The sequence below is a fragment of the Lepidochelys olivacea genome, assembly GCF_965140295.1.
Source record: "Lepidochelys olivacea isolate rLepOli2 genome assembly, chromosome: 16".
NCBI lineage: Eukaryota > Metazoa > Chordata > Testudines > Cheloniidae > Lepidochelys > Lepidochelys olivacea.
The window spans coordinates 22,043,160-22,187,338 of NC_140426.1; the positions used below are offsets into that span (position 1 = coordinate 22,043,160).

Genomic DNA, 144,179 nt, shown 5'->3' on the forward strand with positions numbered 1-144,179 from the left:
TCAAAATATAGATCTAGCCAAATGCAAGGAAGTATTTGACATCCCGAGAACTTTTGCTCATTTCTGTTCGGTGATGGTAAAACTTCAGTGTTGAACAATGTTTAACCTCCAGTCAGAGCATAATGCCAGTCTCTACTGTCCACCTTCATGCTTTTTTGTACGCTGCCCCTCATGCTTGGGAGAAACTCCCGGTAAACAACTGGAAAACTAACTCATTATCTTCCTTTAAATCTTTCCTTGCCAACAAACAGTCTACAAAAAATTTGATAGAGGTAAGGCAGCTGGTGTACTGGGACCGCTGCCTATTACACTGACCAATACTGTCTTATTATTTCCTTGTACTCCTGTTCGGTCCATCTGTATCCATCTGTTGTCTCCTGTCTTATACTTCGATGGTAAACTCTTTGGGGCAGGGACTGCCTTTGTTCGGTTTGTCCACCACCTAGTACAATGGGGTCCTGGCCCAGGATTAGAGCACCGAGGCATTATGATAACAAATAATAATCATCATCAGGTAAAGAACACTTTCAAATATTCACAATGAATTTGTGACTGGGCTGAGACTCTCCAATCGTACTAGCCCTAACACAGTGGGGATTAGATTCCCAAATACATTTCGGGGGGGGGGGGGTTGGGTGTTTTTGTTGCTGTCTGGGTGGGGTTTTTTAAAACCCATCACCATCACACCATTATGGACACACCGGATCTGGTTGTATGAGGAGTTTCAGAAGTAGTGGAAGGCCAAAGGCATGAAGCTCATTTCTGTTAGTTATTCTCCTCCTTCCTGGCATTTCTGTAGTTTGTGGCTGCTTCTAAGGGGTGAAATTCACTCCTATGCGGAGGCCAGGGTAAGGTCTATACCCTCAAAATAGGATGTATAGGCCATTATATTGGTCCTCTGTGAATTTTACCCAAAGATGTTGATTTTTTTATTCTTTGGGCTTGACTATATGGGGAAATTGACCAGCAGCACTATAGCAGTATAATTATACCTCTATGGCAATGCTGATGACCGTCTGCCCCTGTTCTCCTCCTCCCAGTTTGAACACTGTTCTGGAGCAAGTCACTTTATTCCAGTATAGTGTGTCCACAAGAGGAGTTATACTGGCATAGCTACAGCATTATAATTATGCCACTATAGTTCTGCCAGCCAGTTTTCTCATGTAGACAAGCCCACGGGGTTCTGCAGCAAGTGGCCTATCTGCTGAAAACGTTGTTTTACTGCAGAGTCAGCGTCCATAGTTTTCTTGCATTTACACAGCTTGGAGAGCCATACGTTTTCAGCCACATTATTCCCTTTTCTTTTGCCTGGTCCATTTCACGTTGCTTCACTTTTTTGCTGCAATGAAAATACATTCCCTTACCAAATATCCAGTCAAAGGACATTGCATGCACCAAATCAAAAGCATACAAAAACAAACAGACAACCCAATTCTACACATTTATTCACTTGTGTAAGTGCTACTCAGCATCTTTTTGTGAATACAGACTAACACGGCTGTTACTCTGAAACCTGTCATTATGCAAGGCACTGCATTTAGCCGTATGGAGTGGAAATCTATCAACTGCATGAAAAAACTTGTACAGATACAGACAGACATCATCTTCCTTTCCAAATGCAAACAGATGGACATCGTACCAAAAGGACTGAAGGTAAAAAATCCATTACAATCTACATACCACACAGACTATGCTGACAGCTTGTGCCACACGCTCTCAAAGAAACTGCGGAATCACCTGATCAACATCCTCTACAGCAAACAGGGAAAGATTAAGAATGAGCTCTCAAAAATGGATACTCTCATAAAAAACCAACCTTCCACACAAGCTTCCTCGTGGCTGGATTTTACTAAAACTAGACAAGCCATTTACAACGCACACTTTGCTTCTCTACAAAAGAAAAAGGACACTAAACTTTCTAAACTACTACATGCTACAAGGGGCCACAGCAATGGTTCCCTCAACCCACCCAGCAATATTGTTAACCTATCCAACTATACTCTCAGCCCAGCAGAAGCAGCTGTTCTATCTTGGGGCCTCTCCTTCTGCCCCTCCACCCCCACGAACATGATACAGTTCTGTGGTGACCTAGAATCCTATTTTCGACGTCTCCGACTCAAGGAATATTTCCAAAATACCTCTGAACAGCATACTAATCCACAGAGGTCTCCCTACCAACACTACAGAAAGAGGGATTCTAGGTGGACTCCTCCTGAAGGTCGAAACAGCAGACTGGACTTCTACATAGAGTGCTTCCGCCGACGTGCACGGGCTGAAATTGTGGAAAAGCAGCATCACTTGCCCCATAACCTCAGCCATGCGGAACGCAATGCCATCCACAGCCTCAGAAACAACTCTGACATCATAATCAAAAAGGCTGACAAAGGAGGTGCTGTTGTCATCATGAATAGGTCGGAATATGAACAAGAGGCTGCTCGGCAGCTCTCCAACACAACTTTCTACAAGCCATTACCCTCTGATCTCACTGAGAGTTACCAAAAGCAACTACAGCATTTGCTCAAGAAACTTCCTGAAAAAGCACAAGATCAAATCCGCACAGACACACCCCTGGAACCCCAACCTGAAATATTCTATCTACTACCCAAGATCCATAAACCTGGAAATCCTGGGCGCCCCATCATCTCAGGCATTGGCACCCTGACAGCAGGATTGTCTGGCTATGTAGACTCCCTCCTCAGGCCCTACGCTACCAGCACTCCCAGCTACCTTCGAGACACCACTGACTTCCTGAGGAAACTTCAATCCATCGGTGATCTTCCTGATAACACCATCCTTGCCACTATGGATGTAGAAGCCCTCTACACCAACATTCCACACAAAGATGGACTACAAGCCGTCAAGAACACTATCCCCGATAATGTCACGGCTAACCTGGTGGCTGAACTTTGTGACTTTGTCCTTACCCATAACTACTTCACATTTGGGGACAATGTATACCTTCAGATCAGCGGCACTGGTATGGGTACCCGCATGGCCCCACAGTATGCCAACATTTTTATGGCTGATTTAGAACAACGCTTCCTCAGCTCTCGTCCCCTAAAGCCCCTACTCTACTTGCGCTATATTGATGACATCTTCATCATCTGGACCCATGGAAAAGAAGCCCTTGAGGAATTCCACCATGATTTCAACAATTTCCATCCCACCACCAACCTCAGCCTGGTCCAGTCCACACAAGAGATCCACTTCCTGGACACTACAGTGCTAATAAACAATGGTCACATAAACACCACCCTATACCGGAAACCTACTGACCGCTATTCCTACCTGCATGCCTCCAGCTTTCACCCTGACCACACCACACGATCCATCGTCTACAGCCAAGCTCTGCGATACAACCGCATTTGCTCCAACCCCTCAGACAGAGACAAACACCTACAAGATCTCTGTCAAGCTTTCTTACAACTACAATACCCACCTGCAGAAGTAAAGAAACAGATTGATAGAGCCAGAAGAGTTCCCAGAAGTTACCTACTACAGGACAGGCCTAACAAAGAAAATAACAGAACGCCACTAGCCGTCACCTTCAGCCCCCAACTAAAACCCCTCCAACGCATTATTAAGGATCTACAACCTATCCTAAAGGATGACCCAACACTCTCACAAATCTTGGGAGACAGGCCAGTCCTTGCCTACAGACAGCCCCGCAACCTGAAGCAAATACTCACCAACAACCACATACCACACAACAGAACCACTAACCCAGGAACCTATCCTTGCAACAAAGCCCGTTGCCAACTGTGCCCACATATCTATTCAGGGGACACCATCACAGGGCCTAATAACATCAGCCACACTATCAGAGGCTCGTTCACCTGCACATCCACCAATGTGATATATGCCATCTTGTGCCAGCAATGCCCCTCTGCCATGTACATTGGTCAAACTGGACAGTCTCTACGTAAAAGAATAAATGGACACAAATCAGATGTCAAGAATTATAACATTCATAAACCAGTCGGAGAACACTTCAATCTCTCTGGTCACGCAATCACAGACATGAAGGTCGCTATCTTAAAACAAAAAAACTTCAAATCCAGACTCCAGCGAGAAACTGCTGAATTGGAATTCATTTGCAAATTGGATACTATTAATTTAGGCTTAAATAGAGACTTGGAGTGGCTAAGTCATTATGCAAGGTAGCCTGTTTCCTCTTGTTTTTTCCTACCCCCCCCCCCAAGATGTTCTGGTTTAACTTGGATTTAAACTTGAAGAGTGGTCAGTTTGGATGAGCTATTACCAGCAGGAGAGTGAGTTTGTGTGTGTATGGGGGTGGGGGGAATGTGAGAAAACCTGGATTTGTGCAGGAAATAGCCCAACTTGATTGTCATGCACATTGTGTAAAGAGTTGTCACTTTGGATGGGCTATCACCAGCAGGAGAGTGAATTTGTGTGGGGGGGTGGAGGGTGAGAAAACCTGGATTTGTGCTGGAAATGGCCCACCTGATGATCACTTTAGATAAGCTATTACCAGCAGGACAGTGGGGTGGGAGGAGGTATTGGTTCATATTCTCTGTGTATATATAAAGTCTGTTGCAGTTTCCACAATATGCATCTGATGAAGTGAGCTGTAGCTCACGAAAGCTTATGCTCTAATAAATTGGTTAGTCTCTAAGGTGCCACAAGTACTCCTTTTCTTTTTGCGAATACAGACTAACACGGCTGTTACTCTGAAATCTAGAATCTGGTCTCTGATTCTCAGATCAGCATTATTCTTTTATTTTATGTTAGGTATTTGTAAGGTTCTAATCCGCACTATAGACATCATGTGGACATTGACATCAGTGTAAATGCAGAGTAAATTATCATGGAAGTAGATTCCACTATCTGAATTTACTCTGGTGTAATTGAGATAAGAATCTGGCCCTGTATGTTTACTATTTTACCCTGAAGTGTTAAGAGATGAGTTTGTCTGTACCCTAAAAAGACAAAGTAAGAATTAGCTGGGTTTTGGGTGACTTCATTCTTTATTGGAATTTATGTGAGTTCTTAGAGTCCTTTGAATTCTCCCTCTCGGGAACATTCTCTCTTTCTTTCTCTTTGGTAATGTAATGAAAATCCTTAATCCTACATCTACAAATGAAAGAAGGCTTTGGTATGTTTGCTACTGCTACAGGAGGTGTTAGAAATGAATTACTAGCTTATAACCAACCTGACTTAAAAAGGACAGTATTTCAAAAGTCCTCTTTAGAACGTGGGGAGTTCTGGTCAGTCTTTTTATCATGTCCTGTGTGTTGAAAGAACTTTAAAGTACTGTAGTTCCATTAGTGTCTCTCTCCTGCTGAGTTCTACAATTTAAAATATGGTTCTTACTAGGATTGATCCCAGCTCCTCACAGCCATAGTTTTAAACTGTTCTTCTCCATGAGCCAGGAAGAAATGTCATGAAGTTAAAAACTTTTATTTTCATAATAAATGTATAATTTTTAAAATAAACTGTAGAAATGTTTCTGGTGTTGTTCATTCTCCTGCACTTCCATGATAACATCTCTTGTTACTTAATTGTATAGTCAACAATTTCCTTGAAAAACAAGGCCAGGCTTTAGAATATGCAAAAAAAACTTAGCTATTATTACCAATGGATACGCTAGTCCAGCCACTGTGGGGTTCTTAACTGTGACCCCCTTTACTCTCCTCTAATTGTATATGTGGGGGCATAGGGAGCAGAACAGGCCCTCAAAAATTGTGCCTGTACAGGGGTAGGCTGGTGCAGGCAGCCCTAGGACACTCCACACACAAAGCCCCCAGGGTAAGGACATGCTGAAGGAGTAACAGAATATGAATGGGAGAATATCAGGGGTAGAAGGGGAAGTGTTGGGAATGCTGGTTGTCAAGCTTTTCTGGGCCTCTTGTTTTTTCCTACCCCCCCCCCCCCAGATGTTCTGGTTTAACTTGGATTTAAACTTGAAGAGTGGTCAGTTTGGATGAGCTATTACCAGCAGGAGAGTGAGTTTGTGTGTGTATGGGGGTGGGGGGAATGTGAGAAAACCTGGATTTGTGCAGGAAATAGCCCAACTTGATTGTCATGCACATTGTGTAAAGAGTTGTCACTTTGGATGGGCTATCACCAGCAGGAGAGTGAATTTGTGGGGGGGGGGGGGTGGAGGGTGAGAAAACCTGGATTTGTGCTGGAAATGGCCCACCTGATGATCACTTTAGATAAGCTATTACCAGCAGGACAGTGGGGTGGGAGGAGGTATTGGTTCATATTCTCTGTGTATATATAAAGTCTGCTGCAGTTTCCACGATATGCATCTGATGAAGTGAGCTGTAGCTCACGAAAGCTTATGCTCTAATAAATTGGTTAGTCTCTAAGGTGCCACAAGTACTCCTTTTCTTTTTGCGAATACAGACTAACACGGCTGTTACTCTGAACCAGTGGGAAGCGTGGCCATAACCACCATAAATTAGGGCAGATCCTAATTTGGGAGCAGGGAATTCTGCCCCATTTTGAAGTGTGTGTATGGGGGAATTTTTTTCAGATGGGGAAGTATAAGAAGATTGATTTTGAGATACTTTTAAAGCAGCAGCCCCTTTATGATGCAAGTTTTGGCTGTGAGTGTGTGTTTTCATGCAACATTTCAGTGCTTCCGAATCTCACCAGTGTAAGGGAGAAACGCAGCTTCTTTGGGGGGGTGTAGACTCCACTTCATTTATATGGCGCTTTCCTTCATTTAGGGCGGACAGGACAGCTTCATTTGAGGGGACAAGATGCAATTTTTTTGGTGGGGGACAATTCTCAGGGCAGCACCGCTCTATTTTCAGGGGGATACCTGTTCTCATTTTGCAGGGCCTCCCCTCATTTGAGTGATTGCTTGGGGTGCCACTCTGCATTTTGGGGATGACTCCCTCATTGGAGTGAGTTTCTCTGAGTGACTCTCCCTCACTTGGAGGCAGCGTTCCCCAATTCTTACAATCTTATCTCAAGTCTCATGATATTTGGCATTTTTCTTAAAGTCCCAGCTCCTGGAATCCTGTGATTAGGTGCAACTCTTGGCTGTCAAGTAAATAAAAAAGCCAGTAAGTTTCTAGGCCCCCTGGCTGCAGAGAAAGGCTCAAAGACAGGATCCCCTAAAGGCTTGAAAACCAGGAGGCAAATAAACAGAACCCCAAGTTTATTATTATTTATATCTCTTGATTTTTGAAGGCTGGGGGCTGGTAATGCTGATGTTGGGGTTACATAATGATTGGGGGATGTTGATTCTGGCTGACCCCCCCCAACCTGTGGGGCAATGTGGAAGCCTCTGTGTGGATGGGGGGGGGGTCTGATTCGGGGTGACTCCCCCTCATCTGTGGGGCAGTGTCCGTGCAGAAGTCCTAGTGTTGGGGGGAGGGTTGATTCGGGGTGACTTCCCCCTTACCTGTCGTGCGTGCCACTGCGGAAGCCCCTGCCTACGTCCAGGAAAAGAGGGGGCTAATTCGGAGCGACTCCCCGCACCCGAGGGGCGTGTCAGTGCGGAAGCCCTGGGGGGCGTGTCTCGCTGGCCCCGCCCCTCCTGCGTGCCAACCCCGGCCGGGCGCCGGGTGCTGGCCTAGGCCCGTCTCCAGGGCCGGCCTGTTGCTAGGGCGAGCGAGGGCCGGCCTCCCCCTCCCCTCGGCTCCCAACATGGCGGCGGGTGGTGCAGGCGGCGGCTGCCCCCCGGGCCCGCCGCCGCTGCTGCTGCTGCTGGGGCTGGTGGCGGCGGCCGGGCTGGGCGGCGAGGCGGCGCGGCTGTACCGGCCCGGGGAGGACCCGCTGACCGTGCTGGAGGCGGGCACCGTGCGCCGGGCGCTGCTCAACTCCTCGGCCGCCTGGGTGCTGCAGTTCTACAGCTCGTCGTGCGGCCACTGCATCGGCTTCGCCCCGACCTGGCGGGCCCTGGCCGGGGACGTGAGAGGTGAGTCCGGGAGCCCGGGCCCCCGATCCCTTCCCCGGGGAGCCCAGCCCAGCCTCCCCCGCACCGCCTGGGCCAGGGACGTGACCCTCTGCCCGCCCTCCCCCTGTGCAGGCTCTGGCTGGGGATGTGCATGTCGATTCCCCCCCCCCCATTCCTACCCCCTCGCCCCCACTGCCTGGCTGCACATGTGAGAGAAGATTTCAGTCTCCCCTACTCCTCCAACCTTGTACCCCCTCAGCCCCTCCACCCACCTCAGCTTTGCCCTGCCCCTGAGATCTGTGCTTTGGGATGTGTACAGTAATGGGGTCCCCCCCTTAACATCACTGATCCTACTGCCCCCCACAATCCCCATTCACACAGCTAGCCACCGTAATAAGCAACTGTCAAAATATGACTCTGCATGTAGAGAGCTGGTTTTAGTTGGTAGATCTCAAAGCAATTTACAGCAGGGCAGCCCCCACCATCCCATCACCAATCCAGTCCCCATAGCAAACTACCCTTAACCTGTCCATCTGCCATCTACCTCGCTTGTATGGGCTGCACACCCACCAGCAGAACCCTGGACAAGGACATCAGGACCTACCTCAACATTATCCCCCAAATCCCAGTTTGCCCCCGCTTTATTTTATTTACTTGTTGATTTGCAAAACACTTGTCACTACATCAGAGTGCTGCCCAGAAAGGAGCAATATGTGATAAATGGCAACAATAGCAGAAATAGTGAAACATATTTTCAAATTAAGTTTGGGGAAAAAAAGAAGAAAAAGAAAAAAGGAATCCCTGCTTTCACTATTATGAAGAAGAGAATTCCACTACTAGGGTGTTGTGTATGTGCAAATATCCAGTATCCGGGTGCTTCAAGGTGTACAAGTGGAAGCTCTAACAGCATATGCGGTATATTTAGATTGTAAATGCTTCCAGGCACTACATCTTCTGTATGTTTTGTAAAGTGCCTACCCTATTTTAAGAACTAAACAAATAACAAAATAATAGTTTGAGCTGCAGTGCATTCACTTAACTTAAGCTTTGTTAATATAAAAAGGAAGACTGAACACTTGCATAGAGTGTATAGAGAAATGAAGACAGAAAAGAATGAAGTACTGTAAAAATCCAAACTAACTGTAAGCCAAATTCTGGGCAGCATGGGGATTTAGTGCTCAGATACCCTGATGATGAGCACCACCTAAGAACCTGAATAGAACAGAACTCTTGACAAATGAAATGTCAACTGTACTAAATTCCCTGTTAACAATCTGAGCATGTATGTCTTGAGAAGCCACCTTTATTTCCTTATCATTTTGAAATGCAATAGTCCTATATTGACTATAGGTTTTCACTTAAGCGCTGCCTCCCAGGAATGAACTTTCTGATCCCATTAATGAATTTGTAATATTTGATTAATGAAAAGTGCCTGGCTTTCTTTTGGGTTTTGTGTAAACAATCTCCTTTTACTATTTTTATACATCAGCATGACGCCTTGTTCATTTTATGTACAAATAGCTTTCATTGCTTATAGTTAAAATGTATATTTTCTTACTAATAACTTTTTCAGTGACATTTTAAACTTCTCCAGTCCAGAACACTAATTTTTCATCAGCATTCTGGCTTCTTGGATCACCAACCACAAGATTTATATCATCCTTGACATGAGTTTGCCTTTCCCTTCACCTGAATTGAAAGACACATTTGAGAACCGTCTGGATGAACCCTAGCCCAGTTTGAGACAGCACTAGTGGCTAATCTGCAGGGTGGGTCCATATACAGCACATTCAATGTGTTTCTTGCATATTACTTGACACTATAATGAATTTTCACTTGTGGCCTTCTGGAAGACTGACTCTTACACAGTGTGGCTGCTAATAGTGCTATCTCTCGCTTCTGTGCTCTTACAGTTAATACAGACACTCACGTCCTAGCACAAAGCAAAAATAAGTGCTTTATTCCAAAAGGGAGTATTGGGTAAGACTAACAATGGGGGAAATAGGCAGACATTCTGTGTGTGGTGTGAGACTGCACAATGTGCCAGCAGTCATGTAATAGTCATGACAGATTCATTTTGAAATAATGGGTATTTGATTGGTGTGCCAAAAAAGTTTGGTCACCCCTATCCCTAGGTGTGATGTGTATTTAGTCACTTACGATATTATTATTTTACTATTTTTACTTATTGAGCTAGCAGTGACAGTCATCTCAGAGCCGTATAGAATATACACCGGAAAGCTCGCTGCCACAAGTTGCTTTCAGTCCAATATGACATTACTGGTGACCAATCAAATACAAATACCTTTTAAAAAAAAAAAAAAAACTACCTGGGCGGTACATTAAGCTTGATGGACTGAATGGTAGAAATATGGTTTGAAGAGGAATTTGAAAGAGAGGAGGTGGACGCTTGCCTCTGGAATAGAGGGTCTCCCAACTCTTAATAGCAAAATTGGGTGATTTCCAGAGAAATCTGTGCATGTTGGGACTTGTAAGGAAAGATACCCCTTTGTTCTCTTGTGAAATGCTGATTTTAATGGAACATCTTATTTGGAGCCATTGTCTGTGCTCAACTCAGCACCATATGGGTTCCAATTATTAGTTTTGAAAAAGGCCTTTTGCTTTAAATGCATCAGAGCTGGCAGCTCTTTGCAAATATAACCATAGAGTTCAACTCAGCACTTCATAGGATTAGACCTTTATTGAAAATTTATTTATATATTGTGACCATCTGCGGGGTCGGGGGGAGCACCTTGTGGGAGGAGGGATTTATGCTTCTAGCCACAGTCTGAAAATTTCACCCCTAAAAGATTTACTATTTTGTGATTGGCAGACTTTAGTGCATTAGCAATTTGTCAGACCAAAATGGATACTACTAACAATGCAGTTGGTTAGGGCAGTGTCTGAAATAACTTTTCTGTCTTCCCTCAACCCACCTAGCAATATTGTTAACCTATCCAACTATACTCTCAGCCCAGCAGAAGCAGCTGTTCTATCTCGGGGCCTCTCCTTCTGCCCCTCCACCCCCACGAACATGATACAGTTCTGTGGTGACCTAGAATCCTATTTTCGACGTCTCCGACTCAAGGAATATTTCCAAAATACCTCTGAACAGCATACTAATCCACAGAGGTCTCCCTACCAACACTACAGAAAGAGGGATTCTAGGTGGACTCCTCCTGAAGGTCGAAACAGCAGACTGGACTTCTACATAGAGTGCTTCCGCCGACGTGCACGGGCTGAAATTGTGGAAAAGCAGCATCACTTGCCCCATAACCTCAGCCATGCGGAACGCAATGCCATCCACAGCCTCAGAAACAACTCTGACATCATAATCAAAAAGGCTGACAAAGGAGGTGCTGTTGTCGTCATGAATAGGTCGGAATATGAACAAGAGGCTGCTCGGCAGCTCTCCAACACGAGTTTCTACAAGCCATTACCCTCTGATCCCACTGAGAGTTACCAAAAGCAACTACAGCATTTGCTCAAGAAACTTCCTGAAAAAGCACAAGATCAAATCCGCACAGACACACCCCTGGAACCCCGACCTGGGATATTCTATCTACTACCCAAGATCCATAAACCTGGAAATCCTGGGCGCCCCATCATCTCAGGCATTGGCACCCTGACAGCAGGATTGTCTGGCTATGTAGACTCCCTCCTCAGGCCCTATGCTACCAGCACTCCCAGCTACCTTCGAGACACCACTGACTTCCTGAGGAAACTACAATCCATCGGTGATCTTCCTGATAACACCATCCTGGCCACTATGGATGTAGAAGCCCTCTACACCAACATTCCACACAAAGATGGACTACAAGCCGTCAAGAACACTATCCCCGATAATGTCACGGCTAACCTGGTGGCTGAACTTTGTGACTTTGTCCTTACCCATAACTACTTCACATTTGGGGACAATGTATACCTTCAGATCAGCGGCACTGCTATGGGTACCCGCATGGCCCCACAGTATGCCAACATTTTTATGGCTGATTTAGAACAACGCTTCCTCAGCTCTCGTCCCCTAAAGCCCCTACTCTACTTGCGCTATATTGATGACATCTTCATCATCTGGACCCATGGAAAAGAAGCCCTTGAGGAATTCCACCATGATTTCAACAATTTCCATCCCACCACCAACCTCAGCCTGGTCCAGTCCACACAAGAGATCCACTTCCTGGACACTACAGTGCTAATAAACAATGGTCACATAAACACCACCCTATACCGGAAACCTACTGACCGCTATTCCTACCTGCATGCCTCCAGCTTTCACCCTGACCACACCACACGATCCATCGTCTACAGCCAAGCTCTGCGATACAACCGCATTTGCTCCAACCCCTCAGACAGAGACAAACACCTACAAGATCTCTGTCAAGCTTTCTTACAACTACAATACCCACCTGCAGAAGTAAAGAAACAGATTGATAGAGCCAGAAGAGTTCCCAGAAGTTACCTACTACAGGACAGGCCTAACAAAGAAAATAACAGAACGCCACTAGCCGTCACCTTCAGCCCCCAACTAAAACCCCTCCAACGCATTATTAAGGATCTACAACCTATCCTAAAGGATGACCCAACACTCTCACAAATCTTGGGAGACAGGCCAGTCCTTGCCTACAGACAGCCCCGCAACCTGAAGCAAATACTCACCAACAACCACATACCACACAACAGAACCACTAACCCAGGAACTTATCCTTGCAACAAAGCCCGTTGCCAACTGTGCCCACATATCTATTCAGGGGACACCATCACAGGGCCTAATAACATCAGCCACGCTATCAGAGGCTCATTCACCTGCACATCCACCAATGTGATATATGCCATCATGTGCCAGCAATGCCCCTCTGCCATGTACATTGGTCAAACTGGACAGTCTCTACGTAAAAGAATAAATGGACACAAATCAGATGTCAAGAATTGTAACATTCATAAACCAGTCGGAGAACACTTCAATCTCTCTGGTCACGCGATCACAGACATGAAGGTCGCTATCTTAAAACAAAAAAACTTCAAATCCAGACTCCAGCGAGAAACTGCTGAATTGGAATTCATTTGCAAATTGGATACTATTAATTTAGGCTTAAATAGAGACTTGGAGTGGCTAAGTCATTATGCAAGGTAGCCCGTTTCCTCTTGTTTTTTCCTACCCCCCCCCCCCGATGTTCTGGTTTAACTTGGATTTTAACTTGAAGAGTGGTCAGTTTGGATGAGCTATTACCAGCAGGAGAGTGAGTTTGTGTGTGTATGGGGGTGGGGGGGATGTGAGAACCTGGATTTATGCAGGAAATAGCCCAGCTTGATTGTCATGCACATTGTGTAAAGAGTTGTCACTTTGGATGGGCTATCACCAGCAGGAGAGTGAATTTGTGTGGGGGGGTGGAGGGTGAGAAAACCTGGATTTGTGCTGGAAATCACTTTAGATAAGCTATTACCAGCAGGACAGTGGGGTGGGAATAGGTATTGTTTCATATTCTCTGTGTATATATAAAGCCTGCTGCAGTTTCCACGATATGCATCTGAGGAAGTGAGCTGTAGCTCACGAAAGCTTATGCTCTAATAAATTGGTTAGTCTCTAAGGTGCCACAAGTCCTCCTTTTCTTTTTGCGAATACAGACTAACACGGCTGCTACTCTGAAACTTTTCTGTCTTAGTGTCTGGAAAGGTGGTGTTAGTAGGAGACCCGTGGGAACTGCCACAATGAGGAAGGAAATGGAAAATATTTCACACGGGGAGACTACTCTGATTTATCTTTCGTGGGTGTTTTACTCAAACACTAAAATGTGTTTCATATCTCCTGGCACTTGGCCACATAAGTAAATTGTACTGATTTAACTAAATTGAGTTAGGAATTTGTTTTGTGAATTTGGTGCATCCCCTTTGTGTGGCTGCTCTTAGGGCTTGTCTACATGACAGCTGGAGCCAAAATAACAAATTTGTTATAATTCACACTTAGTTATTTTGAGGAAAGTTTGAGTGTGGAAACGTTTATTTTGGATGAGGAGTGTCATATTTTGACTTGTTATATCAAACAGGGCACCTAAGCCAAAATAAATGCCCCCACACAGATTTACACTGAAATAAATAAAGATGTGATTTTTCAACCTATTTTAGGAATTTCAGTTGTAGTTACTACATTGACAAGACCCTATATGGATCTCTAAATCAATATAAGGCACTCTTATACAGAAACAGTGTCCACACAAGGGGGTTTCAGTGATTGAACTAAAGTAGTTTTACTGATCTGGTTAAATTGGTACAGCTTTTCTATATAGAGAAGGCCTGTGCTAATGCAGTTCACTTTAATTCCTTTTCTGAGGGTCTCATTCTGCAGTAACAACTGCAAACTTCAAAAACTGAAAGCAAGAACCATGGCTGTTTTGTGCAATGCTACGTACGCTGATGGAGCATCAAAACTTATATTTTCATTGAGGTGTCTACTCTTCTATCAGAATAAACATTAAAATTAATTTTGGAGTTGGTCCTGATGGTGCTCAGTTGCTAAAATACTCAGTATTAAAACAGTTCCCGGGACTGCTACTCTGTTTAAGTTTACTATTGCTGTTTTTTAAAGGCAATTAAAACTTGCCTGTAAAATTTGCTTTGGGGCTGGAATTTTACGTAATAGTTCTCAGTGCAAAGATAACTGAAAAACCCTGTAACCACCGCTTCCAAAGTTGACACTTATGTCTTCCTTCTTGTTTCTTAAATGAACACCTTTTCAGCTGTATAGTTCAGGAATAGACTTTCATGCTAGTTATACACCTGATCAGCAGGGAATACTAATAGAGGGAAGCCCTGCAATGTCTCTTATCTGTTACTAAAAATTCATAATGGAGAATACTGCAATGCCTGTAGTACCTAAGAGAAAAAGATTTGTGAAAAGGTGTTCCCTCTTTAGTAATGTTTTGATGTTAATATCTTGGATACTTTAGAATATTAAGTGGTGATAGGTTTCATAATCCAGTCAATTTGACCAGCCTTTGAATTTTTTATCGTTTTGTACTTTTATATTTGCAGGGATCTATAGGGGATGAAAATCAGCTTGCTGGCTGGAAAATTCTTCAGAATAAGTAGTCTTTGTTTAAATAATTTTACTGGATTTCCTTTTTCACACAGGATACACATTTGGGATACACATTGGGTCCTTACAGATTGGAGGATCTCTATCAGAAATTGTTTTCCATTGTTATCCCTAAGTTTCATTTTTGGAACAATTTCCAGTATATTTAAATGTATAGCAAAGTATGGCTGTTACTTTGGAAGCACTGGACTAAATTTGGCATGTGAGATGTGGCATGTTAAATTTTTAACTCTTTAGTAATGCAGTGTTGGAAAATCTTGGTACTATTTTTCATTCTGCATTCATTGAAATCTATTTAGGCCTTCCCAGTAATACTAATATCACTTTAAAATCTAATATGCTAGAGTGTTGTATACAATCTAGGCTGCGTGTTACAGAGGTGAACAGAAGCATGGGTTTCACTTCCCTTAGGAAACTAAAGGCTCTTTTATCAGAAGTGAATGCTAAACTGCATGCATCCCAGCTGGTGCTCTTTAACCCAAGTATTTAGCTAGTGATGGGCTTGCATTGTTGTAAAGTAGGCTATTTGCATTAAGTTTATAGTGCTTCTGTTCACTGTGTGTAGGGGGATCAAGACAGGTGGAAAAGGGAGGAGGAATGGTAAAAGTTGAATGAAACAGATACCATGAAGCCAAACTTATTTTTTTAATTTTGTAGTTTAATTTGATAAAATAGACTCTTGTATCTTTTGTGTTCCTGTGAATACATGTCCATCTGCTCTAGGATGCTTATAGTTACTACTGGCGTCTGTTCAGCTGTCGGCATGTTCACTGCAATTGAAATTCTCAATCAGCTACCCCATCCTTCCTGATAAAAATGCAGGAGTTCTTTCAAAGAAAAACAAAGGTAACGCTAAATTTCAAAAGCAGCCTGGCATAGAAATGTCAATCAAGTTTTGAACTTAATGAAATTTTCATGTCCTTTGACACAGAGGCAAGTTTAACTTTAGTACGTTTTTAAATTAAAGGAGTTTGTTGATTCACAGGAATTCATAAAAGAAAAAACTCCCAAAGACACCAGCATTAATAGAAATAGATGTATCTTCAACTTATGCCAAAGCTGTTTGGATTCTTCTTTCAGTATTTTAAAGTAACTACTTGAGGAGTCTCCTTCGACATACTGGTGTAGTAGGGAGTGGCTTAAAAAGAAAATTCCTGAGTTCTTATGCATCCAGAAACAATTGTACAGATTAAGTCTTGTGTACATTCGGAGAACGTTGCTAGATACAGACAGCAGTGTTCAGAAATGGTGATCAGACACCAGATGTGGCTCTGCTAGCACCCCGCTTGACAGCCATTTTCTAGCATGACTATGAAAGCACCAGTTCTCTGCATGGTAGAGGCAGACTTTTTTGGAAATGAGAGAGAATGGTGCTACCAGAACCTGAGCTGTAAATTGCTTTCCACCCTTACCAAGTCCTGAAGCACGGTTTCTGAAACTGACTTATGTGTGGTGTGACCACCAAACTTGGTAAAACTGTGTCTGGCTGTGAATTGCTTTAAAAATATTATAAGCCCTGTTAAGTACATGGCCTTATTATTTACTTTTGGGAAGAGGGAGGGAGAGCCTTAGCTTCATCTCCACACCTACACGGAAAAATAACTTGTGGGATAAAATTCAGTATTTTCTACAGATGGATGCTTGCATTCCACAACTTTTTTTGTGAAGTATAGCAGTATAGGACAGGAAGAAGGGAGGCATATTACTGTAGCTTATGTCATTGAGCTGTTTCACTGTGAAACTGGAATAATAAACATTAATACAGCTTTTCATGTTGAATATTTCCTAAAATGTTTTTTCCTCAGATAAGTGTATGGTTGCCATCTGTTACACCAACTGGATGATAGTATTAACTATATTAGTTTAGTTATATGCAATTTGAGAATGCAGAACGATGTGATCTGTTGTTCGAGTGCAATTTGTATGATATTGTTTTTATTAGGGTTTGAAATTACCTACTGAAGCTAGTCGGATTAAGGTGATTGCACAACATAGCATAAAACATCACTCTGATTTTGCTTATTGATCATGATGCAGACATTTTAAAGTTTTCTCTCCTTTTGTCCTTCATACTGTGTTATGGTTTATCACTAATGAAAAATCCCTGATTATTCATAGATGGATACCCTATCTTTGTAATAATAAAACGAATACTTTATCCTTATAGAAAGAATAGCTTGGTGAGCACATTATTATGCTGAAAATATTGATCTGTAGATGTGGAATGTGTCAGCCATTCTAAGTCAGCAATATTATACAAGTTATTCTTTTTCGGAGAAGTGAACAATAGCTTTCTGCTTCTATAAAGAGGGAGTTTATAGTGGGTTTATATTTTGGGAGTAGGGAAGAAAGTATCCAGAGATTTGACTGTATTTCAGATCGGTCTTCAATCCGACAGTCAGTACCTGAAGACAAAAGAAACTATTTCCTGTAAATATTATTGCTTTTTCTCAGCGCTAGATGATGATTTTACCAGGATAGAAAGATTTAGAATTCTTGCAAGAAGTGTGTGAATAATTCTATGACATACCATTGGCTCCAAGTTTTGTGAGCTATGCTGTACCTTCAGTGCAGAGTACTAAAAACTTGTACCACTTGTGCATGCATTTAATTGGGTAAGGGATTGCAACACACTCATTTCTTCTGCCTAGAAATAAACTTTGGGAGAGGCAGTTATTAAGACCATACTTTCCCAATCCACTCAGTATGTCAAAATGGTGAGAGAGTCCTTTTTAAGTCTCTGCCATTGCTGTCCTGAGGACAGCAAGCATTGATGCTTTTTGTCAGACACTTTTTGGTGTGCTGTGAGAATTCTGCATGAACAATCCAGTTTGAGCCTACAAAGCAATATTTGAGGCTGTTCAAACTGTTACTGTAGTCTGCCAGATGAAAATAGAATGGAATTAATTATAAACAAATCCTTCTGGAAAATGCCTTGAGTTATGATACTGCTGTAAGAATTCGTCTGTCAATGGTCTTTTGCCTGTCTATCCAAAGAGAGACTACATCCTATTAAGTTATGGATATAGCCAAAAAAAATTGTTTGTACACTTGTTTTGTTCAGTCTAGCAATGTCATGTCATTTTGACATGACATTAAGGTTGCACTAATTACAGTAAAAGTTATCTAGCTCTTCTTTATGGTTGCTAAGTTTAGAACTCTGGGGCAAAAATATACAGACAATTCTAAAGTTCTTGATGTAAAGCTGACAACAGGAAAGGAGTACTTGTGGCACCTTAGAGGCTAACCAATTTATTTGAGCATAAGCTTTCGTGAACTACAGCTCACTTCATCGGATGCATCCGATGAAGTGAGCTGTAGTTCACGAAAGCTTATGCTCAAATAAATTGGTTAGTCTCTAAGGTGCCACAAGTACTCCTTTTCTTTTTGCGAATACAGACTAACATGGCTGTTAGTCTGTATTCGCAAAAAGAAAAAACAGCCGTGTTAGTCTGTATTCGCAAAAAGAAAAGGAGTACTTGTGGCACCTTAGAGACTAACCAATTTATTTGAGCATCCTTTTCTTTTTGCAAATACAGACTAACACGGCTGTTACTCTGAAAGCTGACAACATGAATTTATCCATTTGCTTTAGTACCACACGTAGGCATAGGACTTAAATGTCAACAGTGTGTTTGAATACCGAAGGATCCGAAAGCTTGGATGCCTGTGTGAACTATCCAAGCTACTTGGAGCTTCAAAATTGAATTGGAAATCTCACAAGAACAGCTTGATTTGCAGCATTTTGGAATTTACACTTCACAGTCCCTGGAGGGCGTATGTGGGCAAAAACAACAGAGGAAATATGTCAAGCTAACATCTTTAAAAATATCTGAATAAAGTTTTGGATGAAAATTTTGAGGGACAATGGTGTTAATTTATCTGAGCCAGTTCACTCATCCCTAATAAGCGTATTCTATCAAACAACAAAATGAGTAATGAAAATGAGTGATAATGATCCTTTTCCAAATGTCAAGCCTTTTATTTTTGGCCTCCAACAAGAAACGCAAATTTCTTTAAAGGCCACTAAAGAATGATTAAAATGATGGTACAGCAAGGAAAGTGACATACGCTATTTCTTGTTTCCTATTGCGGGGGAGGACATGCTGGAGATGGGACCTTTTCAATGCTGAGGGATGGCTTTTGAAGCTCCCCCCTTGAGGATGTCCAGAGTTGTCATGGCTGTTTTCCAATTTCTCTGGGTTAGTTATGGACATTTAATGTTCCCTTGTTTCCTGCTATTATTCTACACAGGTAGGGGAGGAAGGCTGTTGGGGAGTGGGAGTTGCAACAGAATTTTATTTTTAAAAGATTGACTATTTTTCTGTACAGTGCACAAGTATCTCTTAGCAATGAAGCTTAATACATTTAAATGTTTACTGGCAGCATGTACTTCACCATATTACTTTAAAATACTGATAAAAGGGGAAAGAAAACTATTAAAGGCCTCCAAAGGTTCTCTCATCAAAATGGTTTGTGTAAGAATGTTTCAAGCTATTTATCATTCTGAATATTTATTCTCAATAAAACTCTTTACAAAACTTGAAACTACACCCCAATTAATCTTCATGGTGCTGTATTTGCTCAGATATCTTCCAGTTGCATCCAATATGCTCTTGGATAGCACTTGCACCTGAGAGCACAGTCATTAATCAAAATGTGAGCTTTGTGGTTTAATTAGGCATTGCACCATTTTGTAAGCCTCTGAATAAGTTACAAGTTCAGCAAAAAGCAGGTCTATGTTACCATCAGCTCTGATAGATTATACATCATCTGTGTAACCATGTAACTGAAAGCTATGCAGATGGGTAGCCATTATGTTCATCTTTGAAAACTGACATGAAGAATACAATTAACTGAGTACTGAGCTTAGCTGATTGGATAAACCAGAGAATACAGTACCTACCATTTGTTAGTGTTGGGTTGGGCCCTGTTTCATCCACTTGAACTGAGTAATGCCAGCAGCCTTAGAGATAAGTCTAATTGTTTGCTTTGGATTTCTTTTTCTTTAGATTTGTTGAAAATACTTCTCTCCATTGTGGTAGATGTCATCTTTAGTTAGTTTTCAAAACTAATCAGCCAAATTATTGTTGAGGGTGCAAATGCAGGACAGATGTGGGTAGACCTACAACTTGATCTTACCCCATTGAAGTCGGTGAGAGTTTTGCCATTGACTTCCATGGGAGCCAGAGCATGACCTAAGATAGGATGCCTGGTCACCGCTGCACCAAAAAGTAAATGTGTTTTTTATTTATTTTCAGACTGGGAACCTGCCATCAGGATTGGTGTGCTGGATTGCGGGGAGGAAGAGAACTATGAGACCTGTAAAGAATATGGTATTCTCTACTATCCAACTTTTAGGGTAAGTAGCACGATATACAGCATCAGGCAAATGGTGGTCATTCCATTTTTTAAAAAAATACTTGCTTTAAATCTCAAACGGTTTCTATTATTCCATGTTCCAAACTACAACTGTTGAACCTGCTGCCTGTAGTTAAAAACAGAGTAAACTTACTTACCCAGAATATTGTGTACTTGTTCTTGGATCTGGGTGCTTTCTTTTTCTTCTGCAAAGATTCTTGTGATTATAATAAAAGATGCTTTCAGGCTCTGTTAATCAATAGAATGGAATAGATGATGCAATTATCTGAATCAGCTGGGTTTATGATTGTCCTAAACACTGAATTAGAATTTTTTGAACATAAGAGACATGGCACCAGAAAGCAATATATTCTTTTAAAGTATTTTTGTCTCCCATCACTAAGGTATCTGGATGCAATCTATGTGTTAGCTGTTAAACATGTAAAGATCCATATATCGTAAACAACATTAATAGAGTTGTACATTTTGTCTCAGTTAGTGACATGAGGGTAAATCCAGTAGTTTAAAACTGATACATCAGGGACAAACATGGAATCAAGTAGCTGATTTCATGAGGGACTGTGTGTTAGTGTTGTAATCTTTGAATCAATCCTTCACTAGCCTCATATCATTCTTAATTTTTTACTTCACAGTTTACTTAAATTGAATTTAAAAATACTTTCTACTGTTTGCCAAGAGAATCAGGAACTGTGTTTAATATGGAAATTTTGCATCTAAAGATGAAAATGAACTTCTGTATTTGCCATACTACCAATCTTCCCTGTTGTGTGTAATCATCATTATCATTATTTACCCCATGTGAAAATAAAATGGGGGACAAGGAGAATCTCAATAAAAAGTTTGTAGTGTGAGAAGAGAGGTGTTATAATATAAAAACTGTTTGTTCTTCTGATGTTGGGGAAAAACAATAGTGATTTTTTTTCTTCTATCATGTTGTGAGGCCAAAACGTGACTCGTTTCTTCCCAAAGCACAGTATGTTTTGTTTTTTAAAATAGGTAGAAATTACGTTGCATTATGTATTTTGTTTTAACCACAAGAGGGAGGTAAGACTGTTTAGGGTGTGAGCAGTATCCTTTAGCACAGAATCATAGAATTGCAGGGCTGGAAGGGACCTCGAGAGGTCATCTGGTTCAGCCCCGCATGCTGAGTCAGGACCAAGTAAACCTAGACCATCCCTGACAGGTGTTTGTCCAACAAAACCTCCGGTGAAGGGGATTCCACAACCTCCCTTGGTAACCTATTCCAGTACTTTACTTATCTTTATAGTTAGAAAGTTTATCCTAATACCCAGTGTAAACCCCGTGCTGCAGATTGATTGCTTCTTGTCCCACCTTCAGGGGACATGAAGAACAATTGCTCACTATCCTATTTCATAGAATCATAGAATATCAGGGTTGGAAGGGACCCCTGAAGGTCATCTAGTCCAACCCCCTGCTCGAAGCAGGACCAATTCCCAGTTAAATCATCCCAGCCAGGGCTTTGTCAAGCCTGACCTTAAAAACCTCTAAGGAAGGAGATTCTACCACCTCCCTAGGTAACGCATTCCAGTGTTTCACCACCCTCTTAGTGAAAAAGTTTTTCCTAATATCCAATCTAAACCTCCCCCACTGCAACTTGAGACCATTACTCCTCGTTCTATCCTCTTCTACCACTGAGAACAGTCTAGAGCCATCCTCTTTGGAACCCCCTTTCAGGTAGTTGAAAGCAGCTATCAAATCCCCCTTCATTCTTCTCTTCTGCAGGCTAAACAATCCCAGCTCCCTCAGCTTCTCCTCATAAGTCATGTGTTCTAGACCCCTAATCATTTTTGTTGCCCTTTGCTGGACTCTCTCCAAATTATCCACATCCTTCTTGTAGTGTGGGGCCCAAAACTGGACACAGTACTCCAGATGAGGCCTCACCAATGTCGAATAGAGGGGAACGATCACGTCCCTCGATCTGCTCGCTATGCCCCTACTCATACATCCCAAAATGCCATTGGCCTTCTTGGCAACAAGGGCACACTGCTGACTCATATCCAGCTTCTTGTCCACTGTCACCCCTAGGTCCTTTTCCGCAGAACTGCTGCCTAGCCATTTGGTCCCTAGTCTGTAGCGGTGCATTGGATTCTTCCGTCCTAAGTGCAGGACCCTGCACTTATCCTTATTGAACCTCATCAGATTTCTTTTGGCCCAATCCTCCAATTTGTCTAGGTCCTTCTGTATCCTATCCCTCCCCTCCAGCGTATCTACCACTCCTCCCAGTTTAGTATCATCCGCAAATTTGCTGAGAGTGCAATCCACACCATCCTCCAGATCATTTATGAAGATATTGAACAAAACCGGCCCCAGGACCGACCCTTGGGGCACTCCACTTGATACCGGCTGCCAACTAGACATGGAGCCATTGATCACTACCCGTTGAGCCCGACAATCTAGCCAGCTTTCTACCCACCTTATAGTGCATTCATCCAGCCCATACTTCCTTAACTTGCTGACAAGAATACTGTGGGAGACCGTGTCAAAAGCTTTGCTAAAGTCAAGAAACAATACATCCACTGCTTTCCCTTCATCCACAGAACCAGTATTTATTTATTTATAATAGCCCTTAGCATATTTGAAGATTTACCATGTCCTCCGTTCGTCTTCTTTTCAGAACATGCCTGTTTTTTTAACACTTCCTCATAGGTCAGGTTTTCTAAACTTCTTTATCATATTTTGTTGCTCTGGACTGTTTCCTTAAAATGTGGGGCCCAAATCCGGACACAGCTCAGGCAACACAAGTGCCGAGTAGATCAGGACAATCACATCCTGTGTCTTACATGTGACACCCCTAATAATACACCCCAGGTATTAGCAACTGCACTATAGCGTTGGCTCCTATTCAGTTTGTGATCCACTGTAACCCACAGCTCCTTCTCAGAAGTACTACTGCCTAGCCAGTTATTCCCCATTTTATATTTTTGCATTTAATTTTTCCTGTGTAACTTTGCAGTTGTCTTTATTGGCTTGCATTGTGTTGATTTCAGACCAGTTGTCCAATTTATCGAGTATATCCATCAGTTAAGTTTTGCTTAGTAAATCATCAGTATGAGTCAACCTCTCAATCCTAACCTTGTCTATGAAGTTGGAGACTTCAGTTGAATTTTTTCAGAATGCCTCTGAAAATTGTTTTTTCTGAGAAAATCTATACAGAATTTTATAAGTCAAAAATTTCTATAAATTTAACAAACTAGTGAGATAAGAGTTTGATTGTTTAAGGATCAGTGGGCAAGATCCACAGCTGGTGTAAATCAGCAATCATTATACCCACACCAGCTGAGGATCAGCCCTTGGAATTTACCAGGCAAGAGTAAAATTTCAGTTGTATATTCTGCTTGTCTGTAAGCTAAGTAACAACATGTGATGAATTAAAACTGTAAAAAGCAAGAACTCATGAAAATTGTGTTCTGCCTCTGCACTGAGCTTTCCTGAAGTACTTTTTCCCCTTGAGCCATGAGTTGTCTTCAAAGGAATGTTTTTTTTTCACCCCACAGTACTTCAAAGCATTTACAAAGCAGTTCACAACTGGGGAAAATTACAAAGGTAAGAAAACCCCACTCTAACCTATCTCAAAAGCATTTATCCTACTATCCCAGAGTACATTCTATAATAAACAAGATTTCTTTACCCATCAATAAAATTCAGACATCCCTAGGCTCTTTAACAGCACAGTAAGCAACTATTTAGAATAGAAGGTTAAAAATACCCTTTGAAAATGAAACTGCAGGGAAAATTTTAGATGGCAGAATGTAACTGCTAGAGTTTACATTTGTCCAGGACGGTAGAGTTAACACCCCTGTGCTTTTAAAATACGTTGTAGTATTTAATTGTTGCAAGTGGGCAGATCCTTCATTTTAAATCTCATGTAAAAAAAAAAACACACGCTTCTCAGCAGCATGGTGTCCCTATTGAAGCACTTGCTTGGCTCTGACTTCAATGGAAGATTGCCACCTTCTGATTTACCAGCACTACTTTCTCCAACACCTGAATTTATTAGAAGTCCTTCATTTAAATATTAAACGACATTGGACTTGATCATTTATGGCTCTGATATGGTCACACCTTGAAGTGGTCTGGCTACAGACTAAAGTAACACATCTTTTCGATTGGACTAACATATAAAAGGCTAGAGGTCAGAAAACAGACCACCTGCACCATTAACCCTTCTGGTAGAATATTATTGCAATTGTACCCGCTTTTTTTAGCGTTTGGGAGGGGGTTGCTTTTGTTGACAAAAAAGTTTAAGTAAAAAGATCTGGTTTTTAGGCTCCCCCCCCCCCCCCGATTTCAAAGCTTAAGTTAAATTAAAAAACCCTTTATTATTATTAATTTCCCTTTGTGGCTGGTTGTTACCTTACCTGGGCCATTTGTTAAGAGCATTACACCAGTGGCTCAAATTTTCAATGCTTGCTGTTAGCCAGCATGCAAACAAAAAGCGTTCATTTGGTCACTGAACATCTCCATTGCAAAAAAGCTGCTTGAACTCCTGCCACTATAAGCGTTGTTTATGTGTGAGTGTAGACCTATATGAAGCAATATGATAGGGTGTTGAAAACCCTGATGAGAGGCAGATCAGCTGTTTTGAGTTTTTTGGTCTTTTTTTAAAGCTCTTGGGGAAAACAACTTTTACAAAAAGTCTGCAAACTTAATCTTGCAAATAAAAGTACTTTTACCCCCTCCTAAAACAAACATAGTCACCTAGCTTTTTAAGTAAAAAACCCCTCAAAACTGAGAATGAGACAACCTGAACTTAGTGATACTTTTCTGTCTTCTGAATAGTTCTTTATTTATCTGTTTTTAGCAGGGTCAGATCGCGAGCTCCAAACTGTTCGTCAGATGATGATTGATTTTCTACAGAACCATTCTCAAGAATCAAGACCACCTGCTTGCCCTCCCTTAGATCCAATTCCGTAAGAACCTTGTTTGAAAGAACACAAAATATTGTACACGTAGTATGCTACTCAAATAAAATGTCAAGACGATTTCCAAGGATAAAGAATGTTTTTGTATTTCTGTTTAACAAATACTTAGAGTAAGTTCATGTTGTGGGCAATGAGAACATTGAATTCTTCATGTACTAAATAGCTTTTCTTTTCTTAAAAGGTCCAGTGAGATTGCTTCTCTTTTTGACAAGACTAGCCATCATTATACTGCCATTGTGGTTGAAAGTAGTAACTCCTATGTTGGGCGAGAGGTAATGTGTGACTTGTGAATTTAATCCAATATTTAAATCATGAATATTACAATTGGGGTTGGAACTATGCATGTGAATAAAGGTGCGACTGCTTGCAGGATTGGCACATAAGTAGTGAAAGCCAGATCATATGCATTTAGAATATGACTAAGCCACGTGATGCCATAAGGCATTGGCTTTTAGTTTAGTCACAGAGAGGAGTGCGTTTTTTAAAGAAATGCAGTGTTACTTTTCTGACTATTTGGATTCCTTTCATTCCTTAGCAGAAGTTTAGTTTATCCTCCTCAATATTAGCAAAATACTTCTGACTGTCAAACGTCACATCATCACAGGAAAAATATTTCAGATCATGGATGACATTGCTTTATCAGTATTAGAGAACCATTCATAAAGTTTGTTCCTGTTGGTCTGCTTTTGCAACATAGTTATTTTACTTTAATCTGTATGATATACTAGGTGTGTCTGTGTGGTCCATACATCACACTAATTAAAGTAGAAAAGCCACCAAAACCAAGACAATACAGAATATTGTAGTAAAACTCTTCGATGATGATCTTAGCTCAGTTTGTGCTGAGGTGTAGTAGACTCTGCAGGAATTGTATGATACTACATTTAGGGTATTGCATATCCTGTATGTTGTTATAATGTGGAAATAGGCTATGTTTTTATTGAATGTCTCAAATTGGCCCACGCTGCTAATGTTTCTTGGAGTCAGGGCTTAATTGCCCATTTAAATCTTATAACAGATTGTTGTGTGTGATGGATATCCATCAGTGAAGCAATTAAATATGTCATTGTAGCAAGTAAGTGAGGTAAGAACCCCTCTGGGGTACTTGGCACATCCGAAGGAAGGCTAAATAAAGACACAGCAGGGTCTTTTGCAGCAGAAAAGGGCCAATAAAATGCCAGACTGAAACAAGCTGCTTGGTGGGAGGGATGTAGATAATGCCAGTGCTAGCAGTGTGCTATACAACTTAAAAAGAAAAGGAGTACTTGTGGCACCTTAGAGACTAACCAATTTATTTGAGCATGAGCTTTCTTAAGCTACAGCTCACTTCATCGGATGCATACTGTGGAAACTGCAGAAGACATTATATACACAGAGACCATGAAACAATACCTCCTCCCACCCCACTCTCCTGCTGGTAATAGCTTATCTAAAGTGATCATCAAGTTGGGCCATTTCCAGCACAAATCCAGGTTTTCTCACCCCCCCCCCCCCAAAACTCACTCTCCTGCTGGTAATAGCCCATCCAAAGTGACCACTCTCTTTAAAATGTGTATGAAAATCAAGGTGGGCCATTTCCAGCACAAATACAGGTTTTCTCACCACCCCCCACCCCTTTTTTTTTTTTTTTTTTTTTTTTTAAAAAAAACACACACACACAAACTCACTCTCCTGCTGGTAATAGCTCATCCAAAGGGACCACTCTCCCTACAATGTGCATGATAATCAAGGTGGGCCATTTCCAGCACAAATCCAGGTTTTCTCACCCCCCCACCCCCATACACACACAAACTCTCTCTCCTGCTGGCAATAGCTCATCCAGACTGACCACTCTCCTTACAGTGTGCATGATAATCAAGGTGGGCCATTTCCAGCATAAATCCAAGTTTAACCAGAACGTCGGGGGGGGGGGTGGAGGGAGGGGGTAGAAAAAAACAAGGGGAAATAGGCTACCTTGCATAATGACTTAGCCACTCCCAGTCTCTATTTAAGCCTAAATTAATAGTATCCAATTTGCAAATGAATTCCAATTCAGCAGTTTCTCGCTGGAGTCTGGATTTGAAGTTTTTTTGTTGTAAGATAGCGACCTTCATGTCTGTGATTGCGTGGCCAGAGAGATTGAAGTGTTCTCCGACTGGTTTATGAATGTTATAATTCTTGACATCTGATTTGTGTCCATTTATTCTTTTATGTAGAGACTGTCCAGTTTGACCAATGTACATGGCAGAGGGGCATTGCTGGCACATGATGGCATATATCACATTGGTGGATGTGCAGGTGAACGAGCCTCTGATAGTGTGGCTGATGTTACTAGGCCCTGTGATGGTGTCCCCTGAATAGATATGTGGGCACAGTTGGCAACGGGCTTTGTTGCAAGGATAGGTTCCTGGGTTAGTGGTTCTGTTGTGTGGTATGTGGTTGTTGGTGAGTATTTGCTCCAGGTTGTGGGGCTGTCTGTAGGCAAGGACTGGCCTGTCTCCCAAGATTTGTGAGAGTGTTGGGTCATCCTTCAGGATAGGTTGTAGATCTTTAATAATGCGTTGGAGGGGTTTTAGTTGGGGGCTGAAGGTGACGGCTAGTAGTGTTCTGTTGTTTTCTTTGTTAGGCCTGTCCTGTAGTAGGTGACTTCTGGGAACTCTTCTGGCTCTATCAATCTGTTTCTTTACTTCCGCAGGTGGGTATTGTAGTTGTAAGAATGCTTGATGGAGATCTTGTAGGTGTTTGTCTCTGTCTGAGGGGTTGGAGCAAATGCGGTTGTATCGCAGAGCTTGGCTGTAGACGATGGATCGTGTGGTATGGTCAGGGAGAAAGCTGGAGGCATGTAGGTAGGCATAGCGGTCAGTAGGTTTCCGGTATAGGGTGGTGTTTATGTGACCATTGTTTATTAGCACTGTAGTGTCCAGGAAGTGGATCTCTTGTGTGGACTGGACCAGGCTGAGGTTGATGGTGGGATGGAAATTGTTGAAATCATGGTGGAATTCCTCAAGGGCTTCTTTTCCATGGGTCCAGATGATGAAGATGTCATCAATATAGCGCAAGTAGAGTAGGGGCGTTAGGGGACGAGAGCTGAGGAAGCGGTGTTCTAAGTCAGCCATAAAAATGTTGGCATACTGTGGGGCCATGCGGGTACCCATAGCAGTGCCGCTGATCTGAAGGTGTACATTGTCCCCAAATGTGAAATAGTTATGGGTAAGGACAAAGTCACAAAGTTCAGCCACCAGGTTAGCCGTGACATTATCGGGGATAGTGTTCTTGACGGCTTTTAGTCCATCTTTGTGTGGAATGTTGGTGTAGAGGGCTTCTACATCCATAGTGGCCAAGATGGTGGTGTTATCAGGAAGATCACCGATGGATTGTAGTTTCCTCAGGAAGTCAGTGGTGTCTCGAAGGTAGCTGGGAGTGCTGGTAGCGTAGGGCCTGAGGAGGGAGTCTACATAGCCAGACAATCCTGCTGTCAGGGTGCCAATGCCTGAGATGATGGGGCGCCCAGGATTTCCAGGTTTATGGATCTTGGGTAGTAGATAGAATATTTCAGGTTGGGGTTCCAGGGGTGTGTCTGTGCGGATTTGATCTTGTGCTTTTTCAGGAAGTTTCTTGAGCAAACGCTGTAGTTGCTTTTGGTAACTCTGTGGGATCATAGGGTAATGGCTTGTAGAAAGTGGTGTTGGAGAGCTGCCGAGCAGCCTCTTGTTCATATTCCGACCTATTCATGATGACAACAGCACCTCCTTTGTCAGCCTTTTTGATTATGATGTCAGAGTTGTTTCTGAGGCTGTGGATGGCATTGTGTTCTGCACGGCTGAGGTTATGGGGCAAGTGATGCTGCTTTTCCACAATTTCAGCCCGTGCACGTCGACGGAAGCAGTCTATGTAGAAGTCCAGTCTGCTGTTTCGACCTTCAGGAGGAGTCCACTAGAATCCTTCTTTTTGTAATGTTGGTAGGGAGGCCTCTGTGGATTAGTATGTTGTTCAGATGTATTCTGGAAATATTCCTTGAGTCGGAGACGTCGAAAATAGGATTCTAGGTCACCACAGAACTGTATCATGTTCGTGGGGGTGGAGGGGCAGAAGGAGAGGCCCCGAGATAAGACAGCTGCTTCTGCTGGGCTGAGAGTATAGTTGGATAGGTTAACAATATTGCTGGGTGGGTTGAGGGAACCATTGCTGTGGCCCCTTGTAGCATGTAGTAGTTTAGAAAGTTTAGTGTCCTTTTTCTTTTGTAGAGAAGCAAAGTGTGCATTGTAAATGGCTTGTCTATACAACTTAGTTCTTGCCTCAAGGAGATGACTGTCTACTCCTGCATATAAATCTTTCTCTACGTGAATGGGTAGCTTTATGTGCCACATTGCCTAATTAAATGTGAAACTTAAGGACACTGACAAAATGTTGTGCCATCATTCTAGTGTAGACTGGATAGTAAGTATTTTCAGCCTCTTGAACTGAGGTATGAGGAAGCGGAAAATTATTTTCATATGAAATTTGGTTTGGCCCCATTTCACAATCTAAAGAGCTACGGTTAGCCTACACAACTTTTGTTAGTTTTCTACTACTGCCAAAATCTAGGATAAGTAACGAAAACAAATTGCATGATTACTAGGCATAATCTGTTTAGAAACATGCAGTGTGTGTTTGACCATTCTGATTACATTAGACAAGGAGCTGGCTAGTGGCAAAACCGGAGTTATTTGAGCTCAGAAAAATGGAAGCCAGTGCCTGAAATATTGGCTTTAAAATCCTTGTATGTATGTAACATGTCATCACAGACCAGTGGGTGTGTAACAGATATCATTTTATCTGTGTTTGGAGGCTTCTCCAGGACATTTCATCTGTCTGTCTCTGTCTCTCTCTCATATGTGGTCTTTAGACATGTGAGACTTGAGGGGGGGGAAGTCAGGATGGGCTAAGGAAAAATCCTACAGCTCAGAAGACAAGAAAAAATAGTTTCCCCCAGTGAAGTAAAATTTCTGTTGAACAGAAATTGTTAGTGTCCATGTTGGAATACTAATAAATACTAGGGCTGTTGAGAGATTAAAAAAATTAATTACATGATGAAACAATAATAGAATACCATTTATTTAAATATTTTGGGTGTCTTCTACATTTTCAAATATATTGATTTCAGTTACAACAGAGAATACAAAGTGTACAGTGTTCACTTAATATTTATTTTTATTACAAATATTTGCACTGTAAAAAACAAAAGAAATAGTATTTTTCAGTTCTCCCATTACAAGTACTGTAGTTGAACTTACAAATGTAGAATTATGTACAAAAAAACTGCATTCAAAACCAAAACAATGTAAAACTTTAGAGCCTACAAGTCCACTCAGTCCTACTTCACATTCAGCCAATTGCTCAGACAAACAAGTTTGTTTACATTTACGGGAGATACTGCTGCCTGCTTCTTGTTTACAATGTCATCTGAAAGTGAGTACAGATGTTTGTATGGCACTGTTGTAGCTGGCGTCGCAAAATATTTATGTGCCAGATGCACTAAAGATTCATATGTCTCTTCATGCTTTAACCACCGTTTCAGAGGATATGCATCCATGCTGATGACGGGTTCTGCTCGATAACGATCCAAAGCAGTATGGACCGACGCATGTTCATTTTCATCATTTGAGTCAGTTGCCACCAGCAGAAAGTTGATTTTCTTTTTTGGTGGTTCGGGTTCTGTAGTTTCCGCATCAGAGTGTTGCTTTTTTAACTCTTCTGAAAGCATTCTTCACACCTCGTCCCTCTCAGATTTTGGAAGACACTTCAGATTCTTAAATCTTGGGTCGAGTACTGTAGCTATCTCTAGAAATCTCACATTGGTACCGTCTTTGCATTTTGTCATATCTGCAGTGAAAGTGTTCTTAAAACAAACAACGTGTGCTGGGTCATATAACGCGAAATATATGGCAAAATGTTGGTAAAACAGAGCAGGAGACCTACAATTCTCCCCCAAGGAGTTCAGTCACAAATTTAATTAACGCATTATTTTTCTGACCAGTGTCATCAGCATGGAAGCATGTCCTCTGAAATGGTGGCTGAAACATGAAGGGGCATATGAATGTTTAGCATATCTAGCACATAAATGCCTTGCAGTGCTGTCTACAAAAGTGCCATGTGAACGCCTGTTCTCACTTCAAGTGACATTGTAAGTAAGAAGCGGGCAACATAATGTCACGTAAATGTAAACAAACTTGTTTGTCTTGGAGATTGGCTGAACAAGAAGTAGGACTGAGTGAATTTACAGGCTCTAAAGTTTTACGTTGTTTTGTTTTCAAGTGCAGTTTATGTAACAAATTTCTAAATTTATAAATTGCACTTTCACAGTAAAGAGATCACACTACAGTACTTTTATGAGGTGAGTTTGAAAAATACTATTTCTTTCATTTATCGTTTTTAGAGTGCAAATATTTGTAATCAAAAATAATAAAATATAGGGAGCCAGTACACTTTGTATTCTGTGCTGTAATTTAAATAAATATATTTGAAAATGTAGAAAAACATCCAAAATATTTAATAAATATAAATTGATATGCTATTGTTTAACTGAGATTAATCACAATTAATTTTTTTAATCACGATTAATTTTTTGAGTTAATCGCATGAGCTAATTGCAATTAATCGACAGCCCTAATAAATATACGTTCTTGGTGAATAGTAAGGTGGTTTTATCATCAGCTTCATTTACTTAAAAGTATGGTGCACTCCCTATAATATACTTGTCCTTTCTTACAAGAATTGGATATTATTTGAACAGTGTGTAACTCTTGTGTTGTCTTCTCATCACCCAGGTGATTTTAGACTTGATTCAGTATGAAAACATTATGGTAAAGAGAGTGCTGAATTCTGATAAGGCTTTTCTAGAGAAACTTGGTATTACCTCAATCCCTTCATGTTATCTGATCTATCCAAATGGGTCCCATGGATTAATTAACATGTAAGTACTATAGATCTGTAAGGGATACTTGCAGGACTTTGAGGAGTTCAGTTAAGCTTTAAAACCGTTGCCTTAGTTTCCTTGCATACAACTTAATGTATTTGATAACCAGGTTTTATTTGTGTGTTTAAATAAAGGCAATGTATCCCAATATGTGATCAGTACATTTTATTGATTGACGTTTAATGTTCAGACTCTTCATATTTGAAGAGACTGACTATCTCAGACCTTGTTGAGACAGCTATTCCATTGCGTATGAAAAATATCCTGTTCATATTTAATAATCTTATACTTATACAGCTGACTCTCTGCAGGAGTTTACAATGCACTGAAATGGACTAAGAGAACAAAAAATAGATTTCTCCCTCATCTTGGAGAAAAAACAAAATGCTGTAGTGCTTAGTTATAACTTCACTGCAGTGGTGAGTTTAGACTGCTCACAAACTTGCTTGTAAAATGAGTGCTAAAGAAGAATACTCCATCTATGAAATAGAAATTCCAGGCTGATGGTGTCAGTGCGAAGCGTTCAGAAAATATAAGCTGTTGAGCAGTAGCTAGTGACATGCTGATAGTCTAGTGATGTTGATAAACAGGAGATCATTGAGGTTTTGGGAAGAGACTCTGTATTAGTCATGTCTTCCACGGCCACCAGTCAGTATCACTGACTCATTACTGTAATGCCTTTGAGGGGAATATGTATGGTTTGGGACAAATCTGAAATAAAAATATTAAGTACCAAATCGCACACATCCTACTCGGTCAAATCACCGGTTGGATTCAGCGAAAGTGAACAAATAAGGTGTACAAATATGACCGGAAGTCTTTATGAAAATGGGATGTTGCTGTTAGTTTGAATGGTATTGCAAGCCACTGGTCCTAATTATTTTTGCTGCTGGTTCTAAAATTTGCAAACTTGCTGCCTTTTACCAAACTTGTAAAACAAAGAGTAAAGAAAACCAAATCTCTTATTTTACAGATATATTAAACTGTTCCTGTCAATCATTTAGCTTGAGCTGATTTTTAACCCTTACACTGTCCTTTCATATGCAGTTTGAAGCCTCTTCGGTCTTTCTTTTCTTCCTATTTAAAATCACTGCCTGGTGTGAGAAGAAAACTTGTTTCACAACTTCCTCTACCAAAAAAGCAAAGTAAACAGGAGGGCACAGAAATCAAGGCATGGAAGGAATTTGATAAGTAAGTGATGCTGTTGAGCTTCAGTTTAATGGTTAGTAGTTAAAATCCACAGTTGTTATTGCCAAGTGGGAAGCTATAAAATAATTTATTTTAACATCTTACTGTAGCTGAAAGCTTTATTTGATTCCATAACTTCTCAAAGGATACGCCCGGAATTGAATAGCTGAGCAGAACAAAGGGATTGTGTGTGAATATTAAAGGGATCCAAGCACTGAAATGTCTTACGGATCACGTTGTACAGCATTGCTTTTGTTTGTTTCTTCAGCAGGATCCTTTTCGCAATATACTAGATACAATGGTAAATTAATTCAGCCCTAGCAGCAAAGATGTAATACTCTAGTTAGTGAATGTACCTTTCTTGCAATTATGACTGATGTTTTAGGGATTTTAAAGAAGCTTCAAGCAATATTTTCAGTATGCGTTTGGAGCAAATGTCTGCATTTCTCTGGAAGAAAGTTCTGTTAGAGACCATTTTTATTTTAAACGCATGTTTTACTTAAAAAAAAATAAAAAAAAAATCCAGAGCTGTTCTGCTTCCATTGGTGTCAGTGTGAGCAGGATTGAGGATCAAACTAGTATCTGAAATGTAGGGTTCACTAGTTTATTTTTTATTGGAAAACTTTAGCTTGTAAATCAATATCCCAGAGAAAAATAAAATCAGTATTAAAAATTTTAACAATCAGTTTTTGGCAAACCTACAGAAAACAGCGAACCCAGTATTTGTTTGTATAATGGTGAGTCAAGACACCACTAGAAAGTGTTAGGTAAATGCATATACATTAGAGAACCCTAAAGTCACCAGAAAAGATGTTTATCAGACCAAATCCACTTAGGTTTATGTTCACCCTCTGAGTGTTTGAGAGAAGGATACAAGAGCTTTGCAGTGAGATAATCCTTCAGCATCTTTAGCTGGAAAAGATGTAGGACTGAGTGCTTCCATTTTGTACTTATTTTCATTTTTTGTTATGGTTACTATTAAAGTGTCAGCCCTGTTTGTTTTGTTTTTTGACAGATGGCTGTTACTTTCTTTTAACAGTTTTTATATAGAATATTGTGTTTTGATAACTGATTTTTGTAGCTAATGAGTATTTTATTAATGTGAATGATTCTATCAATCTTGGTGCTTGTACAATACAATTTTTTATAAAAGATCACTATATAAGTATCTCCCAGCTAGATTGTTTGTGTGCTTGATGATTTAATACTGACAAGTCAGCAGACCTACTAATAAACTTTTTATAACTGTTATTAAGTGAATACATTGTTTACTAAAGAGGTGACACTTGGCCACTCGGAATATGTCTGTAGTCTGTATCATTCAGAATGCAGCTGTCACAGTTCCCGAGATACCTGTATCTCTAACCTCTTCATGGCCTCCATGAGGGGATGCGACTTGGGTCTCTAGTCATCCCCTTTCTTGCAGGAGCCAACATTCCTCCCCTTCCAGACAGGGGATTTAGGCTAAAATCCCTCCTGCAATTCACTTCGATCACCTTAGCAGGTCTGAGTTTAGTTCAGCACCTGACATCTTGCTCTCTCTCAGGGGCTATGACAGGGTTAATCAATGTCCAGCCAGCCTTCATAAATCAAAGTATTTATTTGGAACCAAAAGCCTCATAGAGAAAACATATCTTGAAAACAATAAACAGCTTATATGCCTGCCTCCCTTACCACGTATCACCCGTCTTCAACATGGAGATGCTGGTAGATTTCAAACTTTTTCTGCGGGCTGTGTCCTTCCTGTCATAGCCTTTTGTCAGTTCTTGAGTCCAGTGAGAGTGACCTCCCTCCTGTAGCAGGCTTGGCAGTTCTTTGTTTGATAACCTCTTTCAACCAGTTCAAAGCAGGGTAGTTCATTTTCCTCATGTGTGGTGCCTTTCCAGACTTGTTTACCTGCCTAGGTATTTACATTAATTATTCCCCAGTAATTTTAGTTCCTGATCATTCATTCATGCTTAGGTGACTTCCACACAGTCACTCCTTTGTCTCAAAAAAGAAATTAACCCCTACACACATGGCAGAACAATACAAAGGGAGAGGGGAAACTGAGTTTCCCACTTCTTTTCATAAAAATAAATCAGAAGTTTCCCAGTTCTCCACTGCAGCTTTTCATGTGTTTTTATGTGTTCTGTTATCGTTATGCAACCATTGTTGTCAGAATAAGCTGGTTTTCTGATTTGATCAGCTCTCTTAAATCTACTGTTTAATCATGTGGGTTATAAGACATAAGGATCCTCAGGAATTTTTTGAAACATTAGGCTGTCGGGTCTATATCCAATTCTGTTTGTTCTGCTGTGTTGCTGTATTTTGTACTAACTTGGGCTTGTAATCGAAAAGCACTGAAGGATACAAACTCTTAAGTTGTTTATATTTTGTTCAATTGCTTGTCTGTGGGTGGTGGTGGTGTAAATATAGAAATATTTTCCATGATTGTTGCTACTCTGAGGAAGGAAGGTGCTGAGGTCTCATTCACCTCAAATGTCTGCTTTATCCATAGCCATCAGTGGGTGACTGACTGTCACAAGACCTTCTGTAATTGACTGACTCTTAAATACGCTATGGTGCACAAGGTCTCTCTAGTGGGACTGCTGCATTTGGAGAGTATTTCTAAATTCCATCTTTCTTAATATGGGGTTATTTTCATTTTTGTTGTGGTCAGTTTCCTTGGCATTGTTCCTCATCAAAGATACTTCTGTTAAACAAAAGGCTTGTCCCCTCACAGCCTGTTGTTCTCTACTTTATATTGAACTGTGTAGAGAAGTCACAAGCTGTGACACCAGCAATTTGCTTGCTGATAGAATCTCAGGGTTATGATTTCTCTAGAGGGAGAAATTGGGAGGTAGAAAGTTCTTACTCAAACACAAGATAACTTTTTATGCAGTTGTGCTTCATTTGTCTATTCTCTGAACTAGTGGCATAAAATTGCTGTTCTAAAATTAGAGTACTGTGGAAGCCATTAAACTTGACATTCATGGTACTAGGTACTGCACTGTATATTCCTGCCCTTGGAATAGAAGATACTGCAATCACTGTGGAATTGCAGATTATGAGGTTTGAATAGTGCCCACTACATATCAGTTTTACCATAATGACTGGTGAGAAAATGAGTGAAAGAAAGCTGCCTCAATTTTTAACATTATATATATGTGTGTGTGTGTTTTAGAGCTAAGCTGTACATGGCTGACCTTGAATCAGGATTGCATTACCTACTCAGGGTAGAGCTTGCCACTCACAAGACGCTTGAGGGAGCTGAGCTAAAGACCTTCAAGGATTTTGTTACAGTCCTTTCCAAGGTATACACTTCTAGTCTTTGATTACATTCACTTGAGTCTTACAAATATAATGTAAAATTTATTATTTGACAGAATATTTTATGTTTCTGAAAATGTCTTTCAGAGTGCCCTTAAAAATGTACATGTTTTGGTTGCTACAGTATCTTAGATATAGAAATTCTGTTATGCTTCTGTAGATAAACCTGAAGGATTAAAATGCACTTTGTCGCATTGCATGGCTCAGAATGAAATAAGGATTCTGGTTGTCCCAGACCTGTGAAAATTGGGATGGTTGCTCAGATTTTTCTGGATAGGTAGTAATCGTAACTGAGCATAGATTATTCTCTCCCCCCCCCCCCCCAACACACACACACACTCTGGATTCTTGGACTTTGTTAAAGTAACTTTAAAATTGTTGTGCCTATGTGACCACATACAGTGTTTAGAAAATTAGGTTGGACTTCTAATGATACAGCTGACTTTAATCAAGAGTTTTGAACATAGCTGATGAGCACCCTATTTCAAAGACTCTAAACAGTGTCACCTCATGGGTGTTGTGAGGATAAACCCTTTAATGTTTGAGGTGCTCAGATACTGTGACAATGATGGGAGTTTAGTTGGTGCTTTTGCTTTGGACTTACTTGTCCTAAAGTTTAGACATTTTTAAAGTGAGTCTGACACGAAGAAAATGTGACTTAGAAAAATTCTAATGTTTTAACGGTTAAAAGTGACCGCCAGTTAAACATGAGCTGCAGTGTCTCTCCATATTTCAATATCAAGTAATTAACAGATTGTATTTGTTTGTTTGTAAACAAAGCAAATCAGTGGCTGTTTAGAGGGACAATAAGATTTACATAACATTTCCAAGTATCTGGCATTATGTGAAAATCAGTCAGACAGATTCTTACCCCCTATGACAGTCAGAGGTCAGAAATCTCTAGCTGGCCTCATTTCCTTTAAGAAAGTGTAGTGCTAATCTGTCCATCATATTATCCCTAAAACAGCCTCTTTTCTTCCTGATGGATCCTGGCCAGCTAATGTAATTTATTTTCCTGGCTATTAGTGAATAAATGGGGAATGCTCCCTTCTAGGCAGCAGAAAGGTTTTTTATTTTTGTATTTTTTTAACACTTTCTTAAAAACGTTTCTCTTCTGATATTTCACATTTTAGTCACAATTCTGATTTCTTTCCTGTGTGGTTCTTTACACCAAAGGACTTCATAAAATGTAGCATACTGCATTGATGCCATAATTTAGTTTATTTGAGGTTTTGTTTTTAAGAACTTAACTCCTTTTTAAACTAAATATTTTGTGATCAATTAATAAAAACATCGGTGTGAACCTCGATTTCAGGACTTTGTACACCAGCCTCATTTCTGAAGAAGAGCATTTACAGTGCTGCTACATCACTAAAGTCTGTGCTCCCATCTCCTGCTCAGGGATTTTCATTGTTGTAGGATTCGTTTCTTGGCTATTTGTGCAACTTGCAGTAGCCCTTTCTTTCATTTGCACTGGTCAGCATTACTTTGGGAAGGTATTATATCTATGCACTTAAAGTTATGTCTATCAAATACAGTATCAGTATTTCAGTTGTGTACAGTTTACTCCTATTACGGTAGTTGATAGGAACCCCAAATCAAAGATTAGGGCTCTTTGTGCTAGGTGTTATGCAGATAGCAAAGAAAGCAGTTGCTGCTCAAGAGTTTTTCATTAAACCAATTAAGAGAGCTCTGGGCTGGAGGAAGAGTCAGAAGAGGAGAGCACACATTGGACCATGACTCAAGTAGTTGGAAGGAACCAGTTATCTGCCAGGACGTATCTTATAAACAGTTGAACAGTTACTGCAGAATGAACTTGCATTTCTATAGCATCTCGCATCCTAACGGTCTCTGCATATCTGATAAAGCAGATAGAGGGACAACTTCCCCTACTGTTGAAATGCTGCTACCTTTGGAACTGTTTAACATAGAGTGTTTCCGCTTCCTGTCCTAAGCTGTTGTGTACAGACTCCTATGTGCAGTTAAAAAAGCATGAGGAATTTAAGTATGCAAATTGTACGTACCCAAATATAAATTGATCTGGACCAGTTGGATTGGGACCTGTATTCCACATAAATAATACTGAAAAGCGCCATTGGCAAGCAACTCTCTTTACAACTCATCAAAGACAGCAGCATGGTAGAGTTTGTCTTGTCTTGCATCCGTGTCACTGACAGGAAATTTGTATCCAAAGTGTTGTGTCTGTACTTGTGATTGAGGTCTCTGATGCTATATGCAGTATAGTCAGAGCAGTTTACAAGTTTATGCATCATTTTTTTTTTTAAAGGTCAGTTCCTAACAGAGAACTGAAAAGCTTTTGGAAATTAAAACTCCCCGAACTGTAATAACATGAAAGTAGACTTACAAATTACAATGCACTTCCAATTGTAGAAGTGACATTACATCTCAAATAAAGTAGGGTCAGATTGAGTCAAAAGTTTGATGGGAAATCTCCATGGAAGGCCTAACTTTTGTAGGAAGCATTGTGACACTCTTCCACTGGAGTCAGTATTGAACCAATACTCTGGCATTATTATTATTTATTTGTATTAGGGGCTGGTATCATTCAGGAGAGGTGTGAAAATGAGGTCCTGAACATTAAAAGTCCACTGGAAGTGCCTGCCAGAATTCCATCTTGAGGTGTATTCTGCAGTTTGGATACAGTTTTTTTTCATGTTCTGTCCTAAACTGCTGTATTGTATTTTTCTGTGTGCTGTAAAATACCAGCTTCATTTCAGTGGTGAGCAAAGTATGTGTACAGATGTTAAATTAATGCAAAGTGGTTATTCACTGAAAAATATAAGTGATTAATTCCAATTGTGTGTAACAAAAAATCTAGTATGGCAAGTTTAATTAAAGCTTATAAGAAGTAAAAACATTTTAAAATATGAATTGGTCTCGCTGTAATGAGTGCTTTAAAATCTATGGGTACTTTCTTATTTCTGTTAGTTATTTCCTGGCCGTCAGCCCGTGGTGAAGTTGTTAGAGACCTTGCAAGAGTGGCTGGTGAGCCTTCCATTAGACAAAATCCCTTATGATGCTATCCTAGATCTGGTCAACAACAAAATGCGGGTAAGCTGTTACGAGTTTCCAGCATAAAATACAGCATTAGTAAAGGATAAGGTTCTGTATAAATCCAAGACACCACTTACTGATGCCTCCCTTGGGCATAATGCAGTTATAAGAAGGTTAAAATGGAAATAAAGTGAATTCATTAACCAGAAAAAAAATCCCTATGAAGGAACGTAAATGAGAGAAATGAAGTACAGTGCAGCATAGCACAGCCCTCTGTGTATGAATGTGCAGTTACTGATGTTACAGATCTTTCCTTTGCCATGCTCAGATAATTCAATGTCTCTGATGAAAATGTTTGCTCAATATCCTTTAAAAGAGAGACACGCACACATAAAATATGAACATCGCCTTTCTGGCAGAGAAGGGCAGGATCAGACTGTTTAGCACAAATCAGTTCTACACATTTATTGTATGTTGAGACACACCTCCCTCTTTATTTCCTTCTCCTCTGATGAATGGGATTTTTAGGACTTTGAATTGGACCAGTTATTTCCAGCACTGTGGGCCAGAGTTTAAAAGCTGGCAAAGTTAGCCATTGTGATTTTACATTAACCCTGAAGACTTTTCAGAAACTTATTAATGTACTGACCTAGAACAGGTGTTGAGGAGAATAAAAAAAAATTCTTTGTCTAGTGTTTTTATAAAGAATCTTACAAATTAGGATGTCTTACATTTTCCATCACACTAATTTATAGTGTTTAAGAGAGAAGTATTATGTCCTGCTTTAATGCTTACACAAAAAAATATTTAATAATTCATGAGAATAGCCCAGACTACTTAAACTCTACGTTCCTTTAAACGTGAATTTAATAGCTTCAACTTAATACACTTTCACAAATGGATCATCTTTATTTTAAATTAGGATCTACTGTCATTAACAGTAGTGTTAACTAATAAATTTGGAGGCTGATCCTGGAGTGTGCTGAGTGTCTGTGGAGGACTGGGTACCCTCAGTTCCCTTTCATTTCAGTGGGAATCGAGAACTTCATCTTGCAGGTTTGGGCCATTCTGATCTGAACTGAGCATTTCATTAAACTGCCTTTTTTTGGAAAGGTGCTAGTTGAGAAAATGCATTAACTAAGGCTATGTCAGTGTAGACAGGTGTGCAGAGTACAAGTACTGTGTGTGTACCTATGCACCATAGTGAAAGGCAAGCTGTGTCCACACTTGTCCTTGCAGTGTATAGCTGCACTTGGCTGTGGAAGACTCCTGCATGGGGAGACGGTGAGGAAAGGCTCTAGCCACAGGGAGCAGCCAAAGCCTTTCCCTGCTCCCTCCCCCTGGCCAGAGCCTTTCACTATGGTGGGGAAATGCTCCAGCAGCAGAAACGACTAAAAATAGCAGAGTAGACATGGGAGGCATGGCTTGGGAATGGAGAGAGCGATGTAAGGCATGGAACCTAGGGGTTCAGGCATTTAGTCTACTCACCTAAGCTGTGTTTCATCATCAACGCTGCTGTTGATTCCTGTAGCTGGTCATGCAGTGTCTGTACTCCACACACCACTGTAAAGGTAGACCTACCTTATATTTAACCAGAAGATAATACTCCACTCAAAGAATGTCCAAACATCAACCTGTAATATCAGCATTGTACATGTTTGGATATATGGGCTTGCTTGTCTTAGGCCCTTTTCTGCCTAAGGCGCATAAAGGTCTGTTTCTTTTAACTGACTTATTGAAATTACCAGGTAAACACAACAAAAAGAGGTGCACACATACCCAACCTATCTCATACGTTCAGGAGCAATTAACAGACGTGATAAATTCAGTAGGAAAGTGTCATTTTCAAGTAATGTGGTCCCAGACTGGACACATTTTAAAGAATATTTTCTTTTCAGATTTCTGGAATATTTCTCACTAATCACATTCAGTGGGTCGGCTGTCAGGGGAGCAAACCAGAGCTGAGAGGTTATACGTGTTCGCTCTGGAAGCTGTTCCACACCTTAACTGTTCAAGCTGCAGTTCGACCAAAAGCCTTAATCAACACAGGTAAGCAGCAGTTATGCAGGAGAACTAAAGGAGGGGAGATCTTGATGAGGCAATCTAGCTAAATTAAATTAGCATAACAAATTAGCATAACAAATACTGGATTTGAATAAATCTCTGCTCAGAGATCACACACACACACACTTTAATAAAAGATGCACTCCAGTTCCATGGAGGACATTGACATCCAAGGCTCAGTGTTTCAATTCTGGACCAGTAGGGGTCAGGGCATATCTGCTTTGTTGCAACCCTTCTGGTTGACTCAAGAACTGTTTTGATGGGCTCTGAAAGGAGCAACAGCCATCCCTTCTCCCCTGCAAGAGTGGTTAAGTTAGGTACATTGCCTTGAAGATGGCGGGGGGGCGGGAAATGAAACCTGGATGAGTGAGAATGTCTTTGAAACACTGAACTGATGTTTCTCCCAATGGAGTGGGAGGGGGTATGTAAATCTATTTGTTAGGATAGATCATAGCCGATATTTTTTTAAAAAAATGTAAATTAGTAGTTCAGCTAAACTAGTTTATAAAGCAAAATAATTGGTCATGAACCAATTGATGTAATTTTTATAGATACTAAATCACAGGACTGAATAATTATTTCAATTGCATTTTCATATTGTTGGTCCACCAGGAAAGTTTGTGTCCATAAGCAACATTTCTTGTTTAATAGCAGACACACCGTATAATTACTTGTCTTTTACACAGGGGGGTCAGGAAAATTTGGTATTGATTCATATTTAAGAAGCTTGTTAGTCAGATGCACATTTTATTTCCATCATGGTCAGAAGACTGAATTATTGATGCTAAAATGAAATTTTCTAAATCATTTTTTATTTGATAGGACAGTATTTGTTTTTATTCTTGCTCTGTTGTATTTTTAAAATACTTGCACTGATTATAATGTCAAAGCAATGTAATGGAAGAGTTCTGGAAATGTTATAGCAAATGGATAAATTATGGAATACCTTTTAAATCATCCCTTCAGGAATAGGGCAAGAGTAATCTGAGGTTGGAAACTACCCAATTACAATTAAAATTGAGGCAATTCATTTCCCTTAATTATGGCCCCAAATGCTCTGTATGTTAAGAATCCACTTTGGCTTCCATCAGTCAAAAGGGACTATTTAGTGATCGAGAATATGGAGGTTTGTACCTTTTTGCTGATATACCTGTTTGAGAGAGACTTTGTAAAACAAAATGGACAATTAATCTAGGCAGAGCCAGGCTATAGGAAGCCTGTGTGGAATAACCCTGTGTCCAGATATGTGGATTGGAGTCACAAAAACAATTTTCAGGCAAGAAATGTCCTTGAAAGATAAAATTCTAGGAAGAATGCCCCACGTGGCCAGCGTCAGAAACTGGTTCAATTTTTTCCAGTTGCCATTTGTAACAGGCCAGTTTAAAAAAAAATGGTTCTGTGGTTGAACTCCCAAATTATAGGCACAAATGTTTGTGCAGCATTATTTGCAGACACAGTTAAGGTTGCTTAATTGTCTTAGCTGGACTCCATCTACAAATTAGGTAGTTCAGCATCTAACTGGCAGTACTTGTACATTTATAGTTGTGGAAAGACAGGTTAAATCCCTTTTAGAAGTTAACACCAGTAGTGCCTAGTGAAGAGCACACCCTAGAGAGGCACATTGGATGGCACGGCACTGACAGCCAGCATAAGTTACACCTCCCGGTGCTCTTCATTCACTCATTCCACTTGTCATAAAAATGCTGTAATTTAGCAGTATGTTTGGTTTTTTTGTTCTCCATAATTTAACTACACAAAATGGAATCTTAAATTGCTCCCATATTGCAAGTGTGTTTTCAAGGAAGGCAGAAATTTAAAGTATACTCTAGAACCTGAAAAATCTTCAGTACAGTACACTTAGCTATCAATTTAAATCGAGGCAGATATTTGATCACTTCTTATGGTGAAAGAATTGGGTCAGTCTGAGACTGTCGGATTATGTCTTGGGAGGTTTTCCTCTCCTTATTGCTTGTTTAAATCCCATCTACTAAAAAGCATGATGCACTCCCTAATCCTTCCCACCACAGGTAGGGTTTTATGATTCTTGTCCACGTTAAAGATTAGGGGTACCCTGAATTGCAGTAGTTTGGGAGGAAAGAGAAAAGGAGGATTACACGATGATACATGGCAGATGTTAATAGAAGATCCATCTTTGGGCTGATAAAAGAAAAACAAACAATGAGCCATTTTGCGTTTGGATTTTTTATTTTTTAAAAGCAACAGTATTTTCTTGGTAGTTCTAGTTACTTATAGAGTATGATAGCTAAGGTGAATTTGCTCTAGTTTTCTTAACATATTGTTTCCTCCAATATATATTTGCAGATACATTGTTAAAATGTTGATCTGTGTGGTCTGATCCTGCAACAAGATTGGTGTAAAGGAATCTAGTGGAATCTTAGCGCTTAAAATCATTGCAAGAATTCAATCCTGCAATCCTTAGTTATATGAGCTGTCCTGTTGAGAACATGGGGCTATTCGCATGAGTAAATATTACATGTGTAAGGTTTTGCAGGATGCAGTCCTATATTTGTTTTATTGATAACATCCAAATTTTCTCAAGAATCTGTAAATCCATAAAATGACTAGGAACTGTCAAAAGATGAACATTGTGATGCTTGAGATTTCAAGGATGTAGAATTTTAAGAGTTAATGTATATGGTTATGTATATGCGTGTGATTCTTTGCTCCTATATAAGGGGGCTGAGTTTGCCAATAATCTGAAGAATAGTATAAACTGCGTTTGTTTAAAAAAAATTAAAAGATCAATCTTTAAAATACTGTTGCTTAGTAATAGTTTTGTTTTGCCTGAAATTCATGTTGGCTTTCTAAAATTATTTTTCAGCAGTTCTTTTAATACTCACATTTAATCTGCTTTAATCTCAGGTTTTTTTTTATTTATACATGTCTGTTCAATCACAGATATTGAATGTCTGAGTAGAGATTGTTCACCATTTATTACTTCTCTTTGGTTTCAAATCATTTCTTTTTATGTTTTGAGCTTTCATGTTTACAGCATAATGCTGCTGTTTTCGTTGCCTACATGTGTTTTATGAATAGACCCTTGTACATATGTTTCTGGAGTACATAAACAGTTAATATTTTTAATAGCTTGTACTAACAATTTTTCCAGTGAACAGGGCAGGAGGTTATAGATGCACTACAGAACTGTTTTGAAATTAAAAAGTACTTCAAATATAATTATATTTAACAATAGTAAATGTAAATAAAATTTTGCATATGCCATTAGAAAGATATATTCAGTTAAATGCTGTAATCAGTTATGGTAGAACCTTACTGTAGCTCATCCCATTGCAGATTGTTGAGCTTTTGTTCAGCTACAGTAGTTGCTAATTCAGTCAGTCAATTCAATCCAGGGTGTTACATCACAAAATATACTACATTTGACAAAGGTTTTTACATCAATTATTTATGATCATTCATAGTATACTAGTAAATATACTACAGTGTGTTTTACAGGAGAAGTTAAGTATACTAGTCAGACGTCTGTACACAGCTCTGCAATTACATCTTTGAGAAGTACAGTAAGACCACTCTGTTGCTGACTACGGGCCCATGGACTTGAATAAGGACTGCTTGTAGAAGTAAACCGTGCATGCAGTCATAACGGCAGGATAAGGCTCTTCGTTTGAAGAGGTCTTAGCACTTTTTCTGCACTCCATAATAATGCACTCATGTATCTTCAGCATGGACATGTAAACACTATGAACCAATCGTCATGATTTTATCAGAAAATCATTCCAAAATTCTTATTTTTATAAGTGTTAAGTAAAGTCACTGTATTAAATATACATATATGTATGCCTTCGTGTTTATGTAAATGTAGTAAGAAGGGGATATTTGTGTTCCTCAAACTTACGGAGAATATTAATGAAAGGTGAGAGGCAGATTGGGGCTACTGAGACATTGTTACCTCTTAGAGGGGTTTTGCTGTTTGGGTTTTTTTAAATGAGGTCACCCATCATTATAGTATCTGAGCACAAATTTAATATTGAATTGACATGATGTGTGTTCATTCAGTCATTGAAAGAGGTCTTGGAGTATACTCTATTTTTGTAAATATCACTTGCTGTATGAAGAAACTACAGTTGGCTTCACAGTGCCAAATCTTATTCTGTGACTTGAGCTTCTGAGAAAAGTGTTTTACCATCCATGTTGCACGTAGATCTTGTAACTGCCTTTCTTCTCTGTACTGGCAAAATATCCTTTGACAGGGGAAATGAGTGAACACCACTGATTAGCTTTTGATACTATATATAATGTTATCCATCCTGTATTCAGTGCACCTCTGTACAGTCAAGTATCTTTAACACCTCTGTGTCTGTCTAGTATTTGTTTACAACAAGGTTTTATATGTAGAAATAGCAGTTTTTCTTAGGCAGCAGAACTGTTTTATGCAAAACTGTTCACTGTCCACCTCAGTTGTGATTCACTGAGGTGCAGTTGCTGTGTGAGCTCACATATCCACATAAAGAACATCTGTATGGATATCCACATAAAGAACATCTGTAAAATAAAACCAACGTTCTACATTTTAAATGCTAGCCTCATGGTGTGGAACCAACAGGGGGCAGCATTTCCTTTCCTCCCCCCCCCCCCCCAGATGCATTTTTATTTTGGTTTGTGATGTGTTTGCTTGTGCGGGTGGAATAATATTGGAAGCTGTGTTTGTTCAGGTGCTGCTAACGGGGACCCATTGCTCTTTACAGGTTTTGAAGATAATCCCCAAGTGGTCCTACAGATCATGCGGCGGTATATTCAGCACTTTTTTGGGTGCAAGGCTTGTGCACAGCATTTTGAAGAGATGGCGAAAGAATCCATGGAGTCCGTGAAAACCCTAGACAAAGCTGTTCTCTGGCTGTGGGAGAAGCACAATGTAGTGAATGACAGGCTTGCAGGTAGGAACATGTACCAAAGCTAGCTTTGGTCTGGTGGCTATGACGATAGTACTGTTCTACAATATAATTTGAACAAATAGTGGTCTTAATTCTGTGGGTGTTCAAAAGTTATTAGAACTGATCACAGGGCACATTTCCAATTCCAACAGAAATAACTTTTGAGTGAGTAAAACTTCCATTTAAGGCACACCAGTCTTCGGGTCACAATGGTTCAGGACACAATAATGTGTGTGGGGAAGAGGCTCCATTGTTCTCAAGAGCATCAGTATTTCTGAAGTTCCACGTGCTGCATGATGGGATGACCTTTCCAGAGTGCAATTCAAAGCCTGTTTGCAGCTCAGCTACTAACCTGTGGACAAGAATAATTACAGTTCTTTCCAGAATGTTTTAGATCACCATTGAAACCTGTTTTCATTTTTTTCTAGCTGGGAATACAAAAATCACTAGAGAAATGTAGTTCAGAAGATCATAATTGAACAGGATTCTGTTCCTCTGTGTAGAGCGGCGTAAACTATTCATAAATCAGTAATGGAATAAACTAAAATTATTCGTCAAACAAGATTTATTTTCCTGTGGAGGTTTTTTATAACAATTGGACTAAAACACCACCAAACTATTAGGTTGTATTTAATCCATTGTGTTGCACAGGTGTCCTATAACTTAAAGCACTAAAGAAAATTGGTTTCTATTTACACTTAGTACCTGTCTGCTGTTACGGATTAGTGTATGTAACATTACTTACCATTCAAATGTACAACATTGTGTTTATTTTCTGGTAAAGCTGCATTCCCAAGATATGGGAAGTTTTAAATATTGTTTTGAATACAAACATTTTATCTTGTGCCTCCAAGCAGGAGAAGCACGCAACATATCAGATAATATTTCCCCATAATGCATGTTACCAGTGTCTGAGGGGGTAAAGGGAAAAATTGGAGTCTTTTTCTTCAGAATAGGTTGCTAAGAATTGTCAAGATAGAATATAATATTTTAGAAAAAAAATATTTCCTCCTTGGAGAGTTCACTAAGATGCTGGTTTGAGTGATGCAACAATTGGTCTAAGTCCCTTCTAGTAAAAATTTTGAACATGCATTGCAAATAATAATGCCAAATTATATGTGCTAAATTTGTTAAAATCTGTTTTCTCTTTCAGACTGTGATTTAGGATTAATCTGAAGTATAGGAACTTTACAATGAGTAGGACTCTCTCTAAAAGCCACCTAGTGAATTCTACAAATAGTTATTTCCTGTTGTGTATTAGCATAGTTCTGTGAAATCTTTGAACAATAAATGTATTAATCAAAATCAGAGGTGCCGTATAGACACTGTAGCCATGTTAGTTTTTTCAACCAGATGAGGACTTCTGTTTTAAAATACCTCAATTGAAGTTTAAGGAGTTTATTCTAGAGCAGACAAAGTCCAGTACTAGCTATGGAGGACAGCTACCACCAATTAAGACAGAATGATGGCGGCTGCTGCTATGAGAAATTGAAACACTAAAATTGAACCCAGTCCAAGAGAAACGCTTATATACTGTATTTAAAAGTTTAAAAACCATTATCATACATTTAAAATGTTTCAGTTGGCTTGTTAAGTACTGAAAATGGTTTGCTATAGTAGTAAAACACACTTCTGAAATAAGCAGGGTAAGGATGGAATTGTTGCCAGTATCTATAAAAACTTGTAAATGTATTTACAAGACTTTGAATGGCCTTGAAGCATCTTTCCGAAAACTAGGCTTCAGGACTACATAGTACTGTGCACAGAAGAGCAGTTCATTTTGATCCATAACTTCAATTAACTCCTGGAAATGCATTTGATTGAGTGGTTTTTATCATTGATAAAACTGTAGCATTTGTGAACTGGTCTCCTGTTACAGGGAGACTGATGAAATACTCCAAGAAAAAAGCAGTAACTCAGAATATGAAAATTAACATTTTCAGCAAGGAAGGCTTTGTACTGATTTCAAAATTCATTCTTAGATTAGTATAAACTTGTTGACTCTTGCTTTTTAAGTGTGGCTTTTATTGTTGCCTTAAACTAAGCTTACTACTTGCATTAAATGGAAAATAGTCTCCTCAGTTTCAGATGAGCAGATGGATAGATTAAATTCTTTTGTCCATTTATATTTTCTCTTTTTCCTTACTTAGGTGATCCAAGTGAAGACCCAAAATTTCCTAAAGTTCAGTGGCCAACTCCAGATCTCTGTCCTGAGTGCCATGATGAAATTAAAGGGTTACACAGTTGGAATGAGGTCCAAGTGCTACAGTTTTTGAAGCATCACTATCACCATGAAAATATTCTATATAAATACGCAGAAGGCCAGGTTAACGCTAATGAAATAGAACTTGGGGATGTGAGAGAGAGAAAAGACAAAAATTTACCCAAGAAAATGAGTGGAGACAAAGAGGACAAGATCCTGGATCAACAAAATATGTTGGATTCAAAATCTAAGGTCTTAGATAAATTAATAACAAATAACGGACCTGTCAAAGATAGAGGTAAAAATGCAATCGAATCAGTTATCCATAAAGAGACCAAGCCGTCTGTGTCTTTCTTAGGGATTGGATTTTCTAACATAGACATGAGTCTATGTGTTGTACTTTATGTAGCATCGTCCTTATTTTTAATGATAATGTACTTTTTTTTCCGAATGAGGTCGAAACGGTGGAAGGTGAGGTATTATCGTCCAGCTGTGTAGAACTTATCAGAAATGATATTTTCATTGTAAGTGGCTGATCAGTACCAGATGCAGCTTTAATATTTATGATCAGGGATTTTATACACAGTATTGTTTCAAAAGCCCTCCTCCCCAGCTCCCAACTCATTTCACCAGTGTTCTCACTTAGTGCTGTAGAGCTTGCTCTAGGAATCCCAATATATGTCTAGTATCCAGGTCCATAGCACTAACTTAAAGTGTTTACTAAAGGAGAAACTTTGAACTTTTCCATTAACATATCATTACTTACTGTTTCCGTCCTTTATTGGTCTCTAATGTGAAGAATTGCACTGTGTAATTAGTTACTCCAAGTTTTGGAAAGAAACTGAGTACTACTGTGTGTGTTCTGAAACAGCCTTTTAATTTTATCCTGAGTTGACTAAATAATCTACCTGTCCACCCACTGCACGTTGTGTGAGATCTTGTTGTTGCCTTTGGAGAAGAAAGAATTTTGATTTTTTTCAGAGAAAGAAAAAGTATTTTAATTGAATAAACTTTACAAATGTATTATGTTTTTAAAAAAATGAATATTTTTTCTCCATTACATTTTTGTAGTTGGAAGCCATAAGTGTCCAAATACAGTTTCTCCCTCACCCCTTAGTTCCAACTAAGGGAATATGCACTTCCAGGATGCTCAGCAATTCAGGGTATTTGGATGATCTGAATAGTATACAAGAGGCCTGATTCTGATCTTGTGTATGGCAATGTCCGTTCAAAAGGAACCCTGTTGACTTCAGTGGAGTTACACCATTGTAAGTGAGAGCAGAACCAGGCCCAATCTTTCTGCCTGCCCCTCTGTTCCAAGTTTAAGCATAGCATTAAATAACCCACTCTTTATTTGCTAATTTATTAAGTAGGGAAGTAACTAAGGAATAGTTAGAGGAAATACCGTACTGCTGAATGATGCTATTGGAAGCCACTTCTCATGAGCTCTAAGAAAGTGAAACTCCATGCCAGGTCAAATAGACTGAAAGTCCTGAGTGGTTTCGGTGGGCCAATACAAATTGCAGTTCTGATTACAGTGAATTTTTTACAACATTGTGACACATACAAAAAAACTTCAGTATAAAGGGTTCCACAATGTAAGCATTTCATTTCGAAATCTCCCATCCTGAGCCTGCGAGGTGGTGAGGAATCTCTGCTCCCAATTTTAAAGTCTTCTTGTGCTACCAAAATATGAGTGATTCAAGACAATCTCCTTATGCATGTTCCTTCTGCTAGTGCATTCCACTGTTTGGATTAAAAAACAACCTAAAAATGGCCATACAGGGTCAGTCCAGTGGTCCTTCTACTCCAGAATCTGACAGTGGCTGGTACCAGATGCTTCAGAAGGAATGAACAGAACAGGGCAATTATCAAGTGATCATCCTCTGTCATCCAGTCCCAGCTTTTGGCAGTCAAAGGTTTAGGGACACCCAGAGCATGAGTTGCATCCCTTACTGTCTTGGCTAATAACCATTGATGGACCTATCCTCCAGGAACTTCTCTACTTTTTTTTAATCCAGTTATACTTTTGGCCTTCACAACATCCCCTGGCAATGAGTTGCACAGGTTGACTGCATTAGGTGAAGAAATACTTCCTTATGTTTGTTTTTACACCTGCTGCTTATTAATTTCATTGGCGTGACCCCTGGTTCTAAACAGACATTTAGCTGCAATTGTGCTCATCATTTCTACTCCAGTATGGGTTGTGGCAGCTTTTTGGTACATAAAAATTGCCATTCCAGATCAGACTACTGGTCTAGCTGTCTAGTATCCTGTCTCTGACAGTGGCTTATGCCAGATGCTTCAGGGGAAGGCATAAGAAGCCATGAAGTGAACAGATAACAAAATTACCAGCCCAAAGTAGAAGTTTCCTGATTTCAGCTCTCAGTGGATGGTTTATGCTGTGGAGCATGAGGTTTACAATTCTATCTAGTGTAACTCTTGGTGTTCTTCTTATCACTATAAATGTCTAATCTTTTTTTAAACCTGCCAAGCTCTAATCTCAATGTTTTCCTTTGGCATTGAGTTCTGCAGATCAATTATGTTGTGTAAAAAGGTATTTCCTTATATCAGTGTTAAAGTTAATTGTCAATTTCACTGAATGTCCCCTTGCTCTTGTATTATGAGAGGGGGAATAAACAGCTCCAGGCTAATTCAATCATTTATTCCTTCATTTAATTTATTAATCTGTGTACTTCCGTAATGTCCCCTTATTTCCACTGGAAGCCCTATTATAAAGTTAAAACTTTGCAGTGAAAATGAACTAAAACTTAGCACATGCGTCTCAACAAGGACGTGATTTTTTTTATTAACATATATGTAACAACTGGAAATTATAAGGAGTTGTGTGTCAAACTACAGCTTCATGTAACTTTTTAAAAGAAGGCAAATGATTATTCAGAGAGAGCCAGTGTAAAGGGACCTGAAGTGACTATTGCATATTTACAATAACCACTTCAAGAAATGTACTATGCATACATTTGTATGTGTCTAAAAATGCCTAAATCTGCATTCACACGACAAGAGCTGTGAAGAAACAATTAACTCATGTTTTTCTTAAGCTGCCTTAGGGCAAAATTTTGCCCATGTGCAAAGCCTGAATGAATGGGCTTTGCATGCATGACAAACCCCACCTCTATACCTGGAACTAGAGGGTGAGCACCCATGCAGGTGTTCTGTATTCTGTCGCTACTGCCTGGGCCCCTTGGCAGTGTGGTGAGGGAGCGGAGTCTGCTGTAGGGTGACTGTTTTCTGCTTGGGGTGTCTGTGAAGGTGTAGGAATTTCTCCGGAAATGGATGTGAAGAAGCAGCCATGACAATTTCACATCAGTCTGCATTTTTCTAGGTAAATTGATGTTTTTAAAGGTGTGGCACGATGGGCCAAAATGGCTTGCTTCCTCTTTTGTGGGATTGTTAAGAATCCCTGTAAGGTCTCATGGGGCACATTTTTAAATAATCTGAGAGCTGGTGAAACAAGAGTGGAAGTTAACAATTAAACTTCTCAGTCTGATCAGTGCCATCGTGCTTTGTTATTATAGGGTTTCAAATAGTGGGGCCCCCAAAGTGGGAGGCTAGTTAGAACAGAGGCCAACATTTTGGAACTTGGAGGCTTTAAGTCAGGCACCTAACCAAGTGGCCTGATTTTTTCAGGTGGACTTGACAAAGTGGAGGGAGCTCAGCATCTCTAAAAATTGGGCACCTGATTTGGAAAATGTTGATTAGTCTCAGAGGGATCTTTAATACTAAACGTGTGATACTAAAAGAGCAAGGAATCTTATTTTTAACTCTGCTGGATGTGTAGAATTGGGATTGTTAGTTTTGTGTCTCATTTTGTTTTCATCTGTATATTAATCGAACCAATCGAGCCACTAAAGGATCATGGGGATGATTTTGCCCTTAGAACAGCTAGTGGGTGGTGCATTGAAGAAAATGTGGTGTTCAGTGCATAAATACTGTAAGCTTTCACTCTGCCTTTATGCTGTTTGAAATATGGGAAGTGGAACACATACCCAAACTTACAGGATGGCTTTTTTTCTCAAAGAATACAGATAAATGTAAACAGAATTTGGATTATCCAATCTTGGTGTTATGGCTAAGTGCTGCCATGTAATTGGTACATGGCTTTCATTTTCATTGGTAACAACGCCCACCTTACTTGGAAAAGCTACCCTGAACTTTGGGTTTAGTTATGTAAATCTCAGTTTATGTGCTGTTATTGTGTAGGTTTCAAACTGATCTGAGTTATTTCCTTTTGTGCATGATGACTGTCTTGATGGATTTCCACATTCAGTGCTATAATACGATTTTACTCATGGTTGACCGCGTCTCCAGAAAGTGTTAAGTGTCTGTCATGCGATAACACAATGCTGTTTTGACATGCTGTATTACAAATACCCTGTGATCTGGTTATTTTCTTTTATTAAAATGCCTTTAAAAGCACCTATTCAATCCTAGAATTTTGATTTGTATAATGTGCTAAGTTCCAAAATTTGCAAGGTGAGATAAATCAATATGTATGGATCATATCAAACTTCCATTTTCAGGAAGGAATTTTGTCCATCGTAACGCACTGAAAGGGTTCTGTGCTGTTCAGAGGTTTTCAGTGTGAAAATATTAAACTGCAGAAAAAAGTGAAAATAACAAATATAGGACCTACTAGGTCTAAGAGGGGAGGGGAAGTTACAGTGCCAAGAATGCCAAAATGAAACTATTCCCTTGAGTTCTAATTTTAACTGCAAATTGTGTGCATTTCATGTGACTCCTATTTAGAACTGGATATTAGTAGCGTTTTTACAAAAGGTTCAAATGTATTTTATGTGTCTGAAAAATGTTGACTACAAGCTGTTGAGACTGAATATAACCGTTCAGTAATTTAAGTGTTTTATTTATTTTTAATTGAATGACTTGAATAAAAGAGAAAGTAGTGAACATGAAAATGTCAGCGTGATACCTCTCTAGCAGGGAAAGTGCCCATTTTGTATTAAACTGTAAATTAATGTGCTCATTTAAATAAATAAATTGCAAACATTTTAGAAAAATGCATTTTTATTCTTTTTGTGGTCAAATCCTTTTTGATCTGGAGCCTGGACTTTTAGTACAACTTGGGGAATGTTGCGAGAATAACTTGGTAAAAGTCCATTTCAACCAGCAGGAGATATCATGTGGTGTTACACTTTCAAAAATAGTTGGCCAGAACCCAACACTTAAGTTTAACCCTTTGAATTTCCAAATTCCCTTCCCCTCAGCCCCCACCCATGACTTCTTCATAAAGCATTAATGTAAAAGGTATATTGGGGAAGCTGTGTCTAGTGAGGATGAAAAGCTTCACTTTGTTTCACTTTGTTTCACAGCTCTTTGAGAGCTAAGACAAAGGAACATGCCTAACAGCCAAAGTATTTGCTTCCTCGCTGCTGCTAATCTTTTGGCCTGTGATTACACTAGACATTTGTTAATTTCTCACCAGTGCCTGTCCTCTGATGGTAGCAACAATGGGCACGCCAAAATTGACCCTGCCACCATTGTTTAACCCTGCTCAAATCAGTGCTGGGCAGCGCTGTTGAATGTGCTGAAGAGGGCAGGGCCAGGAAGACGGCTACTGTAGGTAGGAAATTGTAAGGGAAAAATAGGTTGTAGACAAGCACTTCGAAGTTCCAAACTTCCTTACAGAAAGGTGTGTTCCCTCACAGTAGCGTGTGCCCCTGGCTAGAACGCGTGGGGTTTGCTCACTAGCTGTTTGGAGGTTGGATCCCCCCGGGAAACCTGATGTTTGGGTTCATTAGCTAGCCCCCTAAAGTGCCGGGAAGCGATCCTGTCCTGTTCGTTGAAGAATAATTCCCCCAACCCACAGAGTAACAAATGGTGCCTCCTTTTAAAATAGGTGCTGGGAGAAATCTGTGGAAGTCTTATTTCAGTACCAGTTAAACTGATTGAAACTCTAATATTTGAGGCCCAATTTTCATTTACAGAAGCTGAGCTGGTTTGTCCCTATGGTAACAAATACGTAACACTGTAGGTTTTAGAACTGTTTTAAATTTAAAGTTCTTGGAGCATGTCCACAAAACGGCAAAGGAGACTATCTTGACAAAATTGATTTGGACTTATAAAAGCCTTTGACAAAATCCATAAGAGAATTAAGGAAACTAAATTCTCCTGGATCAGAAAACAGGAATAGGTGGTCAATTTTCATCAGGGTAGAAAATTAACAGTGGGTTGTCCCAAGGGACTTGTTTCATATGGACAGTGAGGTGGCTAAAATCGCAAATACGATGTAAGTTAATCAAAACGAGAAGACTACGAGGACCTCCCAAAAGTGCTGTTACAGCTGAGGTGGGGTTGAGAGTGAGCTCCCACCACCTATTAAATGCCGCCAGAAAGCAGTAGGTGAGCGTATATTTGTATTGGACCAGCTTCTGTTGGCCAGAGCTCGGTGTAGCTCAAAAGCTTGTCTCTCTCTCACCCACCTCGTCTCTCTTGAATGTCCTGGGACGGACACGGCTACAGAAACCTGGCCTATAGTACGTGGGGGTCTAGAATAGCCTCTGACAGCCAAATTCCCCTTCACATGGCAGAGGTGGGGTATGAAAGGTGGGTTTCTGGCACCTTTCAAATCGCCAGATCGCTCAGAGTAGCTGGGGCCCTTTAGTCCAGCGAGGATGGCCTAACTGGGAGAAGGAAAACTCTGATCGTAGACCCACCCCCATCCATGGGTTCAGTGAAAGCTGATGTTACCACCTGTTGGCAGTCCACTGGGTGCACATTTAATCTAACCGGGGAAAGGCCCTCTTCTTGCAGTGTGTCAGGGATGCCAACAAATACACTATAGTCCTTAGCATAAAGTGACGGTTGGAGCTAGCGCTTTCCTTCTTTTTCTAGCAAGTTACCAAAGGGCAGTAGTAGATACTGGTTATAAGGAGGGGTGAGGCTGGCCTGTATGCTTCTCTGCCAGCGACTACTGCTAACAGTGGGAGGGCATTTCAGCCCTAGCCCAGAAATTCACCCGCCTCAAGCAGGGCATCCCTGAGCCAGTAGGATTTCTGGCAGCCAGTGTCTGAACTGTCCTCTAGAGCAGCGGGTCTCAACCAGGGGTACGCAGAGGTCTTCCAAGGGGTACATCAGCTCATCTAGAGATTTGCCTAATTTTACAACAGGCCACATAAAAAGCATTAGCGAAGTCACTATGAATCAATGTCATACAGACAATGAGAGAGTCAGCAATTTGTCAGTAAGGGTGTGCTGTGACACTTTTGTATTTTTATATCTGATTTTGTAAGCAAGTAGTTTTTAAGTGCGGTGAAACTTGGGGGTACACGAGACAAATCAGACTCCTGAAAGGGGTACAGTCTTGAAAGCTTGAGACCCACTGCTCTAGTAGGGCAGGGGGACTAGCAGGCAGAGCAAAGCTAGATGAAAAGCAGTGCCCTTCACAGCCAAAAAAGCATCGTATCATGAAAGTAGCAACAGTGAATGTATCCAGTTTGTTGAATAAAAGTACCGAAATCACTGCTTCCCCATCCATCGGGTTTCCTGTATGCCCACAACGGTGATCTGGAAAGGGCTGTTTTGGGGATCAGAGCTGGGAGTCGGGATCTGGCTTCTATTCTCCACCTTGGAGCAAACTCACTGGATGACTTCAGGCAAGTTACTTCCCCGGTCTGGGCTTCAACTCCCCCCAGCACTAAGGTGTGAAATGATCCCTGGCTCCTGGGCTGGAAAGCGCAATGCAAGCAGCAGGGGTGTCTGAAGGCCTGTCTTCCCCACAGGTGTGAGGCGAGGACAGAGTTCCAGCCTCCATCATGACCGTCTTGGTTGCTTTACTCTGCTCCATGCCAATTGCTGCTGAAGCTCCTTACTCAGAGAGCTCTGGCCCAGGGCAGAGTCATCGGTGTCATTCTTGGCCTGATTTGCTTGAGTAAGACCTGAAGTGCTCAGCATCTCTGAAAAACTCCCAGATTGCAAGGAAACCAGCGAGCTACTCTCCAGTCCCATCACAGCAAACGCTGCTGGCCTTTGGGCTAATCGCTAGGCTGCCATGCAATCCTGTTCGCTCCTCCAGCCCTACATTAAAAACCCTTGGAGAGGAGGGCAGGAAGAGATGGTGGCAGGGGTTTAATGGACAAATGTAGGCCACTAGTGATGATGCTCTCAGTGCATCATGCCCTGGTTTGGTTGCCTTCTCTAAGGGAAGTAAGAGCCTAAAGAGCTTCACTGGCAAACTGTTGCAAAGAAGTTGGCACCCAGTTCCCCAAGCCTGGCATACAGCATGAGCACAGGGGGAGGGAGGGCACCGAACCAAGCAGTTCTTCCCACATGTGACTGTTCTCAAAGCTGCACGTGTGCTCGGGGCATTTCCCCATGGCCACTTGCAGGGGCTCTAGCCTGCGGGACAGCTGGGCACACCACACTGCTCTTGCAAAGCCCCCTGGTGCCACTCCAGGCGGGACCCCCGCCACCAGTCCCTGAAGAGAAGCGGGTGCTTGTTACCTTTGGCATCTGCCCTTCTACCTCCAGTCTCCTCCTCACCCCCGAGAAGAAGAGGAGAGCAGCGATCCACAGGATCCCTGAGAGAGACAAAGCCAGCCAGCGGCTCGGCGGTCTCATCGCTCAAAAGTCCCACCTGGCAGCAAGGCACGGGGCAGAGGGCTGGCACCCCCGTGGCGGGGGGAGCACTACCAGGGGGCTGCTTCCCTGCACGGGGCATGGCTGGAGCGGGGGCTGCTCCGAGCCTGGGCAGAGACAGAGAGCAGCAAGTCCCTGGCTGGGCGCTGCGCGGGCGGAGGAGGAGGAGGAACTGGGGGTGGCGAGGGCTGGGGAGCAGGGAGGGAGAGGCTGGTTCAAAGCAGGAGCTTCAGCACCAGATGGTGTCGCTGTGTGTCTGGCTGTGTCACCCTAGGTGTTTTCCCTGCCGCTGCCAGCCACGGCGTCCCCCTGCCGGGAGCAACAGTGTAAACAAAAATGGGGGGGCACTGCTTTTTGGCTCCCCCAAATCTTGGTGCCCTAGGTGGTTGCCTGGTGGTTACACCAGCCCTGGATGTTGGTGAGGAAATCCCAAAGTGCAGGATGGTAGCATTGCAACACAAACCCTTTGGGGCAAGGAGGGAACTAAGCTGAAATGAAACCAGATTAAAGTAGGGGAAGTGCAGCAAAGAAGTTTGTGCAGTCAACACAGGATAAGTGCCTGGAAACAGATTTGGCGCCGATTGAAGCAGAGCGGCACCACCTCAAAAGAATAGGGACTGTGGTGGCAGAAGAGATTTGTGGATGATGCAGGTAGGAAAAAACAAGTGAAAGAGAGAAGTGGAGGAGGACTGGCAAAGTGCAAGAGTGATCCGAACCAAGAAAATGGCATGCGGAGAAAAAGAATCCAAGTGTAAATGAAAATGAATACAAAGAATCCAAGTGAGCTGCCAAAGAGAGCACTATATGCTGAGCTTGTAAATGACCCACAGCTGGCTGGCAGGAAGATCTATAGCCCTGCAAAAACAAGAGGCATTAGACATGAGGATGGAAATGTAACACCATTTGCAAATGATGGTTGGGGAGACCAAGACTTGAAAAGATAGAAAAGAAAACCACCAGTTTCCAAACCTGAAGCCAAAATTACTGATAAAAAATAACCTCTGGGACTCACTGCCTCAGGCTATTGCTGAGGGCAAGAAAGGATCAGACACTGATATGGGCAAGGAGAGCAGCCACAATTTCACTAAACAGCCATGCCTGTGGCTCCTCAGCTGCGACTCCCCCTTCCCTCTGCCCCATTGCCATTTCTGCTCACACCTTGCGCCTTTTCTTACCCTGCACCTTGGAGAGTTAAAGAGCAGGTATGCTGGGCCCTTCACTCACAGACTCAGCTAAGAGCCCTGGATGGATGCAGGGTTGGTAGAAATCCACTTTTACTTGAGCAGTAAGTAAGTGCACGAGGCCCAGCCTCCTTGTATGTCTTGCAGGGTAAACTGCTAAAGATGGGCAGGATCCAGGCCTTATCACCCAAAGGTATGTCAAGGGCCCTCCTTCGAGCCCTCTGATTTCTGCCCTGGGCACAAGAGCAGCATAGAGCATGTATCCTTTCAATCTTGTGAAGCTATTTACCAGGCAGTAATTTAATCAGCAAACATTTCCACCCCCAAGAGTGATGGCTGGCCTTGAAGCATCTTTTCTGCTCAGCTCCTCACCTGCCTCATTACTCATCATTAATTTACTTACTAGGCTTCTGACTTACTAAACAGCTAATGTACTTTCACTGCCCAGGTTTTGTTCCTTAAATGGTGACATGCTGTACCACCGCTGAGGGCTGGGTTCCTTCCACCTGACCGCAGCAGAGCCGTTACCCACTCAGTTGCCCTCTATATCTTCTAGCCACCCTGCAAAGGCGGGGAGCCTTGCACCTGCCCGGCTGAGCATGTTCTGTAGCGACCCACAGCCCAGTACTCAAAGCCACAATAAACATTTAAGCCTGGGTTAGTGGAGGAGACAACTTGAGTCAAAGTCAATGCAACCCTGACTTACTTTTGCAAGAGGGTGGGGAGAGGAGGGAAATGAATCTTCCTTAAGGTTGGGGGCTTCCCAGATTTGATATTTATCTGTGATCGTCCCAGGCACAAAAGCAGTTTGTTAATTTAAAAAAAAAATCTGATGTTTTCTTGGGGAAAAAAATCAACAAACCAATACAATGGAGATGTCCAAATTAAATCCAACCGTCATGATTCCTGGCCTCAAGACAAAGGTATGCAAACTTACAAGTCAGTTCGCTTTATGTTTCTGTTAGCTGTAATTTACCAAGGAATCATCACACTCCAGGTGCCTTTACATAGGTGCTGGAACTCGGGGCGTCGCTGCAGCCTCTGGCTTGCAGTGGTTTTCAGCATATGCAGGGTTTACAGTTTTGTTCGGTGGCTCTCAGCCACCCCTGTGCCTTTACCTGACAAATTGTGAGCCAGCCTCCCCATTATCTGGAGAAACACCTTCTCTTTGCTCGTCCTAGGTATCACCCTCAGAGCTTGTCTCGCTTCTATTCCCCCCCCCCCACACACCCACACCCACACCCAGGTCACCCACCGCATCTGTGCATGACTCATTCATGTGACTAGAGCACCACTTGAGCGCAGCTGTTAGCTAGTGAATATTAACTCGGGGGCTGCTCGAAAAAAATTCTGAGCTTGACTTTTTTTTTTCTCCCCTATTAGCCTCTTTCCACTGGAAATCTAAACTGACCTGCCTCGTCTCTAATCTGTTTCCCGTGGGAATTATATTCACTATTTATTAGTTTATGTAGCGGGGTGGAAAACTGGAAGAAATTTGAGTCCTGCTCAGGGGAAGGCTGGACAGGCTGTTTAAAATGGAAAGTTGCCTACAGAAAAGCAGGCTGCAAACAAAGCAAGTGTCTGGTTTCGTAATGAATAATGAATGATAAAGGCCAGGAAAGTCTTTTATCCACTGAAATATGCACAGGGAGGGTGGCACGTCCCCGAAGGAGCTTTACCTGGTGAATTGCACCCAAGATGGAAGAGCCTCCGTGCAAAACCAGCCCTCTGCTGTGCGAACCTGCAAACGGACACGTGCCTCAGCCACAGGGCTCGCCGGGCAGCGTTTTCCGGCGGCGAATGCAGATTGGTCAAACCCCAAAGCTCGCGGGAAAGGGTCCGGTTTGATTCAGTTCCCATTTTAAAAAATGTGACTATCTCGAAGCGGTCAGAACACCCCTTGAGGAGCGACACTCCCTCAGCAAACACAGACAGACAGACAGGGTCATTTCTTCAGCTCAGGGCGACATTGTGGCGATTTTTAACAAATTCTGAAACCCACCTTTGAAAAGCTGGAATAGAAACGAAACGGGCTGCCATTAGCGGCCGTTCGAAGGCTCCCTTTTCGATTCGGATTCGATTTCGTTTCCCGCACATGACAAAGTTCAGGATTTCGGTTTTTTCTTCACGCTTTGGGAAACAATAAAAGGCCAAAAAGTCTCCCAGGACGGGAAACGTGTTTTTAATTAACGGCCTGGCAGGTTCCTGGAGCTCGTGGGATACCTGTCCTGAGGCACCATGAAAAATGCGGAGACGTCCCTAACTAGCCCCTTTCTCTTAAAAAAAAACAAACTTGCTTTCCTGTTGGTTGGTTTGGGGAGGAAAAGCAACATCCGCAGGGAAATAGCCCCTGCCCATCAGCCTTTTGGGGAACAAACTATTAATTTTAACTAGATTTGAGCACAACAGGGAATATCCTCTGCCACCTGGAACTTAAAACCCAGGGGCCAGCGCTGGGCCAGCAGCGTGTTCACATTCTTTGGGGCAGGTCTGGGGTTTGTCTACACAGCGCACAGAGCAGACCTGGCCGTGGGGGGGCTTTTCCCAGGGCAGTGCCCCTCTCTCTCGCTCAGGGACTGCCCCCCCGGCGGTTGATCCCTGATTCCCTGAGAACAAATGTATCCACCTTTTGGCCTTCCTAACTGTGGGCAACTTCGGTGCCGTGAAACCCGGGCAGCCCAGCAGAGCCGCTCCCTTAGTCAAGGTGAATTCACTTCGATCCCTTTCTATTTCATTCGCTCTCCCCAGCTAATTCAAGCGGAACCCCGGGGGTGTTGATTTGCTGGGCTCGGCGGATGGGTTACAGCAACAGGGAACCTGGCCGCTTTGTCCCAGAAGATGAACTCGGTGGCTTTTTAGGCTGGATTTTCGCGACCCTTTGGATAGTCGGAACCTTTCCGCGACTATAGAGCGAGATACCGAGAGCTCCTCCGCGTTGCCGATCATGGTTATTGCGCAGCTGGGGAGCGGGCTGTGGCCTCCCGCAAAGCTTCTTTCTTCCTTACAGCTGCCCAGCAGACCGCAAGCCCTCACCCAGCTCCCGACCTGGGGTTTTCATTTCCCCTCTGCCTGGGGGCACGGAGGAGAAACGAGATTCCTCGCGCGGGGGGCATCGCAGCGTGGTTCATCCTCGCCGACATACTTCGTGGGGGGACATCTGTGGGGTTGGCCCCGCTCTTGTCCCCGGGTGTGACTTTGGAAAAGCAACGCGAACATATGCGCTTGCAGGCTGCCTGCCTCAAGCCGCTGTTATTAATTTGTAATCCTCTCAAAGCAGGAGGTAAAGGGATTCATTCAGATTAACTGGCTCACAGTAACAACCATAATTATCAGCCCCTGACGCTAGGGAGGAAACACACACACGCCAGGTGCTTGGGCTGCTTGTATTTTGGTTAAACACGACAGTCCAAGCGGAGAGGTGTGAAACACACCAGCCACGTGCCTGGGAAACCAGGGGAGATTCCCGAACAGAAGAGCACAGGCCAGGGGGGTCCCCATCGGTCCTGACCAGGCTCAGAGGAGCAGGAGAAATGCCTGTGACCTATATCCGCGGGGAGAGCAGAGTGACCCAGCTCCAGGCTGATGCTGGAAAACAAAACAAAAAACCCTCGAGTGAGCAGCGAGAGTCTCCTCGACCAAACCAAGCAAAGGGCGAGTCCACGGGGCTGTAGAATCGCCAGAAGAGCCATTTGCCCTGGGACCGATTTGCCTTGGACCCTTTGCAGCGTTTCCTTCCCGGATCTGTCCCCAGGGCCTAGGCCTGTGCCGGCCTTGCGGCATTCTGCCGGCCATCAGTGCTCACTTTCCTTCCCTGGGCCTCCGCTGGAAATTAAGCTAATTAAAGGGCCCCCAGCTCGAAAGCCCGAAGCGGGACTCAGGAGGGCCAGGCGCGAGTCTTCACACCAACACTTGGCTAAATCAGCGTTTCAAAGCGCATTAGCTTCCCAAATTCATTAACTAATTAGAAAAACAAACCATCCACATTTAACCAGCAAAGCTGCGGCGGAGGGGGGGGGGGTTCCAGCTTCCGAGGGGGAAGGTTCGTCCAGGGAAATGGGAAAAGCAACTTTCCCTGGAGGCGGGGCAGATATTTTTGAATCAACCTTCGGAAAAGTAAGATTTTTGGGGGGAGGGGGGGTAAATAGCAGCTGGCCTGCGCTACTTAACGCGACGCTGGATTTCCTCTCGGTTTATAGATTCCTCCTGGCAAAGCCAGAGAAGGTCAGAAAGCGGGAAAGAGTGGGAGAAAAGAGTCTCTTTGATTTCTGTAGCCCAGTCAACCAAAAAACCGAGCATTTGCCCGCTCCTTACCCGCGCTACTTTTTGGCCTGGATGGTTACTGATGGCTCTTCCTTGAATGAATGTGGCTATTAACTTTGTCAAGGGATTATTTAGCCTCTTAATGTACAAGAAACATTTGCTTTTAAGCTGTTTGCCTTTAAAAATACATCTTTGATGGATAGCGCGGAGGCCTGGCCCTGTAGCTATCTCCAAGTGTCGTTAGGGAACAGAAGGAAATTGCACCCGAGCAGGTTTGAAGTTCCAAGGTGTGTTTTTAAAATGCAGCAAAGTGGGGTTTCGAAACCAACCAAATAACGCTTTGTATTTATGTGGCGTCGCGTTTCTGCTCGGGAAATGATTTATTTCAGGGCGCACGTGTGCGAAAATACAATAGATTCCCTCGGGTCGCACAGCGGGTTTCTTGGGTAGGAATCAGTTCGGAAAACCAGCCTCCCCACCCCTTTAAAACACGCTCGGATGTTGACATCTGACAACCAGCCCCCACCACAACCCCAGAGGAAGGAATCGCTCCTCCAGCGTGCCCCTGTGATCCGAGCAGGGGCGGAAACACCCGCAACCCAACAAATTCATGGCATGATGGACCGAGGGGGAGACTTTTGTGGCGGGACAAAGGCGATGCGTCTTAACGAAAAGGGAGATCTGCATAAAGACAATGAGCCGACGCTGGGGTCCGCCCAGCCCCTATTGTGTGGGCTGAAAACTGGACACGTGTATGGGTATGTCGGGGGGGGGCGGGGGGGGGAGACCACACGCCTGGCTGGCTGGGCGTCCTGTGTCAGCACCATGGACAGCTCCCCCTCCCTTGACAGTCGCTCGCTGGGCTTTGTTATGCTAAGCAGCACACCGGTGGCAACCGAGGGTCAACTGACGCCAGCCACTGCGAGGTGGGAAGCCAGCGCTGAGCCGGGCCCCCTTTCCCCAAGCCATTAGATTGAAGCTGCAGCATCTCCCAAGTGCGGGGAGGTGGCCGCCGGGCGCAGCGCTCCCGGGCAGGGCTCCCGCAGGAGAGGGAAGGCAGCTCAGTGCCGGGGGGTGAGAGAGAGTTGGCCTGTTTCTGCCCAGGCGACCCTAGCCCACCAAGTTCTGAAGTTAGCCCAGGTCGCTCCTTCCTCGCCCAGCCCCGAGATGCTGCTGGAAAGAGTCCGAGCTAGTTCAGAGAAGGCAGCTGAGATCTGCCCCTTCAGCAGGAGCCCAGGTAAGAGTCTCTCTCTTTCTCTCTCTCTTTGTTTTCTCTTCCCAATACTGGACAGCAACAACACCCCAGCTGTTCGTGGCGCGGGCGCGGGGGTCAGGAATTCCCACCCCACTCCGCATGGAATGGGTCCCCTGGCCCAGCAAATGTCACCCTGGTCTCAGGAGGATCTAGTTAAGATACATTGCAGAGGGGAGGTCTCAGCTTGAACTAGCAGAGTGCTGGGGGATAAGGGGGGGAAGACCCCCCCTTTACATGTAACCGGGAAAGCAGGTGTTGGTAACATGTGGCTCGCCGATCTCTGGGGTGGCTACACCCCACTGTCAGTGACTTTCGGGGCTTGGGTCCCCGGCGCCTGGCTGCTGCAGGGTGGTAATATTTGGTGTGGCGTTTACATCATCTAGTTAGCAGATTTTCCCGTGCCTGGAGCTGTGTTCCCACGTGTTACTGTCCGAGCTGGGGAGGGGCTGGATCCATTGCAGGAGGCCTCTCCTGCTGGCTTTCTGCAAACAACGTTTAAAAAGGAAACAAAACGAAAAGAAAAGAAAACGTGTGCTGGGGGGGCCGGGGGGAAGCCTCGCTCGCTGTGTGGGGCTTTGCCTGCCACAGGCGTTGGGGACGGCTAATGAGCGGTATTGTTAGTGGCTGATCTGGACAGCTGTAGAGCGCGTGTCTGACCTGGGCTCTCCCAGCTCCTCCATCACTCGCGGCTGCCATCCCGCTCCCCTCCCGCAGCCCCCCACGCCTCGCCTAAGCCTCAGGCCCTTCTCCGGCCGGGCTCTGCCAGAGGGGTGCACAGGCGAGCTCCCTGTGCCCGCTCCTCGGGGATGTCAGCGCGCTCAGAGCAGCATCGTGTGTGTTGTCCCCCAGTCCGTGCCCCAAGCTGCGGGCAATCCACCAGCATGCGGGGGCTATTTCCGGGTACACTCCCCACCCGGGATAGGCTGGATCCCACCTCATTGCAGTCCGCAGGAGAGGTCTGATATTGACTCACCCGGGAGCCGGATCGGGCCTTTCCGCTCCAAGGGCAGCGCTGGCGAGAAAGAGCCGCGTGTTAAGAGAAACTCGATTTATTAACACACCTTGCTTTGATAATAGGGCTTCTCATCCGCTTGTTGTGACCCAGCTGATGCTGTTAATCAGGTGGCAGCTCTGCCCTGGGATGACTCGAATATCTATTAACTGGGGGAGGGGGGTGGGAAACCCTATTCTTCTGGAGTGAGAGAAATCAGACCACATTTGCCTTTAAATTAACTAGCCTGCCCGCTCTGAATAAGCAGCACAGGATTCGAGATACCGGATGCAGTGAATTATTATTCATTATTATTGACTTTTTAGCTGGGGAGAATTTAATATAATAAGTAAGCAGCTAAAATTATGAAACAAGCAGCTGAACGCTGTCTAGTTAGATCTCTCCTCTCCCCTCTTTACACATACCCCGCACACCAGCAGCCAATATGGCCTTCAGTCTATTTCACATGCTTCAGTTCTTTATCTATTCGGTTAAAAACTGTCTCACCCTTTAATAAATACCCAGCCCAGCTCCGATGAGTCCCGCTGCAGCCATCTCCCTTTGAATGGATTATCATCACCAGGGCACCGAGACAGAAGTCTAGCAGAGCCCCAACCGCTTAGCTCATTCAAATGCACATTGGCTCTGAGTTTTAACGAAAGGGTTTGGATATTTATTCTGGTCCGTTTCTGTTGGAAGAAGCGTTCCCCAATGGGAGAAGTGGAGTCCGAAGGGAAATCTTGTCAGACCTAAGGATTGGGTTTTTTAACTGTAGACACTTCAATACATCCCCGTCCCTGGACATGTGTGGACATAGCAAGAAGAAATCCCGCTTGATTGAGGAGTAAATAATCCAGGGAAATCCAGCTGATTTTTGCCATTCCTCATCTGTTCGTTTGCTTGATTAACTCTTAGACTCGGGGGGATCTCTCTAGTTTTGTAACCTTTAAAACTCTTTCTTCCACTATGTCTAACGGATATTTGACTCCAAATAGTCTGATAGCTGCAATGTCCTTCCCGAAGAAGTGAATGTACGTTAGCTAGCCTGGATGGTTAGGGACTAAAAGGGAAGCTCGGGTGAAATCCAGCAGGAATGTACTTGTTTAAAGGAACAGACTAAGATCTCGATATTACTTTCCTTTCTGCTTTCAGGGAATATACTTGGCTCTCTCCCGCCACCCTGGACTCTTTAGTCTGTTTCAGCAAGGAAAGAAAAATAATCTGGAATTTTAATCCTAAAAAAATGTACTTTAGTATTTAGGGGTAGGAAAAATCACAGCTGCACAGGAGAGTGGAGATGTTAAGAAATCAATTGCTCAAACGTTCCTTGATGGTGCTTTATTAATAGAGAAGCCCTTTTAGACAAGAAATAAAATAGGGGTTTCCTGTATAAACAGAGACAAATAATGTACCGGTTCAGGAGAGCATCTAGAGTAAACCGCTAGCGGATTAAAATAGCATTTGCAGCCCTTCCGAACAGCTGTCACCCTGCAAAACCACTCGACTGGGTTTGGTTATTCGGTGTAAATCAAGCTGATGCCGCTGATCGAAAGCGCGAAGCCGCATTCATGGATGCCGGGGGATTGTCTGGGCTGGCGCCCGGCTGCCCTCTGAGCGGGCAGGTTGTTACACCCGCGGAAGAGCAATGGAATTCCCGGGCTGGGGCTCTGTCAGAAGCTAGAAAATCAGAGACCCCGGGCAAAAAAGGATCGGAGCCTTCCCTTCCAGAGTAACCCATAAACCAGGAGCACAGGGTGCCCTCCCTGCGACAATTCCAGACCCCTGCATTGGTAGGAGATGTTAGTGCAACGCACGATCCTAACAATGAAAAGTACAGCCCTCATCCCTCCCAGGTAACCCCCACGCCTGGGAGACAGAAAGCCCAACGAATACAGCTCCAGAGCCTGCAGTTAGCCGAAGGGGAAATGCTGCTCATGCAACACCAGATGCTCCAGCCCTAAAAGTCTGTCCCTTGCCGCACATGCCTTGGCTCCACGATGGTGAAGATAATTCCACACCAGTGTCCCTAGTTTAGGCATGAAAAGGATCACAACGCACTGCTTTGTGTGGATGTGAATTGTGCTTAGAAGCTGGGTGGGTGCAAAAGCAGATCACACCCCCCCACACACCTTATACCCCTGCTCTTTGATAAAGCGCCATGGCTATCTACAGCTACAGAGAGTGTCACATGTCCTTTCTATCACGCCTCCGGCATAAGTGTTTCTCATCTGATACCATTACTGTCGCCTGGCTCCTTCAGAGAAGGCGATCAATAGGACATAAAATTATTATTAAAGCTTAAAAGTTGGAAGTAACATTGAAGCATCGCACACCTTTCACCAAAATGCGTTTCATAGCCTCGGAAAATGCAGGCAAATGGGGCATTGATTTTGAATTCATCTGCAGGGTACAGCAGGATCACTACGCCTGATTTCCCCAGACACCGTTTGCCTCTAAAGATCAGTGTCAATAAAATTTATCAGGGTGTTGTCGCACTTAACATTTGATTGAGCTGCCGATCTCGCCCAAAGTAAACAGTTGTCTTAAAAAACCCATAAAACTGGGGGGACGGGACTGGACACCCTTATTAGAAAGGCTTCTTCTGTTCCCCACGCCCGGGAAATGGTAGACTGGCTTGGCCAAGTCCTGCGATCCTGTGACACGGCGGGAAGTGGGAGGAGAAAGAGACAGGTTTCTCCAGCAGGTCTGCCTTCAGCTGCTCCCAAAATTCCGAGCGTGGCAGGCAACTTTGCAAGCTCAGAGTCAAGGGAGCTGTTCCGTGCAATTCCTGAAGAGCTTGGTTTGCCACGGAAGCCAATGGGAGCCTTTCCATAGGACTTTGGAAAGGGCTCGGATTTAAAGGGGGGGGGGGGAATAGATGCATAGAAATAATGATAAAAATCAGATTCCCATTGACTCAACTTCCCCCCCCCCATCCCCACTTGTCCCTCTGAGACCAACGTGGTCCAAAAGAAGAGGAGATGTAATCCTCCCAAAAGATCTTTTATCATTTTGCAGGTAGTTCCTATGAATTAATGATCTGGCCCATTTACTTTCAACTTTGGGACTTGATTCCCCCTCCCCCCCCGCCGCCTTCCTGGGCAAAACCCTCTTCCTTAAAAAGAGAGGTTGTTTCACAGAGAGGGGGGGCGGTGGGATGCTCATGGATAAGAAGCTTTCCCAATATTTCGGCATTACTGAGGACAGTCCATCCAAACACGACCCTGCCCTTGGTTCTAGGGCTGATTGAAGAGTTCAACCCAGTTTGCAGCGCGCGTTGATCTGATTTTCCTGACCCCTGCGTGGGAGCGCAGACTGCAGGAGTCCATGCTCCAGCCTGGGCTCGGCCGCGGAGTCTGCGCGCTGTGCTAGGGCATGATCCTTCCCGGGGGAAATGTGAGCTTTTCGATCGGACGAGTAGACATTTAGCTCTCCCCCATCACACGAGGCCGGTTTCCTCAGCTGAGGACGGTAGAAATATCTTCCACCTGTGGCCACAGTGGGACAGGAGAGGAACTTCAGGGGGGTGTCACTAGTGTATTTGCCAAATGAGGGGGGGGGTAAATACATGAAATGCAAAGCAATTTCCTGGGGGGTCTTAATTTTATACTTCCAGATTCGATGGGACCCCGTCCCCCAGCCAAATCCCAGCTTCACCTGGAAAGTAGGCCCCGGGCTTTGCTTTCACTGGTGATTTTGCAAGGAAAGTGATGCCCCTTGTGCTAACAAACTGCAGGAGGCTGTAAATTACTTTCTGAGAAATAGAATCAAACAATCTCAGCGCCGCTCCCCCTTCTCCAGCTGCTCTCCGCTTCCCTCTTCCTCCTGGCCTCCCTCTGCCCGCAAACCCACTGGGACAACCACAGGGCCCAGCAAAGCCAGCCTCAGATAAAAACAATCACTGGGAAGCCCCATTAAAGTATTTTCAGCGACGATCAGGCCGTATTCATTCCCCCCCACACACACATAAAAAATGACGAATGGTTCCCCTTGCCTCCGCCGGCCCCCCGAGCCCAGTCGAGACCTGCAGCCTCCCACTCGCCGGCGGTGATGCTATTCCACCCTCCTTTGCACGGGGTGAACTTTAAGGTAGCAGGGTTACTCCTCAGCCCTGTTTGCTCCTGTGTGCAACTCCCTCTTCTGCACTGCAAGCGCACGACACCTCCAGCGGGGTGTGGGTGTGTGTTGTGTGGACCCTGGATGGACTGGGGGGGGGGGTGTTTCTGTGCCGAGCAGGCGTGTGGTCCGCTTGCTCGGGAGGCCAGGGAGCGCCGGAGGGGAGAGGGCGGGCAGACCAGGGCCACGTTTGGCTCTGAGACCCCGGAGCGGGCTGCAGCGCCCCATTTGTGCGGAGTTTGTGGCGGAAGGCGACGCAAGATGGATGCTCTTAAGGAACTGAGCGCGGGCAAGGACTGCTCCAATACAGAGATGCTCTTCGCTTTGCTGGCGCAGAATGAGGACGTGCGCAAAGGTACTGGGCTTTTTTGGGGTGGGGGTGGGGGGAAGCCGGCTTCTCAATGGGTCTGCAGACAGGGGATGGTTCTGGGGGGGTCTTAGAACAGGTGCCGCTGGCACGAGCTCAGAGCATGGCGCAGGGTAGGAAGAGGAGTCAGGGCAAATGCGCACCCCTGGATTTGTACGATTAATTATTACTAATTATTACCTCGTTTATTTGAATGCACTTTTTTTTTTTTGAGCCTCTGAACTTCTGACAACTGTAGGAGCCGGAGAAATGGAGAGCAGCCCCTCCGCCATTTATTTATTACAGATCGAGTTAATTGTACGTCTGTCGTCATAAATCAGGGGAGATCTTTTGCTGAAAAACGCAAAACAGCCTAAGGCGAATTAATGGTAGAAAGAGCTGCATGAAAATGTCATTTATCTGTAGTCCCGGGCGACCGTGAATAATATTTCGGCTGCCCTGGACCAACTCCTTGCAAATGACTCCGGCGCCCTCGGTAGACTTATGTCCCTTGCCTCTGCTGATCATCGTTCCTCCGGGCAGGGATCGGTCTGAAACTTCTCGGGGTGCTCTGCTGGGAGACGCGCATCTACAGCGGAGCTCTGCAAAATCCAACCCCGGGAGGCAAACGAAATCTTCCCCTGCGAGTTCGCCCCAAAGGAGGAGCGATCGGCCCTGCTGCCATCAGTCAGGGGGCTGGGGGATCATACTGTCCCCCTCAGGGTGGGGAGTTCCTGCTCCCTGAAATGGTTTGATCGTTTCCCTCGGGTGCCCTGTGGTTTCTTATCGCAGTAATGCATTGGCTTATCGCTCAGAGGGCAAGGGATTAGGCGGGGCAGGAGAAGAGACAGGGAGGCATCGCCGACATATGTTTTAGCTGCAGCTTCTTTATAAAAGCAAGACATGCGTGAGGCCTTCCCTACCGCCTAGAGACTGGTCTATTTCCTTATCTGTGTCACCAGCTATTCGGAGTCACCGCGGCCCCCTCTCCGGTAGCCCTGCGCATCTTTTATGTCCGAACAGGCCCGATCTTCCCTCCCGTCCTTCTCCAGGCAAAAATTTCCAGGCAGCTTGACTGAGGGTTTTGCCTGAGAAAAGATTGCAGGATCGGGTCCAAAGTCTCGGGACCTCGAAATTAACTAGCCCCTGAGACGGTGAACTCATTGGGTCCGTGTTTTCAGCCTGCCCTGCAGCTTTGATAGGTTTTTCTGCTTGATTGTTAAATAGCAACGAACCTTTTACGCACTGGATGTTGAAGTTTCATGCACTTTATTCAAAGTCTTATTGACACCCTGAGGGGAAAAGACGAGAATTGGGTACCAGGTCCTGGGACACAAGTACAGGGAGTAGCAGTCGCCACAGGAGCACTTTGAAGAGGGGGCTTAAAATAAATCGGAGCGAGAAGCCCCAGATTTAAATTTTCTTTTTTTTTTTTTTAAAAAAAAGTCGGGTCTCAAGAATGAATTGTGCCTTTCCCAGCAGCAGATCAGAGAAATATTTTGTCCCTGAACAAAGTCAGAATGTAGGACACCTGCCTGCCCAGAGCACTGAGAAGAGGGCCCTGCATTATTTTTGAGCTTGGACTAGATGACCTCCTGAGGGCTCTTCCAACCCTAATCTTCCATGATTCTATGATTGCCTAAAACAGTTGATTGTAAAGGTATAATTCGGTTCCCTGGCCAGAAGGCTGCTGGCTGAGATCAGGGGAGTACAAGAAGCAGGATCAGAAGCTTGCAGGCTTGTTTCACTCGGGGGGTTGTTCGCATAACCTGTGCAATTCTGTTCCTTACCCAGATCGTTTTTGAAACACCCTCTAAAAGCCGTCCAGGGCACTAGTGCTTTGCGTTAGAGCCCTAACTCTAATGCACATTGAGAAGGGAAACAGCACCTCTGGCCTTTTCAGGGTGCGGGCTAAACAGTGTTTTATTCCCCGGGCTAGTGATAGCTAGGTAAAGGAAGGTCTTTTTGCGCCGCCCCTGTTTCCTTGATTTGACCCTCTTCCGAACTAAAACACACATTGGCACAGATGTATAAAGTTAGATCACTGGTTATTAGAGGCAACGGCCCAGCACTGGATTGTGCAGTTCAGACACGAAAAGGAGAGATCTTGGTGTTAATACAGCCCCAGAACAAAGGGGGGGGACAGAAAAAGGCAGCCCCCCCACCCGACCCCCTTTACTCCTGCACCCTGCTCAGGTCTCAACCAGAGGAACCCCTCTTTTCTCTCTCCCGCCGCCGAGGAGAGGATCCGTATCGAGGCAGGACATTAAAGTTTTAGCAGAGGCTCACAATGCAAACAAAAGCTGAATGCCGCTTCAAGCGCAGGGCTGGGGCGTGGGGCGAGGCTGGCGGATAAATAATTGAGCAGCGAGCTCTCTACCTGGCCTTCCTGAGCAACCAGCTGGGCAAGCGCCGCGCTCAGCCCACCCCAGCTCCGTGCCGGGTTCGCCCGGGGACCTGCCTTGGTCACCGAGAAGGAGCGAACATCTCCTCTTCGCTTTCTAGTCACTTGGGCACCACCTTGGGGAGGCCTTGCTAGTTCTTCAAATGTCACCCCCCTGCGCAGGTTCCAGGTGCCCACCCCTGGGTGCAGCCAGACCCTCAGACCTAAGCTAACCGGAAAGAGTCCGCCCAGAAACCCATAGTCACCCCCCGCCCCCCAGCCTCCGGCTCCTGTCTCGTTAGACTTTGAGCAAACGGCCCTGAACCGGCCCCCGAGCCGGGGGGGGGGGGATTGCACTTACACTTTATTTTCTCATCAAATTCATTCCCCGATTAATGGTTTAATGCCCAGCCTGGCTCTTGTCTGAGGCTAAAGGAAAGACACCTATTTCCTCGCCCTGGGTTCTGGGCAATAATGGCCGGGAGAGGGGACACTATGTAAACCGGATCGAGCAACAGCTCTTCGCCATGGGCCGCCCGGCCAGCACCAGGGAGCGTCGGTTGCGCCCAGCCCCGGGTGCAGGTCTGTACGGCCCCCACAGCTTGCCATGTTAGCAGCGTCGCACGCAAAACACCCAGGATATGGCCTACGGGCAGCGTTCGCCACCCGCCGGCACCTGCTCGCGGCGCGTGTCCCTGCTGGAAAGCGGCGAACTTCAGTAGGCTCGGGTGATGCCTCGCTGGTTTCGGGCGGCCGGGCACGGGCACCCGCGGAGCAGGACCTGTCCGAAGCAGTAGGGGTCGCTGCACCCTGGCGGGGGAGAGATTTGCATACATCGAATTATCCTTCTGATCAGAAGACAAAGGTTTATTGCCAGTTTCAAGACGTGGGTCGGTGACTGTGGAGACCAAACTGCCCGTGGCTGCCGAGGTGTCAGGTGCGAGAGATCGTCCCCGGTGCAGGATCACTGGACGGACCATGAAAACATTCGGCTATCGCTGGCAAATACAGCGCAACCTTCGCTCACCCTGTCTGGAAACCAGGGGTAACTGGTCACAGAGCCATTGCACTGAATCTCGCATAAAACAGACCTCCCTCCCCCCCACCATTGGGAAGAAGTCGTTTTAATAAACAACGTGTGTACCTTTCCCTGTGTGTATTTATTGCACAGGCTGTTCTGTGACTTGGGCAGGCTGGCAGGCGTGCACACACAAACACTGAGTGCATCCGATGAAGTGAGCCGTAGCTCACGAAAGCTTACTCTCTAATAAATGTGTTAGTCTCTAAGGAGCCAGGAGTCCTCCTGTTCTTTTTACACAAATACTTGTTTCTCTGGAATACACGCAACACTTTACAGACAAATATTGGCTTGTGCAGGAGGTCAGACGAGATGGTGGTCAGTTCTGGCCTTCAGTCTCAGGCCCTGGCACGTACATCCCATGGCTGAGGTATTTGTACTTCGGATATCTGTTTGTACAACGGCCGGGGCAGCCCAGCTTTCAGTGCACTGGATCTTTACCCAGAACAGGTTGCCAGCCTGTGAATTAACTTATTTCTTTTGACGAAGTGCTTCAGATTCCCCAAGAAAATTAAGACCCGAGATAAACACAGAATAAAACCCAACGGTCAGGACACGGACTAGTGTTGGCTGTCTCAGGAACCCCAGGGATTTTTCACTGAGGGGGCTGCCTAGCCCGTTTATTCCTAAAAAGTTCAAGCAGCAGCCTCCCTCCTGCGTGAAGCCTTGCAGCTAGTCACTGGGCTCCAGCAATTTCCTGGGGCTGAAATTAACCACAGTGCCCACGTGATCGCCCCCTCCAGGCTCTTAAAACTGACACCAGTGAGAGAAGCCGAAGTGACCCAGGTCTAAAAATAAACTGATTTAGTGAATTAAATCTCCTCTCTCTCCCCGCTTAGTTTACAGCGGCCTTTACCGTTTTAATTGTCAGGTGTGATTTGGAGAGAGATCCAGGGTGGGGTGGGGGATTCCTGATTGGTGCGGGGGAAGGCTGTGACCAGGAATATTTGACTCAGGCCTAATTATAGAATTGGTAGCAGTGAGGGAGAGAGAGAGGAGATGTGTGTAAAGATGGCAAACCCAGGGCTCCCGGGGTCAAAAGCAGTTTAGATGGTTTTTTTTCCGGGGGGGGGGGAAGGAAGGGTCGACCAGAAGGGCTACAAAGAACAATAAAAATGGGGGATCTGCTCCCGCATGTAAACCCAGGGAGGATGCTGAACCCTGAAGACACGTTTTAAGGACGTTTCCTCTCTCTGCTGGACTCACAATGCAACGTAAGGGTCTAGTCACTTAATAGGTGTGTGTGTGTGTGTGTGTGTACACACCCTGCAAGGCAGGAAATTAATTTCTATGAGGGTTTATATTAATTTAAGAGATTGTATTTTGTGTTGGAAAATCAGATTAGACGGCAAGGAGCAGAAGGAAGCAATATTCTTTGGTTATGAGACGGTGATTTGGGAGTCTTAAGCTTCCCCCCCTCATCCCTCCCCCAGCTGGGGTCTTGGGGGTTAGACAGCAGCACCTTCTGTCTGACCTGAGCAGCGTGTGCGGAGGAGCTTAATTGGGGCTGGACAGTTGCTAAGACTATGGGATGCCAACCTTGGAGTCTAACGTTAGCTGGCAAGTTGTTTCTCTCTACTTGCAATGTCTTTGCTGTATTTTTTTTTCCGGGAGGGGGGTTCAGATGATCAATAATTGTGTGTTTGTTTCAGGACATTTTAGCACATGGCTTGTTTTGCAGGGGGGCGATATATTAGACAACACAACGAGCCTGTCAAATTATTGTTGTTGTTACTGTGAATATTTCCCTGGGAATTTATACAAAAAAACCTAGAACTTTTTTTTTGGCCAGTGTAATTTGTACTGGTCGGTTTTGTGGATGGTGGAAATGATATTCTCTGGGTAGAAACAGAATAAAAAATCTAATGAAGATAAAACTCTGTTTGCGGCTCTTCTGTTTAAAGGACCAGGAGAGGACTCCTCCAGGAGCGCCAACAATTGGTTTCGGTTGCGGTAACATTTGTTTGTATGTTTATTTGCTGGCAATCCAGGAGCCTCCAAAAGCTAGCCGCAATGGGGAATCAAAGAAGCGATGAAATCGGGCTCCGGCGTGAACCGTTTGCCTTGAAAATGTTTCTCTTTTTCGACTGGCACCTGTGAGTGTGTTCGGCTCCCACCAGGTGCGCCTGGGCGGGCTGGAGAAACCCACTTCGGACGCGTTTGCGTCCAACCCGCAGATTTGCAATTTAGCGGCGTTTATCTTCTGCAATTTTGCAATGGACAGGCTTCGGGGGGCTGGTTGGTTTTTAATTATTTTATCGGATGCGGAAAGTATACCTCCAAAATACGCCTTCTCCAGCAGAGATCTACAGCAACCGTTCATTCAAGGACATCACTAGAAATAATCCGGCGCCTCTTTCCCCTCCTGAAATAGGAAATCAGAATCAATTGCAGCTCCCCAGAGGCATTTGAACCCGTTTCTTTTCTGACCTCCCCCTCCCCCGGTATTTACTCTTAAAAGGCACTTTCAGCATCTTTGGCTCTTGAATAATAAATCCCCGAATTTTATACACATCCCCACGCACGTGTTGCATTTGCAATTTTAAAAAGAACAGCGTGGGAGATCACGTGATCTAACGTGGCAGCTTCCCCGTGTCTATTTTTAATATTGATGACCTGTGATGTGCTTTTGGGATGTATCGTTTCAATGTGTGACCGGCGCGAAATTGTTGCTGTCGTTCTGGGCCCCAGGATGCGAGGGAGACAAGGTGGGTGAGGTGCTCTCTCTGATTGCACCAGGCCTGAAGAACAGCTCGGGGCACGCTCCAAAGCTCGTCTCCTTCCCGAGCAGAAGTTGGCCCTTGTCTCTCTCACATCCTGCAGTTGCACTGTGGGCTCTGGACCTGCCCTGGCTCTTGCAATGTAGGCGAATCCAAGCCTGGACACGCTGTGAAGTGTCTCCCCATCGAGCCAGTTTGTGCTCGTGTCTGAGAGAGCTGAATTCCTGCTCGCTAACGTGCGCCCGATTTGCGAGCCCGAGCCCGAGCCACCGATCCAGGAAACGTGTGTGGACACAGAACGTGTGTGGACACAGGACGTGTGTGGACATAGAACGATGAGTCGGAGCTCCTTCCAGCAACTGGAGCTTCATCTATGTGCAGACGTTGCCCCCAGATCTGATCCAATCCTGTTCCAACTGAAGCCTTCCCATTGCAAGGGTGGGATCGGGCCCCTACTTGCTTTAGAAGTGAGAAATTAAACCGCATAATTATGTCCTTTATCCCTCTCTCCCCCCTCCCAGAAATCCCGCTCTGTGCAGGCTGCAACCAACACATTGTGGACCGGTTCATCCTGAAGGTGCTGGAGAGACCCTGGCACAGCAAATGCCTGAAATGCAGCGATTGCCAGACCCAGCTGGCTGAGAAATGCTTCAGCAGAGGGGACAGCGTGTACTGCAAAGAGGACTTCTTCAAGTGAGTAAAACCAAACCAAACCCAGCACCCTTGGAGGAAGGGGACGGGGACGGGGACGGGGCAGAGATTTTAGGGCAAGGACATGGGGGGAGAGGGGAAGGGAAGTGACTAGTCACCGGGATTCTGTCCATTCTACACAAATAACTCGGCAATGATTAATCTTAGCAGGGCCCTACATGGAGGGTGAATGCAGAAGCAGGGTGAGGGGGGTTGTGGCGCCGGGTCACTGTTCTGCCCTCCTAGGGGATGCTGGGGACTGCTCTGATTTGAACGGGGCTCCAGCCCGTCCGCACATCCCACCGGCTTGCGCTCTCTCTCCCTTCAAAACATACGGCTTCCCCGGAGATCACGGTGGCATCTGAGAACTGGCTGCATGCAGAAAAGGACCCTGCGAATAAAGAGGCTGATAAAAAAAAGTTCTGTAGGGGAGCGGGGGGGCGGGAGGGAGAGCCGGATTTGCCTTTCTGCACCTCACCCAGCAAACGGCTTTCGGTGCAGCGGATGCAGGTAGCCGGGGAAATCTGCATCCCCGCCTGACTTGCGTTGCGGCCGCTGCTCAGCCTCCGGTGGCGGGGGTGCGAGCACACAGCCACCCGCGGTACCCCGGGGCCTGCGCTGAGCTCCCAGCCGAGCTTTGCCTGGCCAAGAACCCCCCCGAGACACACGCCGGGTACTGACATGCGACCTCCGCACCAGAGCTTAAACCACCCCCCCACGGAAAGGGGTCAGTCCCCAGATAGCCCGGGGGGAAACCCCCACCCGCAGAAGGCTACGTCCTAAACCTGGAGGGTTACATTTTGATTCCAGCCACGATTTTATGTATTTGGTAGCAGTAAATGGGGGGGAGGGATAGCTCAGTGGTTTGAGCATTGGCCTGCTAAACCCAGGGTTGTGAGTTCAATCCTCCAGGGGGCCACTTCGGGATATGGGGTAAAAATTGGGGATTGGTCCTGCTTTGAGCAGGGGGTTGGACTAGATGACCTCCTGAGGTCCCTTCCAACCCTGATATTCTATGATTCTATGAAAAGCAACTCCCCCCCCCTTTCCGGTCTTATCTCAGTGGTAATAGGTAAATCAGGGCGCAAATGTAAGAGTTCACACGCCCTTCCCGTAGGGCAGAGCTCACCCAGCGTTTTTGGGGCCGCGCTGGTTTTTCTTCCAGATTTTGCATCCAGGGCAAAAAAGAAAGCGAGCCCTTTCCTTTGTGACCCTGCAATAGAAACCACCCGCAGTAAAAACCAAATAGGGAATGACCGTCGAGTCTGGAAAGACCCCTGCTCGATACAGAATTAAACTCCCTGGACACTTGGGCGGTAGACACGACTGAAAGTGTATTTGGGGCCATTCGTTAAAATGGTGTTGATGTAAAAGGGGGGGGGGAATCCAACGCTAGTGTCCCCAGACAGGGTCCTTGCAGGATCGGGCCCGAAGGAGCTGGCTGGTTGGCGGGGATGCTGCGTTCCGGGGGTGCTGGCCTCTGGGAGGGGCGGGCGCTCAGCACCTCGGAAGAACCAGGCCCTCAGCCTTCAGCCTGGTCTGCCGGGGTTAGGAATAAACAGAAACCCAGAGCAGGCCAATGCTCTGGCCGCTTCTCTGGGGCGGGGCTGGGACCCCCCCCAGCGCTGGCGAGCAGCAAGGGGGGCGTTCAGACCCGCTTCCACGGACGTTTTACCGAGCCAGGAGACCAGGGGGACCAGGCGCGCAGCGTGGCCGGGGCTGGAACGCGTGGAGGGCGGTGCAGCCGACCCCCCCCCCCCCGCCAGGGATCTTTCCTGGGCCCAGATCTGTGTCTTGCTAAACGCCAATGATCCAGCCCCCGTCCCCCCTTCCCTTCTGAGCTAAGAGCCCCCCCCCAGCAAATCCTGTCGGTCGCTTCTCGCACCGCGCAAGCTCCACCGGGGCCCAGGCAAGGCGCTGAGATGCGCCTCCTTGGAAGGCAACTACACCCCCGCCAGCTGCGCTGCAGACCCCTCTCAACGGCGGGCAGCGGCCTGGCAGGCTCTGGTTCAGGCATCCCCCTTCCTCCAAGCAGATGCCTCGCTTCAAGCACCCCCTGAGGCCTCGGAGCGTCCTGCCCTTCAGGCCGGCTACACATCCCATGCTCAGGCGCAGCGTCCTTCCCAGGCCGGCCCCTGGGATTCCGGTGAGCGGCCAGCCCCGCGGGAGGGCAGGAGTTGGCTGTGATGCGACCAAGGATTCACTTAGAAAGAAAGTGAACCCGGTAGGAATCGAGCAGGTCCGAAGCCTCCCGTGACCCAGAACCAGCATCTGCCCCTGCCCTAGGGAATCTTTCTTTGCAGTTCAATAAATAGCAACTTTCTGTTGGATTTTTTTTTTAAATAGGAGGTTTGGGACCAAATGTGCCGCCTGTCAACAGGGGATCCCCCCGACCCAGGTGGTGAGAAGGGCCCAAGATTTTGTCTACCACCTGCACTGCTTCTCTTGCATCGTGTGTAAAAGGCAGCTGGCCACGGGGGACGAGTTCTACCTCATGGAGGACAGCCGGCTGGTCTGTAAAGGAGACTATGAGACCGCCAAGCAGAGAGGTAACGGGGCAAGTCAGCCTGGGATCGCCCTAGCTAGCACAGTGCTCCGGGGAAGCTAGAGAGACGGGGGATTGCTCCTGGCCACCCACCGACCCACCCACATTCCTTCCCATACAAGCTGGTATATCAAGCAAGATTCCGTAACAGAGATGAAGGGAACTAGATACAACGGAGTGATCTGCAGCTTAGGGTGTCTCCTTCAAAACATAGGCTCAAGAAGACAAAGGGTTCCACCCTTACACTGCTCGGAGAGATTTATTTTATTTTCCAAAATATAAAATCAGTGAGAGAACTAAGAACATAAGAACGGCCACACTGGGTCAGACCAAAGACCCATCTCGCCCAGTGTCCTGTCCTCCGACAATGGCCAGTGCCAGGTGCCTCCGAGGGAATGAACAGAACTGGTAATCACCAAGTGATCCATCCCTTCTCGCTCATTCCCAGCTTCTGGCAAACAGAGGCTAGGGACACCATCCCTGTCCATCCTGGCTAATAGCCACTGATGGATCTATCCTCTATTAATTTATCTAGTTCTTTTCTGAACCCTGTTTTATCCTGGCCTTCACAACATCTCCTGGCAAGGAGTTCCACAGGTTGACTGTGCCTTGTGTGAAAAAAATACTTCCTTTTGGTTGTTTTAAACCTGCTGCCTACTACTACTTTCCACATTACTACTTTCCACAGGTTGACTGTGCCTTGTGTGAAAAAAATACTTCCTTTTGGTTGTTTTAAACCTGCTGCCTACTACTACTTTCCACATTACTACTTTCCACAGGTTGACTGTGCCTTGTGTGAAAAAAATACTTCCTTTTGGTTGTTTTAAACCTGCTGCCTACTACTTTCATTTGGTGACCCGGAGTTCTTGTGTTATGAGAACTAGGGGTCACCAAATTAGGGGTCACTATTAGCCAATTATTAATTACTTTCATCCCTCTCCTACCATATAACAAGTAAAACCTACTTGAGAATGCCCAGCAGCGAAATAACCCATATTTCAGCTTGAAAGGGGTCTGTATTTTTGTATCTGGGCTTAGGATAGTTTTTTTTTTGGGGGGGGGGGGCATCCTGAGGCAAAACTTCTATTGGCTTTATTGAGTTTTGGCTGATGCTTTGACATGGACGCGTGTGTTGCCATTGACTCCAATGGGGCAGCAAGAGGATTGAGAAATTGTTCTTCTAGGGGTCTCCTTCCGAGTTGGGAGCTCTCGGGGACCACACGCTAAAGCGATATCTTGATTTTGAAATTCATACTAAGCACCAACCTCTTCCAGACACGTGATCTTGTAAAGTCAGGTGAATTCATAGGACGATCATGGAAAAAGCCTAAAATCTTCCCAGCTTAGTAGTGTTCCAGATTTCCAAGGGGAAAGGATAACCGGCTATTTCAGCCTTCACTGGTTTAAAGTGAGCAACGCTCCATTTTCTGTACGAGTGGTCATGTAAATTGGACAGCTCTCTGCTGTGGTAACTATCCATCTATATACCCTTCCATGCGTCCAAAATTCAAACCCCATTCAAATTCAGACATTGCTGAGTACTAGCTATTTATAGAGCGCACACCATTGCTGAAAGAGAACATACAGTGGGAACACCCCCCCCCCCACCCACAGTTTTGAGGTGGTTATTAGAGTTTCAGGTGCAGATTTTTAAGACCGGATGTTTGCTGATGCCCTAGGCAAGCAGTCTGGCGGAGATCTGGGTGGCACAAAGCAACGTTAAAAGGCTCTCCCTTTCTAAGTATAGTTGAGACTAATTGTGAACACTTTGGTTCTAGAACAAGAGGGTTTATTTAGCCACCGAGTTAACGCTTCAGTTGTGTGTAGAACACACACGAGGGCCCAAGATAATGTGATTCCCAACTAATAAGACAGACCCCAAGGTGTTCGATAGGTGTTTTTCCATTCAGTCCTCCCTAAACTTAACTAGCAGATTAACCCGTTGGACTTTTCTCCCATTGCCCCAGGCTGGGTGTCTTCTGTGAGCCACTGAGGTCCTGGGTCTGTCACCCATCCTCCAGCGGGGGGGTTGAATGAACTGCACCGCGGCTACTTCCAGGGGTTTGAGCTGATGTTGCCTGGAATTTGGGATTTCGGGGGGAATGCATTGCCCTTGTGTTCGGGTCGGCGCCCCGTAGTGGTGCCCGCTGGTCTGGGCGTTAGGACAGTCAGAACACACGCAATTTTGCACTGTGAACTCCAGAGCCACTTCGGTTTTGCGTGCCACAGACACACTCCCCAGGCTCGGCTCTGGGGGCCCTATTCATAGTCTGCTGCCGGTAGAGGGGCTAGAGGCGAAGAAAGCAGAACAGTGTGTGTGTGTGGGGGGGGGGGGAACCGGTGGGAATAATTCTCACGCGGGGAGCGGACCACAGTGGAGCCTTCGAGAATTATTGTGAATTTCCACTCTCACTTTTAGAACGCGCATCCATTCAGCCTAATCGGCGGCCCAATATTTGTACCCCATTTAAGTAGGTCAGAGTTGCTGCTCAGGGGATAGTTCATAGCCTTGCTCATTCAAAACCACAAAAAACCCAAACCCAGAGCACACATCGATTAGTTTGTATCCCAGGAGAAGTTTTAATACTAATGAAGATTTGCTTCAACACAGGAGCAGTGACATGAAAAACGGGCTTTCTATTTATAGCACTCCGCACACGATTGCATACCCAAGTCAAAACTTTATTCAATAATTGTGTCTCGGCTTAATCGGCATCACTTGCAGCTCCTCTCTTTATGGTTGTCTTTTATTTGTGTCATCCGAAGAAGATCTATTTAAATATCTCTAGATCGACATTATGGCTTATTAAATGGCTACTTTCCCCTCCCTCGCTAAATTAACACCGGAGAATAACGAAAAGGGAGGACTTGTGGCACCTTAGAGACTAACCAATTTATTTGAGCATGAGCTTTCCTGAGCTACAGCATCCGATGAAGTGAGCTGTAGCTCAGGAAAGCTCATGCTCAAATAAATTGGTTAGTCTCTGAGGTGCCACGAGTCCTCCTTTTCTTTTTGCAAATACAGACTAACACGGCTGCTACTCTGAAACCGGAGAATAACGATATTATCACCCCATGAAACCATAGTGATTTTCGTTCTCATTTTATACACTGCTTGTCCCTTAAATGTTGGCAAAGTGAGCACAGATTTGTTTTCCCCTGGATTCCCCTCACCTCCCGTTCCAGACTAGCTTTAACGCGAGCAGAGCCAACCAGTGCATGAAACTCCAGGTCCAGCTTTTCACTCCTCGTCCCGAGCCATTCTTCAGGCGACTGTGACTCAAATTGGGCTCTCTGCTTGGGCAATAATGGGCGTTATTTCTTGCCAACGTTTGCAGAGGCGGAGTCCACGGCAAAGAGACCCCGAACCACGATCACAGCCAAGCAGCTGGAAACCCTGAAGAACGCTTATAACAACTCCCCCAAACCTGCCAGGCACGTGAGAGAGCAGCTGTCCTCAGAGACCGGGCTGGATATGAGAGTCGTACAGGTGAGATGGGGCAGCGCAAGCATCCCACGCGGAGATCCCTGCCTCCTTGGAAAGCCAGGGGAGTCCACGCCCCACTGAATCGCTCTTATTTGGGAGGGTTCGTTTTATAAACAGGTATTGACTCAACAATGCATTTTAGTTGGTCAGACTGGATCCAGAAAACAGTCTTTTGTAATTATTGAACATCTATCTTGTGGTGGTCATCTCTGTACAGACCCAGAGTAATGGCCAGTCCTTGTGCTTTCACAATGGTTTCAACACACAAACACACACACACACACACACAGAGAGAGATTTGCCCGAGCATATTTGCTACAGCTGGGTGAAATGCTCCGAATTTGGATTTTTATAGTGTTGGTCAAAATTTGAAATGTTGACCAAAAAACGGGGGCGGGGGGAGAATCACAATTTTCACAGATCCGCGCCCCCCACCCCCTTCCCTCTCGTTTTCTTAAAAAGACTGGTTCTAAAGCTGGCAAAAAATTTACTCATCTTTTGCAGCGTAAACAACACACACATCGGCGGTTTGAATTTTGACAAAGAAAACCAAACCTTGAAATAATTGTTCAGTGAAAGTTTCGCAGTTTCCTTCCATTTTTGGTGCGGACCTAATATTTGTGTCTGATCTCTGTGTTCCCGGCTTGCCCAAGGCTCTGGTCCTCCAATGCACCCTACGCCCGGGGGCTCCCTTGTCTCCGGGGGGGACTCTGGGCCGGCGCAGTGGTACCCCCGTGCGCGATGAATAGCTCGAAGAGCGGGTTGAAAGTTTTTGTCATTGAAAAAAGTCATTTCCTTGAAAACCAATTTTTACATGAAAACATTTTATTTGATGCAAATATTAAAATTGTTGCCATGCCTCTCTCCCCCCCCCCCCGCTTTTAGAAAACTAGAGACTTCTCAAGTTGTTCCTTTAACCCCCTTTGTTTCCTTGGACAGGTGTGGTTCCAGAACCGAAGGGCTAAGGAAAAAAGACTAAAGAAAGATGCTGGGAGGCAGAGATGGGGCCAGTACTTTAGGAATATGAAAAGATCCCGGGGGAATTCAAAATCGGACAAGGACAGTATCCAGGAGGAGGGCCCAGATAGTGATGCTGAGGTCTCCTTTACAGGTAAGAGGAAGAAGGTGCATGCTCTGGCTGGCACGGCTGGTATGCTGCGGAGATCACAAGCGTGTAATCAAGGCTTGAGCGAGATTTCAGGGTGCATAGGCCTCATGCTAACCCCCTGGACAGGGGTCAATTTCACCCCAAGGGCATTTTTCACCCAGCCTTCTTCCAAGCACAGCTGCCGGTTTTGCATCACAGTTTCATTTCGTTCTTTAAATACCATTTGCTTGCTCAGCATTTCCTGCCATAAAATAATCAAAGAAAACAAATGCCCAATACAGGTGAATTAAACTGGGAACATAAACACAAATACGTGCCGGCAAGAACTGGAGCAAGCCATGACTGAGTCAGCGTTCTGCTAAGTAACTTCTCTCCACTGTGACCGCAGTGAGTGATTTAGATCTCCTCGGGGCAGGAGACAATTTGGACTCAATTGCATTTGAGAAACTAAAGGTGGAAGTTATATATTTTTTAAATGGTGTCACATTTGAAACCATCAAAGGAAAAACATGAAGAATGTCACTCCGGATTTGTCTGGGCAAGTGACCTCTGACATTAAAGAAATACTTCTCTTTGAGGAACTTTATAAATGACAAAGATGTAAAAGCAAAAAAGTCCAGAACGATTGATCAGAATGTTTATATTGCAAATATTGATAGGGGAGTCTCTGCAACCCATTGGATTGTTTCTGGGGTGTTCATATTCCATGAGTTATGTTCTGGAAGTGTTTTTATTTCAACGATTTTTGGGGAGCGGGGGTTATTCCACTGAATTATTATGGGGGTATTTTTTATTTCATCTCCTTGTTTTGGGCTGTTGCTCTCATAGGATTTCAAGCTTCTTTGGAGGAGAGATGTCACTCTGTCATCTGTTTTGACAGACATTCCCTCAAGCTTTGATGCAATAGAGCACTTAACCACATGCTTAACTTTAAGCAAGAGTAGTTGCCCTTGACTTCAAAAGTGTTCTCCTGTTGCTCAGTGCTTGCTCAGTGCCACAGACACCTCCTCTTCATGGCATTTCTTAGCACAGCCATCAGTTAACTGCTCCTTCCTGTGATCTAGTACCTTCTGCCAATATAAGGCACGGATATGGGCCCATTACCATAGTGTTCAAGAACCTTGCAATGCCAAAAGTAGTTTTGAGCCCAAAACATCAAGACCTTCCATTCTGAAAATGTTGAAACCTGAGGTTTTGACATTTTCAAAATGTTTTTTCCAATTTTTCAAAATGAAATTTTGTTGAAGTCTATGTAGTTTTGGGGAAATTTTTGGTTTTGTAAAAACAGCATTTTCCCATGGAAAACTCTTTAGATGAAAAATGTTCATGCAGCTTTATGTATAAATCTATTTTAAATTTCAGCTTGTCTATTGATTCCCTAACGTATTAAATTTTCATGCCTGCTCCCATATGATCTTATGCAGCATCATTATTCTATATGAATAGGCCATTACACAGTAACTAAAAGTATTAAACACAATTATTGATAAGTTGAAGATATGCACCAGGTTGATATCCTAGATAAGAAAGTCATTCTCAGTTTTTATGAAGGGTCCAATAAATGCAGATATAATTTTGCTGGTAACTAGAAAATATGTTTCATTTTCAATAATGTTTTTAAGTGATCCAAATATACTCCATTAACTATTTCTAATCACCCCAAAACCATTGCAATTTTAATTCCTTTTCCTAAGTAATGAATGGTTTTCCTTTTAGATCATTCCCTTCTATCAGTGAGTATCACGGTAGCTCCTGAAATGATAGTGAAAATAGAGATAAATATAACTAATGAGGCCATAATAATAATTAATAAAAGGAACACAGAACAATAGAAAGAGGCAGATCTCAAGAGCCTAGACTCACATCTCCCTTAAAAGATATTTTTTTAAAATAAGGTTATTTCTTAATATCTACATTTCATACATGTTTTTAAAAGCCCAAGTGAATTAGACTCTTGCCCCCAGGATTAAAAACAAAATCCCATTGACTTGGCTGAGATCCAGCCAGAGATAGAAAACAGAGGTAATAAGGAATTAAGAAATGACAAGACCAACATAGCATTGAAAAGCTGTGAAAAACATGCAAGTCCTCTCTCTCTCTCACCATACACACCCATCTAATCTATCTGTCCATCTGTGGGTTTTATAGTTCCACAGCATTCAAGGTTTCTGATCAGATTGTCTCCAGCTAGTTTGCTTTCCCAATAAATCAAGCCCGTTTCCCTTTCAGATGAGCCCTCTATGTCAGAAATGAGTCACTCCAATGGGATTTACAGCAACCTAAATGAAGCTTCTCCTGCTTTGGGGAGACAAGCTGGGACCAACGGGAGCTTCTCTTTGGAACACAGTGGCATTCCCGCTCAGGACCAGTACCACGACCTCAGATCCAACAGCCCCTACGGGATACCCCAATCGCCAGCTTCTTTGCAGGCCTTGCCAGGCCACCAGCCTTTAATCTCAAGCTTGGTTTATCCAGACAATGGTTTAGGCATCATAGCTCAAGGTGGACAAGGCGTGCCCCAGCCAATGAGAGTCTTAGGTGGGAATGGACCCAGTTCTGATCTCTCCACAGGGAGCAGTGGAGGGTATCCAGACTTCCCTGCAAGTCCTGCCTCTTGGCTAGATGAAGTTGATCATGGCCAGTTTTGATACAGGACCCACCACAATGTGGGGAAAAGACTTCAGGCTACTAAGCATCATCTACTGTTGAGAATATAATGTGGGGCAAAAAATGACCTCTGAGGAAAAAGTAAGATAGTTACATGGAGAAAGAAAGGCAAATGTGCTCAAGAGGCTGGCCAGCTGTGGGTTAGCAAAAGACAGTTGACCAAGGAATCATGTCAGAGTGACTGGCTTAAGAAAAGTCCAAGTGAAACTGCTCATAGTGTCTTTACAGAACAGTATTGACCACCAAGACTCGTGCTTTACAGAGCTGATAACGTATTTTGTTTTCTGTTGTCAGTTCATTCTCCAAAGCAATGACTTGCTTCATCACTTACTTACCCCTCAAGCTTTTTTAAAAATAAAAATCTCAGCCATTGTAAAAGAAGCAACAATGTCTATATTTCTACAGGAGAAATGTGAACAATGAATAATCTCTTCACAAATTCATGGTAGAAAACCATGTACTTATTTCTCTGTTCTTCCAACAGGTTAAAAAAAAAGCAGTGACAGAATAAGGCTTTTTTGTTTTATTTTTGAATTTATATTAGCTTTTCTAAATTTAAATGGGCTTTAATATGCCAATCATTTATTAATAATCACATTTTCCTTTATACTATGAGGACTCTATGTTAACTTTGCTTTTCACCTTTTTAATTTGTAGATGCTAGCTTTATTCTTTCCACATCAATGTTAAACTGTGAATAGATGTATTTATTATCAAATAACCACTGTTTTCCAACAGGGTCAAGAAAACTCTTGACCCAAGAATATTGGTCTTTCTGGATTGTTAAACTAATGTTTTTCTTTACTGATTCCTCTATGACAACTTTAATGCAAAGCTTTTTAAAGTTGCACCTCATGTCTTGTTGCCAAATACTGTCTCAACATTTCGTTAGACTTGGTTTAGTTACAACTGTTCTTCATATGTTGTTGGGGAGGCATTCCAATGAGCATACTTATGTTCACCACCACTACACTTTCTCCATTCTATGCATTTGTGTATTTCACAGCAGATATAGTGAAAACTGATTGTGAAGAAAGGCAAAACAATATGTATACTGTTACCTGTAAAATTGAATATTGAATTAACTGTAGATTGTGTATGTCCAGTGTCTTATTTATATTCTCTCTCTCTCTCTCTGATGATCAAATACTTTATGACTTCAAATAAATTTGTCAGTTAAAGTTTAAATAAGTCTTTTGCTAAATTCACACTAAAAGCACCAATCTGGGTAAATACCATCTTTAAAATAAATAAAATAGCCCCTCAAGACTTGAGGCCCTGATTCAGCAAAGCACTTAAACACATGCTTCACTTTAAGCACATGAGAAGTCCCATTAACTTCAAAGTACTTTGCTGAACTGAGGCTAAAAAAGATGGTCTCCCTGGTAACCTTTGGGAGCTATAAGCAATATTGTTAAATGATTGCATAGTCTTTGATGACTGACAGCCATTTTCGATGACCTAGGATTATTTCTTAGCACTTGAGATATGGGAAGAAATACCCAATAAAGCAGATGGTTTCCAGTTAGTCTGTGGCAACACATTCTGCATCTTTAGATTGTAAAGTCCATACATTAAACAACAGAGGCCACAGGAGTTTAATGGAGTGAACTGAAAAAAGGGGAAGGAGAGTTAACCTGTTTTTCCCTCCCCTAGGCCATAGTTTTCAAACGTAGCTGACTAAATGCAGATCAAGGCACCTTTTATTTAGATTTAAATAAAGATTTAAGGCCCAAAGGGGGAGATTTTCAAAGGGAAAAATGGGATTTGAATGCCCATCTCCCATTGAAAATCAGCGAGAACTGGGGGCCTAACTGCCCTTTGTGCCATTGTCAATCTCCCCCAAAGTGTTCAGACTTGAATGTCTAAGTTTAGGCATCCACGTCCGCCTGTAGGCAAGTAAATAAGACTCGCTGTTTCGAGATTCTGCAGAGATGGTCTTAAGCAAGCACTGTATGCTCAGCCCTCTACGATCAGACCCCGCATCCAGCAAAGCACCTGAACACATGCTTACCTTTATGCTTGAGGTGAATCCCATTGACATCACAAGCTTTTAAGTGCTTTTCTCAACAGGGTTGGGCAACTGCTCTGGAGGCTAAGGTCCCAGTCCTACCTAGATGTGTACACATGCCTAACTTTACTCATGGAGAGTAGTTGATTTGACATCAGCATGCAAATCACCGGAGGATCAGGGCTCATGGGCCTCACTATAGGTGACTACATTTAAAAAAAATCTAGGCCTTAATTTTTACCTGGGATCAGCTATTTAAACATACACGTTCCTGTTACTAGCATATGGGTGAGTATTTTCTTCTGGACCCTCTGGCCTAGGAGCAGCATTGTTAACTTATGAGTTAAGACAAAAGCATGAATGTTAAAATGTTCAAGGCTATTTACTCCTGGCCTACCAGTACACATTTCTTTCACATGGGGGTGGGAACAATGGCTATTCAGAAAGTGGGCATCTTTTATCAATAGGTACTGGTAATATTTGAGACTCTGTCAAACGACTTCTCTTGAACTCGACGCCTCACACTGGAGTCAGTTCTACACACAGAGTAGTTGCAGGATTGGGGCTTTGGGGAATAAAATTAAAGAAAGGAGCACGATAACTGCTTGTGTTTCTGGAGCAGAAAAGCTTTTTGGTTCTATCCTCTGCTGCAAGAGGCATCAGCTAATGGTTTCAACATGATCTGGGAGCCAAGTTTTCCTGAATTCTAATGCTGACTGACAGAGTCCTGCTGTGAACATAACTGCTTTTCCTCAGTTTCCCCATGTGTAAAATGGGACTAGTACTCATTTCCCTCACAGGGATGTTGCAAGGGTTAGTTAATGTTAGGAAAGCAGTTTGGAGGTGGAAAAAAATTCCAAAATGTGATTAGCGAAACCTTTGTGTATCCTGCCTGGTGGGGAAGTGGGGGATGGGTTGCTACATCACAGGCCAGCCCTAGATTGAATGGGTGCCCTTACATCAATTCTGTAAATAAAGTACATGAGGATGCGCCCACCATGAAGTCTCCTTCATGACCAATCCATAAAGGAAAGGGAAGAATAATACGTAGTGACACCCCGGGAGCACATGCAGATAGTGCATATAGAAGTACTAGGCTGGACCAGTTAGAGGTGTATATCTGCCTTAGGTACTTATATGCCCCCCATTACTGGTGTATCGGAGCACTCCCAATCTTTTTAATGTATTTATCCTCCCAACACCCGAGTGAGGGCAGGGCACTGTTATTATCTCCATTGTACAGATGGGTAACTGAGGCACACAGAGGCTAAGTGAGTTTCCCAAAGTCACACAGGAAGTCTGTGGCAGAGCAGAAACTTGAACCCAGGTCTCAGGCCAGCACACTGACTCTGGGGCCATCTATCCTTGCTCTTCAGAGCCCTACACCTACAAATGCATGTGGAAATGCAGGATTAAAGACAGCAGCACATTTTAACCTCCCTTTTAAAATCACATGCAACTCGTTAAGACTTGCCCACCAACAGGGGGTTGGATTCTGCAGTCATAACTCAGACACTGGGCCGACTTCATTGCTGGCGTAAACAGGCAGAACCCTACTGAAGGCCGCGTGCCAGTGAGCTCCAGTCCTGAAGCTCTTACTCAAGCAAGACACTCAAGCTAGACTTCTTTCAGAGTAACAGCCGTGTTAGTCTGTATTCGCAAAAAGAAAAGGAGTACTTGTGGCACCTTAGAGACTAACCAATTTATTTGAGCATGAGCTTTCGTGAGCTACAGCTCACTTCATCGGATGCATAGGCCTGGATGCAAAGCCCATTGAAGTGAACAGAATGACATGCTAGATATTGTAAAACGGGTTCTTCCAGCCATCACTACAAAGACTGATAGGAAATCTACCATGATGCAAATATTTCAGGTATTTCTTGGTTTCCCTGACATGTAGCACTTCAACTCTTTAAGGGTTTACTTCCACTGTGAAATCGGCAGGGCCAGCCAGGAGAGAAATATTCCATTCCTCATGAAAAGTTTCAAGGTTTCAAAACTTGTTTTCATTTGAGTGTGGAAGGAAACAACCCCTTTATTTTTTACGAAAAAACAACCACCCATGCACACACTCACTCTCTCTCCCAGGACAGCAGATAGCTTGGTGGCTAGGGCCTACACATGGGGTATAGGAGTCTCAGCTTCCAGTCACTGCTCTGGCTCAAGAGTGCTGTAACTACCAGGCTATCGAGTTATAGATCTGATGTCTCCCGTTGGTGTTGAGCCATTTTGTATAAATAATTAAATGCTCATTAAGCCAGAGAGAGAAGCAAAAAGTTTGTTGAAAATTTTGACCAGCTCTAGAAATCAGTTCTAAGAGCCACCTCTAATAAGCAACCTACTATCATAAAATTCTACTGTAAGATACGCCTAATTTTCTCAGGTTTCAGAGTAACAGCCGTGTTAGTCTGTATTCGCAAAAAGAAAAGGAGTACTTGTGGCACCTTAGAGACTAACCAATTTATTTGAGCATAAGCTTTCGTGAGCTACAGCTCACTTCTTCGGATGCATACTGTGGAAACTGCAGAAGACATTACATACACAGAGACCATGAAACAATACCTCCTCCCATCCCACTCTCCTGCTGGTAATAGCTTATCTAAAGTGATCACTCTCCTTATAATGTGTATGATAACCAAGTTGGGCCATTTCCAGCACAAATCCAGGTTTTCTCACCCTCCGCCCCCCCCCCCAAACTCACTCTCCTGCTGGTAATAGCCCATCCAAAGTGACCACTTTCTTTACAATGTGTATGATAATCAAGGTGAGCCATTTCCAGCACAAATCCAGGTTTTCTCACCCCCCACCCCCCCTCCAAAAAACACACACAGAAACTCACCTTTGTGGCCTTATGCTGTGCTTCTTGCACAACCTGGGAATCACTGGGAGTTCTGGGTGTGTAAAATGGCAGGAGTACCCCCCCCCCAATCTGTTTCTCTCCCCCCCCCTTCAAAATTCTAAAGTCACACTTTCTGCTCCAAGATCTATGAGGGAAATACACTTGTGCTATTAAAAATTATAAACAGATTACAGACCTTAGCTGACTCCGGTTTAGGAACTAACCAGAAACTGTTTAACAGTAAGACTATTTATTTCAGCTGAAAGAGCTGGAACGGCATGACCCTGCATCTCCAAGGAGCAGGTGGGTAACCTGATGCATGTGGAAAACTACTGAAGAAAACTGGTGACTGATGTGTCAGAAATGCTGTTAATCCCCCCAGATCTCCCATCAGGTAGTTTCTAAGGGAGGTAGATCTTGACAACCCAACCAAATATAAACAAAGCAACAGAAACAGTTCCACGTGGACATGCAGATTCTGCTGGAACCAGTAGGCAAGAGTGTAGGTGCTGGAACTAGGGGGGCTGCTGCACACTCTGGCTTGACGTGGTTTCCATCATACACAGGGTTTACAGGTTTGGGTTCAATGGCTCTCAGCACCCCCGCTATACAAACTGTCCCAGCACCCCTGGGCAAGGGGGTGGTTTCATGTCACACAGTGCAGACCTCTAAGTGAACTCCAGAGCTCATCAGCTAGTGCTGCTAGAATCCCAGGTTTGTACCCTGAATGGCCAGTTTCTTCTCTAGGGGCTGGATTTCAGGACATTCATTCCTCTTTATGATTGGAATACGCATATGGTTTACACCCTGATCTCCCCTGCACCCCGCGAACACTGAGGTGCCATTCCATTGTGCGAGGGGGGGGCAGAATTTGGGAATCTGTGCAGGAAGTGCACTGCGTGGTGTGGACTGCCCTCCCATGGGACCATCACAAGGGGATGCCAGGAGAGAGCCATCCCATGGATGCTCTGATCCTCCACCCAGTGTGTGGGGGCTACTTTAACAAGCTAAAGAAGCCCCCACAGATCAGCACTTCAGCCACGCAGGAGCCTGCAGGGGGAGAATTTCCTCCATTGCTCTGGACCGGCACAAGGGTTGGCCATTGTCACAGGGATTTTGTCCATAGGGCCCATCCCTGCTGGATTTACTCATTCAAAACCACCGCTAGCAAGAGAGGAGTCCAGGGCAGTTTGGTTTGAGAAAGTAGCACAGGCCACTTTTGGATAGCATCCACTTTGGCCTGTAGGGGGCTGATAGTTCCTTGACCCACCTGGTGTCCAAGGTAAGTCACTCTGTTTAGGCCTATTTGACACTTCTTAGCCTTAACAGTTAGTCCTGCCTCCCTTATGCGCTCAAGGACTTTTTGTAGATGTTCCAGGTGGTCTGCCCAGGAATCCGAAAATATGGCCACATCGTCAAGGTAGGCGACTGCATATTCTCCTAATCCCGCTAGGAGACCATCTACAAGTCTTTGGAAAGTGGCGGGTGCATTTCGCAGCCCGAAAGGGAGTACATTAAATTCATACAGCCCGAGATGTGTGATGAAGGCTGACCTTTCCTTGGCAGATTCATCTAGCGGTACCTGCCAGTACCCCTTGGTTAAGTCCAAGGTAGAGATGAACTGGGCCCTTCCCAGTTTCTCTAATAGTTCATCTGTGCGTGGCATGGGATAGTTGTCTGGGCGAGTTACAGCATTTAGCTTACGGTAGTCCACGCAAAAACGTATTTCCCCATCTGGTTTGGGAACTAGAACCACTGGAGATGCCCATGCACTTTCAGAGGGGCGGATTACACCCATCTGTAACATATCCTGGATCTCCCGTTCTATAGCAGTTTTAGCTTGAGGAGACACCCGGTAAGGTTGGACCCTAATTGGGTGAGCATTACCTGTGTCAATGGAGTGGTATGCCCGTTCAGTCAGTCCTGGGGTGGCTGAGAACGTTGGCGCGTAGCTAGTGCACAGCTCCTGGATCTGCTGTCGCTGCATACGCCCAAGGGTCATGGAGAGGTTCACCTCTTCCACACCACCAGCACATTTCCCTTCGTAATAGACACCTTCAGGCCACTCAGCGTCGTCTCCTCCCTGGGCTGTAAACTGACAAACCTTTAATTCTCTGGAATAAAAGGGCTTTAGAGAATTAATATGATACACCTTAGGCTTTCGGTTGGAGGTGGGGAATGCTATGAGATAATTAACAGCTCCCAGGCGCTCCTGGACCACGAATGGCCCTTCCCACGATGCTTCCATTTTATGGGCCTGGAGCGCCTTTAAGACCATGACCTAGTCTCCTACTTTGAAGGAACGCTCTCTGGCATGTTTATCATACCAGGCTTTTTGCTCTTTTTGAGCATCCTGTAAGTTTTCTCTAGCAAGGGCTAAAGAGGTTCGGAGGGTGTTTTGTAGGTTGGTTACAAAGTCCAGAATGTTAGTTCCTGGAGAAGGTGTAAATCCCTCCCATTGCTGCTTCACCAACTGCAATGGCCCCTTAACCTCACGGCCATATACAAGTTCAAATGGGGAAAACCCTAAACTGGGATGTGGTACAGCTCTGTAGGCAAAGAGCAACTGCTGCAATACTAGGTCCCAATCATTGGAGTGCTCATTTACGAATTTATGTATCATGGCCCCCAAAGTTCCATTAAACTTCTCCACCATGCCATTTGTTTGATGATGGTAAGGAGTGGCAACCAAGTGATTTACCCCATGAGCTTCCCAAAGGTTTTTCATAGTTCCTGCCAGGAAATTAGTCCCTGCATCTGTGAGGATGTCGGAGGGCCAACCTACCCTGGCAAAAATGTCTGCTAGTGCCTGGCACACACTTTTAGCCCTGGTGTTGCTTAGAGCTACTGCTTCCGGCCATCGGGTGGCAAAATCCATGAAAGTCAGTATGTACTGCTTTCCTCTGGGTGTCTTTTTCGGAAAAGGACCCAGAATATCCACAGCTACTCGCTGAAATGGAACTTCAATGATGGGGAGTGGCTGGAGAGGAGCTTTGACCTGGTCTTGGGGTTTTCCCACTCTTTGGCACACCTCACAAGACTGGACATAGGTAGAAACATCCTTGCCCATTCCCTCCCAGTGGAATGACCCCCCCAAACGGTCTTTGGTCCTGTTCACCCCAGCATGGCCACTAGGGTGATCATGGGCTAAGCTCAAGAGCTTGGCCCGGTATTTAGTTGGAACTACCAACTGTCTCTGAGGATGCCAGTCTTCCTGGTGTCCCCCAGAAAGAGTTTCCTTGTATAAAAGTCCTCTTTCTACAACAAACCTGGATCGATTAGAAGAGCTGAGAGGCGGTGGGTTGCTCCGTGCCGCCGTCCAAGCTCTCTGGAGGCTTTCATCTGCTTCCTAAAAATTCCTTTTTAAAATCTGTATTTCTAGTTCAAAAAATCTCAACTGGATCTCAAAATGATTTCAGGTTAATCCCACCACTGTGCCACCATGTCAAGGTTCCTCCCCCACTCTGAACTCTAGGGTACAGATGTGGGGACCTGCATGAAAAACCTCCTAAGCTTATCTTTACCAGCTTAGGTCAAAACTTCCCCAAGGTACAAAATATTACACCTTGGACAGGCCGCTACCACCACCAAACTAATACTGGTTACTGGGGAAGAGCTGTTTGGACGCGTCCTTCCCCCCAAAATACTTCCCAAAACCTTGCACCCCACTTCCTGGACAAGGTTTGGTAAAAAGCCTCACCAATTTGTCTAGGTGACTACAGACCCAGACCCTTGGATCTTAAGAACAATGAACAATCCTCCCAACACTTGCACCCCCCCTTTCCTGGGAAATGTTGGATAAAAAGCCTCACCAATTTGCATAGGTGACCACAAACCCAAACCCTTGGATCTGAGAACAATGAAAAAGCATTCAGTGTTTTACAAGAAGACTTTTAATAAAAAATAGAAGTAAATAGAAATAAAGAAATCCCCCCTGTAAAATCAGGATGGTATATATCTTACAGGGTAATTAGATTCAAAAACATAGAGAACCCCTCTAGGCAAAACCTTAAGTTACAAAAAAGATACACAGACAGAAATAGTTATTCTATTCAGCACAATTCTTTTCTCAGCCATTTAAAGAATCATAATCTAACACATACCTAGCTAGATTACTTACTAAAAGTTCTAAGACTCCATTCCTGTTCTGTCCCCGGCCAAGATGACTACAGACAGACACAGACCCTTTGTTTCTCTCCCTCCTCCCAGCTTTTGAAAGTATCTTGTCTCCTCATTGGTCATTTTGGTCAGGTGCCAGCGAGGTTACCTTTAGCTTCTTAACCCTTTACAGGTGAGAGGAGCTTTCCCCTGGCCAGGAGGGATTTCAAAGGGGTTTACCCTTCCCTTTATATTTATGACAGTATGTATACATGTGTGTGCGCATTATATGCAGAATACATTAATCTCTGTATAAATAGATACTCTTCACTTTTATAATGTTTTTAAATCCTTTGTTTTTCTCTGAAGAATCCCTCGTGCCTTTTGTTAGCTCGTTAATCAGTCAAACGAAATATTGCCTCGATTTCAATATATAAGTAAACTCTGCGGATTGCCATTCTGTTCTCTTCCTTACATGCGCAGATATTGACCTGGATGGGATTTCTCTGCCTGCAGGGAAAGCAACATTTTAGCCTGCAGAGAGAGAGAGAGAGAGCACGAGCGAGCGTGTGTGTCTATATATACATATAGAGGGGCGGGAGCATGGATAACACCCTGGATTAGGACACTGGAAGACCTGTCTCTGTCACTGACCTATGTTAATCGGCATTTTGTGATCTATGGATGAAAAGTACTTTATAAGAGCCAAGTATATCTCTTATATATATAATATATGTACAGCTATGTCTGTGTACATATTTTACACACACAGAGAGAGAGAGAGAGTTGCGTAGACATAGTGTACAGATATCTATTCTGTCCCACCATGAAATAGTTCATTTAAGAACTTGAACCATGCAAACCTCACAGAACTTGCTATTTAAATGGTCCTTATTGGATTCTAACCAGAAAGGCATTTAGACTGTTTATTGACATTCTTGTTTTAATTTCCTTTTTAAAATGGAACCACTTTCAAAGGAAAATAAAAAATAAAGACCAAATTAGCCTGGCTTGGCACTTACATAGGAATGGATTCTGATGGTGGCATACATCACTGAGCTGGCAAGCCAGCAATACGAAAGCACAAGCTTTAAATTAACTCAGAGACTCTGAAAATAATGGGGTTTCTAGGAAGGGTAGGTAATACAATAATGTGGAAAAGGGATCTGGCAATTTTTTGTCGTCACTGGTGGTTTGAACAATTTGATGTGTTTGTGGCATTAAAATCTTTGCTCTCTCTCTAAAGCTTCACCCTGCAGCAACGATCAACTAAAAAGACATTTTGGAGAAAATATATTTGAGAACTAACAAATTGCCCCCTTAATCATGGGTAACCAGGGATGTTTTCTCACACTTAAATTAAATGGATTCTCCTTCCTATGCAGCATCAGCAAAAAAGGACTTGCCTCATACAGTGAGGATGGTGAGATCATGTGAAATTCAAGATGGGCAGTTCACCAAGCGTTATAGAAAATAGTCTGTATTTTAACTGGCAGTTCTTATGGTGACTTGTAATACAGAGCCCACAATATAGATACACTTTTATCTAAGCAGTTATTATTTTTCCCCAGCGGGCTAGAAAGTTCCCCATCTCTAAGGGGAGGTTAAAGCCACTTGCTCCTGTCACCAGACTGAATACTCTAATACAAATGACCACACCTGCCCATGCCATGGTCTCTTCCAGCTCGGACTGAGAAGCTTGTAAAAGTCTTCCAGTCAGCTGGAAGGGAGTAAATCATTCTTGACAGTTACATCTCTACAGAGCAGTTAGAATTAATGTAACAATTTGGTGCTTAATGAAGCAGCAACATGCTGAGCTGCAGAGAATGGCTGGGACCTGCTGCAGTCATGTTATAATCCCCACGGGCCCCAAATGGCAGAGATTTAATCAGATGGTGACTTGTTGGGTTGAGAGAATTGCCATGTGGAAAGAAACCCAGCAGAGAGTGTGTAGCAAAAAAACAACAACAAACAGGCCCCAGCTAAGCCTGAAACAATCTCAATGGGCTAGATCATTGATTTCAGTAGGGGTTCAGTTTAAAAAGATCAATGGCATAATATGGTGTTTCCGAGACTATGGTGAGGTGTGTCAACCTAGAGAGATAGAATAGCCCAGCGGATGTAGACATATTTCAATTACACAGCCCCCTTTGAATGGTCTGATAGCCTGGATGCAGTACAGATTAGATCCCCGACTGGTGCAAATCAGCAACACTCCATTGACTTCAATGTGATTTCTGAACTTGGAAGACTCACAAGATCAGATCCTTGCTTTTTGAAACCCTTTATTTTGGGGTTATCACCACTTTGTGGCTGTCTTATTTGTTGCACACTCTTTGGGTATTTATTATTAATAATTTTAATAATCTATTGTGCTATAAGGATTGATCCTGTTCCCACCATTGTGCTTTGTGCTGGACAAACCTATTATCATTTTATTGTCTGTATTGCAGCAGAGCCCAAATGTCCCAGTTACAGACCAGGGCCCCATTGTGCTAGGCACCATCTAGACAATCACTTACAGTAGGTCTTCAAACATAATCACAGAACACTTCACAGCTGATTGCAGTCTGTATAGACAAGCAGCGTGTGTGTGTGTGTGTGTGTGTGTGGGTGTGTGCACTGTACAGTCGGTTAGAGAAGGGGTTTGTAGCAAAGCAGTTCTAATATATGATGAATCAGCATAATTCACATGAAAAATACGTTGTGAAAATAAATTAGCATTTCATATATATGTGGGTGGGCAAAAAAAAAACCAAACAAAAAAAAAAACCAATCTGCGGAACAACGTGTTTGGGGAATGAAAGACAACCTGATCAGGTGCCAAGCACTAGAGAGTCTCTGATTGTCACAGGAGTTGCTGGTACTCAGCACCTCTCCAGATAAGGGCTTGTAAACATACCGAATGTTTTGGGTAGGGAAAAAGTGCAGATGGGTTTAGAGACAATCCTCTGTTTACCATGCATACAAATATGTTTCCAAAGCACTGCAGTTTGCAGCAGCTTGGATGCTTTAAAATAAATCATGCAGAACTGGCTTTTTTTTTTTTTTTTTTTTTGGTTCGTAAATGAAACTGCAGCACAAAACAACACCCCCTCACTTGCAAAAAACACGAATGCTGGATTTTAGGTGTGTGTGTGTAGGCAGAAAACTAAAAGCGTTTGGTTGCAAAGCCTCATGGTCATCAGCTTTAAGGTCCTGACAGGTTTATAAAGTGCTAAGTGTCCCTGTGGGACCCTAGAACTGTTCACAGATAAGATCAAGCTTGCCATATCCAGCTGGTATACAAGGCAGAGGGATGTCTAAATTAATTCAGGAATCACTTCTGTTTTTCTGATGGAGGATATCATCTTCAATCTATGAAAATAGCACATCAAGAGAATACTTATTAAAATGAGGTTTAGGGTACACCAGGCCTGATTCTCCTCACTTATACTGGTGCAAATCAGGAGTGAATCCATGGAAGGTAGGGTCACATTGCAATGAGGTAAAAGTGGCATAAATTATAGGAGAATCAGCCCATAGTCTTGTAAACCACATTAAAGACTTTCCCCTCCTCTCAGTGTAGTCAAGAGGGAAAGGATCAGGCTCCTGTTAATATAAATTATATTATGGTATCCCAAAAGGACTAAATCAGGACCCATTGTGCTAGGTGAAGTACTAACACAGATGAAGAGACAGTCCCTGTCCTGGTGAGCGGAATATGTTAAATTGTTAAAATATAGGGCCGATACTTAGGCTTCAAAGGCAGGGTAGCATTTTCAAAGGCATCTAACTAAGTCCCATTGACTTTCAATGAGATGCAGGCTCCTAAATTGCACTGGAAAGTGTGACCCTTAGTCTATTCACATTGATTTTAATCCAGTTTTAAATGCAACCATCCAACAAGAAACCTGGTGGTCCAAAAGTGTACGTTTAAAAAGATGAACTTTGTGACACAGCTCCATAAATTACAAATTTTGGGGAAACTGTGGAGTCCTGCTCTAACATATTAAATGTATGAGCCTTGGTCTTGCAATTATTATGCACACAAAACTCCCACTGACACCAGTGTTGGCAGCTAGTTTTTATAAAGACTTACCATGAACTGAAAGCACTTTACAAATACGCGGTTGTTTTCTAATTAAATGCAGGTGCCTAAAGTTTGCTATCTAAAACCACATCTCACAGGCTGGATACAAGTTTTGGTGCTTAACTTCAGGTGATCACATATTAGGGCCTTTTATAAAAGGTTCACTTTACTCAGTGCATGCATCTCTGGGGCGGAGCTGCTCCAGCCATGTTAAATATCTAGAAGCTTTTGGGGCCTGATTTTCAAAATTTGGCACCCAGTTATGTGCATAATTAATTTGCAGAATTATCACGAATTCACAACAGTAATCACAGTGCAGTTGTGTGTTTAACTGGCCATGAGCTCAGGCCAATATCCAACCAGCGTGAGTCAATACCCAGTTTGGTACTAAGTGGTGCATACGTGTAGTTTTGAAAATCAGGCTATTTGGGGTCTAAACGACTCAAGCGTGGTTTTAAAATAAATTCATGAGGTGCTGTAAGTACTGGAACGACATGCTGGTATTGGGGTATTTATCTGCATCTGTAATACAAATAAGATTACTGAATGTTGCTTACTCTGTGCATGAATTAGATTGAAAAGGACACACTCCATATTTTTCATGTGGTGGCTGACACCTTAAATAACAAGCCCCATGCTGCACCAAAAATCCCAGGGCACTTTTCCTAAGACCATTCACCTTCCTGCCCTTGACCTTGTATGTATTTGGCAAAACACTTTGGGATTATTAGATAAGTCTAAGGCAACATTATTGTTTAACTGTCAAGGCAGATAACTGATTCTCTGATTTGTATTTATTTATGGAATTTATTTTTGGTAAATTAACCATGACAATAAAAACCTCACTACATTATATTCCAAGATGGGGACCATGCTAAGGTAGACTCTGGCTTATTCCCTCCTCTGCCCAATGGAGGAGTGATTCAGTAAGGTACATATGTATTTCAGTGTGAACGAGCTGGAGGCTTTAGTGAGATTTCCATTCTAATTAAACTTTCTGGGTAGGCATCTCCCTCTGCCCCACATTCATACATACATTTTTCTTTTTTTCCTGCTGAGGATTCCCCTTTTGCTCACACTCAGCTCTGGCAGGTGAGGCAAATGGTAAATTAAACTGACAAGATTGTAAGGGTTATCCGGGCCTGCTCACCAACACACCACCACAAATAGAGGAAATTGCCAGTTAATGAAGACATCTGATATCCTGCCAATCTTCATTTCCTGCAGCCTGGTGAAGAGGGACCCATCAGCCGCAGCTGAATAGATGGGATTTGGGTGCACCTTTTCCCAGGTTGCTGTTATTTACTGGCAGCTGGCCTCCCTTACGCAACAAAGGCCTTATCCTACATCTGTAGAAAGACTCCCATTGAATTCAATGGACTTTGGATGAACTTGAGTGTATATTATATAAACTGCGGCTGGAGGAGCTGAGGGTGGTGCTTTTCCAAGACAAGACTACGGTGATGAATTTTCTCAAATTATAAGGAGTACATTGATTTGACCCCTGCAAAATTTGATGCTTTGACTGCTCCAGGAGTTTGTCTTAACAGTTTATTTGGTTTCAATCTCTGTGAGGCTTACGTCCAAGCTTATGATTTTAGGTTCCCATGAAGAAAAAAATCTTGGCATGACCCATGGTGGGAACAGATTTGTTTTCAGCTGGTTGAGTTTGTTTGTTTATTGCAAAGCCATGTGAAACTGAACTCTTTCTGCTTGATTTTGACAGAAAACCACACTTTGATCCAAGGTTGTATTCAAAACTGAGCCAGGTTCATTCAGAAGGTTGTAATATTTTCAGCAATCATGTGGTCAAATCCTGCTCATGTTGCGCCCAGAAATAGTCCAAGTGACATCCCAACAGTAATATATGTATTTACAGACATTATTCAGCTGACAGAAGTCTCTGTGGGCTGTATGAAGTTGCAGACGAGGCATGGTCCCTGGTAAACATGGGAAATAAAGCTGGAACTTGAGCTGTGTGGAAAGGCATGTGTGTCTCTGCCAATAGTTTTTTTTTTCTCTTTTAAATAAACTCCTCCTATTTAAGTAGGTCAGAGATGCCATATATCATGACACCAAAGGGACTATTGCGTGAGTGAGCTGAGCAGCATGGGGTTCTATGTCCAACTTTCAAATTGTAATAAGATCTGAAACCAGGTGACTTCCAAATGTGTTTGATTTATGGCTAATTGAGCAGAATAGGGATATGTGCAATGAGAAGACTAAAGAATGCTTTGTCCAGAAAATGGGGGAAGAAGGAAAAGAAGGTAAGATAGTGGAGCTTTTGCAACTGACCAATTAACTTAAATAAAATTCAGTTGAATCGTTCCATGACTTGCTTGGCTGCAAACATGTTGTACAGTTCTGATCCAAAGCCAAGGGGCGGTTTTGGCTAAACTAGGGAGGATTTAGAAAGCAGATCTTCCTGATCGGGGAAAAAGCTACCAGCTGGTTGAGTTTATCATTTTGAATTGGCTCCATATTTAATGGGGCATTTTGAGACTCATTTAGAAGGATTGGAGCCAGGGGTCTGCTACCGTTCTCTGCCACCAGAAGCACTTAGTGCGGCCTTATCATTTTCATTTTCTGAACGTGACCTGCTCACTGTGGTCTGTTTCTAATGGGAGGCTGCCATGATCTCCCAAATGAATTACTGTGGATGCTCCTAATTATTCTAGTTAAAACATCCCCTTGTTACTACACATTGGGATTGGCTCTTGGGGATAACTGCTTGGTGATGAAACCGTGGATGTGGGGAAGTTAGAAGTTATTCTGGTTTTAATTTGTACTAATCCAATTATCATCACACATTTAGAAATAAAGAATTGTTCCCCCAAGCACTTTTCTGGCTCATTTATTTACACATGGATTAAAATGCAGGACACTAATTGTGTGCCTGGAATGTTGATATTAGCCATTCCACAGCAAATAGTACTACAGTATAATAATGATGTTCTGCCCCATATACGTCCCAGTATTGAGACTTATCTTTTTTGCCTTCAAAGAGTCATTCTTTCCAGTTTTTTTCTTATTGTTTTAAGCATCTTATCTTAAAGAGGCATTTGGGATTATTATATGCATTTCCCCCCAAAGATATAATGCTTTCTTTTTTTTTTTTAATAAAAGGAAAAAAATGAATGGCCTGCACTCACATACAACCCTGTGTAAACAAACCAATATGCACAGCTCAGTGCTCCTAAACAACCCTACAATAAACAAACCAGTGTGCTCAGGTTTAGCTCTCATGAGCAAAGTTATAACTAGGCTAGGAAGGATCAGAGGTTTTTTGGTAAATGTTGGAAAATGTCAATTTCACCATACACACAAACCAAAGCAAAAATACTACCATAGCTTATGATAAAAATTTACAAAGAGTCAAAGTAAGAAAAATGCTCCTTGAGACATAGTGGAGTTGGATTTACTTTGTGTATTTTGACATGTGATACTGATTATTTGTGTTCTAACTGTTGTAAAGCTTTAACTTTTTGAATCTCAATGGCTATTGTCATGAAATCTTTGTTGTCTGACCCACCTATTGTTAACCCCTTTATAATTTCCCATGACTGAAAATTTAAACTGATAAAAATAAAAAGCTTAACAAGAAAACATTATTTGTTGGAATTATTGGGGAAAAAATAATCAATTTCTTCCAAGCCTATGCCTAACAAAAACCCCCACAGTGCCAGCCACTTGTTTAAAAGCAAAGCTACAACCATAACACGCCACCTCACCCAGCCCAGTGTCCATAAGCAACCCTAAAATAAAAGAGCTGTATGTATGTATGGACACCTGGGAAAATATTGAAGTGAAAACACATTTCAGCTTCAAACTTTTAAGAGTTAAATGTAATGAACAAGGGTGAAGGCAGGAAAACAGCTTTGGACCAGACCTTGAACTGTATTAAGTTGAAGTGTCAAAAGCATGCAAATACTCTGGAAGCTTGAAAGTCCTCTGTTTTCCTCTAGGATGAGTACGTGGCCAAGATCGCTACAACGATCTGAAAATGAGTCCCATTCAGCTGAATGGAAGGACTCACTCCCTAAAACGTAAGCACATATCTGTGTCTGTGTGGCATTGTGGTGCAGGTGCAAAGGAGTGTGAGCTTCCCCAACACAAACATACACTTACTGCACCCATGTGCCTCAGTCCTGAGCCAGAGGAATCCCTTTATAGTGATCAACGGAGGTTGGATTTGAACGTTGGACCCAACTGATGAAAGGTTCCATTAATAATCCTGAGTTCCTGGTCCTCAATCCCAGTAGGCTTAATTATATTATCCCTTAACCTATTTGTATAAATAGATAGCACCACCAGCAAAGGGAGACAGTACAGGGGTATTGGCAAAACCCAATGACTGGCCTCTGCAGTATTGTGTGTGGCTTTATCATACAGATTCTTGGAGCTGTCGAGGTTCCTCCCAGTCCCAGACACAGGCTGATTCAGCGAGAGCAGAAAGCAGTTGGAATCTGATCTCTTTTGTGGCTATGCAGACAGGCACAATGTTTGCCATTAATATTATACTAAGCCAAATGCAGATCACATTTCAACACATGGAGTCTAGCTGCAGCCTTGTGTTTTTATTACTGTGATACGAGGATCCAAAAGTGGGGAAGGGGGTGCACCGTGTAAATGAAGGTAGAATTTGGCTCTGCAGCTAGAATTTCTTTAGCAAATCTGTTGATGATACATGAGCCAGAATGGAATCCAACGCAGTCTCCTGCAGCTCTGCTGGCTGTGCAGGACACCAGAAAGTCCAGAGAAGAATAACAAAAATGACTAAAGATCTAGAAAACATGACCTATAAGAGAAGATTGAAAAAATTGGAGTTGTTTAGTCTGGAGAAGAGACGACAGAGGGGACATGAGAACAGTTTTCAAGTACGTAAAAAAGTTGTTACAAGAAAGGAGAAAAATTATTTTCCTTAACCTCTGAGGATAGGACAAGAAGCAATGGGCTTAAACTGCAGCAAGGGTGGTTTAGGTTGGACATTAGGAAAAACTTCCTGTCAGGGTGGTTAAGCACTGGATTAAATTGCCTAGGGAGGTGGTGGAATCTCCATCATTGGAGACTTTTACGAGCAGGTTGGACAAACACCTGTCAGGGATGGTCTAGATCAGTGCTTCTCAAACTATCTGATGTGGGGGACAGGCAGTTTTTTTTTTCCAATGTGTGCACAGACCAGCAGCCGATGGCTCGTGGACCGGCACCAGTTCGTGGACCACCACTTTGAGTAGCATTGGTCTAGATAATACTTAGTCCTGCCATGAGTGCAGGGGACTGGACTAGATGACCTCTCGAGGTCCCTTCCAGTCCTATGATTCTATGAGGTGACCTATTAACACCTTTCCCCTATAGTCAGCAGAAATTACTCTGAATGGCACACCATGGGGGCCAAATTCTTAGCTGAGAACGGGGAGACTATAGTAGCCCTCTTAATGGAGCTGGATCAATGCCAGCCCTGGTCCCACCATAGATTGGAGCAGCAGGGTGAGCTGCTCTAAATTGTGCCTGCTGATTATGGTCCTAAGGAGCCATCTGCCATCCAGGGAATGACAGAGTGCAGTGCACTCTCACCACACCTCCTCCCCCTGACCATGTTTCTCCCCACCCTCCAATGTGACAAGGGATGGGGGCTGGGAGGCTAGAACAGGATTTGGCTATGACAGATCTACACCCACTAGGAGTTCCTAGTTCCTTTCTACACCTGGAGCAGGCAAGGGGAGTGGCTCAGAGAACCTGACATAAAACATATACATTATGCATAGATTATATGTATTATATGATACCTGTATGTGTATACTATGGTACACTTATACAACTCTCCATTCTATCAATACATTGGCAGTGTTTATGCACCATAGAGTAACAGGTAGTTATGTAAATATGCCAGAAGCTTTATCAATATTTTTCTAACTTTATTTTTCATCTTCCACTGACTCATAGCTCCAGAACTTGAGGCTTCTGTCAGCTCTGAAAAGCAAAGGCAGAGATGCAAATGGTCAAGATGGAATATGTTCATAGTAAAAAATAACCATAGCTTCCATTAGCTCCTTTTTGGGGGAGTTGTGTCACCTAACACAGATCATCGAGTCAAGCTAATGAGAACTCTCGGCATGAAGTCACTGCTCTGCCATTAATTAAAACCCCTTTGCATGAAAAGATGAAGAAGAATTGAGGAAGAGCTTTTGATGCAGTTACATTTTCCAGAGATGTTGCTGAGTATCCATTACGAGCAGTGAAAGCCTTGTCAACATTTTTCCAAGGAAGAATGAAAATGTAAATAACTTTAAAATTATTCAATGTCACTGTGGTATGGAAAAAGGTCATACTGCTGGATATCATTCATCTCTTTGCCGATTTAAAGAGCTTTTTTCCTATTACATTTCCTTAAATTAATGTTTTTTTAACATTACCCAAAGTAATGCTAACAATTATGGGGTTTAAGGAATTGATCATTATGCGGGCTAGGATTTAGATCTGAAAAGATTTGTTTTGGTTTTTTTAAATGCCTTTTGATTTTTGCTTTACTATTTGTCAAAAAATATTTATATGATCTAATGAAAAGACAAAAAGTCCAACTACATTTCTAAGCACATTTTAAAAGTGGAAGGTGATTTGGGAAGGAGCTGAGATTGGAGATTCAAGGTTGATGTACGTCAGGTTAAGCATGAGTGTAAATGTTTGAAGGACCAGGGCCCTAGTGTATAGGGTATTTACTCAGAGGAACCAATTTGGGGCAGAATTCCTGTCTATTTTCTTGATTTTGTTGTTGTTTTTTTTAATTAGGGTGTGGAAAACTGAAAATGGAAAGTGGCACATTATTTAATAGGGTGAAATTCACCCCAGTGCAGAGGGGCCAGCACAAGATCTTTGAAACCTCATTTAACCCTTCTCAATGGAGTTTAGAGGGGACTCAGGAGTGAACATGGCTTTGTGCTCACCCTGCACAGGGCTGACTTTCACCCAGACCCAGAACATTAAATATAATAGACTATAATGCTGCTCTGCAAATACTGGCTTACAGGCAGAAAGAATTTACCAGTTCATAGGCTCAGTGGAGTCCATGTCTTCTAGAAGCACAATGCGATGACTCAATCCTTCCAGGTGGCCCAGGGTGGTGGATAATTAATAATTCTGTTATTATTAAATCTAGCAAACAGATGCACAATTTGCTTTACTGGCATGTGGGAGACAAGGTTCCTGCTCCAAAGCACAAAAAGAGGAGAGAAAGATAGGGAGGAGTTAGGCCTTGAAAACAAGGACCAAGACTTTCAATCCAGACTTTGGCTTGTCACTCTCTCCTTGAAAGGCTTTTTTACACACCTGGGGCGGAAAACAATTTCTCCTGCCAAGGGCAAAGATCTGGATGAGGGATTCAGTATCTTTCAACCACAGGTTTGAAAGAGTGATGAGTTTTAATTGGTCCTGACCCTCTCCCTGCATCAGAGCTGAACTCCTGGCAACACAGAGGTCAGTTCTTACGCTTGGATCCAGCCATACTGAAGGGTACAATCCTTACACAAGTTAATGTGTATTACAATTGTTTGTGGTTATGAAGGAAAAGTTGGATTTTTTAATAGGCCTTCATCTGTTTTGCATAGAAGAGGACTCAGCGTTTCAGTAATCTGAAACCTCAGCTCCAACATCAATTTGGAAAAAGGAGGTCTGTTCTTACCAGGAATGCTTGGCGTCGTGAAACATGCTTGCGTTTGTCATCTCCACGCCCCCTGCTATATCAAGTATAAGATAGTGTAGCGGGGAATGCCACAGCTGGTGCTTTGCATGTAATTTTCACCCTCTTGTTAATGACCTTGTAGGGATTAGCATGGCCTTCTCCATATGCCAGTAGATTATGTCTGTTGGCAGCTGGGAGTGCTGGAGCAAAATGGGATAGTTTTCATTAGGAGTGCTTGACATTCGGTTGCCCTGGATGTCGTCAATCCTAAACTGTCAGGGCCTTTGAATAAAGCAGCATACAGATGTGATTTATTAAATGTGCTGCCGGTTTACTGAAAATGTGGCATTTTCAAGTCAGCAAGGTCTGGCAGAAGAAGTGTAAAGGGGAGCCTCCGAATGACAGTCTCACCCCTTAAACACGCCGGATCTGTCCAGCAATGTCAGATAGACACACAGCTCTGAAAGGAATGAACAGGGACCTTGTCTGAAAGATGCAAATTGTGCAAGGAACATGTTAAAATATAAAACATTGTGAGAAGTAGCGACAATGACTCGGTGTGTGTGTGTGAATACACACTCGGGTGTGGATGTCCAGTGCAGCCATTCTCTAGCGAGTACTTGTGTGTGTACAGTTTAGGGCTGGTGACATGGTGGTAAACCCATGGTGGGTTTGGTTATTCCTAGGGTTGGGATCTGGATGAATCCTGGAGCCTTTGCCTCAGAGTCTTGGGGACATTTTAAAAAGGGTCCCAAATATACATCTTAGTTACATTAGCCAAAACAGCTCTTCTCTCACACTGAAAATATAAGTCTCCTAGGAAACATATGGCTTATTGAGAAATAATAACTATGACCCACATCCTTCCCCACAGATCCATTAACTGGGAGGGGAGGAAGAGGGTGCTGCATGGGTCAGGGGTTCACATTGCAGGGGAGGGGTGGGGGAAGGATAGTTACAATATCGTCTCGCCCTCTAGCCCAGTGGAGGTTAACCAGGCGAGATAATACACCCAGAAGCTGCCATGAAGTCAGAGGTTCCCAGGGCAGCTGCAGCCATGGGCAGTCTTGTTGCCGGGGCGATGGGTTGAGAAGCGCGGCATCATGGGCCAGAGGCAGTGAAGCAGCAAGGCTGGGGGGTGGAGGGGATATGCCAGTCCTGTGGTGGGGAGGCAAACCCTGCCCCCTGCCACAGAACGAGTGGGTCAGACTCCATGAGGGGATCTCAAAGAGATTTCCTCCCCCCCACACTGAGTTTTGCTGTGGAGTGGAGAGAGAGAGGGGATGATCCCGGCCCCTGTAAGTAGATTCTCTGTATTTTATAAAGTTATTAATTCTCTCCTAATCCTGTTTTAAAGTAATCAGTTTAAAGATGATAGGCTCCAAATCTATGTCGCTCTTTCTGTATGTTACAGCACAACTAAAATGTCCAGTGCCTTTCCCTCTTGAAAAATAAAGGTCTCCCCCACTCACAAGTGCCCTCCGGTAACAAGCCAGCCTGCTGAATGACGGGGGATGCACTCTGGGGAAAGGAACATTTCATTCTGAGGGGCCAAATTCTGCATTTCACTCACGCTGGTGGAAATCCATAGAATCCAGTGGACTTTGGATTGACACCCGTATGACTCAGAGCAAAATGGAGCCCCTATGGTTCCAGTGTGCAGCTGTGAAGCAAAACCAAGAAAGAAATGTTTTAAATACCCATTGAGCCTGATCCTCATCTACACTAAGGCCACTGTGCAAGGTTCTGGCAGCGTGAAGGGATGGGAAAATGAGCGTAAAGTACATTTGGACACCTTTGAGACCCTGCTTCATTGCCAGAAGTAGCATGAAGTGGCCTTAGGGTACATAAGAATCTGTGCTATTAAATAGATCCTATGGAATACACATGTAACTCTGACTTCTCTGAGCAATCCTGATTGACTTCAAAAGGGTTACTCATGTGAGTAAAGACTGGGTCCTTAATGGCCTTCTAAACAATAAACAGCAGAGTAACTTCTATGCAAACTAACTATTCATATTTATTGGCACCTATTGCACGTTCAATAACCACCAATTAATTATTTAAAACATGCCCGCAAAGGATTTACAGCTATGTAATACACTAGGTATGATTAATCCTCAATGAATATGTTCCTTATAATCAATGGATAATTATTTCACATGCAATAGCTCTTATTAAATTTAAATTAATTATATGTGTGAGGACTTTGATTTAAAATGTTAATGTAACATTAAGTGAATTTGGTTAATCATTTATTGCAGTATAAAAACTGAGCATTTATAACAAAGCCACACAGCCAGGACAGTGTTGGCGTGCGATACCAAACAGGCACTGCCAAACATGGAAAACTGAAAAAACTCTCAAGTTTTAATCAAGTTGATTTATTGGTCTGTGAAATTCTGAAGCTATCCATAAACACCCTCTATGGGCAAAGCTCCCCCTGTGTGCACCAATGCCTAACCAGGCCTTATATTCTGATTACCTGCACAAAATCAGACACAGCAAAGCTCACTAATGCTTGTCTTGCAGATACACAGATTCCCAGCAGACCACCTGCCTAGCCCAGCTTTCAGTAAGGCCAGCAAGGTCAAGGCTTCTGATAGTTTTGTGGGCTTCTTAAGAGAAACATGTCCTGACCCCATGTGTCCTAGTGATCTAACTGGAAGAGGCCATTTAGAAGGAGAAAGGGGGAGGAATGAGGAAGATGAAGAAAGAAGCCAAAAGAGGAGAATGCAAAAAGCAATGGGGGGTAGATTCAGCCCTGGTTTCTCTCTGTTTCCTTCAGTGGAGTTACACCAGAATTTGACCCAACAGGTTCAGTCTTAGACATGGAACGGCCGCCTCAAAGGTAGAGGCAGAATGAATGTAGTTGGATCTTGGAAGGAAGGTCAATTAGCAATGCTGGCTTTTTAAAAATGTAATGGGATAATTAAAAGTGTGCCTGCCAGATACCTAGAAAACCAGCCTGCCTCGATTAGTTTTTCATAGAGCCAGTACATTTAAAAAAAAGCACATCTTACTCTCTGAGGATTCTCTTTGACTCATGTTTATACAGTAGCTAGTGCTTTGGGGCCCCAACATGGATAAACCCTCTAGCCATTACCATAATATACATAGTGAATAATGCTAATAAGAATCCTAGCAAGAGAGCTTTAGGCTCTATGTAGCTGTGGAGTTTTTGGTCTGTAGGGATTTGATAAAATTCTTCTTACAAAATTTGTACCATTTCATAATTTATGTATGTTCAGTTACAAAAGCCAGTTCAGATTGGCTCTAGGTTGGATGTAGGAGTGACTGTCACCACTTGAATTCACCAGTCACTGTCCAATTACAAGTGTCCACATAAAAATACACCACCATGGCATCTGTACTGACAAGCCCACCAGTTGGGAGTCTTAGAGAGGCCAAGGACTGAATGGGTTATGTGGTTTAAACAACCCTCAATTTCTTGAGATGGTCCTTCCCAGTCAGGGTTGAGGCACATTGATAGGGGGCAGGAAGGGGGAAGGCTGCACTTTTACTGCCAATCCTTTACCTGATCTGTGGCTCGCCTGACAACAGTCCCCAGGTCTGTCAATCTGAAATCTTCTCTGAATTAGATATCTAAATATTTTGGGCATATAGTCAGAATAGGGCCCTTTTGACAGTTTTATGAGGAAGATTAGATTTATTTTTCCCCCCAAGAGACACGTTGCAAGAAATTCCAGGGACCAAAATCATGCAAATATGGTCATTAAATGCTATGAAAATGACCTGTTTCACAAATGGCCATGCTGTTACCTGGATCAGATTCTCTCACCCTGAGCTGGCTTCTTTGTACCAAAGGAGCTGGAATGTGGCCCCAGTTGGCTGGATGAGAATTCCCCTGGTAGAAGAGGAGGCATAAAGTTGATCTACCTGGCTTCTACACTAACACCTTCCCAAGCGGGAGTGTGTTGGGGACCTGAAGTGGAATGCAGCTGCACTCCACAAATTCTCAGCTGGTTTATGATCCTCTGTGCTGCTCAGACTTGAAACTGGCACAGATCAGACCCCCCAACACACCTGCTTCTGCACACAGTAGATCTCAGGGCAGGAGAAAATCTGGCAAGGTAATCCTTGATTTTACTGTTTACACCTTGGGCTTGTTATGGATTTTCTAGGTATGTGAATGTTTCTCCTTTTTTCTCTTAAGGATGTGCTGAGAAGGGAGTTTCTCTATGCCCGGCATCAGGGTGAAAGCATTTTTTTTTAAATGAAATGTACCACAGTTTTGTGTCAAGACTTTCCCAGCATAAATCCCAGGATTCCTAGCACAGTGAATGGGCAAATATTTAGATAATCTGGAGTGTTTAAAAGTTCATTACATGGCTTCCTTTATTCAAACTTCTTTTTCATTAAACTAAGTGTCCTATTAGTTTAAATAAGGAGGATATTTATATATACATATAGATTTATATATATATACCTATATTGGTATTTGCAACTGCAATAAGACAATGAATAACCTTGATAGGGAAATTTTATTGCTTGCTTTCCCCTCTTTCATTTTGTGCTTCCCATTAGAAATAGCTTGTTCCAAAGTTAGTTAATTATTTAGACTACTAAGTTAAGCCTTGTTGAAAACCATTCACCTGACAACAGAAGTTTAAATTTGAAAGAAAATTGACATGAAAACAGCTTTGAAACATATTGGTTGTCATAGCCCATTAAATATAGGATATGATTCTTGGCATATTTAATATTCGAAATACTAGGGTTACCATCTCATGTGATATAACGTCAGCCCCAAATAGAACTATTAGCAGGTCGACAAGATAGCTCCTACCGAAGAAAAAAATGGAAAGGAAAAATGATGCCCATGATCACAGGTTTTAAGCTAAAGTATGCAAAGAGCATTTGAAACTTATCACGCAGCCAGTAACAAACTGGGACAGTGTGTTTTCTGAGACCAGTAGGTATGGTGAGTAGGATACACCCACTTTAGATCATAACAGGAAGGAGAGAACCACTTGGATTATTAGAGGGTGTAAGTGACCAGAACCCTCAGCTCTTCTAAATAACTGATTCATGACCCATGACAATCTACACTAGTTACTGCTGTGAATCTTGAGAATACAGACATTATTGTAAAACAACAATAAACTGGCATGCAGCTCGTCACATCCGTAGATCTAAAAGCAGGGATGCTGAACATTGCTATCCCCAATTTACAGAGAGTGAGATACCCAGAGCTGAGATGATTTGCCCAAGATTACCCTGAAGGCTAGGGCAAAGCCAGGACTAGAACCCCACTTGCTTGGCTCCCAGTCCAGGACTCCGTCTACTGGTCCATACTGCTTTCTCTTTAGCAAATGTTTCCCACAATTGATATTTCTGAAAAAATAATGGGGGTGGGGCTGGAAGATGAAATTAGGCTCAAACCATTACATTGACTCTGGATATCACAATTTCATACATTTTAAGGCTGGAAGGGACCATTACCATAATCTAGTTGGATTTTCTGTATAACTCAGGACCTATAATTTTCCCAGTGATTCCTGCATCACCTCCAATATCTTGTGGCTGAATTAGAGCACGTCCATTAGAAAGACATCCAAACGCAATTTAAACACTTGGGATGATGAAAGAACTAGATCTGGCTCCTGATCTTGCAAACCAGAATGGATGTAAATTTAATGGGACTATTCTAATGGGAAAAGCTACCCACGTGGTAAGTGTTTTCAGGATCAATCCTTTGTACTCTGACTGCTCCAGTTATCTCTGTAATGGGCCAACCAAACCCCCAATCAAAGTTTGGGAAAGTTCAGCTCCAGGCCTGAATTTTGAGCCAGAAAGTCAGAGACAAAACAGAGATATGGGCCTGTTTACAGAGCAAATTTGTGTTGGCCTTTCTTACCAAGTACCAAGATTTAGCCTCATGTCTCCTGACTCCCAGTCCCCTGCCTGATCCATTAGATCATGTGACTTCCCACATTTGTTTTGATAGATAGTAACAATGCACTCAGACTGTACAGTATTTCTATCCTCCCCCAGTACCTTTCCCCTTTGCAGTCAGTCTAAGCACAGTCACCCAACACAGCATTGGATTTAACAGCTTGTCTCGGGTCTACTTAATGGTAGCTTTGGATGCCAGGCCTCTTCTGGGATGGGGGTGTCTGGCAGTTGATCTGTACCCCCTCCTGTTGTCTTTTGTCACCTCCATGTCTGGGCTGCTGTGCTAGTTCGGAGTGCTCTATGGGGTCACAACCGTCTTTTTCTTTTTGCTAGCTTGCCCTCCTGGGACAGCATTTTGTCCTTTGACTTATGTCACTGCGGAACTGGCCTCCTTCGGCAGCCTTTAGAAATAAAGCTCCAAACAATTGTGTTCCCCAAGGACCCTGTGCAAGACGCTTATGTTGCAACATTTAAAGGCATCCAGTTTTTTGTTTTGGTTTTTTTTTGGTTTTTTTTTTTGCACAGGGCATTCTGTGCTGTAAGGGCTTGATGCTATTCCCAGTTAAAACAATGGTACTGGACCAGGAACTGGTGGTGTACTAGAGAAAAAGCCTGACAATCAAACAATAGAGTCTCCGTCCTAAGGAACTTACAGTTTAAGGGCCGGATCCAAATTCCATGGAAATCAATGGAAAGACTTCTTTTTACTTCAATGGGCTTCGAATCAGGATCTAAAGTTCTGCTGATTAGCAAGAGCATTTTTTTATTTTTATATTTCCAATTGATGCTATTGTCTGTGTTTAATGGAATCTTTAACAGTTGCCTCTTAATTAAGCTTAATCATGAATGAGCTGAGAAACACCTTTGTGAATGTTTAGAATCAGTGGTTGAAAGAGTTCTTGCAAAACAAGCTGAAAATGAATCAGAGAAGGGGAGTTTGATTCCTGAATTTTTAAAAAATAATTAAGGTGCATGTCTGTAACCAGAAGACACTAAAAAGCAATTGCATTAAATCAAGAAATACATTTGACTTTATGGATTGTTTATGGGGATCTTTCATTTATTAATTCTTTATCCTTTAATATTATAAGGGATTTGTGTCCACAATAAATAATGCTAAGTTAAATTACATCCTCTTTGGCTTAAAATTTTAATATTCCTATTGCCCATCTCCATAAAGAAATTGTATTTGAGGTCGTTGCATATGTACAGCTGTAGTCATAACCCTAATGGAATTACTATTCAAGTGCAGACAAGATTAGTATGAACACCGAGAAACTACCCGTCTATCAGGGGAAAAGGTAAAAGTTCAGAGTTCAGCTTGCATCAAATTATTTATCTCCCTAATAACTTAATAGATTGAATATATTACTTGTCAGTGACCTTGATGTACAACAATAAAGACCCTTTAGTTATGTCAGAAAATATATGAGACTATAATAAGTAGTACTTATGTAGTGGAATAAAAACGAATTCTTTATGATAATGAAGACTCTGCCCACAAGGACATCAGAAGGACATGTTGCCATGTAAATATAAACACAATGTAATATTCAGCTGCAACCAGGTTGTGGTTCTATCCTGGAATCCGTGAAGAGGTTATCATTTTAAGGGCCCAATCCTACAGACATGCATACACGTGAGTCTTTGCTCATGAAAATAGCCCATTTCCATTCAACAAGACTGCTCATGTGAGTAAACGTACTCAGGCATGCAGGTGCGGGATCAACCCTTTCGCTGTTTGCTCAACCACACGCTGCGTCCCAGCAAAACAGATTCAGCACCCACTTCTACAAGCCCTTACTCAGAAGAGTCCCTTCCGCATGCAGATAGCCCCACTGACCCTGTGCTGTACTTTTGGTTATTTCCACTCTGGATCTACTGGCATTTAAAGTAATAATTTCAATACGTGTTTAAGATCAAATGTAATACTGTAAAGAGGCATGTTGTAAACAGATTTTAAAAATAGGCAGATAATTTCCCTGAGTGCGTCAGTCTCTTAGCAGTGCAACAATGCTGCTATTTCTCTGTATTTAAAATGTCTATTTTTCAAGGCTTCACATTACCTTTAAACCTCCCCAGCCCCACAGGGATATTGTTCTTTAATCATGCCTGTGATTATGGACTTTCTTTTCTTTCTCAGCATGCAGAGCATCACCATTAATAAGCTCAAATGGAGTAAGGCTCTCCTCTTTAATAAACCATTGTAATCACATATGTGAAGTTTCGCTCAGTGCAGCAGGGGAGGGAAGACAAAAAATAGGTACTTATTTTATTAAGCTAACATTTTCCAATTAACGTATGCTATGTGCAACCCTGCTGAGTATTAACCGAGTGGAGTAAAAGCAAAGTGGTTATTGAACTGTCTGGCTCTCCCCTGTGTGATGAGAATGGTTCTCTTAATTTGCTGGGAATAAAGCAGGTGCTGGGTAGTGTTTGGATTCGAAGGAATCCAGTGTTCAGAAGCTGACAGGCATCTTTGAAAATGATCCCGCACTTTCGAGCTGTCTTTGATGTCCCTCTCTCACCTGCATAATCCTGTCTCCTCTCCTGTTGGCAATCCTAGTCTTGTGGCAAAATGAACCTACAGCCCCCTCTTTGAAAATCCAGGACCCATGTCGGCATGCTGAGGCTATGCCTGTAGGCTACCCAAGCTTTCGGAATGCCTCCCTTCACCATCAGGTTCATTGTCACCTTCCTACTCCCCTCAACCACTTATCCTAGCAGCCTCATGGTTTTGATTGTATTTATGGCCACTTAATCTGTGCTAGCAGCCAGGATCAAATATATCTCCAAGTATTGATCAGTTTTAGGCTGATAGAAGTTCAAGCTCATGAGGTCTTGGTCTTTGACCCTCAAATAGGATATGAATCTCAATCCAATAGACTGATATTCACACACAGTGGCTGCCCAGAGTTGCAGACTGCAAGGGAAAAAAATCAATGAAGAGTGCTAATGATTCACAATTTATAGAGCAGCTGCCATTTTAATATTAGAATAAATGTTATATTGCAAAGGGATGGGAACATAGGTGGTGGCATGGAAAATATTTCTTTAGAGCCTTTTCTGCTCGAAAATGATGCACACAGAATTTTATTAAGTGTAATTTATTGGCCTCATTTAGACATATAATTTAAAACTCCTTATGAAAAAGATATTAACTAGAGTGGCTGGGGTAAAGAAATGGCAAGGACAGTACGGGCTGTCAGAGCACTACAGCCATGTGCTGGCTGGGAGCAGGAAGAAATATCACAATACAGACGATTGTAAACTCCTTGAGGGCAAGGACAGTCTTTTTGCTTAAACATCTACACAGTACTTAGCACAATGGGGACCTGGTCTGACTTGGGCCTCTAGGCACTGGTGTAATCCACATCATAATATCCAGTATACATGGAGTACATTACAATTAAATGATACATGATTTAGGAGTTGAGGATTATAGTGCGGAATTCTCCTCCAATGTCTTGTAACCTGATATAGAATTCTTAAGGCTAAAGACTGGAGACATGCTGGTGGATGCATTTCAAACCCTGGGGCAATACGTTGTCTCTGTACACTTACAATTCAAGTCACTAAGTTTTATTACACCTTTAAAAAACCCAATCAAGTTATGGTTTCCTTCTGCTGAGGTCTCTATACATAGCTCACGTGGCATGTGATTCTTCTAACCAATAGCAGAGAAGCAGGAGTAACAGCAGCAGCCATCTTGGATGAATGGAAGCGAAACCAGCCCTTGACGATTGCAGTTGCTGTCACTGAGATTTACCTGGAAATGTAGTTTTAAGTCTCTGCGTGTCCCCCTGGAGCCTTGGTCTTGGTCAAGGGTGATATTTATCTTCCTTGGCTTAGTTTTCTGCCACATAATTTGTAATTTACAGCAGAAGGAAAACATGCCCTAAATGGGGACAACATTTAGAATAAAGGTAATCCCAGCTCCAGGATGAATTTGGGCGTAAACTCTTCTATTTAGGTCAGGGGGCCACATGACTGGGGGTGGGGGAAGAACAAAACCCATCACCTGTTGACCAGCTAGCAGACCAAATACTGCAAAACCATTCACGCAGCAGTCTCTCATCTGACTGGATTGCCTTTAGCAAGCCAAGAGTCTAATAATGATATGCTCTATATTGCACCTTTGCATCTGAAAGATCCCGCATACATTACCAACCCTGGCCCTGATTCAGAAAAATACTTGAGGATGTTCTCAAATGTCTTCCAGAGTAGGGATAGATTTAAGCGCATATTTACCTTTAAGCATGTGCTTAATCATCCTTCCTGAATAGAGCTACTTGCATGAATCAGGACCTTATAAAGGAAAGCAATACCGAAATGCAGCCACCTCTGGGGTAGAGAGTGGCAACCAGCTAGCATCCTGCACTCCACAAAACAGTGTTAGAAGGGGAAGTTTTGACCAAGGACACTTCTGAAATGTGGTATGGGAGTTTTAATGTCTATGCAGAAGAGACAGGAGGACAGTTTATCCACAGTATTTTGAAGGTTGAAAGACTGAGTCAGCCCTAGTAGATTTGAACCTTTGGTATACACATTTAAAAACTTAGGTTTAAAACAACTAAGCCATCCAGCTTTCAAATATACCTATGGACCTTCCTTCTTGCCCATGTTGGGTCTCAAACCACTTCCTAAAACATATGGTAGCACAGCGTAGCTGGCAAGGTTCTTGTTCACAAAAATACTTATTCCTACATGGATGCAAAGCATAAAAGACTATATATGCATGAAAATCTAGTCCTTTAGAATAGACATGAAGAAATGGAAACACTGCATCGAAAATACAATTTTGATGCTTTCCTTTTGGCTGTCCTTACATATAGTTTTTATAGAAATGAAAATAACTTAAATAATTCATCTACTGAGAGCTCATAATTCTCTATCCCTTATAGAATATCTTTCAAATATCTCATAACCTGGAGCCTATTGACAAACTGTATGAAAAATAATAGCCCTTTCAGTTGCAAAAGCAAAATCCAATTTATTGATTGTGATAGTCTAAATATAGCATTTCTATTGACCAGACAGTATTGCCCAACCAGGATAAAGTTTATTTAACTCAGGGTATAAAGTGCTCCATGCATACAGTCATAAAACCAAAATGCACTTAATCCTTTTCCCATTTTGGTTAGATCTACAACCGTGAGCAAAATACTTTACAGAAGAACATGCAATAGAGACTTACTTAATGAAATTAAATCCTGGATTTATGGGGAAGAATTCCTAGAGTTTTGTAAATATACATTTGCTTTAATGTGATGAGATACAGCAAAGGTTTATACATATTAATATCCAGTGTAGTAATCAATAGGTGCTTTGAAATCTCCAGATTAGACGTGCTAGGTGTAATTATAGTCATATTGTATTTCATGGCATTGGAAGCCTCCATCCATCTCAGAGCTGAAATAGACGGGGTGCAGATTGAAAGGAGGCAGCTGGAAACCCACCTGAGTCTGAGCTTCGAACTATTCCTTGGTGAGCAGTCCATCAAAATTCAGCTGTGTTGACCTTCCAAACATGCTACCATCCCATCTGCTTTTGTAGGCAGAGGGTGGAGGAGGGGGAAGACTGTGTGGGGAGGTTGCCAGAGCGATTTGGCAGGGTTTGATAATTTTGAAGATCCTACCCATATAGTTTGGGTCCATCCCTCTCGAGCTATTTATACCACGCTCATCCCCATGGTATCCAAGTGCATTACAGACTGAGTTCCAGATGTTGATCTGAACTTCCCCAATGGCCTCTCTTCAGACTGTATGCTCTCTGGGGGCAGGAGCCATCTTTTCTTTATGTCCAGCACATAAAACGGTGGGGTTCCGGTACCATGGCACCTAGAGGCCCCAATCAGGTAATACAAACAAATCAACAACAACAACAACAGGGTTCAGAGTTGGTTTCCTGGTTCCATTATGGAGAAGTGAGAGCTGTGATGTTTAGGATAGTTTGGTTCTGGGGTTCTAAGTTTGGGCTCATCGCTTTCTGCTGCTCTTGGTAGTTTTCTTCCTTTCTCCCACTCTTCTCTTGATGGTCTCCCCTGCTTTGGCAAAAGGGACTCTTTCCAACTCAAAATCACAGAGCCCTCCCCCATCAACTGTTCCCATTTTAAAATGCCACTCTCTGTTCCCACTGTTTCATCCATTTTATCATTTAAATCATAAACATTAAACTAGTGGCCTAAAAGGTCCCAACAGTGTCTTTTTACATAATGAAATTAGAAGGAGTCATATGTTACTACCATCCATAACCTTATTGCACACTTTACATAAAATTCAGATCGGGGTAGCTCTGCATGCATGCATACATATTTTACATTTTCAGCTTTATTAAAGAAATGAGCAGAGTGCTGGAAAGGTTGCATTGCCTGGTCGGGCAATTCAGATCCTGTGGGCTATAAATCTAAAAGCCTATGATTTGTTATTCTTTGCTCACAATAAATTAAGCCTTTGTTGATGGAAAGGCTGGCTGCATCCATTCCAGCTTAGGTCACTGTATTTGGACAGATAAGTGGGCTGGGAGTGCAGAGAAGTGGGCCTGTAGTGGGTCCAGGAAACCAGAAAGAATAGCCTCCATTTTATCAAGCCATTGGAGTTGAGCTGGAACCCATAGCCAGTTTCATGATGGCTAGATTTCAAATCTGGGTAACTGAGTACAGCTGATCATTTAAAGATACAGGCTGATTGCATTTTAAAGACATTTGATGTACTTCCCTGGAGTTTATCCCAGTGGGTGGAGCAAAGGTTCAACCAATAGAGGAGAAATCAGTTAGTGCAGGTGCAAGGGAACTTGGGTTTATAGTAATTGCCAAAGGGATGCTGGAAACTGTGCTGACTAGTTCCGGGTTATTTATGGGGGCAGAACTAGCTGGGTCAGTGGGAAGTAAAATGTACTGAAAGCACATGGAAAAGGGAGACTTCAGACACCAATGCACACAGCATATATTGTCCCGATCATTTACTATGAGTTTGTACAGTGCCTAAAACAATAGGACCCTGACCTGGTTGAGGCCTGTAGGTACTATGGCAATACAAATATTGATAATTAACAAATAAATAATAATAATGTGTCCATAATCACTTCTTAAGAACATTTACTCTAGCTTAGCCTGTAGGATAAATGCATAGAAAATATAATTTTAATCATTCAAAGATTATAATATATCATTTAATGACACATTATTTTAAGGAAAAGTGAAAGTCTATTGGCCTTGACACCAGCAATGAATTTGGTCCAATTTCACAAAGAGAAGAACTGGGGGTTTTGGTCAAATAGTAATTTTTTTCAAAAAGTAATTTCAGGGTGACCAAAATTATTTGTGAATGTGTATCAAATGTTTCAAGTAGTTTTGGACAAATAAAAATGAAAAAAAGTCAAAATGGCTAGTTTCAATATTTCTGAAATTAAACTTTCTGACTTTTTGTTTCAAATCATTTCATTTCAAAGTTTATCTAGATTTGTTTCATTTTTTAAAACGAATGAAAAAAAACCCGCGTGGAAACAAAACAAAAAATGGCGAAAAAATTAAAACAAAAAAATTGTGGATTTTTTTGTTTGTTTCAGTAAGAAAAATAAAAAAACTGTCAGTTTTGGTTCAAAATGAACCAATTTCCCCCCCTTTCCCCAGATATTTTGGCTCAGCCATCAAACTTGAAAAATCAACTAGTCCTCAGCTCTAATAGTGTCCCATTAAAAATAAAGTTAACAATTATCATGGCTAAAAAACAAAAATTTCCCCTCCTCATCTTGGTAAAAACTTTGCAATCAGGAGGAAAATATCCTTGCCTCTAATAAGGCAATGGTTGTTTTATTGAAATATTATCTTGTCGAAACAGTCTCAAGTGTGGCTGCAAAATAATCATTCTGCAAAGTGGAACCCCAGAACGACACGTGAGCTCTTCGTACTACAAATGTATTTTGGACCCAAAACTCTTTTTTCCCAAAACTGTGATGATTAGTGCATAATAAACCAGGCTGATTAGAGCAACTGTAAAAATACAGTGTAAGTGGAGAATTGTCTGCAAGCAGCAGCAGAAGTTACAATACAGTAAAATGTCTGAGGTGATTTTTTTGTTTCTAAATTGTAACAAGATCAAATTTGGAAGAGGTTCAAGTGCTATACAAAACAATCTTTCCTCTGCTTAGTAGGCTGCAAGAGTAACCAAGCATACATAAAGCCAAACAAATCAACTGATGAATTTACACTTATTTTGTCTCCCAAAGATATATTATTTGGAAGCAAAATAATGCAGGTAAATACAATGTTAATTACGTAAATACTCTAAAGTATTAGTAGCTAATATTCCAACATCATTATACTTATTAGTGCATCTCAAATAAGTCACTAGTTAACCAAACATAACAGTTGTTTGATATTGTACAAACAAGCTATTTATGGGTTGACTGTGGTTTTATTTCAGGGCGAGTACCTGTACATTTTCATATGCTGTAGCAAAAATAATTCAATAATTTTTTTTTTAAACCAAACACATTCTTCCTCTGAGCACAGCCTGGTAGTGACAATGAAATGTATGTTTCTTTACCCCTTAGATGGAAACTAAATTAAAGAAGATCAGAAGGCTAATAGTAGTTTTAGGGGAAAGGATTATCTTGTTTATTATTAGGAAGATAAATTCTCCATGCATTGTGAGAACCCCTCAACTCGCAATGTACTAGTAAGATGACAGTGATCAGCATGAAGACAGGTTTCAGAGTAGCCGCCGTGTTAGTCTGTATCCGCAAACAGAAAAGGAGGACTTGTGACACCTTAGAGACTAGCAAATTTATTTGAGCATAAGCTTTCATGATGAAGTGAGCATCGATGAAGTGAGCTGTAGCTCACGAAAGCTTGTGCTCAAACAAATTTGTTAGTCTCTAAGGTGCCACAAGTCCTCCTTTTCTTTTAGCATGAAGACAAAAGGTAAAACTCCTTGCTGAACAGAATTCATTCTGCAGAGGTATTACGCTGATGCATCAAATACTTCCAAAAGTGCACAGGGCATATTTGCTGATTGCAAGAATATATCATTTAACTCCCACAATTGCTCTGTTGAGAATCCACTTTTTTTGCATGTGGCTGCTTTCACTTTATTAAATCTCTGCATACATCAAATTCTCACTTCCATAGCTGTTTTGCAAAGCAGTATTTTGAATGACCTGTGCACCATGCTTGGTGATTCTGCAAATCTAGTGATCCAAAAATGTCCCTCAGCAAATTGTCAGTCTTCTCCTTAAAGATAGAAAGGATGGACCGGTGGTTACAGCACAGGGCTAGGAATCACAGGGCCTGATTCTGGCTCCCCCTGAAGTCAAAGGGACCTCTTCCACTAACTGAGAAGGATTGGGACTCAGAAGAGCTGGGTTCTATTGCCAGCTCCACCACAGTCTCTGTGTGACCTTCAGTTTAGTAATCACCTAATTTTGGGTGCCTAACTTGCAGCACCTTGGACCTGATTTTCAGAGATGCTGAGCAGTTACAGCTAGGGCTGGTTGAAAGTTTACCATTGAAACTGTTGTTCAGGTGTACTTCCATGCTGAATCTCCTCTCCTTGCCAAGAAGTGAGTTCAGTGTGCATCATGGGAGATGTAGTCTGACCAGGGAGACTGACCTCTGGAGTAGAATGGGAGCATAAGGCACCCAAACTACAGCTCCCATTAGGCACCTTTGTGGCATTTCTGAACCTAAATATTTCAGGCTTTGGCCAAAATAATTTGACTTTCCACCCTCTCAGTTGCCATTTTCCATGGAGAAAAAATCATTTTCCAATCAGCTCTAGTCAGTGCACTTATTGACTTTAACTGGAGTTGTGAATTCTCAGCAACTCTGCAAATCAGGCCCTGGTATCTCGAGTTGAACACCCAGAGAATGAGGCATCTGCAATTAGAAGACATCCTTGAAAACATGGAGTATGAAGCTTTCGGGGTCTCATTCTCTTCAGCAATAAAATGGGGATACCGCCACTATGGGCTGTGCTGAAATGTAATTCGTACCTTACTTGGAAGGTGCTAGAGAAGTATTATTGGTAGTGTATTATGATGTAATTGCCCTTTGCTATTCTATTGTGCACTCTAATACGTGAAGTTATTTAAGCACCACTAAAAGAGCTCAGTACCTGTGTTAATTTGAACACAGTAAAACATAAGCACCTTACTTTTAATGTTTTGTCATAATACTAAAATATAAGAGTGGGAAGTGCAGTGGTTGTTGTCCAAGTCAGCTCTGACTCAGTGTTGAGTAAATAAAATACATTTTGTTAAAGCGAAGATCATTCCAGATTAATATTAAAGCTGCTAGAAAACATCCACCCTAGAGAGCTGAAATACCTCTGCCAAAAATGGCAGTACTGTCAAGTGTTAAACTGGATTAGCTTAAACCTGCGTTTCTTTTGCAAGTGGAAGTCGAGGAAAATCCTGAAAATAAAATCAAATGTTTCCCACCAGAGTAAATCAGAGTAAAAGCAGAACAATGATACTTGCCTCCTTTGTAAAGTATTTTGAGATTGAGGATGAAAAGTGGTGAAGAAGAGCCAAGGTATTAGTAATGTTGTTCTCCTGTGTCTTACCTAGTTAGGGCAAGACTGTGATGCCTTTACTCTCACTGAATAGTTCCTTACACCGTGACTACTAGTGGAATAAGGAACTACTTGAGGTGTGAGAAGATACCACAATCTGGCTCTTAGATTGTAAACTCTTCAGGGCAGGGACTCTCTCTTACTATGTATCTGAACAGCACCCAGCACAACTGGGCCCTGGTTTCATTTAGGGACTCTAGGTGTAAATGTGAAACGACTCCTAATATTTGAAAAGTTAAATTGATTCCCACCTAAGCCAATGCTAAAATGAGGGAGAAAAAATACCAAACAAATTCAACTCTGCCAAAGCTGAAAAGGTTGCAAATTGGAAAGACAAACATATGCACAGATCACAGCCTCGTTGTGTGTCCTGTGACAACATTTCACACCAATAAGGAAAAAACATCTCTCCTCCCCATGTAGTTGGAATGAAATAATGATGGGATCATTAGGGGTTATTTGCAAGATCTCCTCAAGACAAGATCAAGAAAGAGGACTATACAAAGGCTATAGGCAGGCAAAACTGATGTGTCCAAATACATGTAAACTACTGTCAAGGCTGCACAAGTGAGTATGGTGCTGAACTGGAATCAAACCCAGGGTTTCTTTCCCAACTCTGCCACTGAGCCTTGACAAATTACTTCAACTCTGTGCCTCCATCTCCAAACCCTCTCTCTTTCTGCCTTGTCTATGTCGATTGTAAGCTCTTTACTATGTATTTGTAGAGTGCCTGGCACAATGGGTTGGTGGCCCTAGGTGTTAATGTTATGCAAATAATAAATATTAGACCCTCTTTGGAAGTTAGGGGATAGATCAATGGACTGAAGTGTAGTAAATCCTGGCAATCAAGGAAGGGAGATAGAGAAGGCTCCATAAATCTATCAACCTCCAAGCTTGACATTAGCAGCGTAGAGTACATAGTCAACATTGTTCATGAATCTGCAAAGATTTACTTCCAGTCAGGACGGCTCCACCAAAGGGAGACTGAGCTTTATAAATGTGGTCCCTGCTTAGACATTCAGTTCTTACTTTTGTTGTAGTTTGTAAGAACTAAAATATAGATATGGACAGGGCGGAAGTTATAAGGTAGGTTGCCCTCTTCTGCTCTGAGACTTCAGGAAACAACCAATTGAAAACCACTGGCAGACTGAAAATGCTGGAGTGTGTGGGGCTTCAGGACACTGAGTATTGATTAAAGAAGGAGCTTTCTGATTTAGAGTCAAGCTGCTAAAAGGTAGGAACTGGTGTTTCTGCCAGTTCTTTCCTTTCCTTCTGGTTGCTCAGAGCCTTTAATAAGACTGAAATAATAATCCTACACAAGTACATACCATCTTAAATCTTCAAATTGCTGTAAGGACATTAATCCTCACACTTCATTCTGAGATAGGGACTATTACCCACTACAAATGGGGAAACTGAGGCAGATAGAAGTGATGTGATTTGTCCAAACCGCACAGTAACTAGCAGACTGGGGACTAAAATGTAGAAGGCCCCTGATTCTTGGTCCTACATTCATTCTCAGCAATGCACCTTTTCCAGACAATAGCCCAATTGTTTCAAAAGGATTCTGATTCTAGAAAGTTGCGCTGTATACTCATTCCCTGCTTAGGGTCTGAAGCGCTGGGTGTGTAAAATTCTAGCCGGCAAGGATTTAGCTCATTCTCACACATTTGTTTCCCTTCCTTCCCTCTTGCAATGAACATCCCAACCAGAACAAACTTGGGGAAAAGCATGGGCTGAGGTATACTTGAGAATAGGCCTGATGCAGCGATCGGTGCAGCTGCAATGGAGCTGGCTGATAAGTGGGCCTCATACAGCTTCATTGATGCAAACCCCTAATAGAACTGATGCAACTCTAGATTGGTTGGAACAATGGTTGTCCAGTGTTTCGAGTGCTAGCCTGTGTAATAGAAGATCCAGGTTCAAAGTCCCTGCTCTGCCACAGACTTTTGGTGTGACCTTGGGCTAATCATTTAGGCTCAGAGCCTCAAAGGGATTTCAGTGCCTAAATCCCACTGATTTTTGTGCCTCAATTCCCTATCAGTAAAATGACGGTAGTAACACCTCCCTACCTCACAGCGCTGTTGAGGAAAAATATATTAAAATACATAAATCTGTTAGTCTTTAAGGTGCCACCGGACTCCTCGTTGTGTTTGTGGATACAGACTAACATGGCTACCCCTCTGATTAAAGTTTGAGTTACACTCAGATGCTGTGGTATGAGAAGCCATATAAGCACCAGACAGATTGGTAGCAACTAATTGCTGAATTGGGGTACTCCCAAGCACACGTAAAGTGTGAAAGCATCCCAAATTGATAAGGATCTTTCTAAACGCCTTAACCAATGGTGCCCAACTGTGATGGTAGGATACAGACAAATGCCAGTTCTCTAGAGAATGAGTGATTTCACAACCCTGATCTGAACCCCATGCTAAGGGCCTAAGCTAATGTTGCCTATTCTTTGTAGGATGCTAATTATCCAGACAGGTGTGATCCTGTCTGCCACAGCAGATGTTACTGTTAACATTGCAAGAAGAATGGTGAAAAACAAAGAGGAGGAAAATGGGAAACCTGAGATGCTACCTGCAAAATGCCTGCACACATTATTGTATCCCCGTTCGAGGGAAACCTTCCCTGACCTTCGCTAACTGCATACCAGAGGTATTAGCATTTAAGCACTTGACAAACTCTTCCAAACATTGGCCTGAAGTATAGACGAATTGCTTTTGCTGAACAGCGATTATAATTCCCCCTGCAGATCCAGATTTTGACAAGTAAATCTCATATTTTAAACACAGGATTAAAAATTTTTATTACTACAGTGGGGATTAAGTAGAAAAGCCTCAAAATGTAAATCTGCAAAGTAGGAAACACAGGAGAATAAAGTGAAATCTATTGTTCAAAATAACTCACATTTAACCTCTTGTCACCTGGCACGGAAGCAGATCACAATCAGTATTGGCGCTAGTTATAATCAACCAGCATTTCTTGTTTTAAACTTTCACAGAGGTAGCAGGCTTGGAATTTTTCCTTCTTGTTTTTGAAATCCCTCCAGTTCTAGATGGGGCTGTATTGCCACATCTCGGAATAACGGCAGCAATGAATGCCATCTGAACAAGGAATCCAAGCCAGCCAAGCCCTTTTGCAGCACTAATTTTGTCTGATTGCTGTGCCATTCATTTCCTTGGCTCATTCTTTTTGAAAACAAGCCACTTTATTAAAAATTTTCACTGAAGAAGAATGGTAAGTATAACAGTTTATCAATGACACTTACCCAGAGACAACGTTCCAAGCCTGAGGGCTTGTGCTAAGGGGGGAAATCCTGGCCTCAGTTAAGTCAGTGGTGTCTTGGCCTTGACCTCAGTGCGGTTGGGACTTCACCCAAGCAGTGATGCTGATTCAGATATTTATTGGGGAGCAAATTCTGGTCCCCAGGCCCTGGATTGAGGCACAGCAGGGCCAAATTTGAGCATTGTGACCACACAGCCAAGCACCATCCACACCACTCGGGCAGCAGCAGTACTGATTTAGTATGGGACTACTGCTTAAAAGTGGACAGGCCATGGCCCTGCTGTCTGAACGGCCTATGGAACTTTGAGCAAGTGCAAAATCCTTGTGGGGGCAGGAAGAGGGTGTTTGCCCTAACTGGTGCCACTGCATTCAAAGTCCCTGAGTATGAACCTGGGCTAAAACTAATAAAAGGGAAGGATGATCTTGTGAATAAAGCACAGGCCTGGGAGTCAGGAAGCCTGGGTTTCTATTGCCAGAGGGACCATGGACTTCCTATGCAGTCCCGAGCCAGTCGCTTGTGCTCTGCCTATGAGACCCCCCCTTTTATAAAATGGTGGACAATATTTCTCTACCTGTGAGATGGAGAGTTAACTCATTAGTGTGCAGGAGGGCATTGGAAATCCTCAGATGAAAGCTGCTATGGAATTGGAAATAATAATTCTTATTTGCCGATTTGGACCAAGATAGAATTTGCCACCCTGAGACACCCCAAGTTTGAAAACTGGGCTCAGCATGCAGTACATCTTCACTCAATGGAAATCCCTCTAACGGCAATTGAAAACGCCACTGGTATGTTTGAACACTGAGAGTGGTGAGCATTACCATTGTAGTTGAACCAGTATAAGACACGTGCATCTAATGGAAATCAGAGGGATATTTCTTCATCTGTGTTCTGCCTCCCCTGCCTCCAATATATTTTTGGTCTTCCTCTGAATTATCAGATATTAGCCACTGCAGGAGTCAGAGTGGATACAGGATATAGAGCAGTGATGGGAAACCGCTTGTGACCCATCAGGGTAATCTGATTGTAGGCCGCAAGACATTTTGCTAACACTGACTGTCCGCAGGACATTCCCCGCAGCTCCCAGTGGCCACAGTTCACTGTTCCTGGCCAATGGGAGCTGCGGGAAGCAGCAGGCTGCAGGGACATGCTGGCCCTCACCTGCACAAACTACTCTTCGTACTCCACAAATCGCCATCAGCGGAGAACCTCTGGAAAATGTGGACCATTTTCGGTACCTTGGCAGCCACCTCTCCCAAACAGCCAGCACTGACACAGAAATTGAATACAGGATCCGCCGTGCCTGCACATCCTTTGGAAAACTACTCCAACGAGTCTGCAATGATAGGGATCTACAAACAGGTTCTAAGATCTTGGTTTACAAGACAGTTGTCATCCCACCCTTCTCTATGGGTGTGAGACCTGGGTAACCTACAGACGACATCTCACGTGGCTGGAGTGGTTCCAGCAGCGCTGTCTAAGGAGGATGCTCAGGATCAACTGGGAAGACCGACGCACTAACATCAACATTCTTTCTACAGCCAACATCAGCAGTATAGAAGCGCAGGTCATGAAACACCCAACTCCGCTGGGCTGGCCACTGTGTACGTATGCCTGACACTCGCCTCCTGAAGCAAGTGCTCTTCTCTCCGTTAAGTCAGGGAAGAAGGGCTCGCGGAGGGCAGCGGAAGCATTTCAAAGACGTACTGTAAGACATAAGTACATCTTACAAAGGGAGTCATCGACCCAACAAACTGGGAGGACTCAGTGCGGAACAGAACACGGTGGCACCACACCATACACCAAGCCACAGCTCACTTTGAGGAGAACAGATGAGCTCATGAGACAGAGAAGCGACAAAGGAGGAAAGAAAGGGCACAACACTCCAGCCAACCACTACATCTCCTCCAAGATTTCACTTCTGTGGGAAAATCTGCAGGGTAAGAATTGGGCTCTTCAGCCACTTAAAAGGCCACCAATGAACCCCCTTGGCAGACATCATCCTCGCATCAAGGGATAGCCGAAGAAGAGTATTCTGCCCCAGACTTTACTGAAAATTAATGAACATCTAATATCCAATTAGCTATTGGCTCCTCTTACTTGAGGTTAGGAATCTAGTAAAACCACAAGCACAATCTTAAATTGAATGGCTCTGAATTCCTTAATTTCAGCTGATGCAGACAGTGGGAAAGCTGAAGTCTTTTTCTGGTGCTCTTTCCAAATTAGTATTTTCTGCCTCACCTATGAGTGCGTATTGGGTCTTTGACTTGTTTTTAGAATTAGCAGTGAAATGGCTGATAAATGCAAGTCTTCAGAGGTTCTCCTGCTTGCTTAAGGGAGGTAAATCTATCTAATCATAGGTTAATTACCAGCTATTTTCGTACTACCAGCACATTCTTAAAAAACAAATCAATGTCTAATAAGCGATTTGGGTGCATCCAATAATTAAACCCCTAATAGAAAGCACTCACCAACTTCCCCAGTGCTGAAATGAGCCGGAGGATGCTGTTTTATTATACTGTCAACACAGGCCCGGGTGTCTTTTACTCAGGCAGGTGATTCTTGCTCGTGGAAGTGAGATTAGACCTCTGCATGCTTATTTAAACACCCATTATGGGAGGATGCTAGGTGCTAGCACCCTGAACTGAGATGCAGAGCTATTTTGCTGACTCACCTAATAGTTTGGGTCCTATTTCTCCAACCCAGGAGCATAAACAGTCTTGCATTGTCTCACTAAGGCAAAAGCAACTAGAGGTAGGGGAAGAGGCCCTGCAGGGACCAGAGAACGTTTAGGCTCAGGGTTATGTTTTATTGTTCTTGAGTAACTTTAGCCCTTCCAAGGGCTTTTGATATGGCCCTTGTTAACTTTTAAACTGTCTTCTTTTCTAATTAAACTTAAATTGACAGTACATTCCAGCCTGGCTTGCAATCTATTGTTTATTTTCCTTGTTGACATAAGTCAATATAGTGATGCTGCAAAACAACAGGTGTCATTTAAAATTTTTTTTTCCTTTCCTCCACATAATTGATCAATGTTTCTGCTTGCTTGTGTGTCTTCATCCCACAATGTAACTATGAAGCTCAAGATCAGAGTAATGAAATGCATCTGGACTGTGCATTGCAGGAAACACAGGCCTGATTTCTTAGCAACTCAGGTCAAAGGGAATTGTGAATGCTCAGAACTTTTGGAATTCAGGCACCACCTTCTTCTATTTAAATCACAGAGAACAACTTTTCAGTATACAGGCAATCAGACACCATGCTCATGGACCTGGTATAAGAACCTAAGTAGACTAGGGTAGCATAGCTGTTTCTTCCATTTCTTCCAGTGATGGCTTCTCAGGCAGGACTGGCTTTGCCTTTGGTTGGGAGTCAGACAGGAATGGCTTTCAAATTGAATATAAATGGCACCTTTGCCTGGCAGTGTTACTCACTTACTTTCCACTCACTTGATTCACACCACAAACCAGGAGACCCTACCGTTGTGGCTATTTCTGATTGAAAGGGAGCCTGCAGGCTTGAGACCTGGGATGTGCTTTTAAAGAAAACAACAACAATGCAAAAAGTTTGGTTTTAAATTAATGCAGTTTTGCATCATCCAAGTGTGACTTTAAAACCAGAAATAAATATAAAACATGTGGCCTGTGGTTGCTGCTCCGGATTGACTCAGAAACAGAACAACCAGGTGGAAAACAGGCAACAATAATTTACTTCTGTTCCAAAGGAAAAACTTAAAAAGCTTTTAAACTGCTCAGGTTTGTATATTAGGCATGCAGCAAGCAGATGTAATTTAATCCCCCTGCCTCAATTCTGTTTGCTCTGCAAAGTCCAATTGCCCACAGGAAGGCCTGGCTCCCAGCGTCGGAGCCCATTGTGAAGGGAACACACACATCAGTACAAGTAATTAGTTTCAGGGATTCTATTACTCAGAGGACTTTTGCAATTCTGGGAAGACTCGTTCAATGTGTGTGCACAGCATTGCTATAAGAACACAGGATCTGCTGCACTGGATCAGACTTTTGGCCCATCAAGGCTGGTATCCTACATGTGCTTCAGATGGCATAAAACCCCACAAAGCGCCTCTCCAGCTCCCCAGTGCTGCAGATGAGATTGGGTGGCAGTTCCTTCCACAATCGGTAGACGTCTGAAGCATGGAGCGCTGCTATCCTAGCTGGCTTAGGATATGAAATCTGTGGCTGCAAAATTCAGACCCAGCCACAGATTTCAAAGTTCAGGAGGGTTTGGATGCAGGGTTTTGTTTCAGCCCATCACATAGAGGCAGACACCATCTGCCAATTTCAGCCACGGAGCCATGTTTGGATTCCAAACACCCTTAACTCTGGAGAAAGTTTGGGGTGGGGGGCTGACTTAGGCCCATCTATGGGGCTAACTCTTCATAACCCTTTTCAAAATCCAGCCAGGACAGGCAGCTCTACAGCCCTGTAAATGTGTGCTCCACAGATTGATGTCATACAATGGAAGGGGGGGGGGGTTTCCTCTTTTTCTAAAAGTAGCTACTGATAATTTCATCAACTGACCCCTTGTTCTCATATTATAGAAAAATCAAACCTGGAAGGCAGTACCCTGACTTAGCTCACAGTCTTTTTATTTTAATTAAAGACACGCAACAAAGAGCTCTATGTGGAATGGTCACTTCCTGAAAGGCAAGTACGTGTTTTCAGGTCTATTTCTCTATGTATCTCTATACTGTTGCACCTTTTGGCCAGTATTAACTGGTATTCAGGCTCTGGCCAGGTTGTTTCTGTTACGGGGGGGAAATGATGATACAGGTCGGATATTTCTTTGGTGCGATCCTGTTTATTTACAAAGAAAGAATGTTCATAAAGTCCTGTTACCCCAATACAGTAGAAACAAGCAACAGCAGTTTCCTTGCTCAGAAAGCCAGGTTTGCCTTTCCAGTGAGTACTGGTCCCCAAAGCAGCTGTCTCCCATTTTCCTCTGCACTCAACTGCTCTCATTTTCAGATGTCTTTCGGCAGCTGTCTCACACAGTCTCTCAATTGCAACAAAACACCCTAGCCTCTGTGTTTTACTGTCAGTCCCAGGGAAGTCCCAGTCCTCAGCTCACATGGCTTAGAATCTGATCTGCCTTGGCATACATCCCATCCATTGCCTTGGGCAGTGGGTTCCTACTGGTTTCCAGCTATCACTACATCAAAGGGCATATAGTTGCTCCTTTCATGTAAGCTGAAAGATGCTGAGCACACCCCAAGTTTTAATAAGGACTGAGTTTGCCTATTGATCAAACACCTGTTTGTGGCAGCCATTAACCTCTTCCAGCATAACAATATAAACAGCCGTTTATATTCCCTGATTTCTGAGTATAGTGAAAAACCGTTTTGTTCTCTATTTCTACAATGGTGAAAGTGGGGTTTAGTGTATAGGCTGGTTTCAGAAGTGTCGCTAGAATCCCTTTTCTCAGACTGTGAAAGCATGTAGTGCTGAGGACGAACAATGTTTCTGTGGTTAAAGCACTGGGCTAGGATTCAGGAGATCTGGATTCAGTTCCCAGCTCTGCCACAGACTCCCTGGGTGACTTCGGGTAAGTCACAGTCTCTCTGTGCCTCAGTTCCCCATCTGAGATAATCCTTCCTTTCTCCCCTCTTTTATCTGTTTAGATTGAGAGCTCTCTGGGGCAGGGAGTGGCTCTTACTAGGAGTTTGTACAGCGCCTTGTACAATGGGACCCCAGTGTTGTCGCGGTGCCCTAGCTGCTCCTGTAAGACGGACAATTAAGTAGATATGAGAAGACATTATTGCCATGCAGCAAATGAAGAATGTTGATTGAACACTCACTCAAGCCATCACACCGGTTTTGCTCAGCTCTGAAAGCAGAGTGTGTTTCAATGGCAGTTTTGCTTGGGTAAGATCTACCGGGTTTGGCACCATTAAGGGCAAGAACCAACATGGGAAGGAAGGCAAGGCCAGCACAGGGTTGCCCCATAGTTTTTGTTAATTACGCTCCCTCCTGGTCTTTACTTTCACGGCTGCCTGGGATCAAATGTCCTGCTTTGCGCCAAAAGCCCTAACTCACAGATTACAGGTTCTGAGGGGAGTTTGTGTTACATTCAAAGGTAAACACGCTGCCACTTCTGAGCCTGTGATAATGAGTTTGGAACCATGTGCGGAGCAGGTGGGCACTCCATTGCTGTGTTAACTAAGGTGACAACTCCCCCCTCCTCCTCCCGGTAAGAAGAGAGGCTGCAAAATGGCATTTCCTGAAGTCTGGCACACAGATGCATAGAGAAGACGAGGCAGCAGTGGCAGGAAGCGGGGAAAAGTCCAGGTGTGCATGGCTTGGGTGACGTCAGCTGAACTCTGCCCGAGCATGATGAGGCTTCCGGGGCAGGAAACCTTATTTAAGACACCTCACAAAACCTCCAGTTCACCCCACCATTGGGTCTGGCCGTATAGGAAGGGGGCAGAGTAGAAGCCAACTGATGGAATGGTGCAGTCCCTGACGTCATGACAACAGGAGAGACAGAGACTATGGCTGCAGGGCGACTCCATCCCAGCAGGCCAGGAGGTGAAGGGTAGTAGGGTCTCATGATGGCGAGAGCGGGGGAGGCCCTTTGAACCCAGCATTTCTGGGCTGGCTGTGGCAGGGGGGTAGAGGGCTAGGGAGTTCTTGAACTCTACAGTTCTAGACTGAATCCCCAGTTCTGCTGCAGGCTTTCCTGTGAAACTCTTGTACAAGTCAACCGTGCCTTGGTTTCCCCACCTGTAAAATACTTCCCCGGCTCGGTGCCAGAGGGCGGTGTCGTGCGCTCTGATGTGTGCAAGGTCCTTTGAGCACCTCAGGCAAAGGCACTGAGAGAAGGTAAAGAAAATACGTTGTAAAAGGCGACAACAAAGGGACGGGCCTTGGGAGGGCCTGGTCCCAGGGAGTGAGCTGGCTTCCTTCCAGAGATCAAACCTGTGGGATATACACGAGGATTGAAGGGGACAAAACATCCTTCAGAACATGAATCTGCTTGGAGGAGATTAAACTGTGCAGAGCCACAAGACACAATGTGCTCTGCCCTCCTGAGGGAGGGCCCCCTGGAATGGCTTTACTTAGGATGCAGGTGAAGGGGGGGGGGGGTGCACGCTCAGCATCAGCTTTACAGGGGCTGGTGTGGGGAGAGGGGATTGGGAAAGGGAAATGACAATATGCGGAGAGCTGCCCTGAGCCCAGCTGCTGACAAGACTCCAGCCTGGTTGCTCGGAAATCCAAGGTGCTACCGGGCTGCTGAGTTAACCATCATCCGGCCACCATGCTCCGATCCTTCAGGGATGTCTCACTCCTGCACCGCTGCAATCTTCTTTTCTTTCAAGGCATCGGGCTGGTCCATGCTTTTTCCTCAAGGGCTCTGCTGCCCCCTATTGGCACACCAGTGCTAGTCAGCCACCCCCCCACCCCAAATCTCTACTAACCACTGCAGACGGAAAGCTGCCAGTTCTCTCCTCCTCAGCTAAGACTAGGGGATGTTAGGCCAAGCCTTATTGATCAGGCTATATATTACCCATGAATAGTCACTCCCTGGGCCAAACCTTGGGATTTTAAAACAGGTTCACCAAATTGTCAATTAAATGCAAATCAATCCTTAGCCATTTATCAACGTGTTAATCCGTCCATGCAGTCCGAGGCAAAGAAAATCAATAGCTTTCTGTCACTGGGGACCAATCGAGGAGAGCTGGAAGACCAACATCTGCTGTATCAGGGCAACAGCTGAAATTTATAATCACAGAGAAAAATTGCAGCTTGCCAGGAGACATTAGCAACTTCTGAAAGTTACACCATTGAGACCGGGGGGAAATAACGAAGAGGCCAGTCACTGGGAGCCTTACAGACGCAGAACGGAACCCTGTCAAGATTGCAAGGAGATTTCTGTGTGAGTAGCCTCTGATTTATTGAGGAGAGATAAATCAAGATTACTGTTAACAGCGCAGATCAATGTATTAATGCAGGCAGCTTCCAGGAATCCAGGGGGCACCATCAGCACCACGGCAAATATTATACAGTAGCTAAGAATAAATGATCTGCCAGCTGGATCTCAGCATTATACTTATTGAAAATGAGGCCTTGCTTTGTGCAATGAAAGAGCCACAAAGTTGGTCCATATTTGGGGATAATTTTTTCATTCCTTTAGCAGATGAGTCAAAATCTTAGATTTTCCCCACCCCTTTCTACATGATGTGTTAACCTTTTTTTATTTTTTTTTTAAAAGAAGTGCACATAAGACGTCCAGGTATCCTATTTGGCAGGAAGTATCGTGGTCAGAGATAATGCAGAAACATGCATGTCTTATGGTGCACATCTAAGCTTTAAGAAAACAGTGCATTCTATTCCCCATCCGAACGGAGAGAAAGCATCTGATCACCTGAAATGCAAGACACACACTACCTCCTACATTCATTCTAATTATTATCTGAATTATGGTAGCAACCCCAGGCAACAGTCAGGACTGGAGCCTTATTGTGCCAGGTACCAAACACACACACAGAAAAATATGACCCCTGCCCCAAGACCTTACAGTGTAACCTAAGACAAGGAGAAAAACGCAAGTAAAAAGCAACAGGAGAGGAGGAAGGATGCAGGTAACAGCAATAAGAACATGCAATTCCATAGGCTAGCAGTGTGCACTGTTGAACAGAGAAGACGATACATACAATATAGGCTTAATCCAACATCCATTGAAGTCAGTATAAAGACTCCCATTGACGTGAGAGTGTATTAGAGTTGGTGCCATATTAAAAAGAGAACTCATCACTGTCTCTCCCCAGCTTGGAAATGTTTTTGTATCATCAAAACAGCTTCTCTCCATGCTTCCGAGTCCTGAGCTTTGCCTAAACCACCCCGTTCTATTCCATTTTATTCAGGTTCTTAGACTGCGTTCATCACCGTAACATTGAGCACCTTCCTGCAGTACATTAAACAGTGAGACTAACATTTGTCCATTTTTGTTTGCTGTCTCATGCTCTCCCCTGGGGGAGAAGCATGTGCAGTGGAGGGTCTTGTTTTGGGAGGATTTTAGTTGTTTCATTTTAAATATCCATGTTGCTACATATTTATGTTAAGGAAGGCGAGGTCAAAGAAATGTGCCTGATGTCTGGAGCAGAAGGTGATAAGCTTTGTGATGCAACGAGGTCTACATGTCATCATGCAACAAGACCTCACATAACAGGGAATACGGGAGGGCCAGTACCCCCAGCGCTGTGGGGTGGAAGTCAGGCATCTGCTGAAAGAAGAAAACGGTTTGCAAAACTGCAAGCAAACAAAAGTTACATGAAGGGTTGGGGCTGTATTTAGCTGCTCACAAATGTTTAACTATGTAAGGCATACCAGAGGAGATCCTAACTCCTTTAGACAGTGCTCCTTTCTTATCTCTTGATGTGCTCTCTTTATGCTTGGTGTGCAGTTTTATTAGAGGCACTTCAGTTTTTCATTGCTTGTTATCACTTTTCTCTGGGAAGCACCATTCTGCTAGCACTGCAGATATCCACTGTTCTATGCAATGCCAGTTGAATTTCTCACATTATTCTTACTCTGACCTAGTTATCAGTTCTACCGCAAACAATTCCGTTTCTAATTAGCCCATTTGTTTACTATTCAGGTTTGTATTTCTTACGTTTTAATACTGGGCTGTCTAGCATGGTGGTCAATGGTCTCACCTGGCAGCTGCTTTCTTGCAAATATAAACAAGTGTATAGGTGTCAGAAAAAAAATCCGTCTTTGGGAAAAAAGAAGGCTGGAAGAGATTAAAAGGACATCTCTTTAGGAATAACTGGGAGTTAGCAGCATGGATATGAAGTGGCATGTCTGGGCTTATCACCCTTGGCTCCATGGAGTCAGTATGGCCTGGTAGGTAGAGCAGTGGATGGGGACTTCAGCGAGCTGGGTTCTACTGCAGGCTCTACCACAGACCTGCTTTGCAACCATAGGCAAGTCATGCCTGTGCCTCAGTTTCCTCCAGCTGCAAGATAATGGTAGTTGTGCTTTGAAGTATATAAAAACACCAAGAGCTAGGAGTTATTGCTTCTGTCTGGTGGAAGAACCAGGAGGAGAAAAGCAAGGCTATAAATGGCTCCCAATTTAAGGGTACATTTTATTTTTCAGACGTTGTTCTTGATGTGAATAGTCACATGCAGAGTAAACAAGGTCTCTCAGCACAGGGCAGGGATGGGTCCCATCCCAATGGATAATGTATAAGGGTTTAGAGTGCCTCTTCCCAGAGCCTGGGAGGTGAAGAAATTACTGCCCAGTTTTGCAGGCCTGTGACTAGGAGGAGACACACTGGCGTCCAGAAGACTATTTCCCAACAGATCTACCAATGTAGAGCCTAGCAAAAAGCCCATTTTAAGTCAATGGGAATCTTTCCTTTGACTTCACTGGGTTGGAGTCAGCTCCATACAGCTCAAAGACTGACATTTCTAGCACAGAAAAGTTCTTTTGCCAGAAAGAGATTTCCTTTAGTATGTTTCTTGGAGAATGTCAGAGAAACATTTGTTAGAAATCATCTCTCCAGTGATATTTGTTCTCAAAGTCCTGCCAAGATAAGAGAGCAGGGCACATTCACCCCTCACATAACTCCATTAAAGTCCATGGAGTTATTAGTCAGGGATAAGAGGTGGGTAATACTGTGAGGGAGATGAGTGTTTTTGCAATTAATGAAGTACTCTTAAAATGTACCCAACTCAGTGTCCAGAGATGGTAATGACAAGGGCAGGGAAGCGACTGAGATTGGTTGTAGAAGCTTAATGGGAATGAATTCTTCAAACTTACCCAAGACAACACGGCATCTCTCTCTAATGAAAAGGATGATCTGATTCTGGAAAAGCATGTTTGCAATACAACACAGCAGATGGAATAGGAGTTTAAAAGGGTGAAGGCTAATATGAGAGGGGAAGAAAGGAAGAGGCATACCCAAGAGAGGAAAGATATAGCTCTTTTCGAGGAGAGAGAAAAACAGGCAGAGTCAATGAGTTGGAGAAATGCAGGAAGGTTGGAGTTGCAGGGGAGAATGCTCTTGCACCAATAGGCACCTAAGTATGGTACTACTTGGGTAAGTGTCTCCTCCAATCGTGTTTGGTTTAAGGTGTTCAGTTGGGAGAGGGAGTTCAATGACTGTCAATGGAATGAGTATCAGGGGGTACTGTGTTAGTCTGTATCCACAAAAACAACAAGGAGTCTGGTGGCACCTTAAAGACTAACAGATTTATTTGGGCATAAGCTTTCGTGAGTAAAACACCACTTCTTCAGATGCATGGAGTCAAAATTACAGGTGCAGGCATTATATGCTGACACATAAAGGGAAGGGAGTTACCTCACAAGTGGAGAACCAGTGTTGACAGGGCCAATTCGATCAGGGGGGATGTAGTCCACTCCCAATAATAGATGAGGAGGTGTCAATTCCAGGAGAGGCAAAGCTGCTTTTGTAATGAGCCAGCCACTCCCAGTCCCTATTCAAGCCCAAATGGAATGAGAAGACAACTGCCCTCCAGCCCATCCTCATTCTACAGCATATTGCCCTGTCTGTCTACAAACTAAGTGATACAAGGAGTGGCACCAGGAGGAATCTGCCTCTTCCTGTTTCCTGGCCTTGGCGACTGTCATGGCTGAGAGGTCTCAGGTTTCCAATACACCTTCTCCTTGTGCCACTCTGCCATACCCTAAGCCATCGTATTTACTGGGAACCCTATTGAACAATCCAGATCCAGATGGTTTTAAAGTTGGTCAATGCTCAGAATATCACTTTGGTTATTTCTTTATAAGGCAGCTAAACAAATATAATTTTATGTCATGAGAAATAAGCTTGCTCCACCATTCTTTCATGAAGCTCTCTGAACATTAGAATTCCCTTTCCAGAAGCCTACCCATGCAACCTAGCTTCTTCTGGAAGAATTTATGGTATGAAGTGACTGTATCAGGCAATGCCTCTGAGTTTCCCTTAAAGACGTATTGACTGGAAAACTTGAATAGTAAGTGGCAAGGATCTGAAGAGTTAAAGCTCGGGAAGTGATTATCATAATCTTAAACAAATGAACAGACTACTATTGCCTCTCAGAAGAAGACTGTCTGGTGGTTAATGCACTGGACTAGGAGTCAGGAAATCTGAAGTTAAGTTCAGCTTCTGCCCCTGAATTCTTGCACTTCAATTCCTCCTCTGTCAAATGAAGATCATAGGACATCCTGTCAGTCTTGTGTAATTACATTGTACCCTTTTTGGGGCTGGGACCATCACAGCATGGGTATTTCATGGCACCTAGCACAGTGCAGCCCTGCTATTGGTTGAGGCCCCCAGGTGCTACTGTAATATAAAGAATAAAATAGAAACAACTCACCAAGGTGAATTGAATCAGATGAGAAAACTCAGTCAAAACCACTGTGTTTTCCCCTCCTGAGTTGACTGGAAAAATCTGCTTGGGTTAGTTCAAAACTGGAAAAAAGTCAAGAAATCTAGAGAGAATCTCAAATTTGCAACAAAAACCTGAAAGTAAGCAAGTTTCCTGATTTTTTTTCGTCTTTTTGACAATTTTGTGCAGCTTTAATCACAATGTGCTCCAATATGAGGCTGTTCCATCACCATATTAAAACTCTGTCTGCTTCTGGTCAGGATTATAACTGATTAATAGCAGCATTTCCACAGAAAAGGAACAAACGCTGCATCTGATCAGGGCTTCCACTTTAAGGAAGACACCAAAGACCTGGCAATAGACAGAAGGAATAGTTAAGTATATCACTGACCCTTTTAGAAATATTGTTATAGTTCAATTAAATAGGAAGGTTCTCACTGGCTTTTCTTGATAAATCCACACCGTGCCTAGCTTTTGTATAAGTACTGGGGAGAAATGCATACACAGATCTTCTTGCTTCCAACTAATTCTGTGACAATTAAACAAAATAAAATAGTATGGCATTTTCTTGTAAAATCTGGTAAAATATATCATTCAGAATCAGGTTGGTTGGTTGGTCTTGGTTCCCAGATTAAGGAATTAAAGATCGACTAAACTCTTCTCAAGTATTTAAGAAACGAACCATCTGTATAAGAATCTAGGACAGATTACACTTAACCTTATTCCGAAGCAAGAGATTATAATGAGAACAGCTATTGTAATTAAGATGCTGCAGATGCTGTTCGCTAAATATTGAGCAAGAAAGGGGATGCTGGGGTCATGTAACTTGTGAGGGGAAAAAGTAACACAGGACTCTCCTAAATGACACTCCAGTTCTTGTCTGTGAAAAATATCCCTCTCCAATAACTTCACCTGAACTGTTACAAGTAATATCAACCACTGCTGAACTAATGTAAGTGATGGTCCAAATCCAGAGCTGGTTGATTTCAGTGGAATTGAGCTGATTTACACCAGCTGAGGATCTCAATGAGGGTAGTTCTAAATTGGCTAGCTCTAAATTTCCTGACCATTTAGAGGAAGCAAATGCACAACTCATTGCAAGAAGAGTTGAACAGTACTCAAAGTTGTGATTGCACCTTCAGGTGTTGGAAAAGCTCTATAATTATTTTCCCTTAAATTTATAATTCTCTTTGACATTTATGTTATCTTCAGAACTCTCAAGTGAGGCACAGGGTGATATATTTCACAGTATAACATAGTATAAGCCATGGTCATTTTGCTTTCACACAGCATAGAGTGTGCTACTGGGAGTGAGAATCCCAGACAGCTATTCCAACTCAATTTAATTCTCAATTAAAAAAAAATACAATGCACATTACTATGATCCCATGGAAGTATTTTCTACCTTGTGTTCTTGAACAGCAAATGAAACTCTGAATAAATAAAAGATTTGATCCAACCCTTTCACTTAAAGAGAACATAGAGCCTTATTTCAAATACAGATATGTCTATGCTGAGCTGATGATGGAGGACTCTGGAAAGAAATTAGGAAGATGGACTTGAAATCAATGCAAAAGGGACAGTTTCTGAGAGTCTAGTCAGCCTTTCTTGTTTCTAACAGGTCCTTAAATTCTGGTGGAATGTGGATAGAATGGCAGATGCCAATTGAATTCCACGCCAGCTCACAAGCACACTTTCTCTTCCACACTTTTCAGGATTGCATTTTAGGACTTTAGAGGATGGCTATTGTCAAGCCAAACTTTGTGGTGGGCTTGATGGGCTCTCAGCTCATTGGCAGCTGTCATCACAAGGTCCAAAGGCTGGAAGTTGAAGCCAGATAAATTCAAATTGAAAATAAGAAGCAACTTTTGGACAGTGACAGTAATTAACTATTGAACAAGGTAGCAAGGGATGCAGTGGATTCTCCATCACTTGAAATCTTTAAATCAAGATTAAATGCCTGTCTAGAAGACGGGAGCTAGCTCGACGACAAGTTAGAAGTCAGATGCATAAATCACTGTGTGAAATTCTCTTGCCAGCATTATGTTGGAGGTCCAACTAGACAACCTCTTAAAAAACAGAAAGAAAATCTATGAGCTCTGGTTGATCACTCCAGCTGAACTCCAGAGCCAGAAGATATTTGGGATCCTTCCCTACAGTAATGCTCTCCTATGAATGTGGGAGGTGTTTTTCTTTGTTTTAAAAGCAACTTTTATAATTACAGTACCTGTAACTGCTACAAGAATCAGGCACAGGCAAGCAATCTAGGAGATTAAGATGATGAGGGAAGGGTGTCCATTCCTTCTCTCACTTTAAAGATTAGTGGAATCAAAGGATTGTCCAGAAACCTTTTTCTGAAGGGAAAGTAACCAATCAAATGGCAATATGAAATACTGTATGTGGCGCATAGTCTCCATCGATCTTGTGTTTTGCCTGAAAAAAGGAGTCCTTATTAATGCCTATAGGGTGCTTTCAATCCTGACTCCTCCCAACACCTAAGGTTTAGGCATCTCAGAGTGTAGATAGATGGATATTGCCAATTCAGGTTGCTGTTTTTTTATGGGCACACGTGAAAGTCATTTTCCTTGTGACCTTTATGGCTGGCAGTTAAGAAAGATTTTTGCCTATTGTGACTCTTGGGCATAAGATAAAATACCAGCGCATTAATCTCACTGACCTTAGGAAACTGTGAGCAGCAATTCAGTTCCCATTGGGAAACACTTCCCTGGACATAAGCAGATCTTTTCCAAGTGTTCATCTATACATCTTGCCATAGAGTGTCAGTTTGATACAAGGCTGGGCTATAAATGAAGTGTTTATTAGACAGCAAGTTTCTAAGGGTGGAAATGTTTAGGATCTAAAAACACAGCAGTATTCCAGCACAGCAAGTTTCAGAATGGTACAGAGAGGACTGGGGGTAGGAATCAACAAACAGAATTTTAAAAAATTTGTTTTCCTGAAGTCATTTCATGGATTTTTGCTCTGAATGAAAAGCAGGATTTTTCCTCAATAAAAATGGAAGGTTTTTTTTAATGTAAAAAAAGCCCTGCAATAATTGAAATTATTTGGCCCCATGAGTGTGAAATTCAGAATGCTCCTACCGTATTGGTGAAATAAGACCTTTGGGAGAGATCACAATCTCATGTCCAGAGAAATGAACTCGTCCCCGGTCCTGCAAACAGCTAGCTGCACACAACTTACCCTGTTGGCACTAGGTGATCATGTCCCCATTGGAGGGATTTTTTTCAGGTGGTGGGGGGTTGCCACTGTTGTCCCACTTAAACAGCAGATATTGCTATTCATTATCATCAGGCTAAATCAGTTTCCTGGGTGATATTCCAATACAGCAGCCACACTGACTAAGTGAAACATACTGTAATGAGTTTCTCTGCACAGTGCTTGTCACCCTTTTCAGATTGCATACACAGGGAATACTCACTCAACCACTACTGAAATGCACCCACCTCTGTGTTGAACATGTCACCTATTTAACAGCACACATCAACGCCATTGTGTAGTCCCCCCAGCTGCCTTACATCAAAGAGTGCTGAGTCTTGGTAGTTGGAAAAATAATTATGATTGGTATTGATCATGTATGCACTGCATGTGTGTTCACACACCTCTGGCTAAACTCCTCAAGCCCCATCCTCCTCATGCATTGGGCTGCAACAGATTCTCTACAGACAGTCTCTTATTCAAAAGGCGTCATCAGAAATCAGGAAGGGTATCTACAGACTATTACCCACTAAATAGAAAATGTCCCCAGATATGAATCTGTATTCTTTAAACATGGGAGAGCATAGCTAACCTCTATAGCTTTCACTCGACTCTCCTTCCAGCTTTTTTTTTTTCTTCCCCTAGACAGGTTGGGAGTTGCTTATAAGTGAAAAACTGATCACAGTGAACTGTTAAAACGTGTTTCCATCAGTCTAGTTATTATTCAGATATGACAATGCAAGGCAGTGAGACCTAGGCATACTCATGTGGAAGCATTTAAATATAAAAAGCTTTGCATTTCCATCCCCAAACAAATTCTGCAGTGTGCCAACAAATGAGACTCTTACTGGAATACACATAAATCATCTTGTTTGTGACAAATCCTGAAGAAGGGGGGAGGGGGCAGAACAGAATCCCATCCTAATTCCCCCAAGGTGCTATTTATTGAAATTAGGCAGCAAGGATAAACTATAGCTGGATCAATAATTATCTGTCTAATATAATCAAGTGCCTCCTATGAGAGTCTGCTGGTAAGCACAGCTCCCCGGCCAACCCCTCGGGCAATGTTTCATGCAATGAACTAGACAAGTGATTCGAATGATGGGAATGCAAAGCAAGATGTGTCTAGCTCAATGGAGAGGGGCACCCTGACACCGTTGACGGCTGCCCATTTGGTTTGGGATGATGTTTTGGTAGCTATTATTTACTATTTGCATTATGGTAGCGCTGTACAAACACACAGTAAGAGGCAGTCCCTCCCCTGGATGCCTTACAGTAGAAGACCCCATGCTGCAGTGAACTCATTGCGGTACTAGTGCCTAAATGAATAATCCCTCCCGTTAAATAGTACAAAAGAGATGTTTTTGTGCCTAATGCTATGCTGTCCATTCTGGCTGAAGACTGGGACCCTGTCAACTCTTCTGCAAATGCTTACTCAAAGCATGCACAAATTTTAAGTAAGTGTTTGCAGGACTGAGGCCTAAAACTATTAAAAGATGGTAACTTAATACACAGGGATTATCATAGGAGCTCAGTAGGTGCGCCTGAGCATGCTTTACTACTAAGGAAACACTCCCCCCAAAAACCCAAATAACTAATAGAATGATGAGCAAGAACAGCTTCCTAACTCAGAGAGGTGAGGAGCAGAAGCCACTGTGTCATACTCTATGGAGAAAGCCATGCAACTGTAAACCACTGTCCTTACCCCCTCAATATTAGAGTGAGCAGCACTTTAGAAATACTTATGATTAGACAGAGCTAATTT

The 144,179-nt window shown here is 43.3% G+C and overlaps 2 protein-coding genes across 3 annotated transcripts; both read left to right on the plus strand.

The window, feature by feature from the left end:
- The first annotated feature begins 7,549 nt into the window (after window positions 1-7,549).
- On the plus strand, window positions 7,550-53,961 carry QSOX2 (quiescin sulfhydryl oxidase 2). 2 transcript variants are annotated; one of them, XM_084649661.1, is made up of 12 exons: window positions 7,550-7,897; window positions 20,228-20,328; window positions 23,864-23,912; window positions 25,174-25,279; window positions 25,473-25,563; window positions 32,077-32,222; window positions 33,273-33,416; window positions 36,580-36,709; window positions 39,675-39,797; window positions 41,639-41,789; window positions 46,532-46,720; window positions 48,868-53,961. In XM_084649661.1, exons 1-12 carry the CDS (start codon window positions 7,627-7,629, stop codon window positions 49,416-49,418), a joined length of 2,052 nt encoding a protein of 683 aa, XP_084505787.1. In that variant the 5' UTR covers window positions 7,550-7,626; the 3' UTR covers window positions 49,419-53,961. The 2 variants fall into 2 exon arrangements, with proteins under 2 accessions (XP_084505787.1, XP_084505786.1); XM_084649660.1 differs by having other exon boundaries at window positions 7,551-7,897; window positions 25,171-25,279.
- Window positions 53,962-63,861: 9,900 nt separating this feature from the next.
- LHX3 (LIM homeobox 3) lies at window positions 63,862-86,838 on the plus strand. Its single transcript, XM_084650522.1, has 6 exons — window positions 63,862-64,214; window positions 76,388-76,559; window positions 78,903-79,105; window positions 82,440-82,591; window positions 83,528-83,699; window positions 85,926-86,838. Exons 1-6 carry the CDS (start codon window positions 64,145-64,147, stop codon window positions 86,342-86,344), a joined length of 1,188 nt encoding a protein of 395 aa, XP_084506648.1. The 5' UTR covers window positions 63,862-64,144; the 3' UTR covers window positions 86,345-86,838.
- Window positions 86,839-144,179: the final 57,341 nt, after the last annotated feature.

Coding starts and splice junctions, on each gene's coding strand:
- QSOX2 (XM_084649660.1), top strand. CDS start 7,627: ATGGCGGCGGGTGGTGCAGGCGGCGGCTGCCCCCCGGGCCCGCCGCCG. Junction 25,564..32,076: donor ACTCCTATGTTGGGCGAGAG/GTAATGTGTGAC, acceptor CTCATCACCCAG/GTGATTTTAGACTTGATTCA. Junction 32,223..33,272: donor TCCCATGGATTAATTAACAT/GTAAGTACTATA, acceptor TTTCATATGCAG/TTTGAAGCCTCTTCGGTCTT.
- LHX3 (XM_084650522.1), top strand. CDS start 64,145: ATGCTGCTGGAAAGAGTCCGAGCTAGTTCAGAGAAGGCAGCTGAGATC. Junction 79,106..82,439: donor TGAGACCGCCAAGCAGAGAG/GTAACGGGGCAA, acceptor CAACGTTTGCAG/AGGCGGAGTCCACGGCAAAG. Junction 83,700..85,925: donor TGCTGAGGTCTCCTTTACAG/GTAAGAGGAAGA, acceptor TTTCCCTTTCAG/ATGAGCCCTCTATGTCAGAA.